The sequence below is a fragment of the Melanotaenia boesemani genome, chromosome 13, assembly GCF_017639745.1.
Source record: "Melanotaenia boesemani isolate fMelBoe1 chromosome 13, fMelBoe1.pri, whole genome shotgun sequence".
Lineage (NCBI taxonomy): Eukaryota > Metazoa > Chordata > Actinopteri > Atheriniformes > Melanotaeniidae > Melanotaenia > Melanotaenia boesemani.
In genome coordinates this window covers 34927026-35036970 of record NC_055694.1, presented here as the reverse complement: position 1 = coordinate 35036970, position 109945 = coordinate 34927026, and the positions used below count along the sequence as shown (strand labels likewise).

Below are 109945 nucleotides of genomic sequence, written 5' to 3'. Positions count from 1 at the left end.
CGAGATGAAACTTCCAGCTGTGGAATCTGTGAGATGTGAGCTTTCAGTAGAGGAGTCGTTTGTTCGTGTTCATGCCGTGGGGTGGACACGGGGAGACATCATCTGTGTTTACATATGTTTTCGGACTTTGTGTAGCTGCTCTTTTAATTATTGTTGTCTGAACTGTGTGTGTTGGTGATAGAAATGGTTTTACTGAGATTCTGGACTTTCTGTGGATACCACACATGTTTATAGTTACATCTACAGACCTGACGCTACACCCAGAAACCAGATGTTAACCCTTAACTCCCGGTAGTGGAGGCTGCAGGTGCAGAGGTGAAGCTAAACAGTCAAGCTAAGAATGAAAGTTTAGAGAAATTATATCCAGAAACCTGGATAATGAAGCAGTGAAGGTGCATGGATGGAAGTTATTGTGCATATTGTGAATATTTCTCTCTCCTCACCATCTAGAAGCTGTGAGATTCTCATCCTGCTTTCTGTCTGTTCACCTGATGCTGATATTCATCACATATTGTTCCTTCTGTGTTTAGAAGGAAGCAGCTTCACAGCTTTAAATTCATCCTGCTGACTTTTTACCTTTTAGTTAGTAAATCCTGAACATTTCATCCTTCTTTCTCATAAATATTTGGTTTTATATATGAAGAAATATTTTAACTGTTGGTGTTTAAAGAGAAAACTGCTGCTAAACCTGTTTATGTGTTTAGTTCAGGTTTCTGCAGCCTTTCCAATCCAAAGAGACATTTTTCCCTCAGCCAGCTAAATAAAACTCCTTTAGAGACGCAGATGTTACCAGACTTTTCAAAAAGGAAACTTAATATATATTTTCATGAAGAGCCACCATAGGATGTTTGTTATTTTTAAAGAACCACATTTTTATTTCTGTTTTTAGGTTTTAAAATGAAGAAAAACATAAAACCTTTATAAAAAAAGAGGATAGACAGACTTTCTCACTTTCTGCTAAGGAATGTAGATATTTGTGGAAAATGATGTAAAAGAAAGGAAAAAAAAGTCCCTGGTTTCCAACCTAATGACAAGATAGATAGATTTAAAAAAATATTTTAGCCACGTATTTAGAGGCTTTGTAGAAGGTCCAGAGAGACACTTGCAGCTCCAGAGTTGCAGGTTGGAGACCCCTGATGTCGTGTTAGTAAACCAAAACTTACTGCATTTTCTTTTTATAGCTGTAGGCCTTTTTTTAAAGGAAAGAGACATTTTTCACGTAACGATGCGATTAATCGTGATTAAAAATTTTAATTGTTGCCCAGCACTATATGTATGTATGTATATACATATATGTATTTATTTATTTGTTTCTCTTTTTTTACATAGAGGGTTCATCCTGCCTTTATGTGGATGTACAGAATGCCATGGATATTTTTGTAAATAGTTCTCTATTGAAAATGGGTACAGTGTATTATTTTATTTGGATGATGTTTGGCCTTGTGAGGAAATGGTGTTCAATTTAACGTGCATAAATGTTAATTAAACAATTAGTACAAAATAAATAAATAAATAAAAAGGCTTAGGCTATATGACAGGGTTGTTTACGGGTTTTTATAGATATCAAATTCTAATATCACCCCAGCCTGAGCTTATAGGAATAGAGCTTGTGGAAATATTAAGCAGGCTGTTGGGTTTATGCAGGCTTAAGACCCAGAGTGGAAATCAAACTGTGATTGTTTGAGTGGTTCTGACCTCCTCATCAACATTTGTGCTTTTGGTGCCTTTGTGTAGCAGAGACTTGCCACTCTGCGGTGGGCAGAATCCCCACAGCTTCAGCCTTTTTAGACCCTCCTCAGAGCGCGCAGTGGGGTTGATGTTGACTGGGATGTGAGCAGGTAGATCCCAGGTGCCCTTAAATTCTGGGTACACATTGCCCCTCTGCAGCAAAACAGAACAAAACAAAAACAGAGAACAAAGAGAGTTTGGTCCAGATTAAAAAATTAGGGGGGGGGAAGTAAAATGTTCTCACCTTCACTTCTGGGAGAAGATGTCCTCTGTCATCTACAATGAAGGAGGTATGACCCCCCCGTGCAGCCGGTGTCTGCAAACACAGGGATTGACTGTTCAAATTTACAGAGGAAAACCACACAGTGTTAAATGTATAAACATTGCGCAAGTCTGGAGCTACACCTCTTTTCTTTATAACAGAAAATAGGTGCAGTGATTCATCAAAACGTGCAAACATAAATGGAATTACACAATATAACTTCTATACAAAGTTAAATCTGAAGGTATGAGGCTCAAGACTTCTGTAGGACAGGACTGCTGATACGACGTGTTCTACCTTTGTCTTGGAGGTGCTCGGCACACACCAGTTCTGCAGCCTTTTTGGTATGAATGTGTTCTCAAACTGAGGCAGAAAAAAAGCGGAGTTAAGTAAAAATTTAAAAGTTATAGAGATTTTAAGCTGCAAATTCTATGAGCTCAAATGATTGGGTTACCTGGTTTGAGGAGAAATTCGACGACATTTTCTCTTATCTTATACAAATACAGCTGTATCTGTAAGCTATCCCGTTTCTATAATATAATACCGTTTTGTGGTTTGTTTACTCGTCGCATAGCAACACAAACTGAGTCATTCAATATGTAAAATAATTATAATAAAAAAACACACAGAATATATAAATAAGTTTACTAAGATTGCCTCTTTTTCTTTAACATACTAGTCTTATAGAATACTTCAAAAATTAGCCTAACTCCCTTTAAACTAGTCGGGTTTTTTTATTTTAATAAAACTAAATTATAGCCGAAAGTTTTTTTTACCATAACAATTTTAACTTTTCCCCATACAATTCAAACATGAAATAAAAGAAAGAACACTTTTTTATATATAGATACAGTAGAACACAACTGACCGAGTTTCCCGTAAGCCAGTGTTTCTCAATCCTGGTCCTCAGGGACCACTGCCCTGCATGTTTTAGTTCTGTCCAACTCCAGTACACCTGATTCAGATTAATTGAACTGCTTGTCAAGTTCTTTGAAAGCCTGCTAACGAACCATTCATTTGAGTCATGTGTGTTAAAGATGGACATCTCTAAAACATGCAGGGCAGTGGTCCCAGAGGACCAGGATTGAGAAACACTGCCGTAAGCAGTATTTATTTAAATTTTTTAAACGAAATTATAAACCGGAAGTCCAAGTGTTTTTCTTCCGGTAGGAAATGTGCCTTTGAATGGATGTTAGCTAGCAGCTAACAAACCGAGGCGTGTAAAAATATGAAACTTAAATTAACGCATGGTGCATTTTTGTTCGCGTTTCTCGAGCCTGTCGCTGAATAACTTTGTTTTCCAGCTGAGTTGTGCTTAAATGGTCAGTTGTCTTCTCAGTTCTCGCGTATTGTCCTGTTCTACAGCCTACATGGAGGGTTCGTCGTTTCGGTTTTCTGCCCCCCAGGACGGAGCAGTAGGCCCGGCGGAAAGGAGGGATTCCGACACAGACCTCACCCGGGACACGAGAACTCATTTTCGTGTGTGTCGCTTTATAATGGAGACAGGTGGGGACTGGCAGGCAGGTGATGGGTGAAGTGTTTTTATTTCCTGCCAGCAGAAAGTGTAGATGACAAAAGTATAAGTTTTCATCATCTCGAGATTTTTGCCTAGTATATGATATTCCTCATGTTGGATGACCTTTACAGCAGCAGTTCTGTTGCGGGTTATTGATATGAACTTTTTGGCACATGATTCAAATTCATGGGTCATTAATTAGGGTCATTAGGCTTGAGCAGAGCTCCGCTTAATTACAGTCAGGTGGGCTGTAGCAGGGAAACATCTAAAGCCTGCTTCTGTGTATTTCACAGAAGTAGGTTCAGATTATGTTGAGGAGGTTAGGAGCTTATCTCCTAAACCATGATCATTCCAACAAGGGTCAAAGACTTTTTAAAAATGTTTATGAATGTGAAATGACGTTAAGAAGCCTGTAAGACCTGGGTGTTGCTTCCTCGTTGTTGCTCAGGAGTGAAGCTCGGTATGCGCTCGGTGCCCGTGGCCACAGCTTGTGTGTTGTATCACAGTTTCTTCCAACGTGCCAGCGTCCGTCAGTATGAGCCCTACCTGGTGGCCATGAGCTGCGTGTACCTGGCTGGAAAAGTGGAGGAGCAGCACATCAGGACCCGGGATATCATCAACGTTAGCCACAGGTAATGTGCATGATGACAGGTATTCAGTGTTTACTAAGAAAATATTTGTTTCTGTCACAGATCATTGACTAGTTTAATTAATAAGTCAACCGAGTTTTATTGTTCAGATTATTTTATTTTGCCAGCTCACAGATTGGAGCAGGGCTGGGTGATGGCCTACGACTGATATTCTGATATGTTTTTGGCTTTATCCAATACACGACATACATCCCCATGTTTTGAAATCTCCTTTAAATCACTGTGTAAAGGATGAATTCAACATTAGCAGCATAAAAAGACACCAGTAGGATTTAAGTGAAATTTATCTTCATTGTGATTTTTCACGTTCAACAACATTTATTTAGAACCAGGAACCTGCTCTCAAACAGTCAATAAACCCAGTGTTTCCCCAACAGCAACTCCCACCAACCCTAGTTTATTTTATTTCTTGTAAATATTCATTTAATATCTAATATATTTTTCATTTAATTATTTTATATAAAATATCTTATTTTATTATTTAGGTTATTTTAATTTAGCACCAGATCCCAACAGCAGTGATCTAAGGTCCTTTCCTCTAGAACAGCTTTATATTATGTCCTTTGTTATGAAAAGAAACAGCCTGGTTTTATTAGGGAAGGACCCTATTGTTGTTGAAATGTTTATTATTCTTCTAAGAGCCCAAATATGACCTCCTAAACACCCATGAAAAGTTGTGAAATTTGGCACACACGTCAAGCCTGGCGAAAATTCCGATATTCTAAGGTCCGCATACACTTCAATGCAAAATTGGCTCAACAGCGCCACCTAGACACCCAAAAAATCCCCAAATGAATGGGGTCCTGAACGTCTTTGTCAACGTAGGAAGACGAAACTCGACACACACGTGTAACACCCCGAGTCAAGCAAAAAGGCCAATCAAACACCTATTGCCATGGCAACGGGGCTCCCGCCATCTTGGCGTGTACGTCCATTTTTTGCACTTTACACACATCGTATTTGAACGAAATAGTCTGAGGGGATTCGTGCGAGTGACTCCAAACTTGGTAGGAAGCTTCCTGACAAGTTGGGGACCAAACGCTCCTCAAATCTTTCTAATAGGAAAAAGCGTGTAACCGTGACAACCAACGGAAAAAAGCCTTCTGGCCATGAAACACGGTTTGCTCATATCTCCATAGAAATACATGGGATCTGCACCAGAGTTGACAGCATTCATACCTGTTGGGTCCCTAACACATTACAACACCTGTTGCCATGGCAACATAGCTTGCTAGCATGTTAGGATGCTAGCAAATTAGCATGCTAGCGAAAAAGGCTAACTAGGTAAATAAACATTTCAGGTTCTCAGCTAGCCATGTTCCCAAATGGCTTAGCATGTTAGCACGTTAGCTAGCATGCTAGCATATTAGCATGCTAGCGAAAAATGCTAACTAGGTATATCAACATTTCACATTCTCAGCTACCCATATTACCGTATTACCTAGCATGTTAGCACGTTAGCTAACACGGGTGGCGGGGTCCAGGAGGCTCGGACCCGATGAATGTCTCTCGCGACTTTAATTTATCTTATTCATGTTGGTGTGTAATTACGTCACGTGTGTACCCACCAAGTGCACACAGGTGAGCTTTGCTCACACCTGCAGACAGAGTGCACGTTGGAAACTCACATCAACCACCTGGAAAACAGACAAACACCTGCTTTAAGATCAGCTCATTAAGAGGATGAGCAGCTGGAGGAAGAGCAGGAGGAGAAGCAAGCAGAAGATGAGCAGGTGGAGGAGCAGGTGAAGAAGCAGGAGGAGAAGCAAGCAGAAGATGAGCAGGTGGAGGAGGAACAGGTGGAGGAGCAGGTGAAGAAGCAGGAGGAGAAGCAAGCGGAAGATGAGCAGGCGAAGAGGAACAGGTGGAGGAGCAGGTGGAGGAGGAGGACAAACAGGTGGAGAAGCAGGAGGTTGAGAAGCAGGTGGAGGAGCAGGTGGTGGAGGAGCAGGTGGAGTAGCAGGTGGAGGAGAAGCAGCTTTGTGTCCATCGGGAAACACGCAGCTGAACGTCATTACTGGGTAAAACGTGCGTCCTGCTTTCAGCCTCCATCTCTTAGCGAGCGTAAACTAGCCTGTTAGCTAGCTGCAGCCTTCATCTCTTAGCGGGCGTAAACTAGCCTGTTAGCTAGCTGCAGCCTCCATCTCTTAGCGAGCGTAAACTAGCCTGCCAGCTAGCTGCAGCCTCGATCTCTTAGCGAGTGTAAACTAGCCTGTTAGCTAACTGCAGCCTCCATCTCTTAGCGGGCGTAAACTAGCCTGTTAGCTAGCTGCAGCCTCTATCTCTTAGCGGGTGTAAACTAGCCTGTTAGCTAGCTGCAGCCTCTATCTCTTAGCGGGCGTAAACTAGCCTGTTAGCTAGCTGCAGCCTCCATCTCCTAGCGGGCGTAAACTAGCCTGTTAGCTAGCTGCAGCCTCGATCTCTTAGCGAGCGTAAACTAGCCTGTTAGCTAGCTGCAGCCTCCATCTCTTAGCGGGCGTAAACTAGCCTGTTAGCTAGCTGCAGCCTCCATGCTTCGTTCCATCTCCCCTGAAACAACAACGTGTGCAGAAGAGTATTTTTGGATGGGGGGGCTGCCTGTCTGCTCTGAGAAAATCACATGTAGGCGCTATAAAGGTTGCCGTGTCAGTTTGTACTCCATGTCTGCGATATACTTTTTTATATGTCACACATAAAAATTCTCGGGATACATCGAATATCCGACATATCGCCCAGCGCTAGATCAGAGCCAGTCTTCCTCATTTCTCTCTTCCTCTGATGCAGCAGCAGATGCTGCAGAGCTGGTTGCTGTTTTCCACATCACACCTCTAGAAGGTCTGAGACATTGAAGAATCTCAGGTTTCTCAAAAAGTGGCTTGCTCTGTCCCTCCTTCTAGATTCTGCTGTCATTTCCAGTCCAGTCTGTTGTCCAGCTGAACTCCGAGCACCAGTATTCCTCCACCACCTCCACCTCTTCTCCCAAGATGTAAACAGAGCTTTGTTTACTGCTGCTGAAGTCAACAATCATCTCTTTTGTTTGTGTTCATGATGAGACGATTGTTTCCTCACCATCTCACAAACTGACTGAGCAGTTCTCTGTTCTCGTCTCCATCATTAGGCTCTTTCCGACTGTAGGAACCTTTTGCAGTTCCTATAACCTTTTCAGGAACCAGGCCGTTTTTTCGCGCATTCCGACATATAGGAACTAGGGACCAAAGCCCCCAGTTCCTAGAACCATTTTAGCTCCTGCTCCGAGGCAGGGTCTGAGCAGGGTTCTATAGGAACCCTCATGACGTAGGTGTTTGGTGACTGGTAGCTCCGCCCCTTGCCAGATTTCCTTATTTTGTGTCCCCACCACATTTAAAAAACACGGTTGCACGTACGGACAAAACAACAACAGAGCAAGCGATAAATGGACCGACGAGGAGGTCGAAGCTCTTCTGACCGTCTACGCCACAGAGGATTTTCAGAGAGGTTTTGAAGGTTCGCAGCAAAATATAAAAATATTCTTGACGATCAGCTCTCAGTCAGAGAACGCAGGATAACGCGAAGCAGCGCACGTAGAAAACTCACACAAGACTACAAATAAATTAAGAACCACGAAAACCGGAGTGGGACGAACCGAACAAACAGTAAATTGGACAGTTTGTATCACCAACATGTTTACTCGGTCAACGCCGCAGCAAATGACTCCTGCGTGCGGCAGGAAAAGCCAGTGTGATATGCAGCATATACACACATGTACATAGTTATTTTTGCTCTGCTGTATTCACTATAAAAAAATAAATGACTTTGTAAAGAGTCTGAAGTTTTCAGTTTGTGTCTGTTAGATGTGCTTTGGCCACATCTATAAAATATTAGCTAATAAAAATATTGAGTATTATTAACTTATCACATCTATAAAATATTAGCTAACAAAAATATTGAGTAGTTATTAACTTATCACAGCTATGAAATATTAAATAATCCATCTTTGGTCGCTACATTTTAAGTCTTATCCTGGGTGTAAATTACGTTAGTTTATTAACTTTATAATATGCTCCATATCACAGAACGAAGTTTGTCATGTTTAACCAAGATCTGACACAAATTACACACCTGTAAACATTTCACCACCCTTTTTATATTTTTACCTTCATCTACGCTAAGTCTGTGTGACTATGTCCTTATAATTCTAAACCATAAGTCAGTCACAACCAACCCTCCAGTGACGGATTACTCCTCCACCTTTCTACTGATGAGTCCATAAAACACACAAAGCTTAATAGCAGATGATGAGATCTTTATTTTACACATAACACACAAAAAAAAGAAAAAAAAATGAAATGATGCTTTTTCTATGGAACGTTTTCTCTTTAAATGTGTACATCATGTATACATGTATGTTCTGTCTGTCGAACTTCCAGAACATGATGCTTATTATGAAGAGGTGTGTTGTGATTAGCTGGAAGGCAGGAGGTGAAGCATCCAGGCTGTTCTCCATCTCCTTCAGTATCTGCAGCAGGTGGTTGTGTCCATCCTCTCCAGTGCAGCTTCAGGCGGCCACAGATGTATTGAAATGTCTCCCTGGACATACAGAAATTCTCTGTCCACTGCTCATCGGTAAAATTAAGAACAACCTTTTCCCACTAGTTATCAGCTTTGCTCCGGACCAGCCGGACGGTGAGGAGGTTCAATGAGCTGCAGCAACGTCTGAAACGCAGAACACGAGTTACAATAAACTCGCCGTCTGAAATATTTACTTATTGTAACACAGACAGTAGAAAACCGTCTGAAATATTTACTCATAAGACACGTATACAATCGGCGCATGTTTAATAAGTTAAACTTACACGTCGTCTCCTTTGTCTGCGGCGTATCTCCTGCCGCTGGATTCTTCATCTTCTGACTTTCAGGAGCCTTCCAGCCTCGACGTGAGACGCCTGGTTGTATCGTCCATCAGTAACATCTCCATCAAGCAGAGCATCAACACGACGATCTCTTCGTTCTCCATATTAGCTTGCCGTGTTGTTTTGTTTTTAGCGGGTTTTGTTTTGTTGTTATGTGGCGCTAAAGTCACACATCACTGTCTCAGACGTATGCGTCACATCGGTCCCGCTACCGCCCCCAACTCATGTGCGAATGCAACATGAAACAGTTCCCCTGGAGAAGGTAGTTCCTAGAACTAGGACAGTTATTAGAACTGCGTTCTTAGAACTTCTCTGTCTGAATGCGCCTATAGGTACTCCCCACAGCTGCAGAGTAATCAGTATTTCTGCAGATGGCCGGACTCAGAGTTGGACTGGAAGTCTGAGGTGGACAGCATGAAGAGAAGTGGTGAGAGTTCAGTTCCTTGTGGTGCTCCAGGTCTGCTGAGCACCATCTCAGACACACCAGCTTCCCACGAACTCCGGTCTATTTGTTAGCGAGTCATAATGGTGTTTTCGATTTGACTCGGAGCTCAGAAGTCAGATCTGTGAATGATGTCTCATCCCAGCTAAGAGCATTCTTGTTGAGAAAGTCACAAAACCCATATGTACGCCGCCAGGAAGCTTTGTTTTGCTCGCACTCTCTTTACAGACGTTTAATAAACCAGCATGTAGAAATTATCACAGAAGAATATGAAAGACATTGAAGGTAAACCATGACCTGGTGGCGGTGGAGGTTCCACCTGGAATTTATGGAGCTTTAAAGCACATGAGAAATCAGAATGTGATCCTCAGGGTGCTGCCTGATTGGTCCAGACAGGAGTGGGCTCTCTGAAGCAGGTAGATGATCTTCAACCCCGAGAACATTACAATAATCAAACTGGAATGGATCCTGAAAGGTGTTGACTCTCTTGTCGATGTGAGCAGTCGCTGCAGGACTTTCGTGGTGTGAGAAGTCTGGTTCAGATGGGTGAGATTTTTACAGTCCTGGAACAAGGCAGGATGTTTTCCAGACAGAATCCGACATAGCTGTTCTGAGCAGGTTTTCAGAGGTGTGAAAGGAAAGCTGTGACTCATGGAGGGGGTGTGGTCTGTTGGGCTGGAGGCAGGAGGTGAACTGAACCTACTGAAGAACATGTTCCTCATCAGCTCTGTCCAGACCTCCAGCAGTCTGAGCCACCCTTCAGCTGTTTTTCATTCCTGACCACACATCCCTCGCCTTGTTCTGCTCGAGCTGCTTTTTAAGAAATAAAACAAAGTTCCAGGTCATTAGTGTTTTAAAGGCTCCTAATCCATGTTTACTCAGAAATTCAGCTTTTTCGACCACTCTTATTTCAAAGTCCATCTACTAGCTTCTTCATGAACTTTCATTTGTGCCACACAAGTGGTTTACAGCCGTCTGTGCACCATGATATTCTAAAACCCTCTCACATTTAGCTACTGTTCACATACTGGTTAGATTTGTTGTTTCAGCTGTTTGTAACAAACAAAATCCTCAGGAGGAGTAACTGGAGACGATGGGCAGCTCACGCCATTCAACACACGGAAAAACGGATGCTTTGAATAACTTTGTATAGAGGCCACCTATTTGCTTACAGACAGAAACAGGTCTTGTTTCCTTTCTAGCTAAAAGCAACCTGGAATATTAAGAAAGATGCTGGGGAAAATGTGTACAATGTGCAGGGAGTGTGACAGTAAAGTGACAGCAGGTGAAATGCCAGTGATGACGTAATGGTTGGAGAAAAGCACGATGATGGCCAGCAGCAGATGAAACTGACTGATACTGACTGCAGTGGCTGAGCCGGCCACGAGTGTGATGAGGGTGTGGTTATGGTCCAGAGAGGAGGCGGGTTCAGCATCCGGACAGCTCCTCGGCAGTCTGGGTCGATATCTTTTCCCAGAAGGGAAGAGGCTAAAGAGGGAGTGCTGGGGGTCACCAGCGATGCTGAAGGCTCCGCGGGGGTGGAAATGAAGCACTGGTAATCTTACTGGCTGCTTTCACCATGTCCTGCAGCTTTTCCTCTCTCTTCAAATATTTTTATTGTGAAGCACAAATAAAGTTACATGTTGTCTCATGGACTGCCATGGCTTCAATTTTATACAAGCACAAAAAACAATATATAAAACATAACAGAACACAAAGGTAAAAGGCCAAAAACACAAAAAAAAGGGTAACAAAATACCTTCCCATCCCATGTCCTCCCCTCATCCCCAAGGGTGCTAACTCGTAATGCAGCCTAAAGGATCATGACTACATGGTGCTGTTTAGGGCTGGGCAATTAATCGAATTTTAATCGCAATTACGATCTGGGTTTTCAACGATCATAAAAATGAAATAGTCCGATTATTTTTTGTCCTTCGATTTGTGCTGTTTTCAAATCGAGCGCAGCTGTCATTGCAGCGCTTTGCTGCAGACTCCTCCCTTCTGCAGACTCCTCCCACTGCTGTAGACTCCTCCCTTCTGCAGACTCCTCCCACTGCTGTAGACTCCTCCCTTCTGCAGATTCCTCCCACTGCTGTAGACTCCTCCCACTGCTGCAGACTCCTCCCACAGCCCCGACCGCTTTAGTTTTATTCAGTTTTATTATGCAGACAACAGGACACACGGGAGGCGGCGTCGCTCCTTCTCCATCATTTTCTATGTAAACATTCACGAGGAAGCGAAAATCGCTGCCCTCCTCCAGCCAAGCGACAGGTGACAGTCGTGCATGTAAAATGTTGCGTTCGTGCACGCAGACGTGCACACAGGGGCTTGCAACGCAACACAAAAAAATAGAAAAATGTTCAATTTTTGTGAGTCGCAACTAAATAATCCACCAGCTCCCAGAGTCACAGAGAGACAAACGTTTCAAACAAACAGAACTTTTTTCTCAATTAACACAGTGAACAATCCGGGATTTAAGAAACTCATCAACACTTTGGACAAACGGCATCACTGCCATCTCAACACCATGTTAGTGGACTGTCTCTTTCTTCCCTGTATGATGAGTGTAGTGAGGGTGTGTGAAAGACGTGGTGGTGACAGTCCGATGTTTCGGCACCACTACAGACCTGTGGTAAAGCCGCACCAGAGCCGTATAGAAATGTCGTGCTACGTTTTATTGACGCGGATTTCAACGTGAAAACGAAACATCTCCAGACTATTTTTTTCCAGATCACACCAGGCGGAACATAGCTGCTGGTCTGAGACAAACAATAGCTATGATGACCTGGTAGAAAGAAACTAGTCTGTATTACCACAGTAAACACTTCAAATGCCCCCCCCCCCAACCTCTTATCTATAATCGTGTTAAATAATCGAGATCTCAATTTCAATCAAAATAATCGTGATGATCATTTTTCCCATAATCGAGCAGCCCTAGTGCTGTTCATCGGTCCACAGTTTCCAGATATGACATCAGCGGTTTCCATATTCATTCAAAGTCCTCCCATTTGTCATTTAGAGTGTAGCGGATCCTTTCAAGGTGAAGAGTATCTGTCAGTACTGATATCCATGCTTTTAAAGAGGGCACATCCTTCCCCTTCCATAGGAGTAGAATCAGTCTCTTTGCACACATTCGACAGGCCTGCGACAGGAGACAGGCCTGCGTGGTTTTAAGTTTTTGAGACTGTTCGGACAAACCAATAATAATCAAAACAGGGTCAGGGTCCAGCTGTACATTGAAAAGGTTTGAAAAAAGTAAAAACGCTGATGACCAAAACTCGTACAACTTAATACACATTACAAAGCTATGGAGCAATCCTGCAGCTTTTCCGCCACTTCTGAATTATTTCTGTTCGTGTTTTTCTTTCAAGCAGCCAGATTTTCTCTCAGTGGTCCTCAGCAGTAGTTCTCCAGATTTTCTAAAGGACTTTTGGAAGTTTTTCTTTGGACATGAACTAATTTCCAGCCCAGTCCTTTTACATGAAATGTGTTTTTCTGTTTATTTTTCCACTGAACGCTGAGTCATTCAAGCATTAAGAAAGGCTCCAAACCCAAAGCACGAGCCTTGCACCGCTGGTTGCTAAGACTCATCATTTAGTCGCTTTTCTTTAGTTTCAGCTATGAAAAAAGCCAAAGAGAACACAGTTTAACAGACAAAATTAGGAGACATGTTAGGAGTGATGTTTAATACACACTTTTTTCTTTCTTTTGTTGTGTGTGTGTTGTGTGTTACTTTGTTTCCCCTCCCATCTCAGGTGCAAATGTAGACATAAATGGGAAATGAGGCAAAACTTATGACGTGTAAAATAAAAAATGTTTTTAATGTCTTTAACCAACAAGAAAGTCTCCACTGTTGAAAGAGGAAGGACCAGTAAGGACTGGAATGGGACGGACATACAGGGACGGGAATGAGAAGCTGGACTATAAGTAATCAGTTGTATCACATGTTATAAAACCTAATAAAAGAAAAGATTATATATTTAAAAAAGAAACTAGGAATGAGGAGTACTTCTCTAAGAGGAATCGGACTCGGACCATCTTCTCCAAACTCTGTTTTTGCCTCATTCACAGTATTTCCATTTATTTCCATGTCCCTGTTTCCGGAAGATGCTGCATCCTCTCTAGGCGTCACCCCCCCCCCCCTGTGTTCGCTGCTTGCAGGTACTTCAACAAAGGCAGCGCTCCTCTGGAATGTGACAAGGAGTTCTGGGACCTCAGGGACAGTGTGGTGCAGTGTGAGCTCCTCATCCTCCGACAGCTCAACTTCCTCGTCTCCTTTCAACATCCTCACAAGGTAGGAGTGTGTGTGCGTGTGCACATCTGTGTATCCTGTCCATCCCGTTTAGTGTTCAGCCTTCTTGTCTGTGTCTGTTACTGTCTGATGTCGCAGTGTGTTTGTGTTTACAATCGGGATGCGTTTTCAAATTTCCCCTCCCGACACCTTCTATATTTAGTCTTTCTTTCCATTTATTAATTAAAACTCACTGAAATTTTAAGTCACTTGAGTTTAATTTCTCTTTATAACTGAATATCTGCAACTAGCTGATCAGGCTTCACACACGAGTGCTTTCAGAAAGCAGTACTGTACTTGTTCTGGTTCCACGTCTCTTTTTTTCTCTGCAGTATTTACTCCACTATCTGCTCTCTGTGAGGTCGCTTGTAAATCGCCACGCTTGGTCTCGAACCCCTGTGGCCGAGACTTCCTGGGCGCTGCTCAGAGACTGCTACCACGGAGCCATGTGCATTCGACACACACCGCAACACATTGCCATAGCAACCCTGTACCTGGCCCTGAACAGCTATGGTGTGGAGCTGCCTGTCGGCGAGAGAGAGTGGTGGCAGGTGAGTAATATTATTTATATATAAAATATATAAATAAATATTATTTCTGTCAGCTGAGTGTCAGGTAAAATGTAAGTAGATGAAAGCTGTTAAACCTACATATAAGCATGTATAAGGAGTCAGTTGATCACCGTAAACTGTGATATTTCAGTCACTGAGGCGCACAGATTTGTGTCCACTGAAGGCATCAATCGATGTGAAAACAGTTAAAATGTCAGGCAGCTGGAACCCAGTCGGAGTGCAAATGAACTGCAGTGTAAGCTGATGTGTTGAGGCAGTTAAACTGTCAGAGGGAGAGCAGGCGTGCTTTCAGAAAGCTCGCTGACGAGGCTGCAGCCAATCAGTGGTTTTCTGTACGTGTCAACAGCAGCGAGGCTAAACACCACCAGGTTTTAGCTTCAAATATGATGTGGACAGGATGAGAAAGTGAGCTGGTGTTAGCCTGTGAGCGCTCTGCTGATGAAAACTGTAAAATTAGCCTCTGCATCCCACTTTGTAGTGGTCTCATGTTGCAAGCAACACGTTACTACCTGAGACCATTCTCACTATTAGGGTCTTCATTAGTGCTGGGCGGTATACCGGTTTGCACCGAAAACCGGTTTTTATTTTTGTTATGATATGAATTTTTCATATACCGGCAACACCGGTTTAAATAGCCTAAATATGTCCGGAACGCAGCGCGGTGGTACATTGTTTCACAGGGGACGTATTTCGTTGCTGCGCAGCTAAACACACATGGAACAGGGCGCAAGTAGCTGTGACGTTGTTGAGCGTGATGAAAATGAACAGGGGAGCCTCTGAACCAGAAGTTGAAGAAGATGACCCAGAAGAACTTTTGCTGAAAAAAGGAGCTGTGTCTATTGTCTGGAGGTACTTCGGGTTTAAAAGGTCGGACGTGAACCAGACCACAATTTACTGCAAGTGCTGTCAAGCTAAAGTTGTCGCTGGAGGTGGTAACACGAGCAATTTGCTGCATCACCTTAGCCGTAAACATGCTTTGGAGTAGGAGGAGTGCATTAAACTAAAAGCAGCGTCTTCCATACCATCAGGTAAAAGTGATGCTAGAGGACAGGCGAGTCAGACGTCACTTTTGGAAGCGTTTGCTAAAGCTATGCCATACGACAGAAAAACCAAGCAGTGGATAGAGATAACGAACTCCGTAACAATTCATATTGCTAAAGACATGGTTCCTATTAGCACAGTTGAAAGAGATGGATTTAGGGCTATGATAAAGACGCTTGATTCCAGATATGACATCCCAAGTCGGAAATACTTCAGTGAAATAGCGATCCCCAAGTTGTACCAGGAACACAGAGGGATGATACAAACTGAGGTGGCAACAGCCACAATTATATGATTAACACAGTATGCACAAGGGAAAAAAACGTCAAATACTGTGAAACCGACATGATTTTTAAAAATACCGTGATATAGAAATTTGGTCATACCGCCCAGCACTAGTCTTCATGTGACGTAGTGCTGCCTTCACACAGTCTCTGTGGGGATCAGCCGATGCATCATTGTCACCAGAAGTTCAGTTCATCTGCATCTTTAAAAGAAAAGTCAGCTCAGGACACGATGTAGGAAAATGATCCCATTCAGTTCAGATGATTCCTGCAGAAGGGTCAGGGGCGACAGTAGACAGGAAAAACTGCCCTGACACTGCTTTTAAAAGTATTAGCATATTTGTTTCCTACTCATAAATAAGAATTACAGAAATGATGGAAAGGTGATGATGCTTCCTCACCCTCCTGCAAGTCTCAGGAACTAAAACAGAACATGCTGTTTGACTTTCCCAGGCCTCAACAAAGCAGGTTTAAACCAGCTACCTGGCTGACTCATCAAAAGCCAGACTGCTGGAGTACTGAGCAGATGAAAACGTCTAAAGTCAAACGGTAAAGTTTGGACTTCAAACATCCAGACTGACTTACAGTGTGTGCAGAATTATTAGGCAAATGAGTATTTTGACCACATCATCCTCTTTATGCATGTTGTTCTACTCCAACCGGTACAGGCTTGAAAGCCTACTACCAGTTAAGCATATCAGGTGATGTGCATCTCTGTAATGAGAAGGGGTGTGGTCTAATGACATCAACACCCTATATCAGGTGTGCATAATTATTAGGCAACTTCCATTCCTTTGGCAAAATGGGTCAGAAGAGAGATTTGACGGACTCTGAAAAGTCAAAAATAGTGAGATGTCTTGCAGAGGGATGCAGCACTCTTAAAATTGCCAAGCTTTTGAGGCGTGATCATCGAACAATCAAGCTTTTCATTCAAAATACTCAACAGGGTCGCAAGAAGCGTGTTGAAAAAACAAGGCGCAAAATAACTGCCCATGAACTGAGGAAAATCAAACGTGAAGCTGCCAAGATGCCATTGGCCACCAGTTCTGTCATATTTCAGAGCTGCAACATCACTGGAGTGCCAAGAAGCACAAGGTGTGCAATACTCAGGGACATGGCCAAGGTAAGGAAGGCTGAAAAACGACCACCACTGAACAAGACACACAAGATAAAACGTCAAGACTGGGCCAAGAAATATCATAAGACTGATTTTTCTAAGGTTTTATGGACTGATGAAATGAGAGTGAGTCTTGATGGGCCAGATGGATGGGCCCGTGGCTGGATCAGTACAGGGCAGAGAGCTCCACTCCGACTCAGATGCCAGCAAGGTGGAGGTGGGATACTGGTATGGGCTGGTATCATCAAAGATGAGCTTGTGGGACCTTTTCGGGTTGAGGATGGAGTCAAGCTCAACTCCCAGTCCTACTGCCAGTTTCTGGAAGACACCTTCTTCAAGCAGTGGTACAGGAAGAAGTCAGCATCGTTCAAGAAAAACATGATTTTCATGCAGGACAATGCTCCATCACACGCATCCAAGTACTCCACTGCGTGGCTGGCCAGAAAAGGTCTAAAAGAAGAAAAAATAATCACATGGCCTCCTTGTTCACCTGATCTTAACCCCATAGAGAACCTGTGGTCCCTCATCAAATGTGAGATCTACAGGGAGGGAAAACAGTACACCTCTCTGAACAGGGTCTGGGAGGCTGTGGTTGCTGCTGCATGCAATGTTGATCGTGAACAGATCAAGACACTGACAGAATCTATGGATGGCAGGCTTTTGAGTGTCCTCGCAAAGAAAGGTGGTTATCTTGGTCACTGATTTGTTTTTGTTTTGTTTTTGAAAGCCAGAAATGTATATTTGTAAATTTTGAGTTGTTATATCGGTTTCCCTGGTGAAAATAAATAAGTGAAATGGGTTTATATTTGGTTTTTGTTAAGTTGCCTAATAATTATGCACAGTAATAGTCACCTGCACACACAGATATCCTCCTAAGATACTAAAACTAAAAAAGCCCCACGCCAACTTTCAAAAATATCCAGCTTTGATATTTATGAGTCTTTTGTGTTCATTGTGAACATAGTTGTTGTTCTATAATAAAATTAATCCTCAAAAATACAACTTGCCTAATATTTCTGCACACCCTGTATATGTGCACATGGATGCTGTTACTCCTCTGCTTCATTCTGACCACCAAACCCGACTCCTACAGAAAGTCTTTACAGAGAAGCTACAAGCTGATTCTGCCCTTTTTAGCAGCTCGATGCAGTCCCTAGAGCTGGCTGGACATTCTGTACGTAGTTCGTCCTAACACTGACAAATCAGTCTGAGAGATGTTTTATGTGTGAGTTACAGACATTTGCTGGTCCAAAATAACTCAAAGCTTTCTCACAGTATTGCTGGAGGCCAAGATAATGCCAAAGTAATTACATGACAAGACTAGACTAGACGCTCAGGTCCAAAGTCAACAAGCCAGTCTGAATGTGAAAACTCATCAAACCTCCATGTTCACTAAAGAAGCACCAGTCAGTTTCACCTGGTTTCACCTCCTCTGGTCGTCTGTAGTCTCACACAGAAACGGCTAACTCTCGTTTCAGCCTGGATTCACTTGTTTTATAAGTGAATCCAGGTAAGGAGTTTTTAAACGAAGTTTGGTACGTTAACATGTTTCTATGTGCTTTCTTTATCTAGTGGGACCGCTTGGCCAGGTCAAGTTTGAAAAAAGTTTTTTTTTTTTTTTTTTTTTTTTTTACATTTTATAAAGGTAAAAAAAAAAAACTGTATTATTATTAAAAGTATTATCTGGTTTGTAGTGTTTCAGCCCTGGAGAGCATAATAGAATAGAATAGAAATACTTTATTAATCCCTTTGGAGAGTCCTCAGGGAAATTTTGGTACCAGCAGCAATACAACACCAACAGTAAAGCAGGACAAGCACAAGACACAATATATACAGGTACAAAGCAAATAGAGGCAATAAGGTGCAAAACCTGTGAAGCAGTGTGTAGATGTCTTCTGTCTGTTAAGGTCAGGTGTGTTTGTGTTTAGGTGCTGTGTGAGGATGTAACCAGAGCAGACATCGACGCCGTCATCTCGGACCTTCTCCAGCTCTACGACATGGAGGCCAAGTGTCTATGAGGCGCACGCCTGCAAAGCCATGTGAAAGGTTGTGTTTGTGTCTGTGCGGCACAAACGTGTGTGCGCAGTTCTGCACGGTGGAGCATCAGGATTCACGTGCATCTGGGATGAGTGTGTTGGTGATGGAGAGCTTTGTGATTCCTCGTCTGATCCATAGTGTTCAGAGAAACATTGCTGCAGTGCCATTTCTGGCCACATGGGGGAGACATTTTTCACGTTTTTGGACTCAACCTTTCCTGAGATTGATGTGCTCCAGATTTTTCTTTCTCTCCCATCTCATCCACACATGCACATGGCAACAGTCTCATCCACGCAGGATGTGGTTTTAACTACAAACTCATCAACCAGTTTCATGTTTAGCTGCAAATACCAGTACTACTGGAGCTGCGTTAGTCATGCCCACTCCGCCAGACTAACCTTAACAGTATTAAGGATAAATATTAGGAAAACATTTTATACTTGACACTCTAAGTTAATCCTGACAGATTTTATTTTATGTGATATTATATTCACATTTGAACTGCACTGATTAGCTGATAAGCTTGTTCAGCTGTAGTCCCAGTGTTATTGTCAGATATTTGCCAACTGAAGCACCTGTTGTTTTATTAGATCTTTTGTGTTCTGCATCACCACCATTTAAAGAGAGTTGTGGTTTAAATGCAGTTTTATTAAACTTTTATTCCGCAGTGGTAATCGTGTCGGCGTGTGATCTTTCTGATGAGTCTTTTCTCCACGTTGGATCGTTTTACTACTGTTTACTATCGGGGAATTTAACAAAAACTCAAGAATGACTCGATATGGATGTAGTCTGTGTGTTGGAGCTGGATGTGCATCTCCTGGCAAAAACAAAACAAAAACCCAGCAGGATTAGCCCTCTAGGACGAGGATGTCCTTTCAGCTGACAACAAGTTCAACGGCTGAGCAATCTGACTTCACGAAGCACGTCTTACTAAAAAATAAAATCTATTTCAATTCATTATCTTTCCAGAACATATAGATGAGCATAATAATGAATCATCTTGTAATTTACATTTCTGAAACGTACTTGCATAAGTCTGAATCGGTCAACCGCTCGCATCAGTAAGCTGCTACAAACAGTGTTATACCTGCAAAATGGACAAAAAATGTGTAGGAATGGGAAGAAATGTGAGGAAAAAGGCTTACAAGGTCTGGATCTCAACCTGACTGGGCTGGAATTTATGAACAAAATGCTCCTGTTGGAACATGGTTGATAAAGAATAGAATTATTTTACAAGTCAAAGTCTTCAAGATGCCAGAAAAGCCAGAGGAGGTGAGGCAAAGTACTCATTTCTTTTTTCTTTTTAATTCTCAAGATTTTTGCTATATCTGATTTAAAAAAATGAATTGCCTAAAATAAAATTAATATATATTGTTTATTTTTTTTTATCATGTGTAATTATTTTAACATAAACCAGCTGCATCAACAGCCTTCAGCCGTGGAGATTTCCAGGAGTTGGATCATTTTTTCTTTGTTTTCCAGAAACTACTAAAGGGATTGCTGAGCCACACTGTTGCACTGAGTGACATATTTCTTCATTACAGCGAACACACATGCTGTCCTGCTGCCAAAACACTCATTTACACACCAAATGAAAATCAGTCAGCAGCTGAAATGGTCCCCAGTAGATGCCTAATATCCTTCTGTTTTGAGTTACACTTGCTAAAAATACAACATCCAGCTGTTTGGAAACCGTCAAGACTTAACAGAACAGACGGCTGCACATGCATCTGATTGATAAATAAATAAATAAATTGGTGCAAATTGTTCTTTGAGAGGTTTGGGCATGAGTTCAGTGGTCACTCCTCCAGCAGAGCACCACTTAGGTGGGTTTGGTACCAAGTGGCAGAACAGTGGACACGATGGGAAATGTAGAGGGTTTCCCCTGACAGGAACAAGCCCCTGGAAGATGAAAGGCTTAACATATTCATCTTGTCCTTTAGGAGCCAATGAGAGATCACCCGGGGACTGGGTTAATCTGACACATCATGCATGCTGGCTGCAGGATGTGCAGGAGCCAGCGACCAGCTGCAAATGGTGCATGAACCATATGTTCATGTCCTTTTATCACACACACGTGTTTTGGTATCCCACCTCATGCTTGTTTGGTATGTTTTTTTATTTTGTTATTCAGATTAACTTTTTCTTTTTGTTTTTTATTTGAGTGAGTGGTAAAAAGGTCAAATGCTAACCCTGCAATAAAAGAAAATTTAAGAGACTTTTCTGGATCCTGATAAACTTTTAAGAAGATTGACACCCTTATATATCATTTACTATTTTAGTTGGAATTATTTCATTCTTAAACCTTTTTAAATGTACAAAACGTTATGTTAAGGTTTGTCCCGTCACATTGGCTCAGTTCACAAGCGCAGGGTAAATCCTTTTCTTTGTGTTTAGAAAATGTACACAAATCTAAAAGCTGCAGCAACACAAGCGAAAAAATGAGTCAAACGTTTATGAATTATAACAGTTACAGCCTTCTGCAAGATTCTCCAGTCACCAGATAGCTAGTGACAGGTGAGGGTGTCAGGATTGAGTATAAAAGAGGCATCCATCAAAAGTTTAGTTTTTACAAGGAAGAACGGGCTCATCGCTCTGTGTCAAACACCAGAGAATCAAAAGTTAGTTCAAACCCAACAAATCCCAACAATCGATTGATTATAAAGAACTTTGCTAGAGAATTCAGACAAGGCGGATGTCTCTGTCTATAAAGGCCGAGGACAGAAACCACATCCCCAGGCAGCGCTGCAGGACAAGCCATCATGGCAGGGAGGGCTCAGGAGGAACGTGGAAAGTCATTTGTTGTTTGTGCCGAAGTTAAAGAGCCTCATCTAATAGCTGCAAACATCAGCATCTGTGTTGCGCTAGTGTCCATGGCGTGGAAATGTGTGAAGGTGCCAGCTGGATGTTGGAATTTTGGAGAGACGTACTGCCAAGATCTTTTCGAACAGGCGATGTCAGACCTCATTCTCCATGGCTTCCAGTGGCGTAGAGGAGAACCATGAACAACCACAGGCCGCTGAGCAGCTAAAACCTGGGATTCAGCCAGAATGGACAGAGATTCTTCTGAAAACCTGCAACAAAAACTGCATCTAGCTGAATGAACAGAGCAGTAAACACGGCTTTTTTAAAATGACCATGTTGCTGCAGTTGAACCTGCAAATACACAAATTCAGAAAATGTTCCAACTTTTCTGGAAATGCAGAATAAAAGTAAAATATTTTTTTATATGTGATGGAAAAGCTTTTCACCTTGTCCCCTCGTCCCTCTAAATTGCACTTTCCAGGTGCAATCTGTTAGCGGTGATTAGCGGCGGAGCTGAGAGCCTGTATATTTAGCAAGGGCCCGCTGGTCCCTCGTTTCTGGGTGGCCCTGGTGGACCTCTAGCTGCCATGGTAGAGGTATCTGAGCATTAGCTGCTGACACCGTGAGTATTTTGTCACTTCTGTCTCTGTTAGGTGTTGACAGTTTTGTGCTCACTTTGGACTTTTTATAGCGGGGCGGACCACCGGGCAGGTTGGTGTTACTCTGGGCAGGTTAACCGCAGGAGTCGTTTGGTGGCCGAGTAAGGGAAAGATCGTTGGCAGTAGTGTCTGTTTAATTCCTCCTGTGGGAACCTGAATACACACGTGGATAAAATTGTTGGTACCTTTCAGTTATTGAAAGAAAAACTCATAATGCTCACAGAAATAACTTAAATCTGACAAAAGTAATAATAAATAAAAATTCTATGAAATTTAACCAGTGAAAGTCAGACGTTGTTTTTCAACCGTGTTACAACAGAATTATTTAAAAAAATAAACTCATGAAACAGGCCTGGACAAAAATGATGGTACCCCTAGAAAAGACTGAAAATAAAGTGACCAAAGGGACGTGTTAATACAAGGTGTTTCCACTAATTATCATCACAGGTGTCTACAAGCTTGTAACCAGTCAGTGGGTCTATATATAGGCTACAGGTAGTCACTGTGCTGCTTGGTGACATGGTGTGTACCACACTCAACATGGACCAGAGGAAGCAAAGGAAAGAGTTGTCTCAGGAGATTAGAAAGAAAATTATAGACCAGCATGTTAAAGGTAAAGGCTATAAGACCATCTCCAAGCAGCTTGATGTTCCTGTGGCTACAGCTGCACATATTATTCAGAAATGTAAGATCCATGGGACTGTAGCCAACCTCCCTGGACGTGGCCGCAGGAGGAAAACTGATGACAAACCAAAGAGACGGATAATACGAACGGTAACAAAAGAGCCCAGAAAAACTTCTAAAGAGATTAAAGGTGAACTTCAAGCTCAAGGTACATCAGTGTCAGATCGCACCATCCGTCCTTGTTTGAGCCAAAGTGGACTTAATGGGAGACGACCAAGGAGGAACCATTGTTGAAAACAAACCATAACAAAGCCAAACTACATGTTGACAAGCCACAAAGCTTCTGGGAGAATGTCCTATGGACAGATGAGACACAAATGGAACTTTTTACCAAAGTACATCATCTCTATGTTTTGTAATGGAAAATTTATTCATATACCCTTATAGTTTGTAGGTTACACTTTGTATGTCTGTGTATTTAGATAAGAACTCCTTCTCACACCTTCCCCCCTTTTTCATCCCCTCAACAGATGTTTACAGTTTAGTGAGCTTCCTCCTTTTGCACCCTTCCCCCTTTCTTTTGACACCTTAACATTTGTTAACAGCTATGTGAGGAAAATTACAACAATGACCTCCTACTGTGATGTTATCAGCTCATGCCTGGTATATTAACCAAGCTCACTTGTATCTCCCGGGACTCACGCAGACAAACTCCTTTGACTGTGGGACTCTCATTGCTGATCAGCTCTTAATAAATAATACTTTGTTCGATTCTCACTTAGTGTGTGATCTTTGATAACTAAAAATTCCACAACAGTTTCCAGACGGAGAAATGAAGCATATGAAGAAAAGAACACCGTCCCTACTGTGGAACATGGAGGAGGTTCTGTTATGTTCTGGGGCTGCTTTGCTGCATCTGGTACAGGGTGTCTTGAATCTGTGCAGGTACAATGAAATCTCAAGACTATCAAGGATTCTAGAGAGAAATGTGCTGGCCAGTGTCAGAAAGCTTGGTCTCAGTCGCAGGTCATGGGTCTTACAACAAAGACCCAAAACACAGCTAAAAACACCAAGAATGGCTAAGAGGAAAACATGGACTATTCTAAAGTGGCTTCTATGAGCCCTGACCTAAATCCTAACATCTTTGGAAGGAGCTGAAACATGCCGTCTGGAAAAGTCTCCTTCAAACCTGAGACAACTGGAGCAGTTTGCTTATGAGGAGTGGATCAAAATACCTGCTGAGAGGTGCAGAAGTCTCACTGACAGTTACAGGAATCGTTGGATTGCAGTGGTTGCCTCAAAAGGTTGTTCAACTAAATATTAAGTTAAGGGTTCCATCATTTTTGTCCAGGCCTGTTTCATGAGTTTATTTTTTTAAATAATTCTGTAGAAACATGGTTGAAAAGCAACGTCTGACTTTCATTGGTTAAATTTCATAGAATTTTTATTTATTATTACTTTTGTCAGATTCAGGCTATTTCTGTGAACATTGTGAGTTTTTCTTTCATTAACTGAAGGGAACCAACACTTTTATCCATGTGTGCATATACGGGTAAGAATCTGGTTCCACTAAGGATGATCCTCGATTATTGACATCAGCAACCTGGATTTGTGGATGTGTGTTCCAGTAGGCCGACGAGCGAGCGCACATTGAGGCGCATGACGTTCCGGCAGAGGAGGACGCTGCTGTTTTGTTCCAGGCTCTTTCTGTGTTATTTGTTTGAAACGGTTGGTCCGGACCGTGTCCTGGGGTAGTGGGTGTGTCACTACAGATGATTACCTGGAGTCACGTTTTATTTTCTTTTATTTATTCAGAAGGCACTGTGTTTTGTGGTTTGTGTTGTTTGCATGTGTTGACCATCTCATTGTGTTCAAGGTTCAAGGTTTCAGCTCAGTCAGACCACCCACTTGCTGCTTGGGTACACAATAAAAGGAGACCTAACTGTTAGAGTTATATTAATTGTGATGTGTTTTTACTGATTATGTGTAAATAAAATTGTTTGGTAAATTGTGAATCCGTCTGCCCTGGTGCATTGTTTGAGCCTTTTTGTTTTTATTGGAATATCCAGTTGGCGTCATTTTCTCTGCTGGGTTTAAATCTAAACCGCCACAGCCTTGCCACATATAATTTTTTTATTATTATTATTTATTATTGTTTAGTTTTAATATAATAAGATTCAGCAAATAATGCAGATAAAATAAAAAATAATGATATGACACAATATGATATCTACTTTTAGACTCCAGGCATCACCAGTAAGCCTGCAGTCTAAGAGCAAAGTGCTCTGTTGGAGAAAAATAGAATTATAATATCCTATGAAGCCTGGTCATGGAGAGCTTTATAAGTGAGGAGAAGAATTTTAAATTCTATCCCAGATTTAACAGGGAGCCGATGAAGAGAAGTTGAAATTGCAGAAATATGATCTCTCCTTGTAGCTTTCACCAGAGCCTTCACTGCAGCATCAACTGGAGGCTTTTCAGAGCTTTTTTGCTGTTGTCTAATCTTTAAGAAACAAATGCATGGAGCAGTTTTTCTGTCACCCTGAGACAGGACGTCCCTCATTTTGGGAATATGGCTCAGATGGAAGAAGGTGGTCCTGGAAACCTGTTTGAGTTTGTGTTTGCATGCTGACTGAAAGACAGGGTGAGAATGCATGTTTGTCTCTTTTAGGGCTAAAATGACATTTTAATCTAATAGTAAAACAATGATATTTTTTATATTCACACTTGTCTTTGTGACATCCTGGTAGCGACAAAGTGCCTACAGATACAACTTCAAATTAGCTCTTTGCTAAGTTGTCTGTTATTTATAGACTCAACTCTGACTCAGCCCGAGTTTGGTGGGGTTTTCTGCTTGAGTGATGAATAGGTTAGTGTTACGTGAGTACCTTACCAGGTCACACATTCCTCTGATGATGATCAGGTACAAGGACTGGACTGAAAGAACCCCCCAATGTCCAAAAAAGTCTGGAGAAATGTTTCTCTGGACCACTTTAATAGATTGCAAGAAAGTCTGGCTGCTTGGAAGCAAAATTCCAAAGAAAGGAGGGATCAACACTTTCTAAATCCATCCCTAAAGTTAATAAGTTGTAAAAACTGTCACTTCTCATCTTATTTAAAAGACAACTTTGAGCGTGCCTGCCAAGACAGTGGATACTATCAAAGTCTGCTCTGATTTCCTTCTCTGTACCACACACAGCTTCTAGGACTGGATATTTTTAGCAGCAAAGTTTTGGCTTTTCTACGTTTTTGTGCGTATCCTACAAATTCAGGTTGGTTTGTTGTGTGTATGTGTGTGTGTGTGTTTTGAGGATGAAGAAGTCATAGTCACATGATCATTTCCGACACATCTGAGTCTCTGCCTGTCATCCTCTCCCTCCTTTTTCCTGTTCCCATATTTCCTTTCTTCCCGGGACAAGAGGACATAGGATGCGTCCCGGTCGCTTCGTATGTTGGTTTCTCTGTTCTGTCACACGTCCAGTTCTCCCAGTTCTCTTTCTGTACCTACTGGGGAAAATCTGGCAGCCTCTCACTTCATTTGTTCCAGTCCTGCCATCCTCTCTTTTTTACGTTTCCCTCCATCTTTATCTCTTTTGCTATCCATCTCCATTCCTCACCCTCTCTTGGACTTCCTTCCAATCCTTTTCTTTTCACCATCTGTCCTCTTCCCTGTGCCTCCTGTATTTTCCCTCCCCTCCTCCCTGTTTCTTCCACTCCTCCTGCCTCTTCCCTCCACCTCCCTCCATCTCTCTAATGTTATATTAATAATGGAGAGGGTGCATGTGCAGCCAGGCTCCATGAATTAACCAGCAGATGGGAAGAAGTCAGAGGAGTAAGGAAAAGAGAGTAACATGGATGTGAGAGGAGTGGGGGGCCAAGATGGAGGAAGGAGGAGGACAGTGACCAGCGAAAGGGGGAAGCTCATCTTTGTATCACACTTTGACACTCCTCACCCTGAGCTGATCTCATCTCCTCTGTGCCCCTGATCTGCTTACACATCACTTCAGCCTTTACTCCGGGCTGGAGGGGAAGTCAGAAGGTCACACACACATGACCGGCTGCATGAGTTGCCATGTGCACGTGTGTTTATGTCAAAATGACAGTTAGGGATGTTCATGCTATGTTACATTAGGCTTGCAGTCTAGAGGCAGAGTGTCCTTGAACTGAAAAAGGCTCTGCCGCCTTCAGCCTTGCACCGATTAGACATCAACCAAGCACTGCTAAATGCCCGATGCATAAACAATAGATTTAAGAGATCATGTGAGTGTGTGTGCACGCTCTTGTATCGAGGGGAGGGGCAGAAAGAGCAGCTTGCATGATTTATTGTGCAAGCAAACCATAAGATGATGAAAAGATGGGCTGCAGACCGAATAAGTCATCAAAGTGTCAGTCTGAGGTCTATCAAGGCCTTTCAAGGTTGCTGTCTGTCTTATGGAGCATTAATGAACACGTCAGTGCTCAAATCTGAAGTATTTATATGCAAAACCAAAACATACAAGGAAGCAAAATATTCGCTTGTATGTTTTTTAAGCTCAACAAGTCAGTGAGTAAAGGATGTCTGTATGTTCATGTACTCTTACCGAGCAGCTGCAACGTTTCATATCTGTGTCTTAGTTTAGATGGTTAGCATGAATGCTAATTAGCAATGAGCCTGAATATCAGAAATCAGCAAATCTGACCTCCAGTAACACTTCAAGACAAACCAAGTCAACAGGAGTCCAACAGACAGGGTCAGGACACCTGTCCCTCTGTCCATCCGTCCATCTGTTCGTCTGTCCATCTGTCTGTCCCTCTGTCCTTCCATCTGTCCATCTGTCCCTCTGTCCATCCATCCATCTGTTTGTCTGTCCCTCTGTCAGCAACATCACTCAAAAGGTTCTGGATGGAATTTGATAAAATCTTTAGGAAATGTCAGAAATGGAATAAGCTGATCAGATTTTGGGGTGATCCGGATCCTCACCTGGATCCAGGAATTTATTTTGTGATTATTTACTATGAGGCGATAGGGATCATTTAGTCATTAGAGCTTCTAACTCAAGACTAATGCCAGCAATCATTGACAAAAACCAAAGAAAAACATGGCTGGTGGAGGTCTGTGTTCTCTGAGTGCTTCTAGTTTCAATGCTGACGTTATGAGAACTGATGAAAGTCATGAGCTGAGACGCATTGGTCAGAAATTCTGTGTTTTTTTCCAGTGCTGATGGATTTCTGACATTTTAAGCTCTGATATAAGTCACTGTCCAGGGGTCTCATTTATAACCGTTGCGTACGCACAAAATGGAGCCTGAAACTGGCGTACGCCTCTTTTCACGCAAAGGTTGTGATTTATAAAAAACAAACTTGACGTGAAAATGTGCGGTCTTTCACGGCAGCTCTGACCCATGCGTACGCTGGTTTTGGAGGCTGGGGGAATTGGCGACACAGATGGAGAGGTGGGGAATTAACAACACACTGCATCCAGAGTCCTCTTGTGGCAGCGTGGGGTCCTGTCACCATGTCTCCAATTAATTTTGCGCTCTGGCTGTATGACCGCAGATGTGATTTCGGCTCACTGGTCAGCGTGCATGACTTCAACCCGGCAAGAGTTCATAACCCGTCTCCGCTGTCTATGCGTCCTGCTACACTCTTCCACATCCAATTTCTCTATATTGCAGGAGAACAGGCCGACATTAAAAGGCAATTTGCAGCAATGTCCGGTTTTCCTAATGTAATCGGCGCAATTGACTGCACTCATATTGCTATAAGGGCCCCATATGTCGATGAATTCATGTATGTCAATAGGAAGCATGTGCATACTATCAGTGTTCAAGTCATATGTCAATCCAACATGATGTTGACAAATGTAGTTGCACGATGGCCTGGCTCTACACATGACTCTTACATCCTAGCGCAAAGCAGTGTAGAGAAGAGACTGCAGGCAGGCGCTGTACGTGATGGCTGGCTTCTTGGTAAGACAATAACTTTATATTGACAACCAGCTTAGCCAGATGCAGACCACTGATGCACTGTTTCATTGAAATGCAGGGGACAGTGGCTACCCCCTCCGGCGCTGGCTCCTGACCCCCTTCCCAAACCCCCAGAGCGCAGAGGAGACCCTGTTCAATACCGCTCACTCCCGTGCGCGCTCAACTGTAGAGCGCGCCATCGGCCTTTTAAAATGCCGGTGGCGGTGTCTGGATGCGTCAGGGGGTAGATTATTGTACCATCCCCAAAAGGTGCGCAGGATCGTGAGGGCGTGTGGCGTGCTGCACAACCTGGCACTGAGGCACGGCATCCAACTACCTCCTGGCCTCCCCCCTCCTCGGAATGCCGACCCTCACCCACAGCCCCCTCCCAGACACAGGGAGTTCCAACACGGGGCACGGCTCCGTGAGGAGGTCATGCAGCGATTAAGCAGACAATAAGGTTCACTTTTTCACAAGCTCTTTTAATGTGTTTGAAATGTCGAACATAATGTCACACAAATTATGCAGTGTTGTTCTGATTTCCTTCAGTTCATTGATGGTTTCTTTTTGATCTCCGCCATGGTCCGCTCTGTCCCGCTCACAGAGTTAACTGAGGTAACTATGTGTTGCCACTCACGACACTTACTCTTATTTGTCACGCCACTACTGTGGCTACCAAACAAAATAATTTTTCGACTCTCCACCTCACTCACTAATGCATCGATTTCTGGCTCTGTGAAGTTGCGTTTTTTGGTTCGCTTCCCTGCGGTTGCCATTGTTCATGGATCACAACATGGATCAGCTGGCTCATTTTAATACACGCTGAGCTACTTTGCATTGACCATTTATGGTGGAAAGTGGGTGTGTAGTGGGCGGAACATGAGCCAAATTCACCTGCGCAAACTTCAAGGACGAGTGTGATTTATAAAGGGGAAATTGCTTGCACCTGTGCGTACGCACGGTTTTATAAATCAGAATATTTTATGGCGTACGCCAACTTCCGGTTTTGGGCGTAAGTACACTTTTAGTAAGAATCCTACGCACAGTTTTATAAATGAGACCCCAGGTGATTAACAAAAAACGTAGAGACACATGTAACACAGCACATCTAGTTGTCCATTAGAGAGAAAAGGTAGACATTTAAGGACTGAGGAAAAAAAGATGGCTGGGCTAAGATAAGTTAGTGAGTGACTTCCTTTAAAGTGCATAAATACTGACGTCTGTTTGGGACTGGCTACAAATCATCTCTTGCTCTAATAGTCTCATTAAAAAATTAAAAAATCTAATGAAACAGTGAAACTGTAAACATAGTTTCTGCATCTGTGAACCGATGGGACTCTGCAAGCACGCATGTGATCCTGTTCATCCCACCTTCCAGTGTTCTGCTCATGGGCATGGGATGGGTCTGCAGCACGTAGTAGATGTGTGGATCGTAGTGATTCTCCATAATTTCCCCTCAAAAGTAATTTGTCTTTTTTTGTGCTGCTTTTGTCTTCCTGAATGAAATTAATTCCAAATGCGTGCAGTGTGCACATTTAGTCTGAGACTTTATGAATATTTGGACTGCAGGTAATCAGCCACACAGGAACCCAGTGGATGCTCGGCTGCTCTGCATCCCACAGGCCTGAGTAGATTATTTATCCAACCTGTCATTACTGTATTATAGCTTGTCCCCCTTTTTTTACATATTTTTGTTGGTCATATTAAAAATTGTTGTAATTCTTCAGTCAGGGCTCAAACATTAATTTCTAGCTGTTCCCAAAAATGGTCCAAAATGATGATGATGACCAAATGCTAATCTAAAAAAGACCTTAAAAAGATGTGTTTCTGACTTGTGTTGATGGCACAGTGACATTCATTCTGCACGTTCCTGGAGCTTCCCTAGGCTGCACTTTACTACTGTTTTTATTATTTTTTTTTTTTATCTGGGACCGGCGTCACATACCAGCAACCGAGTATCAACTGGATCCGTAGATTCATGGAGTTTTGTTATTTTTAATGTTTTTTTTGGTATTTATTTCTTTGTTTATAGTCTTTATAACACCAAATATATATATAATAAATATATATTTACACAAATAAGGTGTGTAAAAGTGTATGGCAGGGATCACCAGTTCCGCTCCTCGAGGGCCGGTGTCCTGCAGGTACTGGATGTTTCTCTGCTGCTACACCTGATTCAAATAAAAGGGATCTTCAACAGATTGTTGTTATGTTCTGCACAAGTCTGTTAATCAGGTACGTTGCTGCAGGGAAACTTCAAGTACTTACAGGATACCGGCCCTCCAGGACCGGAGTTGGTGATTCTTGGTGCATGGGGTGTCGCAATAGGTATGGGGCTGGGAACCTCAGTCCTGGTCCTCAAAGGCTGGTGTCCTGCAGGTTTTTAGAAGTTTACCTGCTACAACACACCTGACTCAAATCAAGGGGTAAGTAGCAGACATGTGCAGAGCTTGTCTGAAGCAGGTTTGTTGCAGCAGGTGAATTTCTTCTTGTTGTTATGCTGTCTGAGTGATACGGAGTTAGGAGTTGTATTGTGAAGGCATTAATATGCACAGCTTTGAGCCGAAGACACGTTTCTCTAGCGGAACAATAAAATATATCGAACTGTATCATAACGCTAGCTGTTTTGAATACACACTGTGGCTGATTGAGCAAAGACAAAAAGGACATTATTGGATGAAATGAGGAAAAGAAAGAAAGGGACAAAGGGAACAGACAGCAGTCAGCATCGTACTGTTTTTTTTTTGTTATTGTAGGTAAGGTATTTATTAATGGACAGCTGTACGGTGACCTGAACACCAGTCCGTGGCTCTGCTGATCATCCTCCTAACCCTAAGCCGTTATAGAATGCCACTGCATAAACCTGCTATAAAAGATCATTTTAATAAATGCTAAATCACCACCAGTAAACAGACTCATCTCTACTACAGCTCACAAAGGACGTGTGATTTTCAATGATTTGTTTTCTTTGCCACCGTAACAAAGCAACAGTTAATTACATGGAATCTGTAACATAAATAATTGTATAGCACTGGTTGTCTGTTCAGGCACATTTGCAGTTAAATTCACATTTTGGACTTTAAATAGGCATAGCTGCACACAAATGTTGGATTATTTATTGGTATTAATTGAACAATGTAATATTGATATATGTGAATAGATCTGCCAGAGAGCTGTGAAAGAAAAAGGCTTTAGGAAAGTTTGGATGGTTTGAGACGGTAAATATTGTGTGTAAATGTGAGTTCAGGATGTAGTTCATATAAAAATGGTCTGTTAGTTCACCAGACTGGTGTCCTCTTCAGATTGTTCAGGCAAATGCTTCACAGGCCGAACAGTCTTTTAAGGTTCTGGGAGAGGCCATGAGGTGGGTGGGTGGGGTGAGATTATTGGTACCTGGGTTCCAGGTGTTGGGGAATGGTTCTGGGTTTAGCTTACAGTGTGTGATTATATTTTTATATGAGTTGGTAGGCTGTAGATATTTTTAGAATCTGTATAGTGAGATTTTAGAATGTAGTTTGTTTTATGATCTGGGAACACCTCTGTTAGTAGTTTAGCTCAGTGGTTCCCAACCTGGGGTCCCTCAAAGGTACAGGGGGTCCATGGCTTTGTAGTATTTGCATGAAGGCAGAGGGGAAGCACAGCTTCAGCCCAGTCGGCAGCGGAGGAGGTTGTGCCCATTTGCTCATTTGAGAGGCGACTGCTGATGGAGACTAGGCTGCTCCATAGTAGGATGGTGTAAGCCCCCTGGTCCGCTTCATATTTAATAAATAAAATAAGTTTGTGCTGGATTCTGCTTTCATTGCTTCAGTGTTTCCAGCCGCTCAGGCAGGTGCTGCTACTGAGAGACGGAGATCCACAACGTCCAACGGCAACCTGCAGCGGCAGAGCCACTGCAGGCACTAAAAATAATAATAATAATAATAATAATATTACTAATAATACTAATAATAACAATGATAATAATAATACTAATAATACTAATAATAACAACAACAATAATAAAAATACGAATAACAATAATACTACTACTACTACTACTACTACTACTACTAATAATAATAATAATAATAATAATAATAATAATAATAATAATGCTGTTTAATTTAGCGTTATCATCTTAGCCAAGCTTGACACACTGTATTCTATTCATTGGTTGAAAAAATGACCACTTCCTGTGTGATTGTGCAATAAGAACAAAGCGGGAATGATCCCGTTTAAATACACTGTGGAGATTTTGTTGTTTAAAGCCACAAACCGCTGGATGTCCACCATTCTGATCTGTGGTTGCTGTGATGCATTCTTCCTCGTTTTAATTCAAGGAAGGCCACTAACACGTCTCTGGTGCATTTATCTCTATCCAGCATCACCCGCCTACCAGGTAATGTACAGTTGGCTGTGGAAATGCGAAGATCAGGGTCAAACCCTCCCGCCCCAAGTTGGTCCTGTTGGTGGAAACGAGGCTGTCCTGGCTGGATAGAACTCAGATTAGGGCTAAGGTGCAGTATGAATGCTGGCGTCACCATCATTAGGGGGTGCCTCACTGAATAAATCTGCCAAAGTTCAGCAGTGTGGTTTAAAAGTGACACAAGCCTGGGGGTGACCGTGGTTCTGCTTCTGCAGTCTTACTTCCTGCTGTAAGTGTGCATGCTGAGCTAACATGGGTATTTGTCCATCTAAAAGCATTAGACAAAAACCCATGAAGTAGAAAGAGAAGTTTATGATATGAAGCAAAGGGTCCAGACAACAAGAAGTCAAACTGTACAGTTTGTCTGGTATGTGCAGTGGATTTGTTCAGATTTTAAAAAGTGACTGCTGCCCCCCCCGCCACATTCAGCTGCGTAGTTATAGTGCACTGCTCTACTCTGGAACACCCCTCTACATCATCTAATTCTTTTGGAGGGTAAATACAACAGCTGTCAAGTATATAATTAACAGTTAAGTGCTGAAAGCACACAGTGAAGTTTAGTTTGGAACAATGAGCTTACTCACTGACTCAGAAAGTACTATTGCCAATTCTTTCTTCCACCTTAATTGCTGCAGTTCTGAGTGCAATACCGATGTAATTAAGGGTGTTGGTAACACAGAAAACAGCTTTGCTCTGAATGACTAATTTAGAAGGTACGGAAGCGTGGAGCTGTCACCCAAATAAAAAACGTTATAACGTGGTAAGTTTATTGTAATAACGTGAAACGTATCACGTTTTTACGATAAACTTATCACGTTATAACGTGATACGTTTCACATTATTACAATAGAGTATCACGTTTTAACGTGATACGTTTCACGTTTTTACAATAAACATATGTTATAATGTAATACGTTTCATATTTTTACAATAAAGTATCACGTTATAACGTGATACATTTCACGTTATTACAATAAAGTATCACGTTTTAACGTGATACGTTTCACGTTATTACAATAAACTTATCACGTTATAACGTGATATGTTTCACGTTATTACAATAAAGTATCACGTTATAACGTGATATGTTTCACTTTTGTACAATGAACTTATCACGTTTTAACGTGATACGTTTCATATTTTTACATTAAACTTAAAACGTTATAACGTGATACGTTTCACGTTTTTACAATAAAGTATGACGTTTTAACGTGATACGTTTCACGTTTTTACAATAAAGTATCACGTTATAACGTGATACGTTTCACGTTTTTACAATAAACTTATCACGTTATAACGAGATATGTTTCACGCTTTTTACAATAAAGTATCACGTTATAACGAGATATGTTTCACGTTTTTACAATAAAGTATCACGTTTTAACGTGATGCGTTTCACGTTATTACAATAAAGTATCACGTTTGAATGTGATACATTTCACGTCTTTACAATAAACATATCACATTACAACGTGATACGTTTCACGTTTCTACAATAAACTTATCACGTTAAAACGTGGTACGTTTCACGTTTTTACAATGAAGTATCACGTTTTAACGTGATACGTTTCATGTTTTTAGAATAAACTTATCACGTTATAATGTGATACGTTTCACGTTATTACTATAAAGTATGACGTTATAACGGGATACGTTTCACGTTATTACAATAGAGTATCACCTTTTAACGTGACACGTTTCACGTATTTACAATAAAGTTATCACGTTATAACGTGATACGTTTCACGTTTTTACAATAAACTTATCACGTTATAACGTGATACGTTTCACGTTTTTACAATAAACTTATCACGTTATAACGTGATACGTTGCACGTTTTTACAATAAAGTATCACGTTTTAACGTGATACATTTCACGTTATTACAATAAAGTATCACGTTTTAACGTGATACGTTTCATATTTTTACAATAAAGTATCACGTTTTAACGTGATACATTTCACATTTTTACAATAAAGTATCACGTTTTAACATGATACATTTCACGTTATTACAATGAACTTATCACGTTATAACGTGATACGTTTCATATTTTTACAATAAAGTATCACGTTTTAACGTGATACATTTCACGTTATTACAATAAAGTATGACGTTTTAACGTGATACCTTTCACGTTTTTACAATAAACTTATCACGTTATAACGAGATATGTTTCACATTTTTACAATAAAGTATCACGTTATAACGTGATACGTTTCACGTTTTTACAATAAAGTATCACGTTACAACGTGATACGTTTCACGTTTTTACAATAAAGTATCACGTTTTAACGTGATACATTTCACGATTATTACAATAAAGTATCACGTTTTAACGTGATACGTTTCATATTTTTACAATAAAGTATCACTTTTTAACGTGATACATTTCACGTTTTTACAATAAAGTATCACGTTTTAACATGATACATTTCACGTTATTACAATGAACTTATCACGTTATAACGTGATACGTTTCATATTTTTACAATAAAGTATCACGTTTTAACGTGATACATTTCACGTTATTACAATAAAGTATGACGTTTTAACGTGATACGTTTCACGTTTTTACAATAAACTTATCACGTTATAACGAGATATGTTTCACGTTTTTACAATAAAGTATCACGTTATAACGTGATACGTTTCACGTTTTCACAATAAAGTAGCACGTTTTAACTTGATACATTTCACATTTTTACAATAAAGTATCACGTTTTAACGTGATACGTTTCACGTTTTTAGAATAAACTTATCACGTTATAACGAGATATGTTTCACGCTTTTTACAATAAAGTATCACGTTATAACGTGATACGTTTCACGTTTTTACAATAAACTTATCACGTTATAACGTGATACGTTTCACGTTTTTACAATAAAGTATCACGTTTTAATGTGATACGTTTCACGTTTTTACAATAAAGTATCACGTTTTAATGTGATACGTTTCACGTTTTTCCAATAAAGTATCACGTTTTAACGTTATACGTTTCACGTTTTTACAATAAAGAATCACGTTAAAACGTGATATGTTTGACGTTATTTCAATAAACACATCACGTTACAACGTGATACGTTTCACGTTTTTAGAATAAACTTATCACGTTAAAACGTGATACGTTTGACGTTTGTACAATAAACTTATCACGTTATAACGTGATACGTTTCACGTTTTTACAATGAAGTATCACGTTATAACGTGATACGTTTCACGTTTTTACAGTAAACATATCACGTTCTAACGTGAAACGTTTTACTTTTTTACAATAAACTTATCACGTTATAACGTGATACGTTTCACGTTTTTACAATAAACTTATCACGTTACAACGTGATACGTTTCACGTTTTTACAATAAACTTATCACGTTATAACGTGATACGTTTCACGTTTTTACAATAAAGAATCACATTTTAACGTGATGCGTTTCACGTTATTACAATAAAGTATCACGTTTGAATGTGATACGTTTCACGTCTTTACAATAAACATATGACATTACAACGTGATACGTTTCACGTTTCTACAATAAACTTATCACGTTAAAACGTGATACGTTTGACCTTTTTACAATAAACTTGTCACGTTATAACGTGATACGTTTCACGTTTTTACAATAAAGTATCACGTTATAACGTGATACGTTTCACGTTTTTACAATAAACTTATCACGTTATAACGTGATACGTTTCACATTTTTACAATAAAGTATCACGTTATAACGTGATACGTTTCACGTTTTTACAATAAAGAATCACGTTAAAATGTGATATGTTTCACGTTATTACAATAAACATATCACGTTACAACGTGATACGTTTCACGTTTTTAGAATAAACTTATCACGTTATAACGTGATACGTTTCACGTTTTTACAATAAAGAATCACGTTAAAATGTGATATGTTTCACGTTATTACAATAAACATATCACGTTACAACGTGATACGTTTCACGTTTTTAGAATAAACTTATCACGTTAAAACGTGATACGTTTGACGTTTTTACAATAAACTTATCACGTTATAACGTGATACGTTTCACGTTTTTACAATAAACTCATCACGTTATAACGAGATATGTTTCACGTTTTTACAATAAAGTATCACATCACAACGTGATACGTTTCACGTTTTCACAATAAACTTATCACGTTATAACGTGATACGTTTGACGTTTTTACAATAAAGTATCACGTTTTAACGTGACACGTTTCACGTCATTACAATAAACTTATCACATTATAACGTGATGCGTTTCACGTTTTTAGAATAAAGTATCACGTTTTAATGTGATACGTTTTACGTTTTTACAATAAACATATCACGTTATAACGTGATACGTTTCACTTTTTTACAATGAACTTATCACGTTATAACGTGATACGTTTCACGTTTCTACAATAAACTTATCACGTTAAAACGTGATACGTTTGACCTTTTTACAAAATACTTATCACGTTATAACGTGATACGTTTCACGTTTTTACAATAAAGTATCACGTTTTAACGTGATACGTTTCACGTTATTACAATAAACTTATCACGATATAACGTGATAGGTTTCACGTTTTTACAATAAACTTATCACGTTTTAACGTGATACGTTTCACGTTAATACAATAAAGTATCACGTCATAACGTGATACGCTTCACGTTTTTACAATAAACTTATCACGTTATAACGTGATACTTTTCACGTTCTTACAATAAAGTATCACGTTATAACGTGATACGTTTTACGTTTTTACAATAAATGTATCACGTTATAACGTGATACGTTTCACGTTTTTACAATAAATTTATCACGTTATAACGTGATACGTTTCACATTTTTACAATAAACATATCACGTTATAACGTGATACGTTTCACTTTTTTACAATGAACTTATCACGTTATAACGTGATACGTTTCACGTTTTTTCAATAAAGAATCACGTTTTAACGTGATACGTTTCACGTTTTTCCAATAAACTTATCACGTTATAACGTGATACGTTTTACATTTTTACAATAAACTTACCACGTTATAACGGGATACGTTTCACGTTATTACAATAGAGTATCACCTTTTAACGTGACACGTTTCACGTATTTACAATAAAGTATCACGTTATAACGTGATACGTTTCACCTTATTACAATAAAGTATCACGTCATAACGTGATACGTTTCACTTTTTTACAATGAACTTACCACGTTATAACGTGATACGTTTCACGTTTTTTCAATAAAGAATCACGTTTTAACGTGATACGTTTCACGTTTTTCCAATAAGCTTATCACGTTATAACGTGATACGTTTTACATTTTTACAATAAACTTACCACGTTATAACGGGATACGTTTCACGTTATTACAATAGAGTATCACCTTTTAACGTGACACGTTTCACGTATTTACAATAAAGTATCACGTTATAACGTGATACGTTTCACGTTATTACAATAAAGTATCACGTCATAACGTGATACGTTTCACGTTTTTACAATAAACTTATCACGTTATAACGTGATACGTTTCACGTTCTTACAATAAAGTATCACGTTATAACGTGATACGTTTCACGTTTTTACAATAAACTTATCACGTTATAACGTGATACGTTTCACGTTTTTACAATAAAGTATCACGTTTTAACGTGATACGTTTCACGTTATTACAATAAACTTATCACGATATAACGTGATAGGTTTCACGTTTTTACAATAAACTTATCACGTTTTAACGTGACACGTTTCACGTTTTTCCAATAAAGTATCACGTTTTAACGTTATACGTTTCACGTTTTTACAATAAAGAATCACGTTATAACGAGATATGTTTCACGTTTTTACAATAAAGTATCACTTTTTAACGTGATACGTTTCACGTTTTTACAATAAACTTATCACGTTATAACGTGATACGTTTTACGTTTTTACAATAAACATATCACGTTATAACGTGATACGTTTCACTTTTTTACAATGAACTTATCACGTTATAATGTGATACGTTTCACGTTTTTTCAATAAAGAATCACGTTTTAACGTGATACGTTTTACATTTTTACAATAAGCTTACCACGTTATAACGGGATACGTTTCACGTTATTACAATAGAGTATTACCTTTTAACGTGACACGTTTCACGTATTTACAATAAAGTATCACGTTATAACGTGATACGTTTCACGTTAATACAATAAAGTATCACGTCATAACGTGATACGCTTCACGTTTTTACAATAAACTTATCACGTTATAACGTGATACTTTTCACGTTCTTACAATAAAGTATCACGTTATAACGTGATACGTTTTACGTTTTTACAATAAATGTATCACGTTATAACGTGATACGTTTCACGTTTTTACAATAAACTTATCACGTTATAACGTGATACGTTTCACGTTTTTACAATAAACTTATCACGTTATAACGTGATACGTTTCACATTTTTACAATAAAGTATCACGTTATAACGTGATACGTTTCTCGTTTTTACAATAAACTTATCACGTTATAACGTGATACTTTTCACGTTTTACAATAAACGTATCACGTTATAACTTGATACGTTTTACGTTTTTACAATAAACTTATCACGTTATAACGTGATATGGTCCGATTTTTTTTTTATTTGGGTGACAGCTACACTCTTCCGTAAGAAGGATCATTATATATACCGAGTACTTTTTTTCCTCTAAATTTTTAATTTGAAATCAAACTCTGGACCTCACAAGCAAATAAGTCTCAGCAGCTTTCTGCACAACTGGCTTTGTGCAGTCTTCTCAACACGGATTCAAGAAGTTTACATACAAGCCAAATTACTGGATGATCCCACCACCCATTTCATCCTATTCAGGACTGCAGGAGGACACCGTCCCAGCTGCTGCTGTGTGAGTAGCAGGGTATACTCTAGAATGGATAAGCAGTGACAAATAACGGCAACAACTAGCACTCACTAATGTCAAGGAAGCACTAGTTAACTTCACATTTATGGTTTTTGGACTTTAGCGGGAAGATGGACTGTGGACGGAGAACCCCACACAGAAAGGTCCCAGCAGAAACCTGAATCAAGAACTTTTTGCTATGAGAAAACAAGGGTGACCCCTGGAAAACTGGAAAAACCCAAAAAGGAAAAAAAATCTTGTGGAAATGCTCAGACTGGACTAAAATCTTCAAAATGCAAAGCAGGGGTGCCCAGGTCGGGTCCAGGTCAGGTGTGCTGGAGCAGGGAAGCTTTCAAAACCTGGAGGACAGCGGCCCTCAAGGACTGACTTTTGGAAACCCGTGGTCCAAAGGAACAACTGACTATAGCACAACAGCACCAGATAACAGGTCTGGCTGCTTGGAAATAAAATATGAATACATGAGAAGTGGCTTAAGACTTGTGCACAGTACTGTGTATATTTTAAGATGAAGGCCAAGCATCTGAATCTGATCTGAATCAGATGAGCAGCAGCACATCTCCCCACTGATTTGAGCATGAGTGATATCATCCATGCTGAACCTGTGATCAAAAATAAAGGCTGACGTGTAAAATATATACACACACAGAGGAGCTACCGTAGCACAAACAGCATGAACTCTTAATGCTGTCTTTGATAAAAGGGTGTGAGAATACGGTGGCTCTCAGCTTGCAGCGTATGAAGCTGCATGACTGCGGACTGGGCAGGTTGTCCAAAAGGTCCTACAATGGGCATGATGCACAGAAAGACATGGCCTAGTTGATGAAACACATTTTATTTGATGTTATGTGGATGGATGTGTACCTGCGGAAGTGACAGCAGCAGGATGCAGCGAACGGAGCTTGCAGGGGGAGGAAGATGCTGTGGACAATGTGCTAATTTAAACGTACCAGCAGTCACCTGAGTGGGATTATAATTACAAATAACTGTACAGATACAACACGATACCCATATGATTCACTCACTGTTCTTAAAAGACTCAGCTTGAAAGGAGACAGTTTATATATATTTGTGGAAACAGTGACGAAGACTTATTTTTTTATATTTGCCTCTGGGAGATAGTGTGGAAGAAGTTAAAGAAGAGGGTAGATAAAATCAGCAACAAAGCTTTTCATCAAGATCTCTCTCTCTCTCTCTCTCTGTGTGTGTGTGTGTGTGTGTGTGTGTGTGTGTGCATGCGTGGATGGGCAAGTCTGTGGTCCATCTCCCTGCAGTGTAGAGGATATCTATTAATAAGTTAATCTGATTCATCTATAAATACGTTTCTTCTCTTCTTCTCTACACTGGCTGGCTGGGTAACAAGCTTTGACAGTAGCCAGTTGCGTATAGCCATGCGTGTGGAGGGGGCGGGGAGTTGGAGGAAATCAACATATGATTCTTTTCTCTGCACCTCCTTGGCATGTTAGGGACCGGATCCTTGGGGGATTCATAGTTAAGGCTGGAAATGCTGTGCTTTTGCACCTCACTCTGAGGTGTTCACTTGTCAACCAACTCTGGCTCATCAGTTGCTATGACCGCACACAGGACACCCATTCCTCTCCCTGTCAGACAAACTGCTTCCAGAAATGTCTCTCCTCCTGTAACCTTTCCTAGAAGTGTGTTCAATAACAGATCAAATTATGGATCACAAATTTCTTTATTTGTTAAACACACAAAAAATGAAAGACTTAGCAACACCGCACTAAGAATTTCTTTTTCCAACAAAGCAGTAAAAAAAGCGGCGAAAGGTAATAAAAAAGTGTATTTACATATTTTCCTATCCCTCTATCCCTCTGCACCTCATGTGCAACCCAATGGCCAGTTTGTGTAAAAACAGAATGCAGTTATCTTCAGTTCTCCTGAACTGAATCTCCTGGGGGCAGTGGTAGCCCCTTGGCCCGGTTGTCCAAACGTAATCCGATTGGATTTCAGTTATCGGACAGGATCAAATCTTGAAAATGGGTTGTTCAAAAGGGAAAACCAGATTCCAAAGTCAGCTTGGATCACTTAATCCAGTCCTGGTTGTTATCCGGATAAAACCCTCAGTTTGGGTTCAAAACTTCTGAGTCGGATCTGGATAACTTTGATTCAAGAAACCAGGATTATCTTGATCCCGACAGAGGGCAGGATTACAAGGCGGATTTCAGAAGGAACATGTGGTACAACCTAACAACTGGTCAAATAATAGAACTTTTTATTCGGTGCGTATGCTTATATTTGTATTTTGCACCTGAGTTGTTTAAACGTTACTGTGATAAAGTGGTTAAATGGGCAGAGGCTCCTCTTAAGCCTTTCAATGTAATAAAGTAAGAATAAAACATGACATCATCCTGTCCCCATGGAAATAAACCCCAAACAAATTTTATAACAAACACACATACAAAATTCAACCTTCCTGTCAGTCATCGCTGACCTGAACCTGTTGGAAATAATGTCTCACGATGCATCCCCCACAACACGTCCCGTCTGTCCCTCTTTCTGACAGAAAGCCAGAGGTTGGGCCTCCACACGAGGCTCAGGTGCATCATTAGCGTGTCACAGAGAGGGACGTTGTGCTTTCTTAATTACAGACGTTTCCAAAATATCCACAATATAGTTGTTAATGCTTTAGTTTTATATGTGCTGCGACTCCGATGAGAAATACTTATTTTATACGTAGAAGTGGATGTTCCTGATTTCCTGTGTGTTGTCGCAAAAGAAAAGTACTTGATTCTGAAAGACGGGTTCTGGATCAGGGAGATCCAATCCAATGTCGCTTTGACCAACAGGATAAAAGTATGCTGGATTACGTGATCCGCCATCCTGAAAAATGGGATTCTCAAATCTGGATAGCTTTTATCCGTATTAAATTGGCCCCTTGTTGTTATCAAAGTGGGCTTGGGTCTGGAGAACTGGGGTTCAAGTCCCCGGTCTGGCAACTGAGGAAAACCACTGTGGGCCCTGGACATTTTACCATTTCATGAAATTAGCTCATTTTGAATCTGATAGCAGCAACACATCTAAAATGAGTTGGCAACAAATGGCTGGCACTAACTGTCAAATCAGAAACAACTGGAGGAGCATTTGACAACTAACTAGGTTAATTAGCAATTGGTCATTAACATGACTAGGTATAAAAGGAGCATTTCAGAGAGGCAGATCATCTCAGACAGAAAGATGGACAGTAGCTGATTAATATGCAACAAGATTTATCTAAAAATGATAAAAATGTTCCTCAGTAAGAAATTGTAAAGACTTTGAAGATCCCAAAATTTACAGTGTATAATATTATCAAAAGATTCAGGAATCGGGAGAAATGCATGTTCATCTATATTTATGGGACAAGACTGACATTTCTCTTCTGGAAACCAGTACATGGACTCAGGAAGACTTCCAGAAACCTTCCTGAGTCTGTGAACACAGTTCACCCTGAAATCCACAAATGCAGGTTAAAGCTCCATCATGCAACAAAGAAGCCAGATGTGAACAGGATCCAGAACCAGCTTTGTCTTCTCTGGACCAAAGCTCATTTAAAATGCTCTGAGGAAAAGTGGAAACCTGGATGAAGATGTGAACTAGTTTGTGGAAAGCATGGACGGCGTGTCCTGCAGACTGAAGAGGAGAGGGAGCATCCAGCTTGTTATCAGTGAACAGTTGAAAAGCTGCATCTTTAATCAAAACGAGTGGTTACAGATGATTATACAGGACAAAAGAGGTTCAGGATGGGCCTGCCACAATCAATATTTGCTCACATTGTACTGACAACTATCTCCATACCTTGTGGTCCTGCACACATGTCTGCAGGTTCTGGCTTCAGGTATGTGAAGACATGTCAACATGGTTTAAATGTAATATTCCTGCAAACCCTGCACTGTGTCTACTAGGTGACTTGGGTGACATTAACATGGTAATTAACTCTGCACACATGATCCTCACGGTCTTATGCATTGCAAAGAAAACTGTCCTTGTGAACTGGAAAACCAAAAATAATCTGTGTATTTGTCAGAAGGTGGTTCATTTTGGGTTTTCTTTTGTGAATTTGGTTTTTCTTTATGGCATGTTGTGTTGTTGTGACTTTATTATGAATTCAGTTGCATGCTTTTTTGTGGAGAGGTTGTGTTTAGTGTCATTACTTTTCCTGTTCCACCTGTGACCATGATTAAAAATATTGAGCTCAGATAGCCAATGACTTTCAAAAGGTTTGGAGTGGTGAGCCAGTGTGCAGCAGGCAGAGGAGGGGCTTAAATTTTTACCCACAGATTTATGGTGGCAAGCCAAGGAGTTTGCAGTGTGTTTTTGGGCTGGCATGGAAAAAACAGCAGTGATCCAAAGGTCGGCCAGGTGCATAAGAGGGCAGCAACAGCGATCACCAATAGCTACGCTGGTAAAAGAAGGGCATGACATGCTGCGGATGGACAGGGTAGGGACCCTTCCCAGTTATGTTTGTGGCCGGTGCCTGACGGGGTCGGCAGCTGGCCCGTTGGGACCTCTGCCCCATGACTGTGAAGGGGCTCTGGCTGGGGCCTTCCTCTGCAGTCCTCTGGGTGGGTCAGGAGTGGTCTTCATGATGGGGGAGCTTGGGTTGGTGCTCCAGGATTGCTGCTGATGGCCTGGGTCTCTGGGCTGCCCTAGTCTGCCTCTAGCCTTCGTAGAGGCGTGGTCACATCTGCAGGATCACACTCATCTCTGTTGTGTTTCTGTACAGGTATAGCAGCTGGTTGTCTGGTGTACTTCCTTTTCTCTACTTTCCTTTTCACTTTTCTTCACTATTCTTCTTTTTTTTCTGTCCCCTCCAGTCAGGTCCAGCAAGATTATGTAAATTTCATTATTCTAAATAAATAAATTTAATTGAAAAAATAAGATTATTAAGAGGAACCTTATACCCATTAAGCTCCTCTTGGCAAAGCAAACAAATCTTTTGGCACAACACAGCAGCCACCATCATTCTGCTGCCACCATGCTGGACAGGACAAGTAAAAAAACATATAAGCCTGCATCTCTGATGGGATGGGGCTGCATTAGTGCCTATGACATGGGCAGCTTCCACATCTGTGAAGCTCCATCAATGCTGAAAAGTACATGGAGGTTTTAGAGCAACATCTGCTCCCATCCAGACAACGTCTCTTTCAGGGAAGGACTTGCAGATTTCAGCAAGACGATGCTGAACCACATCCTGCATCCATCACAGCAGCATGGCTTCACAGGAGAAGATGATGCAGTCCATCACAGTTTTTGTTAAAAATCCAAACTTTATTAAAAACAGATTGTTTATTAAATGAAATGAAAAAAAATACTTTATTAATCCCAGTGGGAAATTGCAATGTTGTCATAGTTTTTTCTTTTAAAGTTTGCAATTATTTATTTTACAGAACAACACAAAACAACATAAGACCAGTCAAACACAAAATGTTGTGGCAGCAGCACAAATTAAAAATATTCAAAAAGAAGTCAGGATAATAATATATTGTATAAAGTCCACGGATCCAAGTTCCAGTTTAGTCCCAAATCTTCCAACAGTTTAATCTATTTCTGCAGAAATTAACATGATAGTTTTAATAGGGGGAGGTTTGTCTCCGACCCACTTTACCACAAAAGTTTTCTCACCAACATTAGAAAAGTTTCAGTAATTTCTTCATTTTGAGTCAGAGTCATGAACTTTTCCAAGCAAACATTTTTGGGAAATTATTTACCTGTTGCTTTACTGATGTTTGCACATGATGTTACATTCCCACAAACAATGAAACCTCACACCACTTTAAATTTTACATTTAGGACTGATCCATCACTTTTTATTACACAGGCTTAAACACATAGAATGAAAGAAATCGTGTTTTAAGTTATATTTATCTGATACCTGACAGGGTGGCTGTAGCTCAGGAGGAAGAGCAGGCGTCCACCTGCTGGACCAACTCCAGGTGGTGTAATGGAAATCCCTGACTCCATTTATGGGGACCGGATCCAGAGAATCTGTTCAGAGGGCACAATTATTAATATCAACAGTGTATCAATTAAAAATATTTCCTTCCAAGAGGCCAAACTGCAGGTGAAAGTTATGATGTGAAATTTGTTGTTTTGCAGAATGAAAGTTATTGGCATTCTGTGATGGTTTATATATTTATCTTACAGTAAGCACCCCAAATAGGACCAGCGCGTGACTGGAATTTAATATAATTGCTAAAATAAAAAAAAAATCTGATAATGGAGCAGAATACGTCGCGCAGATTATGGCTGGGACGCCGGCCCGTGCTCTGGATGCCAACTGATAGTTTTTTCTTTTTTTTTTTAACTTTATTTCAAAGTGTCTTGAATACAATCAGAACAGAATAAATGTTCAACGTGCTGGCAGACAACGTCAAATACAAATGCAACAGGCGCATAAGGGATGCGCAAAAACAAGAGATAGAGATAGATTTGAAAAGAAAAGAAAAAATAAATAAATAAATACATACAAAAAAATAAAAAATAAAAAGGGAGGGGGGGGCTAGGGATTTTTAAATATACGTAGAGCTTCTAATGTTGTGTAGAGATTCACAGCATTCTTCCCTTTCATGTGACTTAGAGAATAGAAATATTGGTTTAACTCTTTGTGAAAAGCAAAGAATGTGGGTATGGATTTCATAAACCTGTTCTTGTGTATGAAAAACTTTCCAAGTATTACTATGGAGTTGATCAACATATTGTGACAGTTATTTTTAACCATGAATCCAAATAAAACATTTTCTCTTTTTAGAACAGGAACAGGCAGAAATTTAGATAACCAATGAAATAAGTCACTGGTGAAGATACATTCATAGAACATGTGATCTGTGGTTTCAATATGATTGAAACAGAATATACAATTATTACAGTCAAAGCCAAAACGGCTATAAAGAAAATCAGATGAAGGATAAATTCCATTGAGGATTTTAAAATGAATTTCCTTGGCCCTTGGAGCAACGGGAGCATTAAAGAAAAAGGATCTCAGATATTCTATATCTGTTTTGGAAAAGAACTTAGAGAGTAAATCACGAGATGTGGAGAATGGAAACAGTTCTTTGTTAAATATATGTCTAATAGTGAGGTTATTTAATTTAGAATCAAACAAGTTCTTTCCCTGCACCAAAAGCGAAGGAAAATTTGGAGTAGCTCCAATTTTGTACAATTGAGATGTCAATAGAAGGGTCTGTTTAGGTATAGCGATAAAAACCGTTTTGTACTGAGATTTGTCTGAGATCTTAAATTTAGCACTAAAATCCTCAAATGAGAGCAAGTTACCATTACAGTCCAGCAGATGTAAGATAGACCAAATGCCTTTTTCTAACCAGTTTTGCATAAACAGAGATTTGCGGTTATATAGAATATATCTGCAGTTCCACATTGGGATATTGTGGGGACTAAAATTATGTTTGTAAATCATTTTCCAGTAAAGTTTAAAGAGTTTGTTGATGAAACGAGGAGAGTTTGTATGGGAGTCTTTTTGGGTCATAATCACAGCTAAGGAGAAAATTAATGCCGCCTAGTTTCATAAATATTTCATTGGGAATGTGATACCAAATTTGTTTTGGTTGCCTTAGAAATTGTTTTAGCCAGTTAATTTTGATAGTGCCATTAATACATTCAAAGTCAATTGCCTTGATGCCACCTTCTTCATAATTTTGGACCATTATACTCTTTTTTAAGTACTGTGTTTTACCTTTCCAGATGAAGTTAAAGTTTGCTTGGTTTATCGCTTTAATTGCTTCTTTAGGAACTGCTAGTGATTGAGCTGGTAAATGAAACGAGAAATGGTTTCAGTTTTTGTAAGGAGTGTTCGACCAATCATAGATAGTTCCCTCTGCGACCAAGAGTTGAGATGGGCTTTACATTTTTCCAGGTTTCCCCAGATATTAAGTTTGGTTAGTAAATCCATATTTTTAGTAATTTGTATACCTAAAGACTTAATTGTTGTTTTCACCGGGATGGAATGAATGGTTGATAAATTGCAATCATGAATAGGTAGAAGTTCACATTTATTAAGGTTCAATTTTAGGCCAGACGCTTTTGAGAAGAGATCTATAGTCCCAAGGATTTTTGGAAGTTGACTGCTATTTTTCATAAATATGGCTGTTTCATCTGCAAGTTGGCTTATAGTCAGTTGTTTATCAAGTAAAGTTAGTTTTTCAAAATCTGATTTTTTTATAAGGATAGATAGCATCTCAGCAGCAATAATAAATAATAACGGGGAAATAGGACATCCTTGTTTAATCCCTTTCTGAATAGGGAATCTAGGTGACGTACCCTGCTGTAGAAGAACTGTACTGTTTGTATCTTTATAAATTAATCTAACTATGTTTATAAATTGTTCTCCAAAACCTAATAGCTCTAGTGTATGAAACATAAAATTGTGTTCAATCGAATCAAAAGCTTTAAAAAAGTCCAAAAAAAGGATGAAACTCTCGTCTTCTATTAGGTAGTTGTAGTCAAGTAAATCTAGTACAAGTCGTATGTTATTATGTATTGAACGTCCCCTGATGAAACCCGATTGTGTGTCTGAAACTATGTCCTCAATCCCCAATCTAAGTCTGTTTGCAAAAATATGAGTCAGCAGTTTGTAATCGTTATTAAGGAGAGTTATGGGTCGGAGATTGTCAATTAATTTGGAGTTTTTACCAGGCTTGGGAATTAGGGTGATGACTCCTTGCTTCATTGTAGTTGGTAAAATGAATGTATTACATATTTCTTTTAGCATATTTAATAAAAGATCACTTAGGTCGGATGCCAACTGATAGTAGGCTGCTCTCCACCAAAAGCGTGCGCTGCTGTCGTCATCACGCAGACGAGTAGGTGGGGGTGACGCAGGTTAGAGCAGCTCTCAATCCCCTCTCGTGGATGCTGCGACCGAGCTCTTGCGCGCGCGAGCTGTAGCAGCGGCTCAACCCCTCCTCCTCCTCCACCAAAGATGTCGCATGAGCTTCTCTCACCGCAGCGTTTTCTTTTCTTTTTCTCCCTGTAACTTACCACTTCACCAAATTCAGGCCAAATTAGCAGCTGCCACAGCCGGGATCAGCCCTCCGCGTCCAGGCGCACGGACTGTCCCCCCTCCCTCAACCCGGCGCATCCTCTCTCTCTCTCTCTCTCTCTCTCTCTCTCTCTCTCTCTCTCGCCCTCTCTCTCTCTTCAACCGCCGCAGAACTCCGCCGACCAACCATCAGGTGACCGCGCGGAGCGGAATATTCATCAGCACCGTCGTCGTCTTTCATCCCTCCACTCCTTCGGACTCCTGGCAACCGGAGCTACCGCCGCCCCGCTCCCCTCCTGTATCCTCTCATCCGGTCTGGGACATTCTCCGCTCCACGCACACGCAGATTAACGGGGATTCTGCCTCCCCGCCCGCGCGCTGATGCTGATGTCCTTGAGCTCGGCCTGCACGGTGAGTCTGTGAGTCCGTACATGCCCTCGTGCGTGACTGTTATTTACCCCGAGCGCCTCTGCTTAATAGGGAATATGTTGCTCGCGCTGTGATTCAGTAATGAGGTTCTAGGAGTTTTTTGATGGACTTGCAGAGTCTGCATGGCCTGATGTTCTCATCCCAGGCCTCACACAGCTAATATAACAGCCCGTACAGTAGTGCATACCATAATAACCTGGCAAACAGCGCTATGACATTATGAGGAAGTGTGCGCGTGAATGCGTGTACACGTGAATGTGTTTGCACGCGCGTGAGTTTGAGACTAATGATACATGTCCATCCTTCCATCCACCTGTCCATCCATCCCTCCGTGTCTTGTCTCAGCTGATGAACGACTGCGATCCAGCATTTTCACCCAGAGGCACGCGCTGTTCTCCCGTCTTGGTTTTCCCGGGTGTGAGTTGGCTATAGGCTGTTGGGTATCAGTTGCGTTGTTTGTCTCGGTTACGGCGCATCGCACCTGCAGCGCTGAGCTGCGGGGGTGTCGCTTTGATCTGGTAATGATCCGTGGCCGGAGGGACCTTCACGCGCTGCCCGGCGCGGGGAGGGTGTGAGTTTGGCTGAGAGGCCCGCGGCGGCCGGGCCGGTAACCTTGCGGAGGGACATACGGGAGGCAAGTGGCGCACCACTGTGGGAACACTTCCTCTCTTCTCTGCTTCTTGGGTCCAAACTGGAGCTCGCGCAGCTTTCAGCGCGACCTCCTCTTGTTGCTGAACGTGTTGAGGATGAGGAGCGGGATGAAGCTCAGGCACGTCTGAAGGTGACCAGCAAAGGTCGTTTTATGTGGGAAACCCTGTTGCGTTGGACAGTTCCTGCACAGACGTGCACCATGTTGTTGGCAGGAATGAGGAGTGTGTGTGTGTGTGTGTGTGTGTGTGTGTGTGTGTGTGTGTGTGTGTGTGTGTGTGTGTGTGTGCAGCTTTGCGTGGAGTTGCATAGTGTCTCTAGGGGGGAGAACATGGGACACTTTAAGGATCAGTTCATGTTATTCTGGCTAATTTCTTTCTTTCTTTCTTTCTTTCTCTCTCTCTCTCTCTCTCTCTCTCTCTCTCTCTCTCTCTCTCTCTCTCTCTCTCTCTCTCTCACCACCCTCCTCCTCATCCAGCTGCTGTCTCTACAGTAATGCAGATGTGTAGCTGTCCTGTCGGTGGCCGACCTTTAGTGGCTTCAGCCAGGGACTGTGTTGAATTCTAAGTGTGCTAGTCCCACTGGGTAATATTGAAGTTTGTGACTGGCGCCATGCCAACATTGGCATTCAGCAGCCCAAATACAAGGACCCTGCCAGAGGTGACCCTTCAAATGCCTGTTGGAAATTAGGACTGCAGGTGCACAGGTGGACCGCAGGCTCGCCAGCGAACACGAGGAGATTAAATACTGATGTGTTCACACACGCAATGAGGATGCACTCACCTCAGATGACAGGAACACACTGCTGCTCACAAACTTGTGCAGTCACGTGTGCTCAGATGTGTGTATATGTGGCTTTGGTGGCCCAAACTGACACACACATATAAACACACACACACACACACCAACACACACAGAGTAACAAAGCATACCTCGGCCCTGCTGGCCTAGAATCAAATCCCGTGAGGAGCATCTCCTCTGTGTCTTTTCGTCTTTGTGCCATTCTCAACCTTCTTGCTGCCGCGATAAAGAGAAAATACCCGAGGGAAAAAGAGTGGCCACTTTCTCTTAAAAAGGAAATAAATAAATAACCAAATTACTGGGACCCTCAGAGGGACAGTGTGCGAACAAGCGGCGCTAGCATTCAGAATAAATGGGCAGGCTGCTGAGGATTGCTTTGACCTTTTGTCTGACTCTTTTCATGTTCAAACACACAGCCAGGACAGCCCTTTCTCTCTCTCCCTCTCGCTCTTATTTTATTGTGCATGACACATTTGTGTGTGTCAGGACAGAGATCATATAATTGATGTCTCTGGGCATGAGTGGCAGTGTCTTTGTGTTCATTGTCCATTTGTGATGCTTGCATCCTGTGGCTAAAGGTTTGTGTGAGTTAGGAATGCGTGATACATTGAATAACCATTTATTTTATCATTTTGAATTATTTGTAATGCAGGCTCACATGTGTGCACTCATGCTCACGTGCACTGTACACATCAAAGCTCGGAGACAAACAGAAAGACAGACCCAGACTTACTTGCAGTATTTGGGAGGATGCACCGAGCAGTGTTTTTTATTTGTGAGCGTTATAAAATCAGACAGAATCAGTGAGTTAGAGATCGAGCTGGAAAGCAAATGTGCGACTGAGTAAATAAATGATTGCAATAGCAGGAAGCAGATAGACAAGGAGAGCAGCGAATGAGGGAGTCAAGACAGGAAGAGGGGAGAAAGAGGAAGGTGAAGTAATAATGAGCAATGAAAGAAAAAATCTGATTTGAATTCTTAAACAGACAGATAAAACAAGCAAATAAGAAAAAGATGAAGAGCAAGAGGAAGCTTCAAAGGAAGCCGGAGCAGGGTGACTCAGTCATAAACTAACACTCTCAGTCAGGATAGAAGCATGGCAGGGTAGAGAGGAAGAGGAAGAGGAGGGAGAAGATGCAAGAGGCAGAGGGAGCTGAGGGAGAGTGAAGAGTGGAGAGGAGGGAGGAGAAAAGGAATTAATGATGAGCTTCTGCTCTGTTTTTTCTGCTCATCCTTATGTAAAATACTCTGATAGGGAAATGTTGTGTCATGTGTGATGTTGAGAATATTTACAGCTGAAGCTAATTGCTCACGTGGGATGAAGCTGAAGGAAACAAGTTTCTGTTCGAGCGGCGCACTATCGGTCTCAGGTTTATTTTAATTAAATCGGTTCTAGAGATGGATTGAAATGTTAATTCAGATTAAGAAATAGTTTTTTTTCTGGAGATCCAATGAGAGCAACTCACTTCAGGACATTTCCCTCTTCAGGTCTCACAAGATTCTTATTAGACTGAACAAATTGAAGGTGAATTAATCACAACTGGGTGGCATGTGGATGCGTCTGGGCATTGTTGGTGTTTGTGTGTCAGCACTTGTTTGGTTTGCTGCAACCTAAGTTGGGTAAACCCAAAGCAGCAGCCAGGTAGCAATCTTTATTTCTCTTAATATCGATTAAAAAAAAGCCCTAAACCAACAACAAATGTGTCCTCCTATGACAGTTTGTCATAGTTTGCTGTCTTCCTGTGAGCTCCTGTGTTATCCAAAGGCTATTAAACACACATCAGAGGACCAGACTTTTACTCTGGCTGATGTGTTTTCTTAGCTCAGATCTACATGCATTCCCACAGACGCTGCCGTGCTGCTGGAAGAAGAGCACAAACGTAAAATCTGTGATAGGAAAGCAGTCCTCTGAGTTCACCCTGCTCTGGTTTTAACATGTAAAGTCTTTTCTTCATTGCTGGACTTTGGGTAAATCTAGGTGTAATGTCTAGTTTTCATTCATTTATAAATACTGACACGTTATTGATTGCTGGCAGACCCCAGCCACAAACTGTATTCTCTGTCCAGGTTTTAGTAAAACAGCTCACGAGCAGCAGGGTTAGGCTCAAACTGAGGAGGCGTGGGGTTCTGGAGCGGTGGTCAGAACAGAGAAAGGCTGAGAGATGAAACAACACAAGGTCACAGGATTCCTGAGGTTGCTTTCTGCCCGAGCAGATGTGATCGCTGACGTTTGTGAACAACATGATGCAAAAACTACAGAATTTTACTAAACTTGGTGAAGAGTTGGAGCATGAGTCCATTACATTTAGGTGGGGTTGGGACCACGGAGGTTAAAACTGCAGCATCGGCCCAGCTGATGACTCACTCGCTCAGAGTTTGATTTATGGAGCTTCTTGAAGCAGTATTGTGAATTTTGTGTTGTTTAAAGTGGCTGTAATCAGTCAGATAACGTCATATAAATGCAGGATAAGCATTTACATGATGTTTAATAAAAATGACATGATTAGCTTAGTCTGACCAAAACTAGATTTGTCACATCGGTATGAGGATGGCCCAGTTTAGTCCCTCTTTCATAGTTCTTGATGCTGTCTTTGACCCAGAAGCAACAAAACAATCTGATATACAGACAGCAACTTGTAAAAACCAAATACAAAATTATACAGAAGAACTGTACAGACCTACAAATTCAGCCCGTGACCTGGTTCATCTGTTTTCAGTCATTTGGTTCAGTCTGACGTTTTTGTTAGAAAATCTGAACACTAACAAGCTGAAAGGGGACTGTACAGATATACTGTACAGGTCATACTGTCATCAATAAATCCATTCCCTTGCTTTACTCGTACGCTGGTTCAAGGACGTTAGCTCAAGTAAGTAAATTCTTATTTATAAAGCACCTTTCAAGATAGAAATCACAAAGTGCTTCACAATAAAACACAAAACAACTCAGGAAACACAAAAAATATTAAATTAAGCAAAAATGTCAGTTTAAAAAGACGCGTTTTTAGCCTCTTTTTAAAAGAGACTGCAGTAAGATCTCAGGGACCCGAAGACCCTGATCACGTGATCTCAGGGACCCGAAGACCCTGATCACGTGATCTCAGGGACCCGAAGACCCTGATCACGTGATCTCAGGGACCCGAAGACCCTGATCACGTGATCTCAGGGACCCGAAGACCCTGATCACATGATCTCAGGGACCCGAAGACCCTGATCACGTGATCTCAGGGACCCGAAGACCCTGATCACATGATCTCAGGGACCCGAAGACCCTGATCACGTGATCTCAGGGACCCGAAGACTTTCCGGATGGTTTGTACTTAAACGTGTGAAAATAGATTCAAACAGTTGGCTTGATGAGCATAAATCATCTTGACTGCATGGAACTTTGTTTTTATATTAGAAAACATTTAAAATTGTTCATACGAAGTCATGAACACACAGTTTATTTAACCCTGCTGCATCCTGCCAGCTTTTAAAGACCAAAAAAAAAAAAAAAAAAAGACCAGTTTTAGCTTTTAGTGCTTGTTCTGATCTTTCAGTTTTGGTTCTCTGTTGCTGCTCTCATCAGCAGTTAAAAAGTAAAAAAAAACTATAAAAAAAGCAAAGATTTGACTGCTTATGATAGATGTTTTATTTTATTGATTAAATTATGCTGCGTTACTCATCCAGTCACAGATTACACATGATTACACACCTGGTTGGGCTTTTCAGACCTGAGCTTTCAATGACTGGGGGGCAAACTTTTCCATTGGAGGGAAAATGAAACTTCAGTCATGTTGTGGTAAAAACCAGCTGGTGATGTTGCTGTCTGCATGTGTTGCTGCTCCCATATCCAGAGATAAAATATCAGAGTTGTGTTTACGCCTTGTTGTGGTGCTTCTGAAAAATCAATGAGTGCAGGTTTGAATATCACATGCAGTGACTGGTGCAAGCGCGCTTCATGGCTAAGAAAAGTATCATGTTTGTACCAATTTTGTATTTATTCAGAACAAGATGGAAGCTTTTATGGATTATTTTTAGTGTCACAACAGTAGCCAGCCTCGCCTCTCTCTCAGAAATGATTTTGATGTAATGGTGGTGTGAGATCAATACAACAGAGTGGTAATGTTTCTGCCCTCCCTCTGCTCTCTCTTAGGTCCTGGTGGTGCACCAGTAGCTACCTCTAAACTGGATCTGCTTCCTGCCTTGGATTTATCAGCTGCCTTCGCCTTGCTCGCCCCTCTCTCTGCCTGTCCGTCATCTCTTCATCCCCGTCCGTACGTCTGCCAGCCCGTCCGTCCATCCATGGACTGGCCGTGACCCCGGAGGGAGGGGGACAGAAACGAGGAAAGAGTGGAGTCGCACGGGAGAGAAAGGAAAAGAAAGCTGGATTCATTCAGACGTCACGCTTCTGAAGTGCTCCTGCTCGCTGTCCTTCATCCCCCTCACCCTCCTCCCCCACCTCCCTCTGTTATGGAGGTTTAAAGCAGTGGGAGGTTAGGCCAAGACAGTCTGACACACACACACACACGCAAAAAGCAAGAAAAGAAAATAAACACACATAACCAAAGCCCCTTAGTTTCCCTTATATTTAAAAAAGGGGTTTGGGTGCATCATTTCAGTAACTTGTTTTTAAAGAAAGTCCTTCAGCGCACATGAGTGACCTGTCACCAGCCAAAAGAAAGAGGAGCTGAGACAACAACGGAGACACAGGAGGACCGAGACAAAGGACAAGACTACCTGACATGTCAACAACAGCCACGATGGGGGAAATGGCAAACAGCGCTGTGGAATTTTATCCCAAAGGGACTCGAGGTGGGGGCGGAGGAGGAAGAAGGGCAGATGGCAGCCATGCAGGGGGAGACTTTGGGGTCACGGTGATGGAGCTCAGGGAGCTGATGGAGCTCCGAGGGGCTGATGCCCTGCAAAAGATCCAGGACAGCTACGGAGACACAGAGGGACTCTGCCAGAGACTACAGTCCAGCACCACTGAAGGTGAGCAGCCGTGGAGCAAACAAATGGTTGAATGGATGAATGAGAGAGCAGAACATAGCTAGGTAGTTGTACTGCTGAGAGCACAGATGGTGGTGGAATGGTTAGTTGGATGAGTAAATGGATGAAGAGGTGAATGGAAGGCAGAATGATGCATTAGCTTGCTACAAACTATGTTTTTTATTAAAGAATCAGTCTCATCATTTGGCTCAAACAACATTGAGTTAAAACATAAACTAAAAACACTATTAATTTTATTTTATTCATGTGTTATTGCACATCAAATTGTCTGAATTTGCCTTCACTCCAGTGCAACACAACTCAGAAGGACAGATGAAATGAAAGCTCTCTTTTAAAAGGTAAAAACACATTTTACTCATGGAGTGTAATCCTGGCTATGGAAGGCAGTTTTTGGCTGGGCTGCGTGCAAAGAGAGTACGGTTGGATGGACTGGTTGATGAGTGCATGACGGGATTATAGTGGATGGATGAATGGAAAGCTGGTAGAGTAAATCAATAAATGGTTGAATGAAGGAAAAATGCGCTTCTGCTGGATTAACTACAATCTCCAATAGTACACGTACAGGGTAAGATACCACCCCGGTACCTTAGTGTTTTATGTCTTCTCTGGAGGCTGGATGATTAACTAAATACATTTTTAATAAAACTTATAAAACTAACAGAAGATGATGCACTGGGACAGAACTCCAAATCTGAAAGACATCAAGAAACATCAGGAGCCAGATCTACTGCAGGAACAAAAACACTCAAAACATCCCCAGAATGGACAGAGCTGACAGCATCAGGGTGGATCATACACTGATCAAAGGAAAGAAACAGTGAGGAGATTAGTGACAAATGCACGGTCGATATGTGGCATTAAACAACAAACTCAGACCAAGTGAGTAACGAGGACAGGAAATAGAAAAAAAAGAGAATCACAAGGGATCAAGCTATTAAAATATAAAACCGGAAGAAAGGCCAACCAGAAACAGAACATGGCAATGAGGCATAAGAAGAAGGAGTTTTATGAAAACAAAAAACAAAATAAGAGCAGAACTAAGACAATAGAAGCAGAAGGTTGAAACAAAAACGGTTTCAGTAATAAGTTCAAAGTAATTTAAACTTTATTTGTATAGCGTCAATTGACAACAACGTCATCTCAGGGCACTTTACAGCCAATCATTTCGACCCAATTCATTGTCATCCAGCATTCATACAACCCAATAAATAACAGAATAGTTCAGGAAAACCAACAGATTATATAGACCCTTGACCTTGATTCAGTCCCCATCCTGAGCTGCACACAGAAACATTAAGTCGTGAAGAACGATGGAAATCTGGACGATAACAAACCCGACTGGTCATGACAGTTCAGGCCTGCAGGACACGTCTTCAGCAGCAGGTCTCATTCATCTCAGAATGGACAGAATTCAGGTGAACTGCTGGACAGGTGCTGATGGACAGTCAGTGTTCAGTCCAAGTTCAGTTCACACTGAATTAGTTCATGTTTAGAATCACCATTATGGTTCTGGAATGAGTCAACTGTTCCAAAATGAGCTAGTTCATGTTTATTTATCCATTTCTTGACAAGCTGCCTTTATATGGTACATTGTGGCATTTTGTGCTATAAACTACTGGAATACGGTCACCTTGGTTATTTCAGGACATACATGCAGATGTCTGTGTTTATCTGATTACCAGCCTGTAAGATGGTCCAGTTTAAATTATGGTACAAACATGATGTTTCAGTGCACAGCCTGTTTTATTTGACCGAGTTCGACAGGCTGAATAGAAGAAATTTACCTTCCTTCACCTCCAGTGAGTCATCTTATCATTGACATTTTGCTTCTGCTATTATAGAAAAAACATTAATGACTCTAAATGATCATAAACTGCAGAGCTCAGATCTCAAAACATGAATAATGCATTAATTAAAATGAACTGTTTAAAAAACTGGACTCTGTTGCCAGAGGTGTAACATTACATGGTCACAGGGGGCCCTGCCCATCACAATGTATGAATGAATGAATGAATGAATGAATGAAAAATACTTTATTAATCCCAAAGGGAAATTCAATATTGTAGTAGTAGTAATTTTTTTTTTTTTTTTTTTTTTTTTTTTTTTTAGTAAAGTAAAACAATCACATTAATTAATTAAGGGCTTTGTTCTTCAGCCTGATAGCTGCTGGAAGGAAGGATCTTCTGTATCTCTCTGTCTTGCATCGGACTTGAACAAGCCTCCCACTGAACACACTCTGTTGTTTCGTCACGGCGTTGTGTAGAGGGTGTGAAGGATCTTCCATTATCTTCGTCAGCTTGTACAGAATTCTTTTTTTGATGATCAACTCCAGCGGCTCCAGAGTTACTCCAAGCACAGAACCGGCTTTCTTGATCAGTTTGTTAATTCTTTTCAAGTCTCTGGTTCTGATGCCGCTGCCCCAGCAGATTGCTGCAAAGCTGATTGCACTTTCAACAACAGACCTGTAGAACATTTGCAACATTTTGGTGCAGACGTTAAAAGATCTCAGCTTCCTTAAGAAGTAGAGTCTGCTCTGACCTTTCTTGTAAATGTACTCAGTGTTGCTTTTCCACTCAAGTCTGTTGTCCAGCTGAACTCCAAGGTACTTGTATTCCTCCACCACCTCCACCTCCTCTCCCATGATGGAAACACTTCTATGTGTGTTCTTGTTCCTCCTGAAGTCAACAATCATCTCCTTTGTTTTCTTGGTATTCAAGATGAGATGATTGTCACCGCACCATTTCACAAACTGACCGACCAGTTCTCTGTACTCTGCTTCTTGTCCATCACTGATACACCCAACAACTGCTGAGTCATCAGAGTATTTCTGCAGATGACAGAACTCAGAGTTGTACTGGAAGTCTGAGGTGTACAGCGTGAATAGAAATGGTGAAAGTACAGTCCCTTGTGGTGTTCCAGTGCAGCTGACCACCATCTCAGACACACAACCTTTCAGTCTCACAAACTGTGGTCTGTTTGTGAGGTAGTCGTAAATCCAGGTGGTTGTGGAGGGATCCACCTGGAATTTCTGCAGCTTCTCACACAGCAGAGCAGGCTGAATCGTATTAAAAGCACTTGAGAAATCAAAGAACATGACCCTCAAAGTGCTGCCTGACTGGTCCAGATGAGAGTGGGCTCTCTGAAGCAGGTATATGATTGCATCTTCAACCCCAAGCCCATTACGGTATGCAAACTGTAATGGGTCCTGAAAGGTGTTCACCTGCTTGCTGAGGTGAGCCAGTAAGAGTCTCTCCAGGACTTTCATGACGTGAGATGTCAGGGCGACTGGTCTGTAGTCTTTTGGTTCAGCTGGTTGTGGTTTTTTAGGCACTGGAACAAGGCAGGATGTTTGCCACAGCACCGGGATTCTTTTCTGGCTCAGGCTGGTGTTGAACAGGTGCTGGAGAATCGGACATAGCTGTATACTGTGTCTGTAAGCCTTGTTTTTATTCTGCAGCCGGCCTGCTCGTGTCCTTTGTCCGAGTATATGCAGCTTGACATTTTTGCATTTACCGCACATTAGCCAGTAACAAACACTTCAGTATGTCACAGCTTAGAGAACGAATACAACTTCAAAACAACCAGTTGCAGCCAAACGTCATTTACTAGCAGATGTGTGATTAAAATCTGTTGTGGGAGCTCCACAAAAGATAAAGATCATACTTGTATGGGCCAAGTAATTAATCGTTGTTTGCCTGAATTTTGGTTTATTTTTGAACTGTTTTGTGGCTTGTGTTTTTTGTTTCTGCCAGTAGTGGACACCCTTGTTTAACCTATAAAGGCCACACCTTTTCCGCTCACCTCTGTTTTGTTTGGGTTGAGCTGGAAGGCACACAGTTTTTCTACCGTCGTCGTGGTAATTTAATTTAGTTTGGAATTACCAGTTCGGTTCTGACTGACCGTACTACCTTGGCTTGGATCAGCACCTGTGGAATAAAAGGAACTAAAATGCTCTACTATCATGGACACTCCCTTTGTTTTACTGCACGACACGCGTAGATCAATACTCAACCAAACAGGACCAAAGGGCCATTCAATACTTGATGGCATTGCGGTACACAAGTGATGAAACAGTTGGTGCAAAGCACAGCTGTGTTAGCCAACTAACATTTCAAGTGCTTTCCTCTGGCTATCTGCTGTGCAGTCTTCCTTAACATCCAGGATTCAGGTTCCAGGTCTTACTAACACCTTTTTGCTCTCCTCTGGAATTTTATTTTTATGAGCCACTTAATGTTGCTCTGTACTTCCACATATGCCTGTAACTGTCCTGATGCACTTATATTATTTGTATAAAAGTGTCCAGCAATAACAGCTGTGTTGGTGGTTTCTGAGCAACACAGTTGATCATGGCACGGTGCTGTGAGAGAGAGCTGCTTAACATCATGTTCTTCAGTTAAAAGTAGCTTGGCTTGGTTCAGATTAGATAGAAATATCTGTGATTTAAGTACGTTGATGTGAAACACCGTCGACTGCGTTAGCCAGATCATCAGGATGAGATTTTAGGAGCGTGTTAACACCACAGTAGAAAAAAATGCCCACGACATAGTTTAAAAATCATTTTTCATCTAATAAAACGCCTTTATATAAATTTCAGTACTGTTCATGTTGAGGGGTGGGCGGAGCCTGGATGGCTGCCGGAGCAGACCAATCAGGGCAGCCTCCCGCTCGGTTAGCATCGAACACAGCTCTGTGCTCGCCCTTTGGTGTGCGATTCGTCTGCACCACCACTGTGGTACCTGCAGTTTGGATCACTTATTACACATCATATGACCTGTCTTCATTCAGCTGTATAAAAACAGCTCAGTTAAACTGAATAATTTATTTACTTTTTGATGGAGTTGACTAATGGCAGCTTTTAGTGATGGAATCTTGTGGCATTCATTTTTTTTCTTGTGGCATTGGTGATAGTTGTTTTTTTTTCCAGCTGTTTATCTTTAGGTGCTTCAGCCCTTTTATTTAACTGACCACATTCTAGTGAGTATCTATTGACATTAATATTAGATTTAGTTCCAGCGTCAGTTGCTGCAGCACAGCTGTGGACACATTTACAATAAATACATCAACTAAAAGAATCAACTACTTTATGCTTAGTGATGTTATATTCAATCTTGCTTCATTAGTCCTGAACTAAATAATATTGTTTTAGCAGAAATGATGAATAAATCATAATAAGAAAAGTCATGAAGAGTCATTATGTGCAGCACAACTCAGCATGCTGGGTCAGAATAAAATTATTGATGAGTAATGATTAAAACATAGAAAAGTAAAGAGTTTATTTTCAAACATAAACAGAAGTTAAAAGTTTAGGAACAGGTGTTATCCACCTTCACAGGTGCAACCAGAAGCCAGCTAGTACCATGAAGTCTGGGTGCTCTTGTACTGGTGCTGCAGGGTCCTGAGGGTGGAACCATGTAGGCTGTGGTTGTTGGTAGGAAAGACCTACCAGACCTTGTTGCAGCAAACCTGAAGTAGCCTCTGACGGAAGTCACTGACTGCAAACTGAACCTTATAACCTTGAAGGTGGTTGCTTGTATTAATCTGAGCCTGTTTTTTTCTGGGTTCTAAATAAACTGGCTAACTTGCTGGATTGTTATGTAATGAAAGGAGACGTTGTCTGTTGGACCGATGGGCTGATAAGCTTCTGTAATGTGAGACTCTGACTTTTAAAAGGTCTTTTTGGTTTAAACTGTTAATCAGTGAAAGTGTGTGATAATTATTGATTTACGTCAGTGTATTGACTGAATTTGTAAAATTTATTTATGCGTTCAATAGGAACACATAAAAATGGTGACAAGTGTGCTTTGAATAAGTTACTGATTTTGCTAATTGACTCTAATAAAATCAATTAATCTTCTCTGATTAAGCCAATTTCAGATTAATAATGACTGCTTCAGGTATAATTTGGGGTTGTACTTTACAAGTATGTCTACAAAACCTGTGCACACTTGCATGTTGGTGTGTGGTGCAACACTACACCCACTCCTTCAACTAGTTAGTAACTTAGCAACACAACAGCGGTGAGAAGTTGTCTCGGAAAGTCAGCAACAGAAATTAGGATGACAGAGAAGCGTGAGATGGGGGCAGCAAGGAAAAGGGGGATGAATGAAGCAAGATCAGAGTGTGTGTTCATCTGTTTGCAAAGTGTGTGTGAGAGAGAGAGAAAGAGTGAGAGGGCTGGTGGGTGTTGAGTTACAGTCAGTCTGTGTTGAGTCTTGCTAATTTGATCCTGTGAGCTGGTCAGGAATCAGTGCAGCAGGTCCCTACAAAGCTAACACAAACACACACAGAGTCATGTATCTGAGGATGTCCTTACAAAGCATAGTTGGCAAACAACACATACAAACACACACAAATTCTGGTCTCCGTGCACTTCAGCGTCTTCTTTTGAGCTGTGCTGACTTTCACAAATTACCTATGGAGTCATCTGACGTGACAAATCAACAAGCACAGATAGAGACGCCGTTCTGAGTCCTCCCTGTAGAAACCTGCTGGAAAACGATCTGCCAAGCAGAGACGGATGGCTCGGAAGTCACAGCTCCACGTTTATTTTCTGCTCTAGATATCAGGCAGCCGGCGACAAAAGCTGCAGCCTCTGTTTTGTGTGAGTGCTGGAATCAGGAATATGGCCATGTGCAGCACCACACATGTAAACATAATGATGCAGTTGAACATCATCTGTAATATGATACACAGAGGAGGACGGCAGCTAACCGAGACGGAGACCATCTCTCTCACACACATATCTATACTCCACCACTGCAGAATGAGACCATTATATCCTTATTGAAAAGACAGAATTGAGGATGAACAAAAATGAGCAAGAGAAAGACGGAGTGAGAGACTGTATGTGTGTGTGTGTTTGGGGGGAGGCAGCCAAGGGGTGAGGAGGGAGAGCTCGAACAGCTTGCCGCATTGTCAAGGACACATCAAGGGGAGATTGAGAGAGAGAGGGAGAAGGAGGAGGAGAACCGATGAGAGAGGCTGTGGAAGAGGATGAGGAGGGAGAAAAGAAAGAAGGGATGATGGAGGTGGGGACGGGGAAATGAAAGCTTCCTATGATTACTCAGCATAAGGTCACCTGTTTCCTCCTCTCTGCCTGGCTCTCCCTGCCTCGCCGTGGCCAGAACCCTGTTGAGCATCATATTGCCACACAGCTCCTCTGCAACGCTGGGAGCTACATATGACTCCCTGCAGCAAGCACATTGGATCAGGACGTCTCCATACACACACACCCACACACAAACACGGGCAAATGGATGCAAAGATAGGCACCTGTCTCAGCCAACCACAGCACACAGATCAGTGTCTCCCCCTTCACCACCTCCACATCAGCCAATCAGAAAAAAAATTAAAAATAAAAGAAACGCTCTGCTTGAAACCTACCACACTGGAAGACTGACATCACCTGTTGCTGGGCAGAAACCTGTTAGACACAGGAAGGCCTGGGCCTGATATCCTGGTCACCATGGAAACTGTATCACTTAGGGGTGAGGGTGAAGGGGAGATGAGGGTGAAGATGAATGTGCTGCAGGCAGAAACTCGTTCAGGAGGAACAGAAACTTTGAGTTTGACCTCTTAATGATTTTCGAGGCAGAGAAGTTTTTAGTTGGTGTGTTGTTGCTGATGTGCACGTGTGTAATGATTAGCCATGCTGCAGAGCATGATAGCGAATCCAGAACCTTTTAGATGATCAAATTCATGAAACACTGTCTGTAATTTCAAACCAAAGTGACTCATGTGAATGTCTGTTTGTAGATTTGCTTTCTTTTTTCATGAGGCCAATAAATTTTACAAAATGACATCTGCAACTGTGATTCTTCGACTATCTTATTCTTCAGGTCTCAGTGGGGATCCGGCAGATTTGGAGCGTCGGCATCAAGCATACGGCCACAACTTTATTCCCCCAAAGAAGCCCAAGACTTTCCTGGAACTTGTGTGGGAGGCTCTACAGGACGTCACCCTCATCATCTTGGAGGCGGCTGCCATCATTTCGCTTGGCCTCTCCTTCTATCAGCCTCCTGGAAAAGAGAGTGAAGGTAAGAGCATGGAAGATGGGGGCACTTGGTGATTTGTGAGGAAAAAGCAAGCAGCATGGCCAAATTATGACATGACCAGTGATTTATGGTCAAAGTTGGTTGTGAGAAAAGGTGATGATCAGAGACAAAGGGAAGAATAACAGGTGTAATAAATTCAGGTTTTACATCTAAACTTCCGAAATTTCTGGATTTTTAAATGTTGGTTTTCTTTCCCAAACACTAAACTGCTGTAATAACTCCCTGAATTACTGGAAGAGTGAAGGTGTACATCCATCTTTAAAGCTGTGGTGAACCACACGTTCTGAAAAGCATTACTCTCTGAAAAAATGTTAATTATTATTGACTGCACTGCAGGAGTTAGCCGTACTCAGCTGGACTGACGGTGTGAGCAGCCAGCTGCTGTGCAGACCAGTAAAACAGATCTATTGTGTCCCTGTTTGTTCACAGGAGCAGTTTTAGAGTCTCCAAGTGAAACACTTTGGTGGGCAAACTTGTTTTAATAAAGGCAGAAGTAAATTTTACCCACTAGTGGGGCTCCGAGCAGAAACTCACTGCACAAGTTCAGGGGATTAAAAGTATTCTGTGTTCAAGTAAACAGGAAAAAGGGCCCATTTCTCATCTTTCCAATATCTCTTAACATTGCAAATAATGTCCATAGAAAGTGGAAAAGCAATAAGTGTATGAACTAAACATAAAAGGAGTTTTTAATGACGGCTCATCCTTTTATACACTCATGCTTTCATTTAATATGTGGAGGTCATCATAGAAATATGATGCAGCTATTTATTTTTCTTTACTGAAAACTATGTTTTAGTTGTTAATCATCTAACAGGTGTGAGGTTGTGCTCATGCCATGGCAGCTACAATTTCACACAGCACAGGAGAAAAAGAGGTAGCCGCTGGATTTGGGTTAAACTCAAATGTGTCTGGATTCCTGAGAAAAGTTAATAAAGTATAACAACGCAGTGAACACAGTGGCAGAGCTGCACAGTTAAATAATAAAACAGAAGTGGGCTAAAAAGTTTCTCTGGGTCTGCTGCAGTTAGGACAGAGACAGAAAAAACACGGTTATGGTAGCGTACAAAAATACAAAGACTCAGTCTGTTCAACACTAAATTTAATATAAACCTGAACAGGTGCTAGTCCAGGATGCTACCATCATGAGTGGGCGTGGGGTTTTTGTCCTGTATGAGAGCAGCTGTACAGGAAAATAATTAATCATCATACGATTACAGTGTCCGGTGGTCCGGGGTAAGACAAAGACTGAGTGATAAAGGAAGACCATGCAGTAGGAAGAAAAAGAAATGCAGGTGAGAGGAGTTAAGAGAAGGAGAGAAAGCTGAAACAAGCATTAAGGCTTGAGTTGCAATAACATGATGAGGGTGCAGAGCCATAACAACCAAATCTCACCTGTTCTAGAGGTCCTGAGCGGATGCTGCAGAGTCATTCAGCTTACACGGAGACAAGGTAGCAAAAATGACAAGCAGTAAAACCAGCACCTTCTCATTCCCAACACACTGCGGCTCAGGAGCTCCTCACGTCGGTTTTAAATACATAAGGTCCTTATTTTCCATCAGTCTTCATCCCACAGGTAAAAACACACCTGTCCGAGTCCAGCCTGGAGGCTGCTGCTATTCACCTCCTTTTTGCCATTTGCTTTTACTTCTGGTCTTGACTAAACTTTTTTGGTACCTGCTACTTGGTTAAACGAGGAAAACATTGCAGTTAAACATTCAAATACACAATAAAGCAGTTAATTGTAAAAATCCATGATGTTTTTCAAGTTGCCATGGTGACACACGCCACAGCTGTTACATTAGCAGCTTGGGAAATGCTTCCCATTGCTTTGCGATTAAATACGACACAGCAGGCTCCTGACCGAGAGTTGGGATGTGGAATGTTGGGAGGGACAATAGAATAGAATAGAATAGAATAGAATAGAATAGAATAGAATAGAATAGAAAAGAACTTTATTGTCAATGCAACAAGTGCAATGAAAATACAAAGCCCTTCAGTAAGCGCAAAACAAAATAAAATGGAATAATTGTAACAATCATAATGAATAAGACAAAATACAACGTAAAGTAAATAAGATGAAATGAAGTAAAAATAAGATCAAATAAAGTAAAACGATACAGAGTATAATGTACAATAGATAATATAGTTATTGCAAGGTCTTCTTACAGGTTGGTAAAACGTGTTTGTAAGTCAGTTTTTATCAGTTTACTGGTTTTATTTCTGAAAGGAAGCAGACCAGACTGGTTTTCAGTCCGTTGCTTTTTTCTTTTTGAAGCTGACTCCAGAAGTCAGAGGTTTGCTCTGATTATCCATCATTAACCCATCCCATTCATAAAGAACTCTTATGCAGAGATGTGATCATGTCATCTTTTTGGTTTTAGGGTGATGAAAAGAAACAACAGCAACCAAAGCAACAGATAAAAGTTCTGGGTAGAGCTGTTTTCCTGGCAGAGGAAGCAGGCTGACTGGCTGTAAATGAGCCACTGCGGCTTCATTTGAAACCTCAAAATGCAAACTGATAACAGCAGTGAAGACAAACTTGAGTGGTGCGATGCACTAGAATTTCACTGTGTTATTAGACATGTTCTTCACTGTTAAACTGTAAATACGTCTGTCTAAAGTCAAAGGCACAACATGTTGTGGTTTTAAATTCTTCACATAGTTTGTTACATGAATTTATTCCTCACCTTTTTCCATCTTACCTTGATGTGCATGTTTTATTGATGAGATTTGATCACAGCATGCACCATCCCTTCACCTCTCTCCAGCGTGTGGGGAAGGTGCGGGCGGAGTAGAGGATGAAGGGGAAGCTGATGCTGGCTGGATCGAGGGTGCCGCCATCTTGCTGTCGGTTGTGTGTGTCGTCCTGGTGACGGCCTTTAACGACTGGTCCAAAGAAAAGCAGTTCCGGGGTCTGCAGAGTCGGATCGAGCAGGAGCAGAAGTTCACCGTTGTGCGGAAAGGAAACGTCATCCAGATCCCGGTGGCTGACATGGTGGTGGGGGACATGGCTCAGGTCAAGTATGGTAAGAAATCACACAGATTCGTCAGAGTTTTAAAATCTTTAAATAAAGTTCATTGTAGAAAAACAAGGTGCTTGAAGGGAACTGAATGCTAAATCATTTTAACTTAAGAATCCCATTAGGCTTAAAATGACTTTTTTTGTTATTCTGGCATCTGTGAATATGCAAATTATCTCTCTCCTCAAATTTATGTAATTAATTCTACGATTCCCGACAAATTCTCCGTGACATAAACGTGTGACGATATGGTGATCAAAGTAAGTGACTCCCCTGGACTGCTGACTTGAGTCGGGTGGAAACGAGCTTGTTGAGGGACGATGAAGAATGAAATTTAAAAACGGCCGTTTGCATGTTTGATGACTGCAGCGAGTCCTCTGTGTGTCCCGTGTTTGCTCGTATTCAGTAGAGATTTTCAGAGTTTCTGAAGGTAAAATGTGAAAAACTAAACCAAAACAAGTGAAAACATGCAGTTGTCATGACAACAATAAGTGCAAAGTGGAACCAGGCATTACATTACCAAATCAAACTTGGACAAGGACTTGTAAAAGCATCAGGTCGTGGTCCGGTCCTGGTTTTCCAGCTGTTATCTCACAAATGCAGCAAGGTTCTTATTTTTATTTTATTCAACCTTTTTTATACTGATAATTCCATTGAGACAGTTTAATTTACAAAGAGTCTTGTTTTGGACAGACAAGAAAAAGAAAGTGCTTCTGATTTTAATTTTATTTTTCTTCAGTGTTTCCACTCAGACCCAGAGCGCTCTGAGTCTGACTGCTGAGGAAAAGGTTTAAGCCTAAAAAACAAACCAAAGTCCACATGATTATGGAGCAGCGCTCATTTTGGATTTTAAGACAAATTTATCCAAACTGAAAGAAGTTAAGTCACAATGTGTTATTATGCAGGAAAAAAGGGAAAACTCAGAATCTTTCCATAATCCAGTATTCCCTCCACATGTCGTAGGTTTATTGATTTTCCTTATTGACTGTCCATCCTGGTTTTACTACTCAACATGATGTAAAAAAGACCTGAACTAAACGGGACACCCAGCAAAGTGAGTTCACCAGCGATCTGTGCATGCTTGTGTTCAGGGGACCTGCTGCCTGCAGATGGCATCTTGGTCCAAGGCAACGACCTGAAGATAGATGAGAGCTCGCTTACAGGAGAGTCTGACCACGTACGCAAATCTGTGGATAAAGATCCCATGCTGCTCTCAGGTTTGTTTCCATATTCTCTGTTGTGGCTCGCATCGTCTCTCGGCCTCGGAGCACTTTATAATATGTGCAGTAAACATGACCCTCTGTCCTTTTATGATTACATCCTAGAGCAACTTTCTCTTCCTGACACACCAGACAATGCAATTACATGACAGACAGCTTCAGTGGAACAAATGGAAGACTTTTCAATTAAGCTAAAAATGGAAAACATCTGAACGGCAGCTACATGCCAGCAGAGATTAATGCAGCACACTTCATGTTGTTTGTATTCACGTAAATAATAAAAAAGGCTCAATTTTGTGCTTAAACTTGTCTCATTTCTCTCATATGTATAGAGTTTAAACATTATTGTTTCAGAATGAGCCACATAAACACAGACTCGTCTCCCTCTGCCATGTTGCAGAACCATATTCCTACAGTAGCCCAAAAGGGACAAACAACAGAATCCACGTGCAGCACGTTGGGAGTGGGTGGAGGGCAATGAAATTTACAACTTGTGCCACAAGATGTCTCTACATCGTACACACAAGACTTAAAAAAGAACATCTGTGTGAATCGAAGCTTTAAAAGAAGCAGACTGTCAGGTACAAATATTATTTGCTTTTACTTTTCAAAAATATGATAAAGACCTTCAGATAACTGGAAACTTGCTGGATGGAAAAAAAAAAACTTTTACACACAAAAAAAACTAGTTTTGATTGCAATTTATTTCAACTGAGCAGGTTTATTCATTTTGACATCAACCATGTTTATTCTGTAGAAGCAGAAACAGCTGATTCGTATAATCAACCAGGGGTTCAGAAAGTCAGTTAATTCACCTCAACATAAAAACCAATTTCAGCTAAAAGTGTCACTTTTTGTTAAAACTGAGGATATTTCTATGGATTTTCACTGATTTAGTCAAACCTTTCTGATGCTCAGCTTCACTGAAACCATCAATGGGAACTAGTGTCATTTTGTGAAGGATGAAAAACTTTAACAGGCAACCGTGAAGTCTTTTTAAAATCCACTCAGAAACAAAAAGATGGCTGGCAGCATTAAGTTACGAGATAAAAATTTAAATTAAAACATTAAAACGGTGGATATTTGTTGGTCTTGTAGTTTGTATGTGTTAATGCTCTGCTTGGCTGGTCAAAGCTCTCGACATTTTATAAGGTTCATTTTCTTTGAGATGTGCTGACTGGGTGTTTCTTTCCATCGTAGATGCAGATTCCCATAACGTGCATGGACAGAAAAGCCATTTATGGCATGTCGGTGTTGAGTGGCACGCTATCAGCATTGCAGACTTTGACAGTGTGCCATTTTTTCAATTCCGATTTTAGTCTTATATAAAACCTTACTTAATAATCTATGCGATGTTATAAAATAGCATTATGAGTCACACGAATCACTCTCCTACTTTTTGTTTATTATTAACTTTGTAAATGATCTGGCAGAAGGGAATATTCTGACTCTGAGGTCATGGTTGCCATAAAAAAGGACAATTATTAAAGCATTGTAAATACAATATACTGTATAAGCATTTTAGTGCCTATTAGTTCAATTAGTATCCATTGGAGTTCAATTAAAAGGATGAAAAGTCATTGATTGATATACCAGGGATTATTTGAAAATGTTTTTGTTTGTTAATTCAGCTTATCGGTGCATTAACCTGAACAAAGACTATAGGATGAGACCTTCGCAGACGATTAGGAGGTTAGGAGGTGGCAGAGACGTCTGGGAGATGTGGGTTGGATGAAGGCTGGTCAGAAGAAGAAGGAAAGAACAGAAGGTGCAGGCGAACAGGCCAGGGTGGGAAAACACATCCTCCTCACTGAACTTCTGCCACAACTTCAGAGGCCAGTTTTTAGGAAAGTTTAGTGGTTCTTCTTTTTCTCTCAGACGTTGGTGGAAATATTGATGGAAATTTAGGCTTTTAGGTGACCAGAGTCACTAATCAAGGCTGAATTATGAGCTGACTCCACCTTGTTCTTGACCTGGAAGCAGAATGTGTGCTTTGGGCCTGGAAGATGTTGCTCATCCTGGATTATTATTTATAAGCCATTTTCCATGGTTCTAAAAGACAGAGAGGAAAAAAAGACACAAATGTGCATGTTTTTAACACTCATGGGTCAAGAGTTTTAAGCTTTGTTGAAGTCTCAAAGCCCATTCTGAGTTAACAACAGTTCTTCTCTACCAAGTGGTGACAGAAGGTCATCTCCCACATTACTGTTTTTGATGAAAGGGGGGCCCTGCAGAAAAAGTGTGGGAACCGCTGTCCCAGCTGAATCTGAACCAGCGTGTTTGGGTGTTTAGGTACCCATGTGATGGAGGGCTCGGGCAGGATGCTGGTGACAGCTGTAGGCGTGAACTCCCAGACGGGCATCATCTTCACCCTGCTCGGCGCCGGAGACGTGGAGGAAGACGGGAAAGAGAAGAAAGGTTGGTGACCTGGTGGACAAAAGACTAAGTTTTAGGCTGCAGTCAGAGAGATTTTAAGATTTTTTGTTTTTAAATCTCTATTTCAGCTCCTTTGTAGTTTTACTAGTTTAAAGAATGAAATGAACAAACTCAATACTGTGACAAGTCAGTAGAGAATATAAAACAAGTTTTAACAAAAGTTCTTTCATATGTCTCCATCATCTCCCTGGATTATTATTTTAGTCCTCTCAAGGTAATATACACATGGATGGATTATTGAAAAACCCTTCTAGGTTGAAGAGGAAGGACCTGAGCACCTATTTGAAATTACTGGTAATGTAATGATTTATTCATAATTTGGAATAAAATCAAATTACCATAAACCAGATACAAAACAAACAAACAAACAAAAAAAAAAAAAAAACCCAGAAAAACTAACGTAAACTCCTGAATAGGATAATGAAAATCACAGTTAATAAAAAAAGTCCACAAAAAGACACAAAACAACCACATGACCCAAAAAACACTGTAAAAGACTATAAAGAAATTACAGCAAATAGAAAAAGAACAACAACAGACTCAGTCATGTAAAAAAACCAGAAAGACAAGCAGAAGAATCACAGCGACATAAGATCTGTCTGAAAGGACCACACGAAGGCACGAAGTAAACACACAGAGGCATAAAATGAAAAGCACGTCATTCATCCCAGAAGGAAATTTCAATGTTGTAGTAGGATTTAAAACAAATAAAACCAATAATAGTTATTTATGAATTTAGTGTTTTGTTCCGAAGGGTGATAATTGCTGGCAGGAGTGATCTCCGACACCTATCTGTCTTTCGTTGGAGTTGAAGAAGTCTCTGACTGAACATGCTTTGCTGTTTCTTCAGTGTGTTGTGTAGAGGATGTGAGGAATCTCACGCTAATCTCAGCAGCTTGTGCAACATTCTGGACAATCAGCTCCTGTCACCACTAAATAACCAAATATCCAAAAAGACACTAAAATACCACAGAGAGACACATTTACTGCAAATCTAAGACACAAAAAGGTGATCACAGACTGTCTCAAACACCCACAGAGAAAAATAAAAACACAGCTGACACACACACAAAAAACAACACAAAGATACATAAAGATGGCAAACATATAAAGACATGCAAAAATATGACAAAAATCACAAAATGACCACTAAGATACAAAAAAAAGCCTTAAAGAGCCACGAAAGGATCATAAAGAGACGGCAGAATAACAACTAATAGATGCAAAAACCCACAAAAAGGCCTTTAAGAGGTCCAGAAAAACCCACAGACAAAATGAGACCAAGGAAACACAAAACAACCGAAGAGCATCCTCAGAGAACATGAAGACTACAAAGCAATGCAGAGATGCTAAATGACCAACATGAGAGGCTAAACATCCGCAGCGTAAGAACCAGGAATGCCAGTCATGGCTGCTGTGTGTTCTCACTCTCATGGCAGGATGGGGGGTGGTCACATCTGTGCCCAGAGGCCTGTTTTCATAATCCATCCCTGCTCACACATCGCAGCCTGCATGTGTCGGTGTAGTCAGTCGGATGCTCAACTGATTTCAGATAAGAGCTTTGACAGGAAATGCACCAGTTTAACCTCATAGATAATTTAACCCACATCCTCTCTATCCATTGCTTCTATCCTTGTTTCTCTCACATTCTCTTGCCCCCTCCACCTTTTCTCTCTCTAACTTGGTCTCTTGTTTACCCCTCTACAGTGCCCTCTTTCACTTTTCTGTCTTTGCCTTTCCACTCTGTTGTTTCACTTCCCTCCTTTAATCTGAGAAAGTGAGAGAGGCTGCAGATTCAATCAATTATTGAAAGAGCAGGAGGGGAGGGGGGAGGTAAGGGAGAAGAGCAGTGGTTGGTCAATGCATGAAGCATTAGTCTATGCTCAAATCTGTTTTAGAAGGGCCATGCAGTCATAGCAGAGCTGCAGACAACAGAGGCTGCACATACTTTCAGAAGCACTTAAGGTTAATATCATTAGCACGGCCCTCTTCCACTGCAGCTCCCACGTGCACGGGACTGCGTGTGGTATCGCTGGCATCTTAGAAGAAGTTAGCATCATCTTAGAATGCAGCAATGGACAACAGCACATTAGCTGAAGATTTTTATTTTCTGATTTTATTATGTATCGTCCTCATTCTGTTCCCGCAGTGTTAGCTGCATCTGACAGGAACCTCTGTGGGCTTGATCACTCAGGCAGTCATTTACTGGAGCTAATCAATTATTCACAAGACTTCTACAAATACCCTAGCATGTTAGCTCTTCCTAGCTCTGTTTACTCTTATCATTTATATTAAAACTGCTGTAATATTACATTTAAATTTTAATTCTTTACTGTCATCACAGCGCTCTGCTACTAGAGTTGTGCCTGCAATCACATTCACTGCTTGAGGTTTTTATTCTTCCCTTTTTTTGCTCTCTTTTTTCCCTTTTTGTCAAATTTTCCCCCCAAAACCTTCCTTCTTCACACATTCCCAAAACAGAGGACAGTTCTCAGTTGCTCATCTCATCTACAGATGCCAGTAACAGCACAGTCACCAATGGTATGTGAGCGTGAAGTTGTCTGCCCTGCTCCTTTCCTCAGTCAGTGAATGCACCACGGTGTACACGGTGAAAGTGACAGTAACCTCTGATGGACATCTGAACCTTTACTATTCTTCCCTTTAGTGTTGTTTCTCTTTGGTTTTCTGTTTCTGGAAGTGTGTGGCTGCCCCAAATTCTGAAATATGAACTGTTTCTAACAATGATATTCACTGCCTCTTTAACATCTGTCTAACTCAACTCCCTGTCTCAGGAAAACAGCCGGATGGAGCCGTGGAGAACAATCAGAACAAAGGTAAAACCTCCTGATGTGGAGCTCGGGTTGAACATGGGATTAGATTGCCTCATTTTTTAGTTGTTGTGCAGAAGGGAATGTACTGGAATTTATTTATCTATTTTTTTATTTATATTTTTTCAGCCAAGAAGCAGGATGGGGGTGTTGCCATGGAGATGCAACCCCTTAAGAGTGCAGAGGGAGGGGAGGTGGAGGACAGAGAGAAGAAGAAGACCAACGTTCCAAAGAAAGAGAAGAGTGTGTTGCAGGGCAAGCTCACCAAACTGGCTGTTCAGATTGGCAAAGCAGGTAGACACCGTCACCTTTAATAAACTGGTCGGGTTTCAATCGTATATGAGGAAAAAAATGGCTGAAAATCTTTCCAACACAAATTCATGTGTAGGAACTTTGCACAGATAAAAACAGATAAAAACAGATATGTAGAAGATGACGTGATCAAAGATAAAGGATGGAATCTTCATTTTCTTACTATAAAGACGCTGTTTTAGCTCTATGGAGCTTAAGAAAGAGCAAGTTTTGCTGCCATTGCAACAAGCGAACTTCGCTTGAGAATATTCATCCAGTTTCAGAGTCTTTTTAAGTACCTAAAGTCTTTAAATTACTAAATTATTATTTAAATTATTAAATTACTTTTGGAAAAAATGTAGAATTTCTGATAAATATCTCGTATAGAAGAACCACATTTTTATTTATTTTTAGGTTTAAAATAAATAAAAACATAAAGCTTTTGCAAATAAAGGATAGACGGACTTTCTTCTATGGGATGTAGATATTTGTTGAAAATGATGTTAAAAAAAGTCCATAGTTTCCAACCTAATGACAAGAAAAATAGATGAAAAGAAATATTCCTGGTACTTTTAGTTATTATGTGGTGGAAATTTAATGCAATTCTTCAAAGAAAAAAAAGAAAAATTTGTAAAAATCTGCATTTGTTATTATATCTGTATTTAATAACATGAGTTAGTTCTTTAGCATGTTTAGCCGTGTATTAAGAGCCATTGTGGAAGGTCCAGAGGGCCACTTGCTGTTCTGGAGCCGCAGGTTGAACACCCCTGATTTAGTGTTTGTAAACTAAAATTTAGACTAGGCCTTCTTTTAGACGAAAAGAACATTTTGTGCATAAAATAAAAAAGAGTCCTTTCAATCATTCTAGCATCATCTCGTGATGCAGAGGAAGCCTATAAACAGGTGAGTCTCTTTCAGATGATCACCCTGGGGTAGAAGTGCAGGGCCGGCTAGTCACGGTGCAGATGCTTCGTTGTAGTTTGCTGCTTAGTCCTGGTCAGGAGGCTTTGCTGGAGAAATGCGAATAGGTTCTCTCAAATCTTTTCTTATTTTATTTTTCTAATTGTTTTAACCTTTATTTTACCAGGAGATGAAATCCCTTTTTGAAGGGGGGCCTGGCCTTGAGGCACACCAGGCTCAATGAAGAGATTGTGGCTTACAGACACAAAAACATTGAGAAAAATATTATTTATGAGCAGAAACAACAAACCATTAGATAACATCAGATCTGCATTGATAATGTTGTTTACTACATGTTGAAATCAAATCTGTTCATTTGAGCAGACACCACAATTTAACAACAACAAAAACAAAACATTCAGGGTTCAGGGTTTGGGGTTCAGCGTTACGGGTTCAGGGTTCGGGGTTTAGGGTTACGGGTTCAGGGTTTAAGGTTCAGGGTTCAGGGTTTGGGGTTTGGGGTTCAGGGTTTAGGGTTTAGGGTTTGGGGTTCAGGGTTCGAGGTTTAGGCTTTGGGGTTCAGGGTTCGGGGTTCAGGGTTTAGGGTTTGGGGTTCAGGGTTACGGGTTTAGGGTTTGGGGTTCAGGGTTCAAGGTTTAGGCTTTGGGGTTCAGGGTTCGGGGTTCAGGGTTTAGGGTTTGGGGTTACGGGTTACGGGTTTAGGGTTTGGGGTTCAGGGTTTGAGGTTTAGGCTTTGGGGTTCAGGGTTTAGGATTTGGGGTTCAGAGTTTAGGGTTTGGGGTTCAGGGATTGGGGATCGGCGTTCGAGGTTCAGGGTTCGGGGTTCAGGGTTTGGGGGAGAACATGCTGTATGGAGGTTGCTGTAGCCTCCATACAGCATGTTCTCTAGTATAATTAGCCAAACAGACCTGGGATCAGCATACCAGCAGCTATTAGCTCTTTAATAGCAACTTAGCATTTAGCTTAGAAGCAAAGTGAAGTGGAGTGAGGAGCTGGGCATCTTTTTTCAGCTCCGTAACATTCATCTCGCTCTCTTTTATTTTGGGCTTAAATTTCAGGATTCCAGTGATGAAGCTGTGGCTTTTAGCTGGCCTTGTCAAGTGCTAGAAAAACAGCTAATTATGTCCTGATTGAATAACTGCAAACCTTACAGAAGAAAACAAACTGTGATTGACAGAAAGGGACATAGAACGTGTAGCATGCAATTATGTTGGCTGAAAAATATGGACTTTTTTGGCTGCAATGGTTGTAACATCTTTGTAGTTTCCCTTCTTTCTTTCTTTCTTTCTTTCTTTCTTTCTTTCTTTCTTTCTTTCTTTCTTTCTTTCTTTCTTTCTTTCTTTCTTTCTTTCTTTCCTTCCTTTGGTAACTGAGTTGTGTTTCTTTACCTCTCCCTGCAGGTTTGGTGATGTCGGCCATAACTGTCATCATTCTGGTGCTTTTCTTCGTCATCAACACATTTGTAGTTAAAGGTGTGTGTAGAAAACTCTTCATTTCCAGACGACATCTCTCTTAGTTCATCATGAAACTCGTGCCAGTCTTTTCTCGTTGTGTTGAGGATCTGCCGTGCTGTGTTGCAGATAGCGCGTGGCTGCCGGAGTGCACTCCGATATACATCCAGTATTTTGTCAAGTTTTTCATCATTGGAGTCACTGTGCTGGTGGTGGCCGTCCCGGAGGGTTTACCTCTCGCTGTCACCATCTCTCTGGCTTATTCTGTTAAGGTAGATCCATCCATCTGTTTTACTGAGTGATACGTCTTTACGCAATTTAAGCAGCGTTACGCTGCAGAAACCAGTCAAAGAAATTAAAAGGAATATGATGTATGAAAATCCTACGTTTACCCCTCATTTTTTTCACAGTTTGTGATCCTCTCTGAAATCTCCCTGATCAAAGTCGTCTTAGTGTCCAGTTGTCAAAATCCAGATGAGATTTCTTAGCAGAAATAAAAAAAGGGTATAAAACAAGCCATGTACCCAACCCTCCATGTTTTTTTAGGATTAAAAATAAAAGGAAAATTTTAGATTTTGGGTTAGATCTGGGTTAAAGATCAGAAATGTTTGTTTTATACAAAATGTGATATAAAATGAGTCTTTACACTGTGGGTTTTGTCCCAGGTGCAAAAACTGTGATCTGTAGTCTTCTCACCTGCATCATCAAACAGCAGTTCCAGCTTCAATAACTTTAATATTAATACTATAATAATAATGAAAGGATGTTTGGTGGTAGTTTGAATAGAGCTGTTGTGAAACGAGAAGAGCAGAAAAGCAAGTCCGATTAATAGAATAGAATAGAATAGAATAGAAATACTTTATTAATCCCTTCAGAGAGCCCTCAGGGAAATTTGGGTACCAGTAGCAATACAACACCAACAGTAAAGCAGGACAAGCACAAGACACAATACATACAGGTACAAAGCAAAATAGAGGCAAATAGAATGCAATAAATATAACAATAATAACAATAAGATAAGTTAAATAAAACAATATAAACAAGCATTGCACACAGTAGAGGTGGTAGATTCCCAGTTCACTATTGCACGTATAAGTTATAGCAACTGTTTGTATGGGTTATTGTGCATGTGTTGTATCAGGCGGACTGCACACCTCCCTCTCCCCCCTCCTTCTCCCCCTCCTGCCTAATGCAGAGTTGTACAGTTTGATGGCTCGGGGGACAAAGGAGTCTCTGAGCCGGTTGGTCCTACTCTTGGGGAGGAGCAGCCTGTTACTGGTCAGGCTTCTCTGTGCACTGATGACAGTGTGCAGAGGGTGACTGGCATCATTCACAATAGCCAGTAGTTTTTTTAGTGATCTCCTCTCTGCCACTGTCACCAGGGAGTCCAGCTTCATGCCAACCACAGAGCCCGCCCGCCTGATGAGTTTTTCCAGCCTGTTAGCACACCTTTTTGTCATGTTACCCCCCCAGCAGACAACAGCATAAAAAAGCGTACTAGCCACCACAGACTGATAGAACATCCACAGGAGTTTCCTGCAGATGTTAAAAGATCCCAGTCTTCGCAGGAAGTACAGACGGCTTTGGCCCTTCTTGTACAGGTGATCTGTACAGCATGTCCAGTCCAGCTTGTTATCCAGCCACAACCTGAGGTACCTGTAGTTGTCTACAATCTCCACCTTATCGTCCCTGATGGCCACTGGACGTGGTTGTGGGCTGGACTTCCTGAAGTCAATAACCAGTTCCTTAGTCTTTGAGGTGTTAAGCTGGAGATGGTTCATCTGACTCCAGGTGACAAAGTCACTGACCAGATTCCTGTACTCATCCTCTCCATCATCCCTGATACACCCCACGATGGCTGTGTGATCTGCAAACTTCTGGATGTGACACAGCTCTGAGTTGTAACAGAAGTCTGAGGTGTAGAGTGTGAAGAGGAGGGGGACCAGCACCGTCCCCTGGGGTGCTCCTGAGCTGCTAATAACAGTGTCAGATGTGGTGTTGATAAGCTCTAAATGTTGAAATTTCATCTGCTTCATTTGCTTCATAAAAAACGACACAACCATGAATGAAAGACAAGGCAATGAACTGAAGTTCATGTTATTAAAGAAATTAAATTCCATCTGGGATTCTTTAGCAAGAAAATTTATATTTAGGCAGGACTCATAAATATGTAAGGCAGAAATTGGCATAAAATTATATTTAACCAAGAATGTTCTGGAAAGCCCACTGAATTTATTTTCCCTATTAAAGTAAACTATCAATAAAAGTGTTTTGTTTTTACAAAACTGTTTAAATTACAATGGTTTTTATATGTTTTATGCCTTAATTCCATCTCCCACTCTTACAAGGACAAACATGTTCTCTGTGTTTCTTCTACAGTCTTTAAATAATAAAGAAAACTTCACAGACTTCAACCTTCAACCTCAATGTTTCATTCACAGAAAATGATGAAGGACAACAACCTTGTGCGACATCTGGACGCTTGCGAGACCATGGGCAACGCCACGGCCATCTGCTCAGACAAGACCGGCACCCTCACCACCAACCGTATGACTGTAGTGCAGACTTACGTCGGTAAGCCAAAACAAAACCTGATTCCTTCCATGAAAACACGCGGCTACATCAGAAACCAGCTGTTAACCAGCTGTTAACCAGCTGTTCCCTCTGCAGTGCAGGTTATTGACTGGTTAAAACTGTGACTGTAGAAATGCATGCATGCGCAACATATATGATGATTTTGAAATGGATAGTATTAGAATTTACCATCGCTTCCAGGTGATGTGCACCACCGCGTGATCCCCGATCCTGGACAGATCAACCCTCGGACTCTGGATCTGTTGGTGAACGCCATCGCCATCAACAGTGCTTACACCTCTAAGATCTTAGTGAGTCATCAACAGTTTTGCAGAAAATCATCTGGATTTTTGCAGACCTTTCAGTAACTGTAAAACACCTTTTCACCGGTCACAGCCGCCTGATGTGGAGGGCGGTCTGGCCAAGCAGGTGGGCAACAAAACAGAGTGTGGCCTGCTGGGATTCATATTAGACCTTCAGCGGGACTATGCCCCTGTGAGAGAGCAGATCCCTGAGGAGAGACTGTACAAGGTAAGGAACTGGTCACAATCACATCCAGTTTCAGCATATAGTGCTTTAAAAGTTTATTTGAATTGACATAATTATTAGTAAAATCAACGATCTCTCAGCTTTACTTAATTTTGATTTGTATGATCTTGTTTAGCCCATAATAAAAGATAAAAAGATATCTTTCACTGTCTCTGTTTACAAAGCCAATGAAAAAGCAGAAATTTTCCAAACATTAAGAGAAGCAGAATTTCAAACATGCTTTTATTTTGCAACAGATTATAATAAACACAAAGCTTACATTAGTAGCTTATAGTTGCCACATGGATGACTACAGATGGAAACTATTCATTGAGAGGAAGTTGAGGCATTTCACAGCATAAAGGAAAACCTTTGACCTGTTCATGGTGAAAACTTATCAGATAGTAAGCTGTATTCATCCTATGAGCACCTTGGATATTCGCACCGAGTTTAAAGAAGTCCTATTTGAACTGCAGTTGTTCAGGGCACCATTTAATTAAAAAGTGTTGAGGTATCAGACATGCCTTGCACTAAATGTCACCTATCTGACTCACTATTGACTGTTGGTGACTTTTCCAGCACTTTCTCTGGAATGTAACTATGCTCAAGCAAATAGCACAACAGTAGCGCTGCAAACATCTCTCGTGGAATAAAAAGGTTATATTAGATTTAAAATAACAAAGCTTTTGTTGCCTGATGCTTGCAGTTGCGACCCATTATCACATAAAGTATTCCTCACTGTCTGTAAATGATATAAATTAAGCTATAATCATCAAATAGTAAATGGACTTGCACTTCTACAGCACTTTTCCAGCCATGTTGACCACTCAAAGTGCTTTATACTTCATGTCACATTCACCTATTCACACACACATTCACACCCCGATCAGGACACATGAGGAAGCAACATCCAAGGACGCTTTGGCCTGGAGTCAGGGGAAGCTTGGAACCGATCCGGTTGGTGGACGACCGCTCGTCCTGCCGAGCTACAGCCGACCGTGGAAGGGTGTAGTAGACGGGTGTAGTGAAATCTTAGAGTTTTATGAAGATTCAACAGGCCAGCTGCAAAGCCAGCAAGACGTTTAATAGAAGTTTGAACCCTTTCTGTACTCATATATGGATATGTAGCATGGTTCAAGGTCAGTTTGTATGTTTTACTGGATTTTGAAAAAGTTTCTCCACATATTGACGCTCTCTGAGTCCTTTCCCAGATTTAAAATCATGGTGAAAAACGGTGCATTTATGCTGAGGACACTCTTATTTATACTTCCAGTTTTGTTATAGTACAGATCAGGAACTCCTCTCAGTCTGATTTTAGCCATGTACAAAACTATTTCATATCAACTTAGACTGGATAAGAGTCTATGTACTTACTGGGTATGATGGTTAGTTTTTCTCCTAATTTGTGTTCTGATTGGAATTCCAGTCAAGAGTTTATCCCAATATTGTCCATCAGAACACCTCTAGTAATCATCTTAGACCTCTTTAAAGATGTGCCATGTTCATATTCCTTTGTTCAGAAATAAGTTTAATAAAGTTGGATGCATATGATAGAGACTGTCCTTTAAATAAGTTCAAATTCAAACATGTAGCTCAAGATTTCATCTGTCTCTCAGGTGTATACATTCAACTCAGTGCGTAAATCCATGAGCACGGTGATCAAGCTGCCTGACGGTACCTTCCGCCTCTACAGCAAAGGCGCCTCTGAGATCCTGCTGAAGAAGTGAGTGATGGAAGAAGATGAGAGTGGTGGAAGTGGTGCAGGATGACATGAACCTGTGTTAATGAAACAGACCTGACTGAGTTCAGACTTGGTGAAGGTTTGAATGTAAAAAGTAAGATGATGTCTTCTGTATCTGTCCAGGTGTTCCTACGTCCTGGACGCCAACGGAGAACCACGCAGTTTCCGCCCCCGTGACAGAGATGAGATGGTCAAACAGGTGAGGCTGGCTAAGATCAGAGCGTTAACAGGTAGATTTTTACAGGCCTTCACTCAAACAAGCTGCTCTGCTCATGACTGAGGTGTCAGATGCGCTCATGCAGAGCTTGAAGGGAAAAGCAGGAGATTTTTTATAAATGTTTCTGATCATAAGGATTTTTGTTTCAGTACTTGTTAGCCTGAAGGAATCTAAGCACTCTTGGGCCAGTAATTAATTGATTTAACCTCCTATTTTAGATAGATGTGATGAGGGGATTGTTTTACTGCAGACCGCTTTTAAGGACGTTGTTTTAATTTTTCTTTTTAAATGACATGTGAAGAACATTCTGTAACATTTTTTCTTTACACCAAACAATGAGTCCTGCTGAAGTAATTACCCCTCAGCTGGTCTTTTTTCAGCCTTACATAGCCAGGTTCTTTATTCATTTGATCTCTTTGAAAATGTATATTTTAGTTTCACAGATGAGGCGTTGTCACCCTCAACAACTTCAATTTTACACCTGAGCTTTTTAGCCTTTAATGACATCTTTTAACATCCATTTTGTCCAAGACTGAATGGGTGACAATCTGGGTGGAGGGAAACGGCTTCTGGTAGCATATATCCAGTCTGTTTCAAAGTGTAGAAAGTAAAATGAGAGCATGGTGAGCAGATTAGGATGGAAAGTTATGGTCAAAGAAGCCTTTTTCTTTTCTTTTCTTTTCTTTTCTTTTCTTTTCTTTTCTTTTCTTTTCTTCATTTAGCTCAGTTGAACACTGTCCATCCACCCATTTTCTATACCGCTTAGTCCAATTCAGGGTCGCAGGGAAGGTGGAGCCTGTTCCAGCTGTTAGCAAGTGAGGGACAGGTACACCTGGACAGGTACACCTGGATAGGTCCATCACAGGTCTCAGCTGAACTCTGGATCAGGAAAAAATGGATTCTAAAAGACAAGACTGTTTGCCCCTTCCTGATTGATTTTATTTGCATGTTTGTCACACTTAAATGTTTCAAATCATTAAATAAATTTAAACATTAGTAAAAAAACAACACAAGTAAACACAAAATACAGTTTTTAATATTAAAGGGAGAAAAGAATTCAAACCCACCCACATGGCTGTGTGTGGAAAAGTTCTCCCTGTTACAACTTAACTATGGTTTATCACACCTGAGTTCAGTTTAACTAGCCACACCCAGCCTTGATTACTGCCACACCTGTTCTCATTCAAGAAATCACATAAAGGCGGTCCAAGCTGGAAAACCCTCCGATGTACCCAATATATCAAGGGTAAAAGATCTGGTGTGTCAGCAGGACCTGGAAAAACTAGTCCAGCTTCCATCTTTAGTCGGCTTGATTATTGTAACAGTGTTTTTACAGGTTCTACCTAAAACATCAGTCAGACACCTGCAGCTGATCCAGAACTCTGCTGCTCCAGTCCTCACTAAGACCAAGAAAGTGGACCACATCAGTCCAGCTCTGAGGTCTTTACACTGGCTGCCTGTTCGTCAGAGGATAGACTTTAAAGTTCTGCTGCTGGTCTAAAAGGCTCTGAATGGTTTAGGACCAACATACATCAGAGACCTCTTGACCCAGTATGAACCTACCAGAACCCTCAGGTCATCTGGATCCAGTTTCTTATCAGTTCCAGAGTCAGAACCAGACATGGAGAAGCTGCATTCAGCTTCTATGCTCCACATGTCTGGAACAAACTCCCAGAAAGCCTCAGATCAGCTGAAACACTCAGTTTATTTAGATCCCGGTTAAAGACCCACCTGTTCTCTGCTGCATGGACTAGTTTTTATTTAGAGTCCAGATCTGCATCTGGTTCTGTTAAGCTGGAATCTTTAAACTGGATCATGTTTTAATACTGTCTTTCCCCACACTGGAACTTTATTTCTTGCATTTTATCTATTTTATTTTAGCTTTTTCTGTTTTTATTTGATTTTATTTCTTTTAATCTTGTTTTTTTAATGCCCTTGAATTGCTTTCTGCACCCTGCTGTAACTTTTTATGTAAAGCACTTTCAAATGTGCTATAGCCCACAAATAAATTTGCCTTGCCTTAAATAGGACCTGACAAAGTAGACCAAAAGATCCTCAAAAGCCAGACATCATGCCGAGATCCAAAGAAATTCAAGAACAGATGAGAAAGAAAGTTTGAGATCTATCAGTCTGAAAAACGTTATAAAGAAGTTTCTAAAGCGTTGGGACTCCAGCAAAACATTATCCACAAATGGCTAAAACATGGAACCATGGTGAACCTTTAGTGGCCGGCCAACCAAATTTACCCCAAGAGCGCAGCAACAACTCATCCGAGAGGCCACAAAAGACCCCACAACATCCGAAGGGCTGCAGGCATCACTGCCTCAGTTAAGGTCAGTGGTCATGACTCCACCATGAGAAGGAGACTGGGCAAAAACAGCCTGCAGGGCAGTTCCAAGATGAAAACCACTGATGAGCAAAAAGAACATTAAGGCTCGTCTCAAGTTTGCCAGAAGACATCTCGATGATCCCCAAGACTTTAGGGAAAATACTCTGTGGACTGATGAGACACAAGCTGAACTTTTTGGAAGGTGTTCCACATTACATCTGGTGTAAAAGTAACACAGCATTTCAGAAAAAGAACATCATACCAACAATAGAAAACGGTGGTGGTAGTATGATGGTCTGGGCTGTTTTGCTGCTTCAGGACCTGGCAGACCTGCTGTGATAAATTAATTCTGCTTCTACCAAACAATCCTGAAGGAGAATATCCGGCCATCTGTTCGTGACCTTGAGCTGAAATGAACTTGGGTTCTGCAGCAGGACAACGATCCCAAACACACCAGCAGGTCCACCTCTGACTGGCTGAAGGAAAACAAAACGAAGACTTTGGCGTGGCCTAGTCAAAGCTCTGACCTGGATCTTGTTGAGATGCTGTGGCATGACCTGAAAAAGGCAGTTCATGCTGGAAAACCCTCCGATATGGCTGAATTACAACAATTCTGCAAAGATGAGTGGTCCAGAATTCCTCCACAGCTGTAAAGGACTCATTGCAAGTTATCGCAAACACCCAGCCTGCTATTAGGTGTAGGGGGCAATCAGTTTTCCACACCACTGTATTAGATGTTTTTCAAATCAAGGTCTCTGTAATGAGGATATTTCACAAATTAGAATATGAAATGTATTTGGATAAAGAAGAAAAAAAGCCTGTTTATTCCAGTTTTAAATGGAACTATGTTTGTATGGAAAATGCATTTCTTGGATGAGCAGCAGCGTTGAGTATGTGGGTTTTGCCCATGGAAAACTTCTCTGCCAATGCTATGCGGATTGCTGCACTGACAGGGTAACAGTTTTTGGTGGAGGCAGTATGATGGTGTGGGGTGGCATCTGTAAAAACAACCGTTATTATTGGAGGCAATTTCAGTGCAGCAAATTAAGATGAGATTCTGCAACTAGTGGCAATCCCATATCTCCTCAGTCTGGGACTGAACTCGTTGCTCCATGATGACAACGCTCACCCCCCAGAGCAGGTTTAACAGAGATTACCTCTAGAATTTGGGACTGGAGAGGATGGAATGGCCTGCCCGCAGTCCTGACCTCAACCCCCAGCGAACACTTGTCAGATCAGCTTGGACGTGCTGTTTGATCCACAGCAACCAACACATCCACGCTGACTGACGACAAGTGCAGGTTACAGCAGTATGTGACCGAGCTGGTGCCAGGCTGGCACCAGATGTCCTACAGGCAGGACGTGACAAATATGTATTTTACTCAGTCTCCCTTCCAAGTACCTACACATATTATGCACCATTGCAAAGCTGGGATTCTGTAGATGTGAACGATGTATACTATTCCAGGCTACAACCAGTTAATATTTATGTCTGACTAGTCGCCAAAGTAATTTATCTTGGAACCCATACTGTACTCCAGTAGCAGACAGAAACACTCCTGTTGCATCAGCAAGGGTCCAGTAAAAGTGGTCTAGTAAAAGAGGTGCTCCACAACATGTCTTTTATCCCAAAAAAAACAAAACAACATATTTTAGTTGAAAGTTTAAGGATTTTAAGGGGTAAAATCACATACTACTGAGGCCTTGTTTGTTAAATAAAGAAACACATCTAGGTTCTTCAGACTCCAGTCATTGAATCCAGTAAACTACACCAGCTGTTAATGATGGACCCCTCGGAGACAGGAGAAGGTTTATTTCACAAAGGTAGCAGGAGGGATGGTCTTACTATTTGGAGACACGGAGGAGTAGAATGATAATCCTGGAGATATGGAGCCACGTTGCTGGTAGCATGGTGCTGGAGTATACATGGACTGGTGAGGAGATTGGATACAGGTGTGGATGATTAGGAACCGGTGATTTGGCGGGCTGGAAAGGGTGTAGACATGGTGGAACCTGGTGCAGGTGTAACACGAACAAGAGTCAGTAGCAGAATGAGCTGTTTGGCAGAGAAGATACTAAACATACTCAACTCTGCTGCTCATCCCAAAAATAAATTTTTCTTACAAATGTGGCTCTATTTAAAAGAGAAATAAAGCAGCTTTTTAACGGTATATGGTTTGCTGCAAAGAAGCATTGTTACAACAAAGAAATAATCAACCAAACAGTAGTTTCCTTACTTTTTATGCTAAGTTTATATGTATATATATGTTTATGTATATATGTATATGAATATGAATATGTATATGTATATGAATATGAATATGTATATATATGTATATGTATATGTATATGAATATGAATATAAATATGAATATGTATATGAATATGTATATGTATATACATATTCATATACATATACATATATATACATATACATATACATATGAATATGTATATATATATATATGTATATGAATATGAATATGAATATGTATATATGTATATGTATATGTATATGAACATGAATATGAATATGTATATGTACATGTATATGTATATATATATATATATATGAATATGTATATGTATATGTATATGTATATATGAATAAGTGTTGCTTAGAAAAAGTGTTGCTGGGAGGGAATGGTTATTATTATCTCATTTTGTGTTGCTTTCATTTTAGTGTGTAGTGGCCTCATTTATCATATTGCACTACCTTATTTTTACCTCTCTTATGCAATCATCGCTCTATGAGGCATGTGCACAGATTTCACTCATGAGTTATGACATTTTATGCTTCAAAGATAAGTACAATGCAATGTTTGAACAGCTGACAAGCCATTTGAACACACTCCAAAAATACAACGATGAAGATATGAAATTATTACATCCTGAAACTGTCAAGATAGCCGAAGCCTTCTACCCACAGTTTTGTCACAAAGCTCTGCTTCACAGTTAGGCTCTGCTAGGTGAGCTGTCTTTTCTGATGTCATTAAATTAGTTGTGTTTTGTATTTTATGGAATTGGTAGTACGAGAACAGCTCCAGTGATTTAATATGATCATACTGTACCCTAAATATTACCAACAAAAATATATCTCACACATTGTAGAAAGGCATCCAAATTACAATCACTCTAATCCCCAGAGGCATTACTTCCCAAAATGCCAGGAAAAACCGTGGCTTCATCTTTGGCAGAGTCACATTTTAAATCTGTCACACATAAAAAAAGCTTTGCTGGATCAGCTTTGTTGTAACCAAAATATCAAGCAGCAAACACGTATTTCTACATTTTATCAGTGGATGGATTTTATTTAACTGACTGACAAGCTGACTGAACTAAATGTGGCTCATGATGATGAACAGTGCTGTGAGAAAACAACTGCTCCTTCCACTACTTGATTCCGGTTCAGTAGTTCAGTTTGCATAGTGGCAGCTTTATGTCCCTTCCTCTTGGTGTCAGTTTGTCTTCCCTCTGCTGTCTGCAGCAGGCCGGAGGTGTTCTCCCTGCAGCGGCAGCACAGAAAATCCATCATACCTCAAACTGTCTCTGTGCGTCGGATGTTTAAATGTAAACGGCCATTTGCAAACAGGAAGCTAAGCAGTTAGTGCTCTGATGTGTGGAGATTTTGTGGATCTTTTCCTGATCATAATTGCTTTCTAGGTGATTGAGCCAATGGCTTGCGAGGGGTTGAGGACCATCTGCATTGCATACCGTGATCTGCAGCCCAATCCGGAGCCAGAATGGGACAATGAGGCTGACATAGTGACGGAGCTGACCTGCATCACTGTGGTTGGGATAGAGGACCCTGTGCGCCCCGAGGTAAGATACTGTAAAGTGTGTGAGTCTGTACAGCCCACAATGTGTGCTTTAAAAGTAACTGACATAGTCTTTCTGTGGAAGGTACCTGACGCCATCCGTAAGTGTCAGCGTGCGGGCATCACAGTGCGAATGGTGACCGGTGACAACATTAACACAGCCAGAGCCATAGCTACCAAATGTGGCATCATACACCCCGGGGATGACTTTATCTGTCTGGAAGGCAAAGAATTTAACCGACGAATCAGGAATGAGAAAGGGGAGGTGAGTGGATTTTCCTTTCGTAGTAACAAGCCAGAAATTGGTGTTCTAGTGTGCAACATCCCTAGTGATTTCTGGACAGAAACTCAGTGATATTAATAACTATGTTTACATTAGAGTAGAAAAGTGTAAAGGGTAAAGTTTCAAGTTGTTTATTTGTCACATGCAAAATGGCAGTGAAATGCATCCGAGGCTGTGCACACCCATTTACCACTAGTAAAAAAACAAAAAAACAGACAACAACAGAATATAAAGCTTGTTAAAGGGAGGAAATGACAGTGTTTCCAAAGGTTTACAAATACTTCATTAAAAGGACCAACAAAAACTTCAAAATAAAACATGAAACAACTCAACTACCCAAAGGAAGTGACACTAAGACAAAAGACAGACTCTTGCGGCTCCGAGAACCAGAAGAAAGTTCTCGCCTCTCTCGGAGTACGGAACAAGCTTGAGCGTCACTTGCACATCCTGCCAATGATGTGACTCCAGATGTTGTTGTTATTGGAGGATTAAGTTCGCTGAGCCAGTTCGCCCATGTTTGTCAATATCAGCATTTTATCCGGTAGTCCCAGCTGTTTCCAGTGAAAGTTTGTAAAAATACCCCGGAGTAAAATGGTCCTTGCAGGAGTGGTGTTGGTAATAATCCTCTGCTTTCATCAATGAGAAAGCAATCCACTGAGAACAACCACGACTTTAGTTGACTTCAGTTCTGATGAATCTGTCCCCAAACAGTCACGGAGCAGCTTTTCAACTTAACTCTCCGTAAAATCGAACCACTTAGTTTTTATTTTATCATTCAGTTTGCAGCAAGCTTTTAGCATCCAGGGAAGATACATATCCACCATGCAGGAAAGGTCACAGTCGAGGAAACTGTTTGATTCCTGAGGAGCAGTTTATTTGACAGATTAACAAGAAAATACAACACACTGAACAAAAGAATGTACGTATTCAACCATCGTTAATGAAACCAAGAGTGCAAATGTGGGATGTCTCAGCTCAGCCAGTAATGACAGATCTTTAACTTCCTGCTTTAAAGTGACGGAGTTGGCTCATTGAGGGCAGACAACCTGAACCAACTCCTTCATGAGTCAAGTCACTCAATTAAACACGTATAAAATATTTTCATAAAAGTTGTGTCCAGCTTAAGACAACATAGTTTATATTCATTCACTAATGTCTTTTTAGATACAATGTCCACTTGATGCTCAAAAGCTAGCTTGTAATCCACTAGTATGTGGAGATATTTGTTGTGCTGCTGCTCTTCAGCAGCCTAATGCACAATCCTTACTGAGGACAAGACCTGAGGGGCATGCAGTGGTCAGCTACTTCCATCTAAACACGTCTGAGCATTTATAACATCGAGTCAATCAAATCTAGTTTTATTTATAAAGAGCTGTTCATGCAAGAAGAAACACAAACTAATTTACATGATAAAAACAATTTATGCACATTAAATAAAACAAAACATAGCAAACACACACTTCATTATAGTCTCTTTTAAACACACACACACAGAAAAAGTGCATGCTTTTTCTTGAATCATAAGAAATCATCAGAACACTCATTAGTGCTAAACCTTGCGTTTCTCTGGAGTGAGAATTTAAATGTAAACTCTAAAATGTGTGTAAACTGCCATCATGCAAGAGAACTCTGTCTTTAAACCATGGTGCCCGAGTCCGGTCCCTGAGATGTACTATCTTTCAGCTTTTAGATGCACCCCTACCTCTGCAGAGCTGAATGACATGTTTATGAGGGACTTCAGGTGATGTTTCTCGAGGTCCAGACTCTGTTTGTATGATGCTGCCACATGGGCTCATCAGTGACACCTGGTGAAAGACGAGTCCGTGGGATCTGTTTTCTGTTCTTTGTCACATCCTCTTTCTCCTCATTTCTCTCCATCTGACAGATTGAACAGGAGCGCATTGATAAAATCTGGCCCAAGCTACGTGTGCTGGCCCGATCTTCACCAACCGACAAGCACACACTGGTTAAAGGTGGGATTTGAGGTTTCTAACTAAAACACAATCACACACTTACACAAATTCACACACTTCAGCCTGTCTTTCCTGCCCGTGTGTGTTCAGGCATCATTGACAGCAGCGTCATAGAGCAGAGGCAGGTTGTCGCAGTAACAGGAGACGGGACTAACGATGGACCAGCTTTGAAGAAGGCCGATGTGGGCTTTGCCATGGTAACCTAATATATTATTCACCTTTGATGTTTATGTTGTGTGAAACCCTTCGATGGTTGTTATTATATGATCATTCAAGGGGCCTCATGGCCATCTAAATGATGTTGGATGTGTTCATGCACATTTCATCATGAATGCAAATTAAATTTGTACATAAAAACATAAAATATTTAATAAATTTAATTCACAAAAAATAGTGTTTTAAATAGCATGTATTTGTTTTTGACCAAAGCTCTTATACCGAGTGGTAGTGCTTAGAGGCAGAACAGCACGATATTGAGACAGTGGCACTCCAAAGTGCTTTGCATGAATCACATGGTGAGTCGTCTCAATCTCTGTCAGGGTATTGCAGGGACAGACGTGGCTAAAGAGGCCTCCGACATCATCCTGACTGATGACAACTTCAGCAGCATCGTCAAAGCGGTGATGTGGGGACGAAACGTCTACGATAGCATCTCCAAGTTCCTGCAGTTCCAGCTCACGGTCAACGTAGTGGCTGTCATTGTGGCCTTCACCGGGGCCTGCATCACTCAGGTGGACAGATTTATTAATACGCATATATGCTGACACACCGTCTGTCCTGCACACACACTCACTGCAGGCACACAGATGTCGCTGCTGTAAACATCACTCACCTCAGATCCGCTAAGACAAAGCAAATGCCAAAATGCTTTTATTGCATTTTACTCCAAGCTTATGCAAGCAGCGATGTCCTGACACTTAGAGAGTTTCACACACATCAGAAAGACAGGAATATCAAATCAAAAGTGTTTATTCAATCTTTATCATTTTTTTTGTGCAAACTAAATGGAAAACACAGCCTAACCTCCTTAAATTCCTGTATTGATCTAAATGTTGGCTGAAAAAAATTCTCAGCACACCTATAAACACATATTTTATGTGTAGATCGCACCTGTAGACCATGAAAAGTTATAGTCATGAAACACTGACCACATCCACAATACAAATGTCCACAGTCTCCTTTTGAGCTGACGTTACCTTAGAACATTTCCAGCCTCTTTCAGACATTTTTCACTCCATCTCCAGTGTCTGTGAGGATTTCTGACGTGGCCTTCTGGTTGCAAACGTCTCTGCAGGACTCTCCTCTGAAGGCGGTGCAGATGCTCTGGGTGAATCTGATCATGGACACGTTTGCTTCCCTGGCCTTAGCTACCGAGCCCCCGACCGAGGCCCTCTTGCTACGAAAACCCTACGGCCGGAACAACCCACTCATCTCACTGACCATGATGAAGAACATCCTGGGCCACGGAGTGTACCAGCTGGTCATCATCTTCACTCTGCTGTTCATAGGTACATAAACCTGCACGGCAACTGTGAAAAGATTCAGCAGTATAAGAATTTCTCATGACTCTTAACAAACTTAAGGCATCCCTACTAAATGTCTAACCCCCCACCCCGAGGTTCGTACAGTACCAAATCTTTGAAGCTGGTTGTTTTACTTTTTTAAGTTCACTCAACTTTTTTACAGTGTAAGTGTGATGGAGACCCAGCCAAAAGAAAAGGAAAGGGAATGGAACAAATGATGTGTCCATGGAGACACATGAACACAGAGCCAGCCAGCGGTCTGACTCACCCCATGTTGCTTGTTGGTAATCGGCCTGGTCACATTCATTTGAGAATGCACAAATGAGCAGCCACAGGCATCACAGTGGTGTAGAGGTTCTTACGAGAGTGTTCATTTAAAGTGAGTGTGGAAGACCTTCCCCTCACATGGGCAGTGCATTTGAGATATTCTGCACATGCTCACTACACATGTCCATGGATACGTAAAATGAAGGCGACCAGTTCTATAACTTACAAACTTGATGGAAGGGAAGATTTGTGCAGGGAAGCTGCTGTCAGCAGGTTTTATGGTGAGAGAAACGGCACAAAGTTGAGGTTTATAAAAGCTGATTTGCTGTTTTTCTTTGTTCTTTTCTCCCCAGGCGAGCGCATGTTTAACATCGACAGCGGCCGCAACGCGCCGCTCCACTCCCCTCCCTCTGAGCACTACACCATCATCTTCAACACCTTCGTCCTCATGCAGCTTTTCAACGAGATCAACGCTCGCAAGATACACGGGGAGAGAAACGTCTTTGATGGCATATTTTCTAATCCCATCTTCTGCTCTATTGTTCTGGGGACCTTCGCTGTGCAGGTCAGGTTTCCATTTTGATGCATTTTAATGGCTGGTACAACACATGTTGATCTTTCTTCCTGTTTCCATTTTGCCCTTATTTGATTGTGACTGTAGATAATAAACAATTCAGGGAAGGATAGAGAGACCTGGAAATGTTGCGGTTATGTGGTATGACCTGCTTCAACCAGTCAGGCAGCTGATTGTCCTCAACGCCACAAAACTGAGCGTGTCATTATGTTAGACTCAACAAAAGCTCTCCTTGGCCTGTATAATGTTTATACTGTTTTTTAAATGGCCGTAATAATTGACATTGTTTACAAGACACTGGAAATAAAAAGAAATGATTGTGTTAGTCAGACCTAAACTAGACTTTTGAAACAAAATAAAGCTCATTTCTCTCTTAAAGCATTTCTAAGCTATTTAAAATTGCAACATGATCTGATAAAATCACCATTCTAGTAACTTAAAGACAACATCTTTGCTGAGAATGTGGTTATACTTGCATACATGATGATGTCTAAAAGAGAAAGGCAGAAGTGGCAGAAGGTCTTGAACATTTTCTTACCCAGTCTGCAGCATCCAGCATCAAAAGCAGGTCAATAACTCAGTTTTCAGATCAGGCTTCAACCTTCGCTCGACTCAGCTGTGGTAAAGGTCTCCGAGATATTTTATAATGTCTGTGTTTTGCTGCATTCATGAATAATTTTGTAGTTTCCAAAATTATTCATACTCATTGTCATTAACCAAAGACCAAGCTTTATTTGCTTTATTTGTACGTCTTCACCAGGGTTTGGGCCAGTCTTACTCTGTGATGTCAGATTTTTAAGGCCGGACTGCTTCCTGTCCATCACTCTCATCTGGTCTTTTGTTGCCATGACGGATTGAGAATAAAGCTCAGGACCCGCCTCCAAAATGTCCGCTAAGTTCTGTAACCACGACTCGATCACGCTGGCTTCATGTTTTGGATCGCTGTCTTGCTGAAACGTCCATTGTTGACAAAGGCCAATGACATCTTCTTTACTAAGGATTCCTTTTACTTTGACAGAGATATTTATCCCACTGACCAAAATAAATTCCTCCAATGTTTCCATTAATGTCATCACTGGAAAGTCATTACTTGCAAATAAGCTTTTTTCTTTCTTCTTTGGCCAGGTGAATTTTTGTGTGCCTCTCTTAGAAAAGCAAATCCTCGTTCACCAGTGTCCATGGAAACCAGCCTCGTCAAGCGTCTGCACAAGTGTGTGAATGTTGCTCTGCCAGATTAATCAGGATAGCTGTGCTGGTGATCCAGTTTGAAGCAGGCATATCAGGCAGACCTTGTAGCAACACCCACACTTAGGGATCACACCTGAATCCTTTTCCAGAATCTCAAGGGAAACACGCAATTACAAGAAAAGTTTGTTTGCTCTGATGTTGATTTATTAAGAGAAGGTGTGAATAATTTCTAAATCTTCTTAAGTACAAGAAAAAAAAACTCCTACACCTCAGCACAACCCTGTGGGAAGGTGCCACATTGCAGACTTGTGTGACTGGAGCTGAAGACATTTCTTTCTTGTTACTTAAGCAAATATTCTTTTCTCAGACTTTTCAGACAGACCTGCTTCAGCAGATCTGCAGAGTCATTTGTCCAACAGATAGCAGTGGGTATGCATTCAACCGTGATTTAAAGAAATCATTTAGTTCTTTTAAAAACCAGGGCAAAGTTAGCATATATGTTTGGGTGAAATGTGGGTTTACTCTGTAAATTCAAGTCCACATTTAAGGTTACCAACCGAAGGAGGCCTATTTGTTTACCTGACTCATGGCGAACAAAGAAAAAATGCAATGAAGCAGCGAACCATGACTACACAAACAAAGATGGAGGGAGAGACGGATGAGAAGAAGGATATTTTTCAAAGCTCTTCAGATGTTGGTGTTACTCTGGGGAGAAACAGGAAAGAGAGAACTGGAGGGGGTGGCAGTGATTTGGAGTGTGAGAGCAACAAATAGACAGTTCAGACAGATTTGGGAAAGAAGAGATTAGAAAGCTGAAGACTAAAGGCCACTTGAGGTGAAAGAGGATGACAAATAGTCGGCAAAAACGATGGATCTGTCCTACCTTCACAAAGATGTTGCTGCATGTGATCCACTTTATTGTGCCCCTAGTAAGACTTACGAGTGTGGGCTGATGTGAGGGTGATGGTGCCACTGCTGAATGACAGGATGCTGAAGGAGGGCAAAGTTTAATGAAGCTGATTGAAAACAAGCAGCATTTTTTAGATTAATATACGTATACTAGAAGGTAAAACCAGAGTAATCTTTCTGTACTTCATCTGGGTCTGGGCCTGCTCTGTTGTTCTGAACAGTGATTTAACTTCACTTTATCACACTGTAAGAAGGACAAGTTAATGGGATATATATGAAATATACAGAGCTGTCATTAAAAGGTATATATGAGTTGTAGGAAGATGGTGTTCTATCCTATACATCTACTCTGCTATCCAGGTTATAACTTGTTATCACCAGCGAGGGTCTTCAGCACCCGGGAATTTTAAAGTAATGCTCTCTACAGCATTCCTGCACACGTTGCCACCACGAACTGATGAAAGTATGAAACTGGAGAAACTCAAACCTAAAATGTGTGCATGTGTTATCACACCTGTCTGTTTTGAGCATAGCAGAGATTTACTGTGATGATGTAGGAGACATGGCCTACATGAAGCCTTGGTTTTGTTTGAACAGAGCGGACTGTGATGAGCTGGTTTCTGCCACAGCCTCGTGTTAGACTGTAATAATATGCTTCCTTGTGTTTCTGCTGCAGATCGTGATTGTGCAGTGGGGAGGGAAGCCCTTCAGCTGTGCCCCTCTCAATGTGGAGCAGTGGCTCTGGTGTCTGTTCGTAGGAGTTGGAGAGCTTCTCTGGGGGCAGGTAAGCAGCTCTACAGCCTGCTGTGTCAAACCACTTTGAAGGAGTGTAGGCTGATGGCCTGGTTTCCCCTGAGGTGAGGCTAAAGAAACATTTTTTCACTGCTTCGCTCTAAACGTGGCCCGAGGAAATAATGTGGTTTTATCTAAACCTGCATGATATGTGAATGATGGCTGACAAAGTCCCCATCTGCTTGCAGGTGATCGCCACAGTGCCAACAGAGCGGCTGCCATGCCTGAAGGAGGCGGGGCTTGGCCTGGAGCCTGGGGAGGATGAAGGAGAGGAGCTGGCAGAGGATGAGGAGGAGATAGACTGTGCTGAAAGAGAGCTGCGCCGCGGGCAGATCCTCTGGTTCAGAGGTCTCAACCGTATCCAGACCCAGGTACTGTTTGACCAGACCTCCAGTTCAAACCAAAACTCTCTCACAGGAGCTCACAGATATCTAAACGTTACCAGATCCCTCATCTGGTCATGACCCATGAACAATTTGTTTGAGGTGAATTACAAGAAAATTGTGGTGAAAATATTAAGTAAAACAACGAGGAGGATCTGAATGTGAACTCCTGCTGCTATGAAATAATGCACATTTTGAAGAGGTGAAATTCTGACATGTAACAGCCTACATGCACTGCCAGTCTCACGGCCTCATCAAGCTAACTGAAGAGACTTTGGTAAGGAGATAAAGAAAGAGATTTTCTGCATTATGGACTTAGACATGTTTAAGCTCTGATTTGTTCTTACTCTTCAAACGTCTATCTCACCTTGTCTGTGCTGTTCTTCTGAAATGTGCCAAACATAATGATCCAAGTTTCTTCTCTCTCTCCACCACAGCTAACATTTCTACCCAAACCTTCACAAAATGGCTTTCTCTAACGTGGAAGTGGTACTTTAGATGCTCATAAGCACCATGAGAGAGTATGAACGCTGTGACCGTATGCGTGTGATTGTTGTGCTTGTGTGAGTGTTAAAAAATTGTTTAAAGATTAAAGCATAGCATACAAGTTGCTTAATAATATTATTATCTCACAGCTGTATGTGAGAATGGACATTAAAACAGCTCGGACATGAGCTGCTAACAGCCTCCTAAGAGAGCCAGGCCAGGCTTTCTGCTTAAGTGCCTGTCTTTGCAGAGTGTGGTCAGTTTCACATTACGAGGGTTTGGTCTGAGTGTGCAGACACATGCATCCTTCACACTGCCAGTAATATTCATGAGACATTTCCAGTCAGAGGCAATGAAGACATCTGATTCTGTTATTTTAATCTGTGACAGATGAAACTAGCTAAACACACTCAGAAAACACACACGATCACACACTCAGACTGGACTTTCCTGCCCTCACTGAGTGCTACTGTTTTGTCTCTGTCCTGCAGATGGAGGTAGTGAGCACGTTCAAGCGAAGCGGTTCGTTTCAGGGAGCCGTGAGACGGCGCTCCTCCGTGCTCAGTCAGCTCCACGACGTAAACACTATCTCTACCCCCTCTCACGTAGCTCTCTCCACTGCAACAGCCAATACCAGCCCAGCCCCTGGGAGTGAGTCCGCCGAAAGCATGTACACACCACATACACCCACACCAGTACCTGCACACACTCACGCTCACCTCCTCGCTCTCTCACACACAGTCATAGACACAAACACCCCGTCCACACACACACACACACACACACTGCTGCACGGCACGTGGACTGCAGTATTTTTACTCTCTATGGTTGTGTCCCCTCTGGCTCGCTCGCTGCTCGTATGTATGCCATGTCTCCTCTGTTTTTTTCCTCTCCCTTTTTAAACAGCACCCAGTCCCGAGCAGCTGTGTAGTTCTGGTCTGATCTGGTCTGGCCCAGATCCAGTCTCGGTCTCAGGCCAGAGTGTGTTCTGTGTTGCTCAGTGCAGGAGGTGGCTGGCTGTTTTCTCTCTCTGTGTGTGGTGTCATGACACACGTTGTTTGGAAAAGAGAAAAGTAACTCGTACGTAAATGAAGAAGTTTAAAATCTAACCCTCCTGTGGTGCATGGACATCCTAACGTGCAGGGGGTAAAGGGGGGCCAGCTCCTCCTGCACCATGTGTTATTTCCTGTTTGTGAAGGAGGTCAAGCGTGGTTACTGTGGGTTTCCTCCCACTGAAAACATCTCTAATGTTAAAGAGTAGTGTCATTTTCTCTAAAAGTCACGACAGTATGGCATAGCTGTTGCAATCATGTGATTATACCATAGAAAGTGCAGCAGGTGTATTTCACTGCCATTGTCATCACCAACTAGCTTCATAAGGCTTCTGCAATTCTCTAAACTGTAAACCTTCGAGTATAAAAGCCCTATAAGACACTGCCGTTTCTAAGAGTTTATTTAAGAAACACTTCACTCTGCCTTCTTTCCCCCTCTGTTACTCTCACTTTTCTTTTGTTTGCTGCAATTGTTGTCAACTGGTTATTTATTTAACAGTATTTCCAGCTCCGTCGTCACAACTTTGGCCCCCTGGTGTCTCCAAAAAGTCCTGAAAAGTTCTCTCTCTCTGTCCCAGTCTATTTTTTATCCTCTCTTTCTCTCCATCACAGCTCTCTTTCCTCTTTAATCTTTATTTATGAATGACACAGGTTCCTTGATTGCAGAAATATTCCCTGAAATGTCTTCTAACTGTTCTTCATACGTAGAGCTGTTCTTTTGTTGAGGTATTTAGATTTTACTGGATCTAAATACAGGCTTTTGTATAGAAAACTAAGATTTCTTTAGTAGGTTTCTCTTCATTTTTTTTTTGTCTTTTCTATCCTTTGGACCTTACTTTGTCCTTTAACCCATGGTTTTGTCATCCTCCTGTCTCCTTAATAGAGTAGCTACCATCCCTCATGTTTTATCTTTAGTTTTTGTATGTCAGTTCTGTGTTTGTCTGAAAGTGTGTTCATATGTGAGTGCAGTAGCTGACATATCTGAGAGTCATAGTTTGATTTGTGTGTGTGTTCTGATGTGTGTGAGTGTGTTGGTTTATGCCGGTGTGTAAGTGTGTGCCTGCATGTGTGCGGTTGTGCTGTCTCTTCATTTGATCGTCTTCATCTGCCTTCTCAGTTGCTTATCCCTGCCTTTCTTGCTCCCTTCCGTCACACCTCCCCTCATTCCACACCACGCTGCCTTCCTCCATCACCCGTAGGTGTAGAATCAGAGCGGTCCAAGGCGGCGCTGCTGCCGACACCTCATTGTTGTCCTCATCCTGCACAGTCAGGAGGCTTCATGCTTGGAAAGAACATCCTTCACTCCATCACTTGAGAATATGTAAAAAAATCCTCTTTTGTAACTGTCCAGAGCTTCAACATTGGCTGCTTGATCAAAACCATAATTAATAATCAAAGAAGTGGAAGGAGGGGAGGGATGTACAAGCACACTGTGGAGCTTAGGTTCAGGTCCTACCACTGCCAGCTCATTGCTTGCTTTTTCATTTCTTTTACCTTAATTGGAAGAGCTTGTTTCATTAAAAGCTGGACTGTGGCATATGCTGCAGTCATTCTGTGACTATGGTTCAGTCCTTAAAAAGAAACCTGATGTAATAAGACAATCAGTGAGAAGAAGGAGGGAATGTGAAGGAGCAAGCATTAAGTTTGTGCTTGATGTGATGCAGGTTTGCTTCTCTGAATCATTTCGTGTTGGAGGGAAGCAGCTTGCGGGCAAAACAAAACAAACCCTCGTTTGTTTGTTTTAACTCGGAGCTGGGTGTAGTTGAAAAGCTAAATTTAGATCGCTGTCACATTTCCAGCCACATAGAGGAGATATTTTTCTGTTTTCTTATGATCAGCAAATACCACAAAAAGACAAGAAGGAAAGTTTTATGTGCATATGTTATGAAGAAGCATTGTGTTGTGTGTGTAAGGGAAGGTCTACGGTCATATGGTGTATGCAGACACAGCAGTGCTGAGCTCATATTCTCACCAAGCCAGTGCCAGCAGGCAAAGGTTTGTCAGAGATTTATTTCATCATCTCATAATGTTGGACCTTGTGTTAACTACAACACCAAGATCAGCTGAGACCGATGGAAGTGACGTTAGATAAGCAGCTGCTTTGCTATGTGTTTCAGTCCGAGCGCGTGGCCTCCCTCCGTCCGTGAGCTTCGTAGTTCCTGCTCTAATTACATTTGCTGAGCCGGCTGCACACGAGTCAACATGCATGCGTCTTTTGGAGCAGCAACATTCCAGCCTATCTTCACCTGAATAACTCACCTCATTTGCTTACAAGGTGATGGGATCTCTACAAATCGTCCAAGTTCATGGCTAATTTGACAGTTTGCATTAAGAGTTATTCTTTTTGCTTTGGCAGTCTGTTTCAGGCTGCAAGGCTGCTGCTCACAGTAGCTTCATAGTGTTGCGTATTAGTCCTTTAAAGAAACGAAGATTCTACCACATGTTGATGCCTAAAGCCCACTGAGTAAGAAATGGAAGTAAAGAACAATAGTAGTTAATGTGGTGGTGGTGTGTTTGATGTGTGTACAAAATGCCCTGATTTCAGTTTCAGCTTCCGTGTTTTTGCAGATTAGAGCAGTGCAGGGTGGCTGCACGGTAGAACTCTTTATGACACCGTAACAACGTACGCTTTTTATTATACTGCCTAAAATAAGCCAAGTTGTCTGCTAATAGAACAAGAAAATATGACTTGGAAAGATTTTTTAATAAAGATTCATGCTTGCGTAATATAATCTCAGCTTGCAGTCTGCATGACATGCACCTCTTAGCCATGCCTCAAACCGGCGAGAAGCCTTCATTGATTTTTTATTGTATTTTTTATTTTAGTAATTCCATTTGACTGATTAACAAGTTACACCTCAGCATTTACATGCCTTTGCTTCTGAAATCGTATCAATAATGAACCACAGAAAGCTGTTTATTTATAATTTTCTATAAAGGCATCACTGTGTGAAAAGATTATGTAGGTAGTAACTCTCCTACAGCAGTGCTGCTGCATAAAGGTCAACAATGTGAACACACTCATGCAGCCTGAAGCAGCAGTTCACCAATGCACACACACACGCGCGCACACACACACACACACACACACACACACAGAGCAGCTGAAATAAAGCAGCATTAGGCAGATTCACACAGATGTGATGTCTTAATGCCTGACTGTCGGCACGCCTGATGTTTAGAATTGTAGCATCAATCAGTGGTGGGATCAGACACGGGATCAGCCGAGCGATTTGATTGGCCTGCACATGCGCTGCTGCTTGAAAAGTTTAACCCTTTTCTCAGAATTTAATTTGGCCGTGCAAGACATCATTCAGGGAGACCGCTGACAACTAAGTATGTGTGTCAACGCTGCCTGACACTTGGACGAAACATCGACGCCGAGCGTGTCTCTGAGTGATGGAAGTGAGACAGAACAATGTCAGCTGACATGATCTGGAAAACTATGATGGTGATGATGATGAAGAGGGTTTAAAAGGCAGAATGACAACAGCAGTGAAGCTGAAGAATGGGTCTGATTGGGTCACAGAATGCAGACATCACTGGATCGGGTGTAGCTACAGTAGCCTCAACAGCCCACTTTTCTTTCTGAACTCACTGAAAAGAAGCATTCATGTTCATGCTGACGGGCACAGGAATCAACTACATTTCAACCACAAGTCATGACTCGGAACCAAAAGATTTTGTGGTGTCTCATATACTAAGATCTTTCCCTGAGAAGCTGACTTGCAGGTGGAACCATCTACACAATTATTTTATTTTGCCCTCTTAGTATCTTAAATATACATTTCAAACTTCACTATCAGATAGTTGTTAAAATTTTTCTTGAAAATAGAAAAAAATGTCAACGTGCCGGTGCCACTGGTTGGGCCACAAGCTTCAGCTTTGTTTAAACGTGGCCTCGTAAATCCACTTCAGTTACTGTAAAGCTGCTCCTGTAAGTCTGGAAGCAACGACGGCAGAAGCTTAGAAGGGTTCAGTCTCTGTTACCTGCTAAAATTTCACGTCTCTACACTCCCAGTTTGGAGAAGCAGGCAAGAGGACGGACACAGAATCCAGTCTACTGGTCTGCCTTATCCACATCCTGTAAACAACAGCAGCTTTAGACTGCTACAACAGAATAATGTGTGCAAAGATTTGTGGCTTTATTTGTGTTACTGTGTGACTTTGGAGCACACAAACTGGTTGGACCCCCTAAAACGATGAGGCAGCTCATGCAGAGCAACAACTTATGTTCTGCAAGAAGACAGAACAATGCCTATATTCATGTTACCTGCTCTAAATTCCTTGCATTACTGCTGTGTTTGTGGTTGCACCTCCAGCACAGTGGCAGTTAATTCACACGTCTGGTGGTTTGATGTCAGTGTAAACAGAGAATGGTTGGTAGAGAATGTGCAGCTGTTGAACTTTGTTTGGTTTATGCTCTATTTTGTGACTAACCCAGCTGCAAGGATCACTGTAGCACTAACCTCCAAAATCACGTCTCATTTAGACTTTTATAAAATGCTTTTTAATAAAAGTTTAGAGTAAGTCTTTAGTGTCAGTAAAGCCACTGATATTTTCCACTGCATTCCTATCCATGCATCCATTTACTGCACCGTTAATTCCGATTCAGGGTCGCGGGGAAGCTGGAGTCTAGCCCAGCAGTTAGCAGGCGAGGGGCAGGTACACCTGGACAGGTACACCTAGACAGGTCGCCAGTCCATCGCAGGGCCTCCATAGAGAGACAAACAACCACTAACACTCACTGCTAGCGAGAATATAGTGAGCAGATAACCTAACATCATGTCTTTGCGTTCCTTTGGATGTGTAAATACTAGACGGTGTGAAGTGAGTGGCAGTAGAGCATCAGGGTCAGCGAAGGATCTCCCTGACATTGTGATTCAGTTTCCTCTCTATCTCCATCCCTTCCATTTTCCATCAGATTTGTCCATTTAACCAAGCCAAGGAAAACACGAGATAACCAGGTAAACACAATAGCTGCTCCATTCCCAACATGCTTCCCAGCTTGGGTGCCTACCTTCTGAAAGGAGAAAACCTCTCTGGTGTTGCAGCTACAGAAGTGACCATTAGGACAAAGGGCAGCAATTCTGAGTTTCACCTTACATAAAGAAATGTACGGAGTCCTGAGTGATGTGGGGAAAATATTGTGAGGCCATGTGTTACAGAGTAATAGCTAGATGTTACTAAGACATGGGATTTAGTTATTAAGCTGTTGCCAAAATTTCATTATCGTGTGGTCCTACTTATATCACGATCCAACAGAATGAAACTGGTATTTGTAAATTTTGCAGCTGCAGAAATAAAGGAAACTGTACTGCATGCCTACATGCTTATAAGCACTTTGACTGGGTTTGAGAAATCAATGGTCCCAAAATACTGTTTGTGGTTTAGCCTCAGGGCGTCATGCATAACAGATGGGTTTGGATCCAGAGATGCCAGATTAGATGTTTGTCATCCTTTTTTGCATTTATCCCGTTAATCAGACATTTCCTTGATATGCAGCTGAAGCCATGCGGTCTCCCTGGTCTTTCCAGCTTCTGCTTGAGAAAATCAACAGTTTCAACATGTTTCAAACCATGCATTTAAGCAGCTTAAGTTTAACTGCAAGAGATTGCATAATGTTATCATAATTCAAGTTTAAAATAAAATAAGATTAAATCAAAATGATTTCAAATGATGCCTAATGTGTGCTGTAGTTAAACAGGAGGTCGGTCTATCTTAAGTGCAACGAAACAGCACGCTCCTATTTATTGGCCACAGTTTAGTTATCACATTTCTTTGCAGGACCAGTTCATGGCCAGAACCTATTAGTGTATTTTCCACACATTAGGATTGTTTGACCGCAGCATAGTTTCCCCACCAGAGAGGCTCTGTAGAGAAGGCAGCAAGAAGGTTGTTTTTTGATCTCATGGAATCCCAGAAAGCAAAAACTGACCCCTGCACTGCTGTGTGTCCAGTTAGCTTCAGGTTCAATACAGAACTCCAATACCCACAGTCCTTTGCAGAGCAGACTCTTAGTATAAAGCCTTGTGGTAGCAAATAGTATTTCCTTTCTGACGTTTACTGTAAAATCTGTCACCAGCGGCTAGAATGAGTCATGGTATTCATATACAGAAAATCTTTTAGAGAGACTGAGGTAAAACACTGGCATCTGTTTCATGCCTTCATCCCTCTGAGTTGCGTTGGCCTGTAGTGATCCCTCTGGATCTTTAGCACTGATCTATGGATCCAGTTTGTTTTCATTTATGTTTATTAATTACAGAAAGTAGTTTATTTTGGTTAGATAAGCGGATGGGGCATGGAAGATCAAATCCATCTTCAGCTCCTCATTCTTCGCTTATTTATTTTTTCAAATTCAGAACAAAATATTTCAGCTTCTGCTCAGTTTTTATTCCTAAAATGGGATGGGGGTGGGAGAAATTTGGAAAATATGCAATGAATTGAGGTGTTGAGATGGATTGCAGCTCAGCCATCACCTCTGTGGGAAACTAGAAGCCTTAACCAGTCATTTACCTCACAGCTTCCTTCTGTATTTATGTTGCAGTTCTTCTTCTCACCAGTTTGCACACAGCAGCTTTTCTACTTGCAGAGCCTATTTCCTCCTCCAAATTTAACCATCATCGTTTTTCCATCAAGCACTGCTGAAAGAGTCGACAGGGAGAGAGAAAGGAGGTGTGTGTGTGAGAGAAATACGTAACACAGCAGGGTCCTGACCTCCAGACCTCTGTGATCACACTGTGGGCGTCATATACTCGAACGTTTACTCTGTTCATGGAGACAAAATGAAAACAAACTGAGCACTGATGAAGCGAGAAAGTAACATTCTGAAACCTTCTCAGTCTGCATGAGATGTTTTTCTACTGTCTGACAGGCTCTTTGGAAAAACAGATAAGCACTGAACCTACTGCTTGACCGTCTGTCTGTCTCACATGAGCCAGAGTCATACATAGAGACTCCTCCTGGTTTGTCCAACTGCAGCACTGATCTCCATTCAGCTGTCCGACCATCCACCTCTCATAATCACGGGTTGGACTCCGGTCCGTGTTGCAGTCGACATAAAGCTTCTCTTGATTTCATTTGGCCAAACTGTCTCTATGTACGGCTCTGTCTGCTCTGCCCGTCAGTATATTTGCATTGAACTGTCTGTTTCTTTCAAGCTCACGCTGCTTCTTTTCCTCTGTTTGGGTTTTGGGGAGGGATGCATGGACCAACTGCCATGGCAGAGGAATGTTTTTATGCATGCATACACCACACACTGCATAATGCACCTTGATGTACACTCAGAACTCACTCTGATGTGTGTGTGTGCAGAGAGAGAGAGAGAGAGAGAGAGAGAGAGAGAGCATAAGCAACAAAAGTCTGGTTCGACATGACCTGACTGCCTCTCTGTGTGTGACAGAGCTGATGCCCGAGCTTTGCTCTGGCCTTTGAACCAATCACCTTCTGTTTCCAGTAATCATCCAATCACACGCTGTTGTAACCTGCTGATTCTCTGTGATGTCACTTTTCTGTTTTGCAAGATTAGTTTTTTTATGTCCCACAGCAAATTTATCATCATCATCATTTCAGTCACCGCTCTCCTCTAACTGCTGCATGGTCACAGCACACTTTGCATGCGAGTGTGTGTGTGTGTGTGTGTGTGCACGCGTGTGCATAGAGACGCTGACTGACTAACTCACTGTGTAGCTCTTGATGTGGTTTTCGCGTGTTTAAACCGGCTCTCTTCAACAAGCAGCACCCATGACTGACAGCTCTCCGATGCATGCGGACATCAGCCTCCGAGCCGCTCGCAGCGGAGACGTCTTCAGCTGCCCTCACGCTGCTGCAGCATGCGTGTGTGTCGTGTTTATGTGTGTGCTCTCTGCTATAGGTTCTTGCAAATTTCTTATTTTACTCTACATGAAACTAACACACTTACCATTCCTGCTTCTCCATTTGTGCCAAACAACCGCCCTCATCTGTGTGTGCATGCAGTTCAGTGTGTGAGGTACGAGTGTTTCCCCAGACTTGTTGTATCACCACCCTAACACACACACACACACACACAGAGATTTACCATGTGTGTTTGCAGCTTCTTATGTGTTATTTGTGATGGTGGCTATTGTTTATTCTTGTCTTTTGGTGTCTGATTGGTGTGTGAGAACTGACAACACTTGCCATTGATCAATTTGTTTTGTCTTTGGTTGTTTTTTTGTTGTTGTTTTGTCTGTTGGATGCACGCAGGATCAGGTGGATGTTAAGTTGGCATTAAATTGGTCAACAAATGATATTAGTGTGCTCAACTTTAGTGCACCTTGTAAGAGATCCATTGTGGCTAATCCAGTCTCCCCGGTAAAACAATGGCATGAAGGACATGTGTGTAACAACCACATCATGTATCACAGCCAGAATTCATCCCTGGTGTCTTTATTTAACACGTGGCTTAGCTGTACATGAAGAGCTGTTAAAATGGATTGGCTCAGTTAAGATCAGCTAAGTTACAGGGGTGACACGTTAATGTTTCAAAAATCTTTTTCTTTGGTCTGTAGATTTGCTGGTTACATGACAAAGTTGAGCTTTTTAAGAGACATTCTGATTGGCTTTCATGCTGAGTTTTTTATGTCCTAAAGACTGAAAGCACAGTGAAGCAGCTAGCCTGGATGTTTGCAACATGAAATCCACGACAGAAGATCTGATCTTCACTCAAACAGCCACACGTGGAGAATACTGATGCTTTGGAGTTTCTTTTTAAATTTTTTTAGCATTTATTCTTTTTAGTCTTCACGTTTTGCAGCCTGATGTCAAGACCTCAAGAGGAAATAGTCTTAGATATAAACACCTGTACGTGCCATAAACTCACAAGTCAGCTTAGCTTTGGAATAAAGTCTGGAAAGAAATTGTGCGATTGTCTTGGTTCAAAAGTAGTAAAAGTACCAGCATCCGAACGGGTCGGTTATGCTGAAAAGTAGAATAAATACTTTGTTTCCTATACGAAGTCCCTCAGTCCAACAAAACCACCTCTTCATCTATTTAAATGTGATCAGTTAGCTTTCATCATTAGCCTCAGGTGGGGCTAAGCTCTTTCCTTCAGGCTGCAGTCGACAGTCGTTTAAAAAGGTTTTTCTTTCATTTGTGAACAATAAAAAGGCTGGACAGCGTTTTTGCTAATAGCTAAAATAAACTGAGTGAATTGGAAAAAAATGCTAATTCGTAACCAAAGTGTCCCTTATTTATTGAAGTGATGAACATTGTCTCCATAGCATTAGAATATTATGGGATGTAAACAATTGCTTCTTACCCTAATAATAATGATACTACTTAAAGTCGGAGTTAGCCACATCTGACCCATTCAACACATGCCATGACCTGGGTCTGGCTGCATGCATGACTTCTGGGCCACATCTGGCTGAAAGAACCCAACCACCAACTGAGACATAATGGCCCAAAGTAGCCCAGATTAGGTCCAAATGGGCCTACTATGTGGGCATAAGTCAAACTTTCAGGAGTTTATTAGGAAATATTAATTATAGACTTTGGGTACTCATTGAAAAACAAAAAAGCTATGGTCGTTGTTTTTTCATTTATTTATTTTATTTGGGAATCAATGAAGTAATAAGGGGGTTAATGCCCATTTAGAAGTCTGTGATCATTAGCTAAACATAACCTTCATAGTTGCCTCTGCAAAATCCTGTCACCAAGTCCCTTTCAAGAGAATATTATCCAGTATTTAAAGACCCAGCTCTTGTGTTAGGGTCAACCTTAATCCCTCTTCATAACGCATGTTATGAAAAAGGGAATACAGCTGGTGAACATGTTTTCAATGAAACATTTAAGACCCTTTGTTGGGTTCCCAGAAGTCTCCATAATGTTTTGAAGAACATAGCAATGACTACATTAAACTTTTAAGGCCTGAGCCAAGTTAAAATGGGAAGAAAAGTCTGTTTTTATTTTTTATCTGAGGTCTTTATTTGGCCCTTTTACAAAATGTAAAAAATAAATAAAAAATAAAATAAAAATATTTGTATATTTGCTGTTTATTACTGTGCATGTCAAAAGTATTTAATGCAAACGATGCCCACCAGGTGGCAGAAGACAAGTATCAGATTGTGTAGAACAGGGTTTTGAGCAAAGTTTCTACCATAAAAAGATGCAAAAGGTCTCAGAAACTGCATGAATTAAAGATGATAAATATGACATTATAGGGTTAAAAGTGTTAGTCAAGTGTCAAACTGTTGTGTCTAACTTTATGTGTAATCTGCAGACTACTCAGCAAAAAAGCAAATTATTTTAAAAAAAGTAAAAATATGCTTACAGTTTTTAAAATCCAGCCAATGAGATAACTTTTAGCCTCCAAACCAACTCTGAATCAGGACGATTTATTGGAAATAAGTTGGAAAAACAAAGTAAAAGTGACGGAGCTGAAGCCACCTGGTCCTGAGGGGTCATCTGTTAGTCTTTCACTCTGTTTGTCTTCTGGAGGACACGAGTCTGTCTGTCTCTGGGTTTCCCTCGTCTCCCTTTTCTCTTGCTTGTTTCTGACTTTCTCCTGTTTTTCTTGTGGTCTCTCCCTCATCTTACTTCCTCTCGGCAGATGCGAGTGGTGAAAGCATTCCGTAGTTCGCTGTATGAGGGCAGGGAGAAACCGGAATCCCGCAACTCCATCCACAACTTCATGGCCCACCCGGAGTTCCTCATCAACGACCTCATCCACAACATCCCGCTGATTGATGACACTGACGTAGACGATGAATCAGAGCTCAGCAGATACCAGCACCTACACCCAGCCCTCCGCAAGCCGCCACCTCCTCCCGCCCAGCCCCCAGCCCGCACCCGGCCCACCCGCCCTTACCGCCAGTACAGCCTCCCAGTGACCCCGTGCAACCGAAACAACAACAACAACAGCAGCAGCAGCAGCAGCATCAACTCAACGATCACCCACAGCAACAAACACAGCATCACAGAAGCCGCCCTCAGCAGCACCCAGACCCCCCATCACAAACACCACCACAACGCTCATGGTAGAGACAGGCCCGTGAAAGCCTCCACCCCTTACCCGGCCCATCTCTACTGTGTGGAGACCTCCTTATAACTGCAGCTGAACATGGGTCGGGGGGAAGGGGGATGAATTCTTGGGGAGGGGGTGGAAAGGGTGAGCACAGGAGAGGGCCGAGGACACGATGACATTTCACCCAAACTCCCTCACAACAAGCTCACATGAGCGAGCGAAAGACGAGGGGGCACACGAGGGAGTGGACAATGGCTGGAGACTTCTTCTGGCAACTCCCCGAGAACTTTTCCTTCCTTTGCCCTTGTTCCAGCCCTCTCAGTCTGACTCCCCACATCCACTCCCCCACCCTCACCCCACCCACCTGTCCCTCCTGAGGACCACCACCCACCCTACCCAGCCCCGCCCAACCTCATGCTCACTTGTCACACACAGGTCTGTTCTTGCTGCGTTGTCCTGAGATTAGGTTGGGATGAGGAGGGAAGGGGGGACAGACACCCAGAAAAAACGCACATCCCTCAAAGCTTCAGCAGCACGGGGCCGTGTGGCTACGGTGGCTGACTCACTCTTTCTAATGGTGTTCGTTCTCAGTGCTGTCGCCTACCTAGCACTCCGCCCCCACCTATCTGGCTACAGCCGCTTGGAGGTCACTACTTTGCTTGCGATAAAATTGAATTGCTTTGTCAGAGCTTTAACTAGACTTCACTCATCTCCATCTGTGGTACATTTCTTTTTCTTAACATAATGGTGCTCATTTGTTTCTCTATTTTACATCACTTTCTTTCCTTTCTACCTGATTTTTCTTTCATTCCTCTCTTTCAGTGTGTTTGTGTGTTTTGTTGGTGTCTTGTCTCTTCTAATGAAAAAGTATCAAAAACCTATCAAAAACAGAAATTTCAAATAAAGACGCTGTTCATTTAAAACTAATAGTAAATAGAATGGCTACAAAAAATATATATATGGGAGGGGTCCACATATTTATACAGTATATGTATATATAATTTGAATGTTTGGGTAGCAACAACACTTCATCACCGTTCTTTTCCAGCCCAACCTGCCCATTCCCAAGTCCACATGACCTGTTTTCTGTAAGACTGCTGGGAGATGATACAGTGTGTGGGATGTATACACCTATACATACAGCACAAACATCATTTAAAGCTTCCTGCCATGTCCAGCTCATGTATGGGTCATTTCTGTGGCTGACACCTGGGGGAACTCGTCCTCTTCCAGTCTTCATTTTTCTTCTGCTCCATCGTCTTCTCTCTTGCTGTTCCTCCTTTGCTTACTTCACTTTGTCTTGTCCCTTCCAGTCTTTTGTCAGTGGGTGTATGCGAGACAGCTTTTTTCTTTTTGGAAAAAAGCAGAAATCTAGAGAAGCATTAACCCTTTAAATGCCATCAAACACACAATGCACAGGCGATGGCCCTTTAAAACTATGTCAACTCACTTTTGCTCCTGCTCACGTGCTTGTTTCCGCCATATAGTCTCCCTGTGGACGAAGATTGTTCAATCTGATCCATGGAGGGGAGACAAAGTCGCTGTTTCAGTGTTTGAGCATATCAGTCTAATGCCAGTGTTCAGTTTTATCTTTAGGCCAAAGCTCACTCCGGTCTATCAGGTACAGCTGATGAGAGCTCATGCGTGCATTTCCCATCTTGATGTTGGTATGGTATTGTTTGGTATGTTGTACAGAACCAGTCACCTTAGGAAATGTGCTTGTATGTATTTCCTGCTGAAAGTTTGATGAGGAGATTTCTGCTTTCATTTTTGCTGATAAATAGTAGGTCACAGGTCTCCCCAGCCTATGAGCCCCTCTAAAGCTTCATAATTAACCTGTTAAATCTTTGTTAAATCGTCACCAAAACAGCTCATATGCCAGTCAGAATTACATTCCTCCTGGCTTTCAGAGTACATTAGACTCCTACAAACGAACATCAAGGTTGTCATGGCAACGGACTGCTGTAAGAGGCTGTTTAGTCATTTTATGTGGACCTTCTGTTGTCAGCATGACAGCAAACCACCATCAGTTCTGCTAACTTGCTCTTTATGAGGCAAGGAGCTCATAATGGTCAAATGTTAAG

At 41.5% G+C, this 109945-nt stretch overlaps 3 protein-coding genes across 4 annotated transcripts in view; 2 read left to right on the top strand and 1 right to left on the bottom strand.

Moving 5' to 3' along the window:
• Window positions 1–2613, bottom strand: part of cfap126 (cilia and flagella associated protein 126) — a 6050-nt gene extending 3437 nt beyond the window's left edge. Inside the window, exons 1-4 of the mRNA XM_042004235.1 lie at window positions 2445–2613; window positions 2288–2353; window positions 1973–2044; window positions 1696–1881 (exon numbers count right to left, since the gene is read on the bottom strand). Of these exons, the coding sequence (XP_041860169.1) occupies window positions 1696–1881; window positions 1973–2044; window positions 2288–2353; window positions 2445–2471 (351 nt within the window). The 5' untranslated portion in view covers window positions 2472–2613. The remainder of the gene's footprint in view (window positions 1–1695; window positions 1882–1972; window positions 2045–2287; window positions 2354–2444) is intronic.
• A 534-nt stretch (window positions 2614–3147) lies between these two features.
• ccnq (cyclin Q) lies at window positions 3148–19482 on the top strand. Its single transcript, XM_042004466.1, has 5 exons — window positions 3148–3496; window positions 3955–4138; window positions 13628–13760; window positions 14090–14308; window positions 18700–19482. Exons 1-5 carry the CDS (start codon window positions 3310–3312, stop codon window positions 18787–18789), a joined length of 813 nt encoding a protein of 270 aa, XP_041860400.1. The 5' UTR covers window positions 3148–3309; the 3' UTR covers window positions 18790–19482.
• A 29434-nt stretch (window positions 19483–48916) lies between these two features.
• Window positions 48917–109701, top strand: atp2b3b (ATPase plasma membrane Ca2+ transporting 3b). 2 transcript variants are annotated; one of them, XM_042003340.1, is made up of 26 exons: window positions 48917–49557; window positions 55160–55998; window positions 63855–64052; window positions 66839–67096; window positions 68182–68307; window positions 70603–70728; window positions 73539–73580; window positions 73704–73868; window positions 76187–76258; window positions 76367–76509; window positions 78679–78811; window positions 79013–79122; window positions 79208–79342; window positions 80956–81062; window positions 81204–81279; window positions 87290–87448; window positions 87530–87709; window positions 89613–89700; window positions 89791–89897; window positions 90240–90431; window positions 90995–91208; window positions 91844–92055; window positions 94838–94945; window positions 95142–95324; window positions 96314–96400; window positions 107448–109701. In XM_042003340.1, the coding sequence occupies exons 2-26, from the start codon at window positions 55749–55751 to the stop codon at window positions 107943–107945; spliced, it is 3969 nt and encodes a 1322-aa protein (XP_041859274.1). In that variant the 5' UTR covers window positions 48917–49557; window positions 55160–55748; the 3' UTR covers window positions 107946–109701. The 2 variants fall into 2 exon arrangements, with proteins under 2 accessions (XP_041859274.1, XP_041859273.1); XM_042003339.1 differs by having other exon boundaries at window positions 96314–96473; window positions 107448–107574.
• The last annotated feature ends 244 nt before the right edge of the window (window positions 109702–109945 follow it).

Coding starts and splice junctions, on each gene's coding strand:
- ccnq (XM_042004466.1), top strand. CDS start 3,310: ATGGTCAGTTGTCTTCTCAGTTCTCGCGTATTGTCCTGTTCTACAGCC. Junction 3,497..3,954: donor TCGCTTTATAATGGAGACAG/GTGGGGACTGGC, acceptor GTTGTTGCTCAG/GAGTGAAGCTCGGTATGCGC. Junction 14,309..18,699: donor GCGAGAGAGAGTGGTGGCAG/GTGAGTAATATT, acceptor GTTTGTGTTTAG/GTGCTGTGTGAGGATGTAAC.
- atp2b3b (XM_042003340.1), top strand. CDS start 55,749: ATGTCAACAACAGCCACGATGGGGGAAATGGCAAACAGCGCTGTGGAA. Junction 76,510..78,678: donor CTCTGGCTTATTCTGTTAAG/GTAGATCCATCC, acceptor TTTCATTCACAG/AAAATGATGAAGGACAACAA. Junction 94,946..95,141: donor GAGAGCTTCTCTGGGGGCAG/GTAAGCAGCTCT, acceptor ATCTGCTTGCAG/GTGATCGCCACAGTGCCAAC.